Below are 144,179 nucleotides of genomic sequence, written 5' to 3' on the forward strand. Positions count from 1 at the left end.
TGAGATATCTATAAAGGGAGTAGAGATCAAATTAATGGTTCGATTCCGATAATTTATATAAATTGTCAAAAATTAGATCACATAAAATTTAGAAACTACAAGGATTGAATCATTGATGTGATATCTATATATAGATGTTTCAAACTCTCAATTCACATAAATTTAAAAAGGAACTGAATTATTGGTTCAATCCATTTAATATTCCAAACTGTATGATCGTTATTATACAAATTGTGAAAATTAAAGAGACTGAATGAATAATATAGCCCCTTTATTACTTTTTTTCCACCTTTTATACATAAAAAATAAAATACTTTTTTTTAAATAATTTGTTTTTATATTTCTTAAAAAATAATCTTTGAAAATATTAATTAGTACTTCCGACATTATTACTCGGAAATTGTGATGCAGCGATGTGTGTGCACGCGCGCACCTAATATTGTCTCTAAGCAATTCATGTTATGCTCTTTAGATACTTATTATTTCATTTAATACGGTCATATCTACTTAAGAAAGAAGAAAGAAATATACGATGAATCGAATATACGCATTGTATATTTGTATATACACAAGGTGGTCTTAGAGAATAATATCTGTTGTTATTTAAACTCTCTCTGTATAATTTTAACCAAACGAATCGGATTCTATCACCTTTGATCTTGGATTAGAGAGAGATTTTAATACAATGTGGTTACAAAATTCTGGTTCAGATATGAATCGATTTGATTCAAAAAAACAAGAACTTGTACATCACAAGTTCAAAATGCAGATGAAAGATTTATTATGTATATTAAAATAATTGAGTGATTTGACTTCAATTTTATTTTTTATAAAATAAAGAATTAGCACCAGTATTTCAGATTTTCAATGCCAACAAGGCTAATTAATGAATTTAAAGGCCTGATTCCATCTGCTTAATTCAAATCAACAGAAGGGAAAGACTAAAATCAAATTTAGCGTACATTCAATGTTCCCATGATACATCAATTTGATATCTTGAATAAATATTTTTTAAATGAAAAAAAAAATGTAAAATCACATATGTTCTTCCAATTATTTCAATATATTGTGTATTAAATTTGAGTCAATTTAAAACTAACTGACACCCATCTGGAAGTCTCTGAAACTCTATCTATAAAACTAATAATAAACTGTGTTTTAAAAACTAGACAATTTTTAAATCAGTTACAGTTGATACATGCACATGCACTGTTTAAAAAATAAATAATACATCTATAATTTTAACCTTCCAATTTAAATAATATTTCTTAAGATATTAAATAAATGTACAATTACATATAAAATTTGAACGTACACCACAACTATTCTTAGAACAAATAAAATAAACCACGATGTACTTCCATCTATTTAGATAGACTATGCATTAAATTTGACTAAATTTAAAATTTAATTAGCCACTCATTTTAAAGCTTTCGAAACTCTAAAATTTAAAAAGCTAAATGATTTGATTAAAGACCATACAACTTTTAAATCGATCTAGATTTTTTTTTTTTTTTTGTTGATAAAAGTGGTATAGACCACAGATTTCATTAAGAAACGAAACATACAAAGTTTATCAAACGTGGTACCAAACCGCTGGTACCTGTTTACACACATCCTATAAATGATACATCAAAGAAAATCACATAGCATACTACAAATTGAAACTATAGAAATAGTTGGCAACACAAAGCCATCAAAAACAGCAACATATACGAAATAACATGCATATCATCTAGCTAAATGTCAGAAACGACCGAATGAACTACCAGTAAGGTATCATCATCAGTCTGATGCTCTAACCCATTTATTCCAGCTACCCTCTCCTCCTGCAATAGAAAATTATCTAGAGTTGATACACTCACTATTTATTTTTATTTTTTTAAATTAAACCTACACTGCTACAACCAGTGTTGTAAATAACGATATGCAGTCGTCGGACGGACATAGTACCGTTAAATAATTAATTAAAAAAAATATAACGATATCATTAAGACTAATAGATCAATTAATTGGTCTAAAGAGACGTTTTTTACAATACTGACTACAACTGTTCTTGAAATTAAAAAAATAAAATAAACAGTTCAAATATGGGTCTAAAATTAGATACATAGAATCTGAGAGGAACCAATAGAACATCATTTGTCTCTCTCTCTCTCTCTCTACCTGATGAGTAGGAAGCAGAGGAGACAAACTGTGCAAATTTTGGACTTTGATTACAGAGCCCACTTGCTTCTGTCGCGCTCTTTTTTTTCTCTTATAGCTTTGATTGTATGACAAGCTTCTGCAACTTTGAATTTGCATGCTGCATCAATTCAATTATCTATACTGGCATGGTTCAATGGGGCTCATGCTCTCTCTCTTAGCCCGTGCACCCGTGCCACTTGACTTGGAGTTGAAGTATTACTATTACCTTTTCTGCGCAGCATGTTTCATTTATTTATTTGCTAGTGGACCAGATCATGCATAAAGAGCTTATATAGAGCTTATATATACAATTATACATAGAAGTGTGTGGTGAAGCTGTGAATGAAATATATAAATAGAAGTGTATTGAAGAAAATTAGTTATATCGTTGTCGGTCACATCACGTCACGTGATTTGTATTGGTCATGTGACATATAACTCGCATGTCACATGACGTGTCTTTTCTCGATTAAAAATGATATACGTCATACAAAGTGATATGATCTCGTCACGTCACGTGATCAATTTTTCCAGCATAACTCAAACCATTAAATTAAAACCAATCCACTTTATGAAGAATGTATCTACATATGAAATTTTTAAATTTTATAATTAATTTGGCTGATTTTGCAATGTAATTGCTACTTCTATAAATAATTACTGAGAATAGAAGAATTGTATTGCACTTATTTCTATATCATGCCACAAGTTTTATGATACATCTATTTGGTATCTTAAAAATATTGCTTAAATAAATTTTTTTTTGTAGATGTGTAACATCATGAAGATATAATGTGTATTAAATTAAATTAATTTGAATTTTAACTGATCTGTCTTCAAAAGTGACTAAAACTCAAAAGATTAAAATATTTGAATTGAAGCTTAATAATTTCGAAATTGGTTCAAAATCAATGCACAACCCATTTATAAATGATTAACATATATATATATTTGTATTTTTTATTATTAATTTACAGCATACTTCTAGTGATATCAATTGAAAGTATCATCAAAGTTAGACATTAAGTTAATATTATCCTAAATAACAAACATGAAGGGTATATATACAGAAAAACCACTAAAACAATACCAGAATATATATTCAACGGTTTCAAAATGTCTATTTGAATCAACGACAAAATTTTTTTTTTTTCATGTATTTTTAAACTCGTGCTGAATTGTATTTGAAATAAACCTCTACACTGCTATCTTGTTATGATGAACATTTTATCTAAAGCATATGATTGACAACCTTTTTTGGTTCATGATTAGTAACAAAAGAACCCACGGAGAAAATGACATAATTATGCACCATAACCCTAGTTTGTAATTTCCACTAGTTAGTTAATTTGCCTGATCGTTACAATTAATTATAGTTTGCATCCCAAGTGACTGATTCTGCAATGATCATTAGAAGAAGCCATGACTAATTAATTTCTTCCAGATTTTAGGGAACCGAATTTCCTGCCAACACAATCCATCCATCCGTTCATATTTTAGACGGACATGATTCAAAAAATTATTTTGTCTTCTTAAAACTCAAATACTCTCTCTACTTCAATTCCGGTCATCCAAATCATGAATGGATAGATGGATAGATTGTATTGGCAGAAATTTCCTGCCCTTCTATCGGCAGGAGATTCGGTTTTAAATTTTAGACCTCAATATAATTATCGAGAGAACAAGCTTGGTTGACATTACATGTGGTTTTCAACTTGCCTCTTCTTAGTTTTACTTTTATTTTATTATTATTAAAGATTTCAATATACTTAAATATTTTTTAGATGTTATTTATAAAAATTAAACGTAAGTTTCTCAAGTAAAACGAAAGCACGTGTCACTGCACTAAGCTCGTAATTCATAGCTCTTCTTAGTTAGTACAAAATTCATTAGATGAACCTGACTAATTATTGTCTATTTATTTTAAAGGGTGAGGCCATGGTACTCTACAATGCGCAAATCAGTTTGTGCTACAAATTCATATTTTTTTTTTCATTTTTAAAATTTAAACAATCAATTTGAATTGCTCAATATGATTTTTATATGAAATGTACATACAAACCAAATTACACATTGTTTTTAAATTTTCTTAACTATTTTTTTTTAAGATAGATAAAAAATCACTACTTTAAAAAAAAAAAATCTAAATTGGATAATTTCAACCAGTCAAAAAAATAGTTAGAAAACATAAAATTTGATCTTTAAATATATTTTTCATATAAAGATCAAATTAAATGATTCACATCGACTGTTCCGATTTTTTTAAAAATACCCAAAAAAAATTATTTTATTAAAAATAACAATGTTTTGAGTGAAATTTTAAAAATAGCCAGGCCGCAGATTTTTTCTGCGCTTCGGAATTTTTATTCTGGGCCGCGGAAAAAATTTGTGCCCCGAATTTTTTTTTTTTTTTTTAGAATTTTTTATTCTGAGCGCAGATATTTTCTGTGGCCCGGATTTTTTTTTTTTTTTAGAGTTTGGAGAAAGAAAATATCCATGGTTTGATTTTTTTTAATAAACTCATTTTTTAATAATATATGTGTATATATATATAATATAATATATGTATATGTATATGTATATGTATATGTATATGTATATATAATATATGTATAACTCATTTTTTTATAATATATGTATAATATATTTATATGTATATATATGTATATGTATAGATATGTATATGTATATAATATTTATGTACATCTGTATACATAAATATTATATACATATATTATAAAAAAATGAGTTATACATATATTATATACACATATATATATTATACATATATTATAAAAAAATGAGTTATACATATATTATATACACATACACATACACATACATATACATATACATATACATATACATATACATATACATATACATATACATATACATATACATATACATATACATATACATATACATATACATATACATATACATATACATATACATATACATATACATATACATATACATATACATATACATATACATATACATATACATATACATATACATATACATATACATATACATATACATATACATATACATAGACATATACATAGACATATACATAGACAGATACATGTACAGATACATGTACAGATACACATACACATACACACACACAAACACACACACAAACACACACACACACACACACACACACACACACACACACACACACACACACACACACACACACACACACACACACACACACACACACACACACACACACACACACACACACACACACACACACACACACACACACACACACACACACACACACACACACACACACACACACACACACACACACACACACACACACACACACACACACACACACACACACACACACACACACACACACATACACACACACACACACACACACACACATACACATACACATACACACACATACACATACACATACACATACACATACACATACACATACACATACACATACACATACACATACACATACACATACACATACACATACACATACACATACATATACATATACATATACATATACATATACATATACATATACATATACATATACATATACATATATTATACATATACATATACATATACATATACATATATTATACATATATTATATTATATTATATATACATACACATATATTATTAAAAAAATGAGTTTATAAAAAAAAAATATACATATACGTATACATATACATATACATATACATAAACATAAATATTATATACATATACATATACATAAATATTACATATATATGTATATTTATATATACATATACATATATTATAAAAAAATGAGTTATACATATATTATATATACATGTACATATACATATACATACACATATATTATTAAAAAAATGAGTTTATAAAAAAAATCAAACCATGGATATTTTTTTTCTCCTAACTCTAAAAAAAAAAAAAAAAAAATCTGGGTCGCATAAAAAATCTGCGCTCGGAATAAAAAATTCAAAAAAAAAAAAAATTCGAGGCACAAATTTTTTCCGCTGCCCGGAATACAAATTTCGGAGTGCAGAAAAAATCAGCGGCCTGAATATTTTTAAAATTTCACTCAAAATCTAGTTATTTTTAATAAAATAAATTTTTTTTTTGGATATTTAAAAAAAAATCGGTCGACTGTTTGAACTTTAAAAACAAAGCTCTAGTATAACTTTAAATCATACAAATATACAATACAGTTCTAGTCTAATCGACATTTAAACTATCATATTTGAAGGAATAGGTCAGGTTTGGTTCATTCTTTTTGAAATTTTAATCGGACATATCAATGTTTGATCTAATGGTTAAAAACAATACTCTCTGTGTAAGGAGTCTGTTCAAAGTACAATAGATAATCCTTGTGAATATGAATGACTGATTTGATATCCAGCTTCTCAAAAAGGAAGAAACTAGCAGAAGCTACGATCTTTTCTAATTATAATTTTAATATATTATTGTTTTTATAATAATTTCTGACTTCGCCTTTGCCTGTTGATTGCTGAATGAGCTCAATTGACTCGGTACAAAATTTTTAGGAGAAATTTGAAAAAAAAAAATTCAAATTTCTTATCTCTCTGAAACTTATAATAGCGTATTTACCTTTCAAAATTAAAAAAAAAACAAACTAACCAAATTTATATGCATTTTCTATTAAAATTCATTTTAAATTTACAAAGTATCCATTTTACCATTTGTTAAAAAATAAAAATAGATAGTTTGTATAAAAAAATGTCCAATCTTCTAATTGATCAGTTTACGAAGACATATGATTCATTTCACTACACATTTAGGCACATGTTTGTGTGTATTACAAGTAAAAAAAAATGAATTATTTATCTTCACAAACGGTCAATTAAAAAACTGAGTTTTAATAAAGTGTACTTTATAAAGAGTGAAATGAGTACTTTATAAATTTAAAATGAGTTTCAATAAAAGACACTAAATTAGATAAATTTGTGGGTTTTGAAAATCTAGAAGAGTAAATACAATATTATGAATTTTAGAGGAGAAAATACGTTATTTATTTATTTTTGCAAACGAAAAAAAATACGTTATATTTGAAGTTCTTAAAAGTATACATGAAATTCTTTCAATTTGTTATATCTCAAGAAAGCGACTTAGCGGCGAGCTTTTTTGTTTTATTTAGTAGTAATAATTTGACCGAAGGGAAACATGAAAGGTCGATTAAAATGTTTAACATTGTTCAGTGATTAGTTAATATGCTATCGTGAGAAAGAAGCATGAGATTTGAAGCAAACACAGTGCAACTAAATTTGTCCGATTTGGAATATCACTGTCACTCTCACTTTAATCGACACCTTGTTTATTTGGCATTATATTGACATCAGTGACCCGCCATGTCTCATAGACTCGTACCAAGCACAAGGTCCGGTAACACTCCTCTCCAGTTCAGTTGAAACGGAGCACTCCGTTTCCCTGTCAATATCAATTTGTTGGTTTTGTTTTCCTTTGCAATTTCATCTAGTGCAAAATCATTTTGTTATAGTTTTATGGTTACCTGGTTATTTCACATCATCTATATTCAACATGCCAGCATTGCATGCACTGTATGAAGCTAAAACTGAGTTGTTAATATCTTTAACCCTCTATTTCGCTTGGACAGAAACCGGGCAAGAAGTTTGGATTTGTGTGTGGTTAAATTTTCTCCAATTCCTATGAGAAAAACGGAGAAGCAATACAGAATCTGACTGGTAAAGTACAGTGGTTGGTTCTAGTTGGTCTTGGCAGCATGTAGTTACTGGGCTAGAAGGGATGAAACCCTAATATGAAGTTGGTACCAATTGGTACTTGGTACTATTATTTTAACGTGTAGTTGTTCGATTTATATACCTTATAATAATCTAGGCAATGTAGACATGGGTTTAGTGGGCCTTGGTCAGGCTAATAGTTAAAAATCTATCCAGTAAGCCTGTCTCGGCACTGGTAGAAAATGACATGAAATCCGGTACTGTGTTGGATCTGAATTCGCTTATGCAACACTCTTAACCAAACCAATACAAAACTTAATCTGAACGCAGCTAATGATAAAAGGTTGGGCCCCTCAATAGGAGGGCAGGCAGGATATGAGAGGCATTGTATATTCGTACCGATTTACACAAAATGTTACTATCGATTGCTTTATTTACGTAGGATATGAGAGTACTAGAAGAGTAGATGTGTGAGAGACCTCTCAAGGAGATTTGGCAAATGCTTTAAGCAGGAAGTGGAAGGAGAAAAGGAAATGATTAGAAAGCAAAAGAAAAATGGCAAGTTTCGAAGAGCAGCAAAGTTAGGAAAAGAGGCAAAGAGTCTGAGAGAAAGAGACTAACTAACAACATCTTTCACGTTTCAATGAAAACAAGTTCTTCTTAGGTTGCATGGTCAAGAGTCAGTACAAGAGCACTTCTGAGTGCCCTTCTTTTTTTTTTTTTTTTACTTTTCTAGGAGCATTAGGGATTAAAAAATTATCAGCCATATTAAATATATATTTTATCTAAGTCACCATATTCAACAAGTTACTTGACATGTTTTGTTCTTGTCCACTCATTGCTCTGATTTTTTTATATCATAACAAAGAAGACCCCCAATCAAAACAGCCTTTTGGGGTCCATAATTGTTTGCTTCTCTCTAGGGTTTGCCATTTCAAATTAATGAATTATTCCTTCCAAGCATATTAGCTATGCCAAAAATAGGAAATGTACAGAGAATATAGAACAAGAAAGAAGCCAATTCTAATATTTTTTTTTTCCTTTTTTTTTTTTTTGCTTAAAAATGATAAAAGAATGTGATACAGTTCTTTTATCTATTTAATAGATTGATAAACTTGCCCAAAAAGAAAAGAAAAGAAAAGAGGAATGTACAATGGCTTCACCTTCCTTTACTGGTAGGCGAACACATATTTAAGTTAACGAGTGGTTAAATGGTCACCACCTGTTAATTGAAAAGGGTTTTGGATGTTTCAAGGTTGTCGATCGGCACTGACTTGGCGGCATCTAGGTGGTTCAACCGGCACGTGCCGAGCAGGACCTCTGGGAGCTCTTCTTGTGTATTACCCTGCAATTATTTGTACAATTAGTAAAGGTTTTACCAATTTCTAATTTTGATCGCATTTTTTTCTTCCAAAATGCCCCTACCTGAACTAAGAATGCCATTTCAATAACAAGGTTGTTCAAATAGCCAAGCACAAGACTAACCACACCTCTGGCCACAGTTGAGGAACCGACATCGACACCAAGCTGGATATTCGTATCAAAACAATAGTGTTATATAACTTTATTATACAATAAAACGTTGAAAATTTTGAACTGGTAATAACCTCCAAGTAGTTTGATCCACGAAAATAATTTATTTCGAGTGCCTGACCAACCAAACAAGCCTTTTTGCCAACACTCTGCTTCACTATCCATGAACCCTACAAAAGCAACACAACATTTGCTTATTCACCCTTGCAAGTAATATTATATCTAAGATACACAATTAATGCAGAGCATTATATCAACCAATCATTGGTAGGCTGGTAGCTAATGCTGATGGGCCGAAATCTTGAAACAGGTAGTGCATGAAAAGAAAAGAAAAGGCCAAAAATGCAGTGATACCTACCTTAGAGATATAAGGGATGAGTTTGAACCGTGAATTTCTGAAGGCATCATCACCTTGGACGAATCTTTCTAAAAGTGGGACCTTCTCCAATGGAGTTGTCATCATGTAGTACAATGCAAGGCTGTATGTTGTTGCACCTGGCACCTATTATTAAAAAAGAAAAGTTCTTTTCTATTAGTATCATTAGCTATTTACATGCACAAAGCTGGAGAGGGTTAAACTAAAAATCACCTGTATATTTACAATAAAGAAAAACTCGCTGCCACCTTGCGCTGCATGTTTCTGCACATTATAAATTATAAACAAATTATCAGCACAATAAATAAGGTATTTCTCACTGTCATCAGCAAGTAATCAATTTTTTTTTGTTGTTGTTGAATAAATACATGAACAATGCCACCAGGACGGCCGGCTAAATCATCTTCCCGCTTGTCAGACTTGATCCAGTCGGCCCCGACCATTTGCATCAATGTATTATTTGCTTTGATCTGTCAAAGCATAGCAGATATGACTACAATTATCACGAAAGAGTAATCATCCGAAATAGAATGATTAGATTTTCATTTAATTACCTTTTGACTGTCATGTAAATAAGATTCGCCACGGATTAAAAAAGTTGGTGCTTCAGCCATGGCCCAGCTAGACAGAGCGGTACAAGTTGCGTCTTTTGGTAAGGTAGCACCGTAGAAACAATGCGACATATCATCTGGCCCTGTTCCTTGCAAATCCATGTAGCCCTTCTTTTGAACTATATGTAGGTAAAAACAGACAAATTTAAAAATTAAATAGTTAAACTTCGCCTTTATTGAATATAGATAGGAAATTAATTCTAGAGGGTTCAAATGACTCCATTTTTTGTGCCTCCATTATGCCTCCACTTATTAATTTTCTAATAACAAAAATGTAAACTTAAATGTTAAAATAAAACCATTAAATGTGATCTATATCATTTTCTTTACACACACATAAAAAATTATCATTTTTCGATTTTGTTTTTACATGAATCAATAAGTTAAAAAATCAACATCCAGAAAATATCCACATCAATGTCTTCTTCTAAGCTCTTGATAACAATCAAAACAAAGTTAATGTTATAATTTTTTACATGTGCATAGAGAAAATGATATAAATCATATCTAAAGGTTTATTTTTACATTTAAGTTGTAATTTTTAAGTTATTAAAGTTTGAAAAATGGAGACATTTGAACCCCTCCTCTTCAAAGATAGTTTATAAAGCTAAATTACACACCTGTAAGATCATGGAGCCGTTTTACAAGACCAGCAGCAGTAGATAACTTTGCGGGACGTTCCTGCATATTTTAAGAATGCGGAGTGTTAACACTTAACACTGAAACTGATTTACCAAAAATTTATGGAATACATGGACAAAACCTTGTGACAGGTGTTAACTTTGCAGGATGTTTCCGCCAGTACTGCAGTTTGCACCTATTGTACTTTTCTAACACCAAATTTCATTGGTACAGTGTGCCGTGTGGTACAGCCACTTTGACAGTTTTCTATGCTCCAGCGATAAAATAATTGGAGTGAGGATATGGTATCAATATCTTCATTTTCAAAGTTCAAATAGCCGATTAACATGATTTTCATATGAAAATATACTTGCAGACTAAATTTTAGAAATTTTAGAATTTTTATATTATTTTTTTTAGATAGGAAGAATATCATTACTTTGGAAGGGCCTAGAATTTAGATCAAGTGATTCTCTACCTATCTTTTAAAATAGTAAAAAAAAAATGTAAAAAATTAAAATTTTATCTGCAAGTAAATTTTCATATGGAGATAATGTTGAACGGTTCATGTCGACTGTTTGGACTTTAAAAACATGATCCATAGTACGGACTAATTCGTGCAATGCATAGTACCATAGCTTACTCAAATAATTGAATTCTTATGTAGTCGCAATTTATAAATTCAAAAGCAAAGAAAAGAAACACAAATCAATGTAATAAGAAAAACCATGAAGCATACAATTAGAAAGCTATATGAAATTGGTAAAATACAACTCCCGTATAGCCATCCTAGGTCCATACCAGCACTGGTGTAAACCTTATCTGTATGAAAGGCAAAAAAAAAAAAAAAGTGATAAAAAGAGAGATGAAAAGAAACACTGACCGAAGATGCGACACTGTCCGCAGACGACCAGGGGGCATCGTCTAGTTCGTATTCAGCTTCGTCAGGTACGTCGAAGAATTCATCGACCGCGTCGTTGAGTTGTAAGATGGACCCGGTGCTTGAGTGCTTGTTTAGCATGTGCTCGTCAGTTGCTGACGTGGAATTATCAGTTCCGGTATTTACGGAGAGTGATTGGGGGTCCACTTCAAGTTTTATCTGACTCTGTGTCAGCCTGATATCCCTCTCCTTCATCAGCTCCCCTGATGAGAACTCAGTCTCAGTATATCCTCCCAGTTTTGCTCTGAAGAACTCACGCAAGGCTGTGCTTTCACATGAAATTAAGTATAAGAAATAGAAATGATTGTTTCCCAAACTGCCCCTGCATTCTTTAGTGAGAATATGTTTTTGCTTTGGTATGAAACGGAAGGATGGGAAAATGTCACCTTACCTGACAGGGGTTCTCATTTTCTAGGGGGCTTCCTATACCAGGGATTGTGTGAAAATTTCATTAACTAAAAGATTGAAGAAAATAATATGTACCGGCAACTCGCCCGAGCATGCGAATGGTAATATACTTAGCCGAAGAGGTAAGGAGGTAAGATTTCCAAAATTTCCAATCTATTGCTAACATGTGCTTCACAACTGACTCTTTCCCTTGGTTCACTGGAGATATGACGTAGCCGCCACCTAAAACAAAGTTTCATTTGGAAATTATTCCATAGAAATAAATGCACAATTTCCCTTTGATTTTTAACTATATCCACAGCTCAATCAATGTTCAATTTGAAAGCATACATTACTTTTAAGGCAGGCGCGGGTATAGCCCTTTTCTTGTTCGCATTCCTGATGGAAGACAGAATGGTAAAGAATCACTGTTCAACAAAGTAACAAAAGAAAATAAAAAAACTAATATCACCACATTATTTTTTAATTAAAATTAAAAGAGTGAGGCTTATGATACTATGCATAGCGCATAATAATCCGTACTACAGATCAATATCTCCATTTTAAAAGCCAAAGAATCAATCTAAACCGTTCAACATGATCTCCATATAAAAATGTACTTTTAGATCAAATTTTACATTTTTTACATTTTTTTTTAGATATTTAGAAAATCACTTGATCTAAAAATTCGAGACCATTCAAAAGTAGTGATTTTCTACCAATCTATAAAAAATAGTCAAACAAATCTAAAATATGTAAAATTTAGTGTGAAAGTACATTATCATATAGAGATCATGCTGAAAGATTCAAATCAACTATTTAGACTTTGAACACAAAATAGTGATTCGTCAATCTGTGTTGTGCACAATACCATAGCCTCACACAAATAAAATACTCATTGTTCTTCTTCTTATAAAATGATGATACCGTAGGTTCCATCATCTTCTCTTCTCCAGTAACGTCGCAACAATAGATCTCTTCTCTTCATTCCCCTAAACATTAAAAATTACACTCTTAGTAAACTTATAACAACAAAGGATTTGAGACTTTTTGAAGGCAATCTGACCATGGTAACCAATCGTTTCTGAGTTTCTTGTGAATAATGTCGGTATGACCATCTAAGTGCTCCACAACCTTTCCTTCTTGCAAGCAAAAATCCCACCTACAAATAACAAGAGAAAAGAGTGAATTACATGGTATTTGTTTAGTTTGTCTAGTTCAGAAGCAATATAGAGTAGGGTTCAAATGCTTCATGTCTTTCATGTCTTAATGGTGCCTCACATTCTTATCTCCATTTTCGAAGTCCAAACAGTCGATCCGTACCGCTCAACATGATCTTTGTATTAAAATGTGTGCTTGGAGACCAAATTTTGTATTTTTCGGAAATTATTTACTATTTTTTAGATAGGAACAAGATCACTGTTTTTGAATGGTCCCGAATCTTCTGAAAAACAGTGATGTTGTACCTATATAATAAATAGTAAAAAAAAAATCAAAAAATATAAAATTTGATCTTCAAGCATATTTTAATATGGAGATCATATTGAGCAATTCTGATTGACTGTTTGGACTTTTGAAAATGGAGATAAGGATATGAGGCACGATTGAGACATGAAAGACACGAGGCATTTGAGCCCAACTCAGCAATATATAACCAAAATATATTCAGAGAAGAACACAGATGAATTACTCGGATCGGGATTTGCCAAGAGACATGAGGGCTTGAAAAACTGCCTCAGAATTTGCGTCTACCACTCCCACAGCCATTATGGCTGGATGGTCATCCCAATACTAACAAAAAAATTACATAATTACGATTATTTATTGATTACCATAAAAAAATGCACAGAGTATTAACTAAAAGGATGATCATGAAGTTTGTCACGATTATGAAGAAGCAAGTGTTACCTTTTCATGAAAATCACCATCTTTTGCCTCTTTAAATAGCCGTAGGCCTGCACACAAGAAGCGAACATACAGAATCAGATAGAAGCTTCAAAAAGCAACCTTATTTTATCTAAAAAAAGTGGCAAAAAGTTACCATTTTTACAACCAAAGATTGTCCAAGGAGAAGGAGCAATGACGTCAGAATGCATGGGATCAGCATGGACCGCAGAAAACATGGTCCAATCTAGAATCAAATGTTTTAATTAGCTTATGAACCAAGTTCCATACAAAAAATTGAAAAATAATCGAAACTTCATAATCCGATGTAAGAAAAAATACCAATAGAGTGCATGCGGCTCCGACCACGACTCAACCTGTTAAGGAAACATAAGATTCAATCATTTGTATCTAGAAGACAGAAATTTGTTACACACACACACACACATCACACACATATATTGATCAAATTAGGGATTAGAGAGAAATTTAGAGACCTAAAAGATTGCCATCTTCTCCTAGGACATGGTATCGCCTTTTCATCCTTGGCAGGGCATGTCTGCAATAAATGGACTTCGAATTAAATAACAAGTACGTATTTACTGATGCCAGACTACCTATTCAGTACACTACAACAAGTGAGTTGTACCAGTAAGTAAGAATTACAAAAGTACTCTCCTATAAAACTTTTCTGGCATTTTTTTTTTTTTCATTTTTGGGTTTAGTCATGTCATGCCTGGGCATAAAGGGGATTTATATTCAATATTGAGCATGCTTTGGTTATAAATATTTCTGATTTATTTCGGTTCATTGAGAGAGACAATCAATAAAAGAATCATACCTTTGAGGCTGAATCCATTAGGGTTCGAATCCACCTTGCCGCCTCTTCTGAGCTTCTAGCTCCCAACTGTAAAACGATAAATGCTTTATATATTTGTGTATTGATTATTTTAATTTCAGATTCCTTTATGACTTGCTATTATTAAAAGATGAAAACTGGTGTACCTTTAATTGATCATTGTGGTTAGAAGCATTATACAGTGTAAAAATGTAAAATACCTGAAAATTTTACAAGAAAAATAGCCAGGTGTTAAAATAAAACAAATTGTATGCCTATTACATAATTTGTCAATAATTAACTGAGAGAGGGAAGGTTGTTTTACACTTCTATGCACACTCTCTCTGCCGTTATCAGTGACACGTATGCACGAATCTAAGAGCGCACTTCTTACTGGATCCTGACAAAAATGAAAAAGATGCAAAATTAAGTAGTCGGGTTAGGTACTGGTACGTGCAATATATGATGCTGCAGTATTCATAAGATGCTGGTAACCTAATGCATGATCTATAACCAATGGCCCAAGTCTTGGGAAGACTTATTATAGATAAAGGAAGCTTAATTTATCTAGAAACTTTTGATAAAATATTCAGTAGTATTGGCTATACAATTGTGCGGTTTCTGGAAATTTTAAATGCCGGGTGTTAACACTTCGTATCTTACATATCCATATCTTTGGTATAAAACGCTCAACTCATATAAATCGAGGGCAACAGAAACAGTTTTAGTAAGTGTCACCACACAGCAAATGAAAAAGAAAAAACTAGAAAGAGAGAGAGAGATGAATTAGAGAAATTCCCTGGGATTTAAAGAAATGTTTTAATGCTAAAAAAAAAATCTCATAGGAATGACCTTGTCAACATAACAAAAAGAAATATCTTTGCCTTTTATGTAACACATGGACACGATTACATTGCAAAAATAATTGACTACCATAAACACTAAAACTAGGATACAACAAATACAAATAAAAAAACATTGAGCATGGGGTACCACAAACATTCAGCACAAGTCAAACTAAAATCATAGATTACAGTTGGCTCTTTTTAAGAATAGAATAAAATATTCCAAGGATGGCCAATTCAACCTCAAAATATTACAGAGATCCATACACACAACAAAACAGCAGTGAAAAGTTCCTATCTTCCTTTCATTAAAGGTCATAAATATATAAGAAAAGAAACAAAATTAGAAAATACATTTTTCCAAGATATTCATAACATACCCAAACTGTCGACACATTATCCTTTCTCTGTAGATAACTGAGACATAAAGGACCCACAATTTCAGTATCCTTTGAACAAAATCAAAATACAAGGGATAGAAAAGATATAAATATTTTGTGGTATTGACTTTCATCATTTTTCTTTGGTGTATAAATTAAATCTTGGAGGATGTGAAATCAACTACAAGGTTCTCTTTGCAAGAAGAATTTATGTCAGATAAGGAAAATAGATCAGGGGCCATGACTTTCTAAAGGTTATGATAAATATAGTATAAAATGTGGAAAAATGGATGTTACTTCCCCAGTTAAAATTTTGGAAAAAAAAGGGTACAGGTATTTCCTTGGAAGCTTAAAAAAATAGCCAATGACCTGTTTATTTCCGTCGACTACCAATAATTACAAATAAGAAGATAAAATGATGCATTGTTGCAACTAACATAATTCACCAACAACTAAAACTATCTTTCAAATTCATGCTTGAGAATTGCACAAAATTATGTGAAAAAATAAGAAAGATACTCCAGCATCATCGGTTTATGTTATAATAAAGATATATTTTACCCACTTTCCCAATAGAAACTGCAAAATTCTTAAACATATCATGCAGAACCAGGTGAAGAAATATGTCTTTGCAAGAATTCCAAGCTTTAATTATAATAATTTATGGCGATCGACAGATAGTAACACAGATAAAATAATTAATCAATATTTGTTTCCTTTCCTTTGTAATTCAACTATAAAATCCGTAAATTTAAACTCTTGCATTCAAATTAGTAGCTAGCATCTCAATAAAAGTACTCTTTAACAAAACTAATTACCAACTTCCAGCTTAAAAGTGAATAAAAAGTTCACTTCTAAATTAAAAGCAAAAACGACACATTGGATTTCCAAAATTAAGAAAAAACAACTACCTCCTTTTTGGAACTAGGTACAGCTTTAAAGCAATGGAGGCAATTCTCTTCAAGCACGAAGTATCTCTTTCTAGAATATTGCAAGCCGAAGCGATTTGATCTAATGAGGTACAGCCACCCCTCCATCCTCCGTCCCTCATTCGCCACCACTTCCGCCGCAGCTCCAGCCATCCCTCCCTCTCCTCTCTCTCTCTCTCTCTCTTGCTAGATCCTCTCCAACTACGCCAGCTCGAGTTTTGCACAAGACAACCAATGGACCTTCAAAAAGGCCTCGGCTTTTTCTGTGTAAACCTTTCCTCTGAGCGGGGGAATGGACCCCCTGCCCGGAGGAAGAAGAGAAGAGACAGAGAGATAGAGAAGAATAAAACTTGAGAAACGCGGAGAGAAAGAGAGACGGTTGGTTGGTTTTGCGATTTTATTTAGCTTTTGTTTAAAGAGAAAGGTTGATATGATGCAATCAGCTCGATTCTCTCTCATCTACAATTAGGAATTCGAATCCCCTAAAGTAACTTAAATTTTGTGTTTGAATCCTGACCGTTTGATCAGAACCCCGACCAATCCGGTCCGACGTGGAATGTACCGGGCCCATTAATGTTCGTGCCAGAGCAGATCGTACGATCCGGATCCAATCACAACATTTGAGTTACTGTTGGAATCCGAATTCCTCCAATTAGGAGGGGGAAGACGGTCAGCGCGTCAGGTCATCATTGCTCGAGTTTCCTCTCTAACCTTTGCTGCTCGCCAAATGCACATATGTATCTCTCTATTTATATGAACTGTATATATCCATTAGTTTGTCACAATCTAGCAGCTTAGATCGAACGGTCAAATTCGAATATACTTTAATAGGATGCGTCCCAGATTGCGTCAATTTGACCTTCCTGTTTGAATCTACGGTTAGGAAGGACTGGTTCGTGAAGTTTAAATAAACTGGAGAGGAAATGGAGAGCAAACATAAAATTTAAGTTTCGAAACGGACACCCACTACTTTCTCAGACAGGTGACTGGAATTTAGGAATCATGTCTAATTTTTCTGCGGTGCTCAGCTGTGCACTATTGTGTGTGCGCACAGCATTTGAGTTTTGCAATTTTGCCTGTTGTATTTACATCGTGCGTTTAACTTTTAGTTTAATAATCTTTTTACTTTAATAAGAAAATAAATTGTCTCGCTTTTATGTCAAGTTTCTAATTTTAGTTACAATTATTTTACAAAATTATCTGGAGTTCTATAAATATGATGTTACAGGTAAAGAACACAACCAACTCCACCACAACTCTCTGTTATGTTACTTGGAGTCGAGTACAAGAAAGATCCACAGAAAACCCATGCATGTCTGTCCAAGAAATGTCAACAGAAAACCCATACATGTTTGTACTACAAGGAAGTCGAGTGCGTATCCTCTGATATATCTCAACTTTTGCGTGACCCACGTGTCCGGTGTCTATTCGGGGTGATGTAGGGGGTCAGTATTATGTGTGCTTTGAGATTCGTGCATATCGTATTTAAACGATTAGGATTTTCCATAAAGTCACGCAAAATATGAGATATCTCAGAGGATGCGAATTCAAGGAAGTCCAGATGTATTGTTGGCTTAGATGACATTTTCTATTGGCCTCAAGTTAAGGTTGCAGCTACCAGTTTTATTTTACCAAATTAAACTATTTGAAAGAGCTTTTCGCCGTCTGCATCCTCACAAAAAAACAAAATTCAAAAATATATTTAAAGAAGGATTGGCCTCAACCTTACTAGTCACTTTAGAATTCAAAATAAATTGGTAATGGAGAAAGATTTGCCCAGGAGCAAATCTACAGTCAAGTCAGGGTGCTTGATCACACTTATAATTTTTATATTTTTAATTATATATATTGAAATATGGTTGATTTTTTTTTTAAAAAAATTTATATAGTTCAGTCCTCTTATTAAGATCAATGTATGAATGTAGTTTTGTGGTTAAAATTTCCCGAAATTTTTAAATATACCATTATACAAAAAAAAAATAAACCAAACCACCACTTTCTCTCAAAATTTCGAATTTTAACATGGCCGCATTCCCAAAATGCGGCCACTTTTCTTCGGGCCGCATCTAGGGGATGCGGCCACCTTTTTTTTTTTTTTTTTGCTTTTTTCTCTTCTTCGTGCAGTTCAATTTGAACGGAAAAAAAAGGGATGGCCGCACCTAGGGGATGCGGCCATGTCAAAAATCAAAATTTTTAGAAGTTGTGGTTGTTTGGTTTTTTTTTTTTTTGAAAGTATGGTATATTTAAAAATTTCGGTAAAATTTCATTATGTGATATGTGTCATGTGCGTGCTTATAGTTTGGTGATTAAAATTTTACTACGTGATTGCGGAGCCTTAGATTCATATCCCAGTAATCACACATGCATTATGTATTTTACGTTTCAGCATCCCCAATATACATTTTCTAATTCTACCCCTGAATGCAGAATCATAACTAAAAGTTTGGTCCTTCATAAAATTGAAATTACTTTACAGTTGAAATGTTTATAAAAGTATATCGGATTCTAGCATAAAATATGAATTCCACTTCTGGAAAAATTTCAAGCACAAATTGAACGGATAATAATTTATCAATTTTATGTCTAATTAAAATACAAAATAACCTTAGATGAAGAGCCTTTGACAGATAACATTATATTATATACCTTGAGATAAGCATGAATGATATGAAATCTTAATTATTTTAGATGATATGATTCCTATGCACTTGTAATGCACAATCTTATCAGATTTACACTTTAGATTATAGCAAGTTTCAACTGCAGTCAACATCTAGATTTGATTTGAAGTATTGTAACAGAAGCAATTAATTCTATTACTTGTAACAATTGATGCCACATTAATTTACAAAGCTAGGAAAAGGAGAGCACAACTACAGCAGTACCAAGTACGCCTTAATGAAAGTGTTATAGCGTGTCAAAGTGTTAAAATCAACACAATACTTGCTACAGTACTGGTACTGGTACATACATGCAATTATTGCTATTATTTTTGTAACCTTGGTACAGTGTCACAGTGACAGGCATAAATCCTCCTCTACTGTAGAAATTAAATGTTACTTTTAAGTTTTACGAGCACAGAAGAAGAGAGCTCACCTAGATTTTTTTTCCCTTTTTCGAAATAAAAATAAAAGTAAAAATCAAAATTTGGAAAAGAAATTATTGTGTTTTTTCTCTATGAAATTAGATGGAACCGCACCATTAGTATAGTCCCAACATTTTGAGCAAATTTGTGATTAAGATGGAGTTTAATGTCTGACAAACACTGAGACCACACCAACGTGATACACTCAAACCACATCACTAGTGTGATCTCATAAACCTACACCTAGTGGAACTGCACCATTCGCTCACCTACATTTTCACGGTGTAGTCTCAAAAAACCTGTATAGAGTGAAACCGCACTATTAGTACAGTTTCGTAAAAAAAAAAGATAATCATTCTTTTTTCCGAAAAAATGAAAAAAAAAATTCTGAAAAAGTTGCTCACCTACAATTTAATGAAAATGCTTACGCATATCTACACAATATTTGTAACAGTAGCATTGGTACAAACATCCTAATTATTACTGTTTCCATCATTTTTGCAACCGCTTTTTGTTTGTTCCCTATGGCTTTTTGTAAATAATTGCAAAGTAAAGATAAAGTAAATTTTTTAATTTTTCTGAAGAAATAATTATTACTAGTTTGACTGAACGAGTGTTATTATTGGCTGTGTTAATTAATTTAATTTATATATATATAACTAGAACTAGAACCTTACCTACACTTTTGTGCATTTAATCTCAAAATATGGGGAGCACATGCAAAGCTTAGATTAGCCCATGCTCTCTATTAAAAGATCATTAATGGCAAATTGAACTGCTGTTTAATTAATAATTCATATGCTTCTATTTGACTCAAAAGCACCATGCAATCATTGATGCAACTTTAACTGAATATTTTGCTGAGTTCAGTCTTGCTCCTTACTAATTCGTTGGGATTAATGAATGTGCTTGAATTGTTTAATCTCTCTCCTCTCTCTCTCTCTCTCTCTCTCTCTATTGTTTTTTGCTAAATGGTCCAAATATTTTGTTAATGAATTGAATGATTAATAAAGATATCATTTTGTTCCTTGAGATTTATCGAATTTATGAATAATTTTGAGTTCATGACTTGAAATTGTAAAACTTTATAATTTAGATAATAAATACTCTTAATAGTCTCTAACCGTGGTAATTAGCATGAACACTAATTTACCGTTAAAATGTTAGTATGTGAATTAAATGATGTTTAAGTTTTACAGACCATAGACAAATAAATTGTCATTTTAATCACATAGATACATGTTAAAGAATATGGTATTTGACAGACCCTAAAATGAAACGTTAAATGGATTGTGTTCGTGTCATTAACGTTTCATTCAGTGTTAAGTTCTAAAGTATGAAGTGTTCGTCTTTCCTACATGAGAAATGTGTATTCGTGAGTGTTGTCTAACGCTATCTGTAAAAAGTAGCTATAACAGTGACATTTCAGTATACATGACTTGTGCGGAGGGGAGATGTTCATCGAGACTACTATTGTCCCTCGTATTACTATACGAGTGATAGTATCACTAGGCCTCTTGATAAAGTAAGGTTATCAGCGCGCGGTATGATTACAGAGTTAATCCTATTTGATAATTTGCTTAAGATCGAGAAAAGATTAAGTTTGCAAGGATGACACACACTTACCTTGAAACTGATCTGATACTATGAGACAAAAAAATTAACAGGAGTAAATTGTTTATTGGATCGTGATATTATACTGTACAAGATCATCTGTGTAAATTGGATGATTATAATGCATTTTGCCAGATGTCGCTTATGATTTGAAGAAGTTAAAAAGGTTTTAATTATATTTACCAACATAATACAGATTCTATCGGATCACACCAATAGGAAGTTAATCAAAGAAGTTTCTGATTAATTATAAATGTCATAAAGATGACAAGTTTAAACAGATTATACTTATAAGCGTGTATGACATGTTGTATAAATATATCACAACAACATATGCAAGAAATATAATTGTTCAGAACAATTATATAGATATCAAATGGATTACAAATATTAATTATGAATTAATATTTTGGGTCTGAAGCCCGTTTCAATTTGGACCTAAATTAGATTTAGAATTTAATTCAAAAGTCCAAAAGCTCGAATCAGAAGCTCAAAATTAACCAATTGAATTATGGGCTTATGACTCGAGGGTCATTTTGGTAATTTCACTAAAGTCAATCTTATCCAATGGCATTTTAGTAATTTCCAAAAAGAGATCAGGGGCATTTTGGTAAAACCAATTACTTACAATGGCAATTTTGTAATTTCCAAAAGTTCAAGGGCATTTTGGTAATTTGCCAAACTGGCCTATAGGGGCATTTTGGTCATTTTGAAACCGACCTATATGCCTATAAATAGGCATGTAGGGTGAAAGAGAAAATATGCCAATTCAGATAGTCCGAGTCCGAATCAATTCGAACATCTTCTTCTCTTTCTCGTATTTTATCCTTTCAAATAGTGATTTGAGTAGAAAAGAAAAGTATACGTAATCCACGTATATTCTTGCGAGTTGTGAAAAGTGGTTTTTATCGCTGGTACAATATTTATGGCAAAAAAAATACCAGCTCTTTGGTTATTTCCTGGTTGATACTGATAGAGACATCAGACGTCTAGTGTTCTAAGCAAGTCAGACTTCAATTCTAAATTCGAATTTGGAATAAGGTACAGTTGTTGTATTAATTTATTTAAATGTTAAATAAATTTAGTTTTAGAAATCAATCAGAGGAACAGATTTTCAGCTTTTGGTAGAAGTAAAATTTTTGTTTTACGTTCTTTCTGCACCTTAAGCCTAAATCAAATTCTGCGGTAAATTTCCAAGCGGGATTTGACGCGGGATTCTCCAACACCCTCGTCTCTCTCAAGTTGTGCAAATCTTAGCTTTCTCTGTCTCTGACCTGGGCAATTAAATAGTTGAAATACTAATGTGTGTCAAATAGTCACTTTTTATTCCCGCGAAAAGTATAAAAAGTTGAATAATGTGTGTAGGGTTAAATAGTTGAAAATGACAATATTAATACTTGTAGAAAAATGTTCCAGTGCTGAAATTTTGCGGTCTCTATGGTGTAAAAATTTTAAAGTGTGCAAATACTGTTATCACCTCCAAAAAAAAAAATATGAACCAAATTTATTGATTTAAAAGAATGATCATAATTTGATGAGAAAATTTACTGATAAAGAAATTATTGTTATTATATATCTATCATGGGCGAATCAGGCATAGCTAAACATGAAATATTTTCGCTTTTCATTTTTATTGAAATGTTAAAACAAAGATTTCACTAATTTTTAAATTATCACTATTCAATTTACAAGATTTGATATATGAATACATGTTTTGAATCCTAAGTTTTCGTGATTAATTTCAAAAGGCAAATGACAATATTTTCCATTTTTTTTAATAAAGCCATAAAGCTGTCAAGGCATCCGATTCAGTGAAAATGAAACAACAACCTACAAAGTAGCTAAAAAAATGAAAAAAAAAAATTTCCTTAATAGCTACACTTAAGCAATCAACCTGCAGCGAATTTAAGGGTGAAAACGAAGCGGATACAGAGCGGATAGTGGTAAAATCATATTCATATATATTTTTTATTTTTTAAATATAGATGCGGATCATATATTAGTTATAAATAAATACAAATATAGATACGAATCGGATCCGATATTTATTAAAATAATATTTAAAATACTAAAATTCATAATATTTATCTAATTATAATAGTGAATAACAATATTTTTTTCATAATACATTATATATCTACTATTCGAATACTGATAATTGAAACGTAAAATTATATCAGTATTCATATCCACAGGTATATTCAGATATCAGATATCCAAATCTATTTTTTCGAATACAAATAAGATATTATCCATACCGTTTTAACCACTAACCAGCTTCCTTGGTGAATGTTGAGCCCCTTTTTTAACTTAGCAAAAAATGAGCTCAAACGCAGACCTCTACTTGTTTTTTTTTCTTTTTTTCTTTTTGTCAGTTTCTTTAAATAAAGTTTGGTTAAACCCACCGTTTCATAAAAACCATAATCGAGTCAACTGAGGGTAATACCAAACAGCTGGTATTAGTTCAGTATTACAAAAATATCTAAAATCTAAGAAGGAAGAACAGATGTACTACAGCAAAATAGTAGTCATCAACAGCTGCCCTATATATTGAATCAAAATAGAACACAACTAAGAAAGACTCATTAATACAGTTCATCAACAAGACTGTTACAAGTTCTGATTTGCTTCATTATATGACGAGAAAGATGCAATTGAATATTTCTACAAAAGCGCAACGATGTGTTGGAACGGAAGCATGGTGTGTCTGATGGACATCAAACTCAAATCAACTCGATGTTTACTTAGAACCGTCTGATTTGTTTTATCGTACAAGTTTGATCTGGACGAATATAAAAGCGGCACGCATTAGACTGATTTGAGCGAGCATCAGACTGATTTGAGTCTGATGCTCATCGGATTTATCCCGCTTCCAGATTCGAACTCACATATAAATCATTAAAGAGAAGGAATTGTGTTCTCCAACTTGATGCTAGTGTAATTAAACAAAACAGTGTATTGTGTGACTTTAATTTATTTATTTTTGTATTCTATCATTTTCTTTCCCTTTTTTTTTTTTGTAATTTTACACCACGGTGGTAAATTCATAAAATTCAGGGGCTAATCCCCTGTCTTTTACTTAAAAAGAAAAAGAGGGGGAAAAAAAAAAGCAAGCGCATACCTCTGCTGACTGCTGGTACGCTTAAATCATTGTCTAGCTACTAAAACATTCCATGCTATCTTAATTTGTGACCTCTGCTTTGTACGCTTAACATCATAGTATGAAAAATATTTATCTACATGAGATTTGACTGATAATAATATAAAATTTAAGACACGGCCGAAAGCAAATAGTATAGATCTTGAATTGACTTTGTTTGATTCGAATACAATTAAAGCAGCAAGAACAGATGAAGCATTTAAGAGATTTCTGTAGAATGTCTGGCAAACTGTCTTTTTCCTTGGGTTTGTTTTGAGTTGAATTCATATAGTCTATAGTAACTCAAATTTTGAATTTATGCAGAACAAATTTGGACCGTCCAATTTGTATTGATACGAATATTAAAGAAATCTGTGTATTACATGTATGGGTTGGATTGATCCGTATTATGTTCGGATGGTTGTGATTCCAAACCCAAAATCTGAGGTAATGCAGAGGTGTTTTGACGAGGATCAGATGTCAATAATCATTATGGGAACAATATTAATTATTTTAGTTGTGTTTAAATTATTAAATTTAAATTAGTAATGAGTTTTATATTATTTCAACTACATATATATAAAAAATTATTAAATTTTGACTTCTCTTGCAATTCATCAAGAAAGAAATAAATTGACATAATTTAATTCATTGATTTTATTAGATTTTTGTTTATACCGGTTACCAAACAAAGTAAAAATGATACATTTTTACATATGCACATAGTGCGTGTAAAATGTTTTTGTTAGATTTTTTGCTGCTACTTTGGTATCAAAATTCTGACATTAGACCGATCATGGATTTTGATGATAAAGAATCACCACACCAGGTGCACAACATGTTCGCATCTAGTCATCTAGATGACACGTGAATTATCTATAATGACGCAATTTTGTCACGAGTTCAGAATGGATTTTGTCACGAGTACAGAATGGATAACTACCATGCACACGTACTGGCGCATATATGTATCTATAGAGGCACCGTTTTCAAAATAAATAGCTCCAATTGCATCCATTTTTATACAGTACATTCTACAATTGTTGTCGAAAATAGTAAAAAATATCAAAATTTAAATATTAATTGAATGTACATTCTACATAGGGGAATAGAATCAGCTGAAATTCTCTATGATTGAACAGTATTCCTGATTTTTTTTTTTTAATCTAGCTGTCTAACTTTTTTCATGCACAAATCTCAAAAGAGTTGAACGGTTGAATTTAAAAAAAAAACAGATATTTCAAAGTTACTTTATTGAGAATTTCAATATATTTGTATTCTATTAGAGGAAGTAACTTTGACAATTTGCGTGCCGTGACATTTGTTTAGTTACGTTTTTGTGTCGCATATTATACCAAATATCAATTACTATTTGTATCGCATATTACATTTTTCTAAGTGACATTTTTGTCTCATATCAAAAAAATACCAATTACTATTTATTCTCACTAGATTGATTAAATATAACTCACACGTAACTCATTAATTAACAACACATATTCTAAACAGATCAGTTCTCTTCGTATGCATGTTTGACCATGGTGCTTCATGTTTCTTGAACAACTTAAAAATATAAAAGTTGTAGCATGCCTTTTAAGTTTTCCACATAATTTGAAATCACTTAATTGGATCTCGTATGAAGAAATTATGACCAAATTACTGATAAGTGTCTATTTATCCATAAAACAGTCTAAAGAGTTAAGTCCATTGTCGATCCGAATTGGATTAATACTGACTCAGACCATGGTAATATAGATCTAAAATGACTTGACATTCTCCGAATGGTGCAATCAAGTTCAACTGGACATGATGACTTGACTTATGTTACTGACGTGACCTGTGGTGTGGTCCGGACGATGTCGATCCAACTCAGGTTATAATTTATGTGGCCTTTTTAATATTCACCCAAATTCTAATCAGACAATCCGGATCCAAACTCAGAGTTTGAATTATCTTATCTAGATCAAGTGGAAAAAATGGCACGATAGAGTTGGCTCAGTCACGAAACGGCACAATTACGGTATGGAATGCGCGCGTGTTGGTTACGTGCGCGCGTTGTCCCATGCTATGACTATTCACGTGTCGTGATTATCTTTAAAAAATTTGACACGGCACGTCACACGGAAGATCTAGTTACAACACGTGATCTTGATTAAATGGTAATCTTGAATAAACTAACGTAAATTATAATTAAATGGTCACGCGAGTCACGACACGTTTGTGCATGACGTGACTCACATGGCGTGATCATTTACGTGCCGTGATTACCCCTTAATATTTTGATCACGGTACGGCATGGTACATGAAAAATTTACTTAGTTACAACACAACACAGTACAGCACGAGATCAAAGTCACGACACGTTTTTCCGCTCTAACCTTATCGGATCCGAATTCTCCGTGCTGTGTGACTTAAGTTTCGTCATTCACGGACAGCTGTACACCCGCTAGTCTTGAACGAGGTGTTTTTCACCTGTGCTGTTGTGCTGTCTCTGTTGCTTAAAACAAATTGCATGAATGCATGGTGACATGGATAACACATGTAAATACCCCTGAAATAGCATGCGGGCCCAATGTTCTTTCTACGCGGGAATTGAACTTTGAACCCTTTAAGAAGATTTAATCAAATCCAAGGATTCAAGTTTTCAACGGCTCCTTTCGTCATGATTAATTGCCGATGTAGTAATTGTGCACCTGTCACGCCGAGAAAAGAGGATGGCTATTATTGACCATACGGCTATGTATAAAAAGTCAAAAAATTATCCTAGCTGCTCAGGGTTAGTGGTTTGCTACTCGGGTAGGGCCGGGCGGACCGGGCACAGGCAAGTCTCGGGCACGGGTATCTCGGGTAGACGGGTACCACGGACTGGGCATCCTCGGGTTTTTTTTTTCTCCAAAAACCGTGCCCTGCCCGTCCTATACCCTTGCCCGCAGTACCCGCGGGGGGCAGGGCGGTCCAGGTAGGGGGGGCCGGACGGTCTGGGTAGGGGCCGGTCCGGTCCGGTTTTTTTTTCTGGTTTTTTTTTCATGTTTTTTTCTGTTTTTTTTACAATGTTGTACGAATATTATTACGTGTTTATAATTTGACTTTTAAAATCTGAATAGACATAATAGTTCAATATCAAATAGTGTAAATATATATACATAAAATTATCAGCTCACATCTTTATAATTTCTAAATTAATAAAATTTGTAACTTATATATAAAAATTATTCGTGCGGAAATTTGTATATTTATTCGGCCAAGTACAAATGTATTTATTTATTTCTTTATACGAGTCATTTTATTTTATTTTCAAATTCTCATTCTAATTATATTTTATTTGTAAATTTTAGTTTTATTATTCATTTCTTTGTCGCATATCATTATGTTAAACTGTATATTTGAATGTTGGAATTTTCATGTTTCACTATATAAAAAAATATTACTATACAATTGAAAAATCTATCATAATAGTAATAACGGACATGATATTAACAACACAATATCATTATTACTACAATAATTAAAAATAATTTGTGACGCATATAAATAAGAAATATAATGTTGTGGTTTCAGTAAAAAAAAAAAAACATTATGTTGTGCTTTTTTATATTGTTTTTAGAATGAGTCTATGGTACTATGCATATCACGGGTTGTTACCGTGCTACGGCTCTATATTCGAGTTTTCAAATCCTAATGGTCGATCCGAACCGTTCATCTTGTTCTCCATATTAATAGGCGTTTAGAAACCAAATTTTACATTTTTTGAAATTTTTATAGATATTTAGAAAATCACTTGATCTGAAAATTCTGGACCATCCAAAAACAGTGATTTTCAATAAATCTAAAAAAATAGTAAAAAAATTTCAAAAAATGTAAGGTCTCCAAACACATATTAATATGGAGAACAAGATTAACGGTTCGGATCGACCGTTAGGATTTGAAAACTCGAATATAGAGCCATAGCACGGTAACAAATCGTAATATGCATAGTACCATAGACTCACTCTTGTTTTTATTTGTGCAAAAAATGAATTCAAGAACTAAATTGATCATTTGATTTATAACATGAAGAAAGAAATGATATAAGATCAGAGGCGGAGGGAGTAAGAGTCGTCAATTGACTCCCATATTTTTTTTCAAAATTTTTGTATTTATAGATAATTTTCTATATTATATAGAGTTAGTGCAGTAGCATGTGGTCTCTCCATAGAGAGATCATATGTTCAATTTTTAAAAATAACATCTAAAAGATGCTTGAGTATGCTGAAGCCCTTTAATAAAACAAAATTATCAAATAAATAGATATTAGATAACATATATATTTGAAGTATCTATTTAAGAAAAGAAAATTCAAAACTAAATATATTATTTTAGACAAATTATGTACATAATATAGGGGTGAAAACGAAGAGGATATGAAGCGGATAGTGGTAAAACCATATCCATATTTCTTTTCAATTTTTCGGATATGAATACGGATATGGATCGGATCGGATATCTATTAAAATAATATAAAAATATTAAAAAAAATACTAAAGTTCATAATATTTACCTATTATAATTATAATGGTGAATAACAATATTTTTTTATAATATATATTAAAATATATGACATATCGGATATAGATAATTGAAACGTAAAACCATATCGGTATCCATATCTACACGGATATTCGAATATCCACATCTAATTTTTCGAATACGGGTCGAATACAGATCCAATATTATTCATACCGTTTTCACCCCTAACATAATATAATAAAAATGTAAACATTATAATTATTGGTTTCATTGTTTTTTAAAATAAATGAATTACTTACTACATAAAACTATATAAAATTTCTTATATATCATTCTTATCATAAATACAACTATATAAAAATATCCTTTTAAACACATTATTTTCATTGTTTGTACATAGTTTATAGAATATCGTATAGTCAATGCACCATATAGTACGCATGATACATTATTGTATAGTTTAAACACATTATATTTCTTAAAAAATGTCAAATCCGGTGGGAATTTGAATTTCAAAATTCAAACGGGTCGGGTATAAAGGTAGGGTAGAACGGGTAGGGTACACGGGTATACGGGCACGGACACGGGTACGGGTAAACCGGGTTCCCGGTCTGGTCCGGGCGGGCACGGGTTCAAGGCGGTCCGGGTATACTCGGGTTTTTGCCCCAAAATCGGCATCCGGCCTGTTTTATACCCGTACCCGCCATACCCGTTTACCCGTCTATACCCGGGCACGGGTACGAGTACCTCGGGCAACGGGCACGGGCGGGCAGGGTAAGGGCTGCCCGGGTCGGGTAAAATTAAACCTCTACTCAGGGTTTATTCCAATGAATATTAGTCTTTCGCTAGCATGGGTGATAAATTCGTTTTAGTTTTTAACCAAATTGTGGGGTGAATTTAGGCCCTGTTCGGTGCGCTACTGTGCGCGTGGGAAAAAAAAAATTCACTCAGACTGAATTTTTTTTTTTTTCCACAAGCACAGTAAAAATCAGTTCAAAACCCATACCCATTCCTCACCCCATTAGAACGCCGAACAGGTCCTTAGTGTATTTAATTGGTCTGAGTTTCAGTTATACTACTGTTATATACAAGTAGCAAGGTTTAATTTTCTCTCAAGAAAGTAGCAAGGTTTAATTGTGGAGACCGATTCTGAACGAGAATTAACAAACCTCTAGTTAATTTAAAAAATTTGGATGAATATAAATCTAATTAAAAAAAAAAAACTAAAATACGGTTAAGAATAAAATTTGCAAAATCATATATATCTAAGTGAGAACCGAGAGTTAATTTTTCCTTTCAGAAATAAGTATGTAAATTTGTAATTTTTAAGGGATGCATATGTTATAGAAACCACAAAATGACGATTTTTTTAAATAACATCAAATTTAAATATTTTAACAAAATAAGTATATTGGATTTGATTTTTATGGAAAACAATTCCATCGATCTCCAGAATCGGTGAAAATAATTTCCTGTGCAAATAGAGTAAAAGCCAAATCTAACATGACCAGTGAAGCTGTTTTCATGAAAATCAAATCTAACATGTTTGTTTTCGTTAAAATATCTAAATTTATTCTATTTAATAAATAAAATTCAAAATGGGTATCTGTCTGTCATCCATCAATAGTTTTCGCCTACTCTTATTAAAGTCCGTATATCAGTTCATAATTTACTTACCTGTGCCAACTTTTTCTGACACGTAGTTTAACCTTTAAGAAATTATTATTGCTATCCTTTTGACCTACTGGCACTAGTTTGCACCGATTGGAAATGGCCTTTATCTATTTACATGTCTTCAAAAGTTTCTGACATGCTCAATTCAAAAGCAGACGGATCTACAGTAACAAATATTATTCACCTCTAAAATTTTAATTTTTTTAAATTTTTTATATAATTCAGTTTCTCATAAATATTAAATGCATGCTTGTACTATAGCATAGTTATTAAAATATCATTTTATAGTTGTAAAGACTTGATTTGAATTTCAGTTGTCCTATACATCCAAATTTTTTATAATCAGGACTCGTTTAACAAAAAATTATCCTTTTTTGTTCATAATTTTCAAATATTACGGCAAAAAAAAAAAAAAAACTTCTTTAGTTGAAAGTATTTCTCAAGAAAGCGTTGGATTTTTTACCACGTGTGACAACGATTGATGTATGATCTCGTATCATTTCCAACAGTTCAACTTGTTATCATAGACGGAAAACACTAAAATTTGATTTTGAATTCAATTTTCTTCAGCATTGAAAAGTAAACAGTAATAGTAAATTAAATCAGATGGATTATATTGTACTAGGGTTATAATTGGTGCTGCGCGGGATTTTTTTTTTAATTATTGTAATTTACCTACAAAAAAAAAATCATTGTATTTTTCCTTTATAGATCTAGGATTTGCCATTGGCAACAAACACATTTTCTTGGGATAATCATATTTTCGAAGAAAAAAAATGTAAGTCACTAAAAATTATTTTTTAACTTTATGTTAAAAATCAGGAATTAATAAACAATCAATGCAATGAAAACAAAAATAATGCGAGCATCTATTCCTTTTAGCAGCGAATGACATACATTAAACAAACGGTATCAACTTTTATCGGTATTCCGACACAGAATCAAAGGGAAAACAATAATAGGTTAGGTTTTATTTTTCAACGCATTAGATCTGTCAATTAGTTGCTAAAAATCCTTTAAGAAGTTTTTTTTGCAAAACAAGGATCTATCGGTCCATGTCACAAAAAATGCTTTTGATTTTAGCACAAATCAAACGGTTATTATATCTTGAGGAGGGTTCCAATGCCTCATCTTTTTCATACATTTTTGTTTTCAAAGTCTAAATTGTCGGTCCGAATCGTTCAACATAATATTTATACTAAAATATGCATGGAGATGAAATTTTATATTTTTAAAAAATTTTTTACTATTTTTTAAGATAGGTACAAAATCACTGTTTTTGAACCGTTAAAAAAACAGTGATTTTCTATTCATCTTAAAAAATAGTAAATTTTTTCCAAAAATTATAAAATTTAATCCCTAACCATATTTTAATATATATATATATAGAGTTAGGCTGGGGTGCTATGGATAGCATAGTGGCCTCTATGCTACGGCTCAATATTCGAGTTTTCAAAATCCAAACGGTCGATCCGAACCGTTCATCTTATTCTCCATATTAATATTTGCTTTGAGACCAAATTTTATATTTTTCTGAATTTTTTTACTATTTATTAAGTATTTTACAAAATTGTTGATCCAACGGTGGCTGCACAAAACAGTAAAACCGTTGGATTAGCGATTTTCAAAGTGGCTTAATAAATAGTAAAAAAATTCAGAAAATTATAAAATTTGGTCTCCAAGCAGATATTAATATGGAGAATAAGATGAACGGTTCGGATCGACCGTTTGGATTTTGAAAACTCGAATATTGAGCCGTAGCATAGAGGCCACTATGCTATCCATAGCACCCCAGCCTAACTCTATATATATATATATATATATATATATATATATATATCATGTTGAATGGTTCGGATCGACAATTTGAACTATAGCGGCGCTATTTGAGCATAGCGCTGTTTTTTTAACCAGTTCACTATGACGCGATAAACGTTATTTAAACCTTTGTTACAAACAAATAGTTTGAAGATTTTATAGAAAAAAGTGGACATATACAGTTTAGAAATAAGGGAAACAAAATCATACTTTGGTTCAAAGTAAAAATCTACTGATCATTTAAGCGGAGACATTGTCTGGAACTTATTCTGTTTGTTTCGAATTAGCACAAATAATAAAGAGACTTCATAAATTTTTAAATTGGGCCGGATTTCAAACTCAACTTTTTACGTTACTGTAGAAGATACCTACTTCTGTCTTTTTTTTTTTTTTTTTTTTTTTTTATTCATTGGTTTTCTTTTCAAATTCTTGTGAGATCTGATTTGATTTGTGATATCCTATGTTGCATGGATACGGGTACGGGTATCGTGTCGGACACGACACGGGTACGGCAATTTTCAAAAATCAAGGATACGACACGCCTATTATATGTATATATATATTTATTATTTTAATTATATTATTAATTCTTTTTATATAAATTACATATTAAAATATAGCTTAGTGTACATAAATATAATATATATTGCAACATAACACAAACACAAAGTGGCATAGTGGTAATGTGCTGTTGATATGGGGTGATAGGTCCTGGGTTCGAGTCCCCTCAGCCACAAAATTAATTTGGTTTTGCGCGGTTCATGGTGGACCATGCGCTGTGAGTGTTGTATGTGCGGTTCACCGTGAACCAAGCGTATCGCATACGTGTCCATTCGTGTCAGAGGCGTATCCCAACGAGTCAACCCGTATCGGAGACCGTATCAAGATGGTTGGGACGCGCCAGCTCACCTGACACGCCAGCTGGCGTGTCTGATACGTATCGTGCCCGTATCGGAGGCGTGTCGGTGTCGGATACGTGTCGGACACGGATACGATGGGTTTCCAGGAGTGTTAGGGTAACATAGGTGATATCTAATATGAGCTGCTCAGATTGTATGTATGATAATATGTTTATAACTTGAGGGATCGGATGACACCGTCTATTTTCAAAGTCCAAACAGTCGATTCAAACCGTTCAACTTGATGGATATGTTAAAATGTGCTTGCAAATCAAATTTTACATTTTTCTTAATTTTTTTTGGGTTTATTCAGATGGGTACAAAAATTCAACGGTCCGAATATAGCGATTTTGTTAAATACTTAATAAATAGTAAACAAATTCAAAAAAATGTAAAATTTGATTTGCAAGTAGATTTTAATATATTCATCATATTGAATGGTTTGGATCGACTATTTGGACTTTGAAACTTCGAAAATGGACATTGTCATCCGATGTCACCAAAAAACGGTGTCATCCGATCCCTCCTCTTATAACTTAATGGACTCGACAATTTTGATATTTCGTCGTGGGGACGTATACAAAATTCGAACTACGACATGTGTGCGTCTATATGATCTTATTTATTTATTATGGCAAATTCTTTTTGGGAGTTAAAATTTGATGTACTCAATATTTTTGTATGTATACATTAATATTATTCTAAATTTATCACAAGATTAATATAATATTAATTATTAAATATTTTTTATGAATAATCATTGGTTATTTTTGTGTTTTTTAAGAATAATTATGTGTTGTGTGTATACAAGATATATTTAAAAAAAATATCAGTTTCCAATTAGCAAATCATGTGACGCTCAAGCGTACATCAAATTGTTTGCCAACTGTGTAAGTTGTCCATACAAAAATTAATATTTTAGACGTGTCGTCCATTATTTACATGCACTATATATTAAGTTTGATCAAGATAGACATAATAAAATATAATGTGTTTTTACAATTAGAACACGTAATTCAGAATCTGTAAATCCAAAATAAAATAATAAAGGAATTTAAATCTTACAGTTCTGAATTGAAGATATCTTTAGGCGAAAGCGTTAGTACTGATCTTCAATGAAACATTTTTGGAATGACATCCATTCAAATAGAGAAGAGGCATTTTTATATTATCTGAGGCAACCTTTGGGATCAGTACATTTATTAATAGTAATCCGAATTTGTCCATCAAAAATTCAGATGCATTTTCGTTAAATTTTTTAAATAAAATTGGTGCACAGTAATAATATAGGTCACGTAATAAAATAAAACTAACACATTAAACTAAAAGGTTAAATCCTTCAACTATTTTAAAATTGATAATTAAATTATATTTTCATAAGCCAAAGTTTGATGAATGCTATAACGATTAAAAAATAGGAGCCTGATAATTGTACCTCAAACAAAATCTCCGAATGAGTCCCCCAAGTAATTAATGTCTAACTTCCTTTTTCAGCGCTCATATTCAAGCATTTAAAACTCTGTTTATAACCATTTACAATGTTACTCGCAAGCTTTTAAAACTCTACATACAAGCATTTAAATTCTAAATCTGAATAATTTTTAACTCCCAACTACTTTTGTCTTCAAGCCAAAAAAGGAAAGATTCATTTCACCCACTCTTATTTATGTTTCTCTGATTATTCTCATCAATTTTCTCGACGATCTGTGATGAATTTTGTAAATCTAAAAATACGTACATTTTATACTCAATTTTTTCTTTCAAATAAGATCCATGAAAAAATATTTTTAAGTTATTTTTAAGTCGTCATTTTTTTTAAGTTTAAGTTAAGCCTCTGAACACTTTCAATTCTCAATCATTTAAACCTATAATTTCTACCTTTTAATCTACTACGTTGAAACATTTAAACCTCAAATATAAGTTTTTTTTTTTACAGCTGACAATATAATTTTTTTTATATTGTTTATAGTTGACACTTTTGAGATTTTTTTTTTATTGTTTACAGCTGACACTTTTGACTACGACGACTTTGTAGAAGGTTGGTACGCCTCTTGGAATGCAGCTTCTGAACCATTTAAACCTCTGATGTCCACCATTTAAACTACTATGTTCAAGCATTTAAAACTCAAATCAAAGTTATTATTTTTTTTAAACATATAAATCTCACATATAAAATACAACACTACATACAAATCTCATATAAGCATACAATTCCAAATATCAAATAATACACTACATATAAATCTCACATATGAAATAAAACACTCCGTATAAATCAAAGTTATTATCTTTTTTAAACATATAAATCTCAAAGAAACATACAATTCCACTACATTATTGAAATAAAACACTATACTGAAACAAAACTAAGTTTTATTCATCCTCATGCCTTAAATATATTATCTAAATATATGTGCTAGAAGTATAGTCAGATGAAGTTTGTAAAGTTGACTTATGCAAACATCACGGTCCATGCTATCACAAAATCGAACAACCTTTCTGCCATCTGCACCAAAAAAAAGAAGAAAAAAAAGGAAAAAAGTAATTAGAGGTCTGAAAGTAGTTGATGAGTAAAAAACTATAACAACAACTCCGAATAATTTGTTACCAAATGCAACAATAAACTATGTAAACATAAGGTATAAAGGGTGTATTTTTTATATCCTTAGGTCAGCACATTGAATTGTAAAAGATCAAACACACTTAATCTAATTAAAACAAGCTCTTGAACAGACCAATTGCACAAACTTATGTCAGTTAGAGTGGTACTTGAATTAAACCTTAGACCTCTCCACTTTGAAAATTTTGCACATTAGACCTTTAAAGTTGCAACTATTATTTTTATCTAGGATAAACTCAATTCAAGTGTTATCTAAATTAAGTAGAAAGAGCAACTACATGGTGCATTATTTTGTCTCAAGAGGTCTTATAAAAGCCTCAAAGTTGAAGGATTCATCAATCATCACACATAAGTGGATAGATAGAGGCCCATAGCAAAATTTCTTCATAAAATTAAAATGAACTAGAGCTCAAAATTAGCAAAAAAAAAAACAGTATCTAAAGCAAGTAAACAAAAATTAAAATGAAATAATTTGACCTTGTGTAGAAACCAGAGCACGGTCTCCTTTGTGCTCCAGACATATAACATACTGACAAGTCATATAACATTGTTTGGTAGATGCGTTTGACGCCTATTTTGAAGCATTCAGAGCTCTGTTTGCAACCATTTAAAATACAAATATGAAGCATTTCAACAATACAAAATTATATCTAAACAAATATATCAAACAAACTTCAGCAAGTCAACACAAACATCCACTGTTTTTAATTAACATATCACATTCACACATACAAACTTCAAGATAAAATAACACTTCATATCTCCAGAATAAAGCGAATAATCCTCATGTATCAAGCATTTAAACCTAACAACCAAGTAATGAACATGCAATATATTTACAGTGAGATGTAACATTTAAACCTCAATGATCAAGGTAATCCTGGAAGTAAAAGCATCATCATCAATAGAAAGCTCAAATGGAAAATTCAACCTCTATAATGAGTACTTTATAAATTTAAAATTGAGTTTTAATAGAAATGTCAATAAGACCACTCTTCAGCTTGCAATTCAAAGAAATTGATTTACAAATAAAATCTATGAGGTACCACTCTTCAGCTTGCAATTCAAAGAAATTAATTCACAGATACCAAATAATTCTGAGATTAATTTGAGTACCTTATTTGGGGAATGGGATTCTTCTTCTACCACCAGCAAACTCTCTCTCGCCTCCTCCATTAAGCTCAGTTGACCAGTTCCTGGACCTTGAGGCAATAGATGAGAAACATAGCAGTTCTTGCTGGTTGATGCCGCTGATGTCTCCCCAAGATTCTCAATTTTAAGTTCAGTTACCCTTTTACAAGTAAGAAAATACAAAAAGATGAGAAACATCACCCATGGTTATGTATTTTAGTAAATACTCCCACCAAGTGCTGATACATTTGGAATAACATGCTAACTATAGAGTATAATAATGAAACAAAAAATTTCTCTGACCTTGTGATTAGATCTGACAACTCTGCAAGTGACCTCTTCCTTCAATTACATGGTTTTTTTAAGACTTATAGATGAGAAATATGCTAATTTATGCTAAGTTGCTGCTGTCTTGTAAGTATGAATTGTTTCTCATAAACTACATAAGACATGTATGATTGCTTCTCATTCTCCCACAGATAGGGCTCGTACCTGTTTCACATAGAAAATAGTTACGCATATAGCATTGAAAACATTCAAATTTTCTTTCTTAATTTTTTTGCAGCTTAGCCAATGAAACGTATGTCGAGCAGAATTTGTAACAACCCTTTTTCTGAAACGGTAGATTTGCTTGGGTTTCTGAGAAACCATTGAATTAGGATACTAAAAACCACTGAATTCTGGAGTATGATTTATAATTGTTACATATCTATTACAACACTAAAAACCACTGCTTCCCATACTTTAAGACCGGCACAATAGCACATACAGTCAAACTACTACTAATTAAAGTTGAATTGATCCAGTTTAAAATCAATATTCACAATTTTTTTTGCACAAATCAAGTGCCTTTAAAGGCTGGCCAAAACGAACGTACCTCTAATCAGTGCATTCCATGTTATTTAGTTCCTCTCAGGCATTACATCAAAGTATCAAACAGCCTATGATAAGACTCCAAACTGTTGCATCTAGCATAGCCATGAATCATCACAGCCTATGCATACAAGTCTTCAACAGGCATTTCATTGAACACCTTCCTTGTATTATTCAACATCCCACATCTTGCATAGGCATCAACAAGTGAACTTGAGATTACCAAATTGATCCAAGAAAATTAATCAATTTAGATCAATTCAGCACATGAAAACCTCAGCTCCTATTGCATTACAAAGCATTTCACAAATAAGAAACAGATAACAAGTTGTTACCCGAATTTGCTCCATATGGTATTGACGAGAGTTGATCAGCTCTTCACCTCCGACACTCGATCAGATCCAACTTTTCCTCCTTGTTAGTTTTATTCGAAGAAAGAGAATGACGTGTCGCATCAGGTGAACCGCTGGATCGGAGAACTAGCCGCGAGTTTGTCGCGCGAGAGGGAGAAGCATTTGAGTTCAATTAATAAGTGGTCCTTGAGAGGTATACAAGCATCTATGAGCCACAGATCTTCTATGGTATCACAATTAAACGTGAAGTCATTATGGTTAGCAATCCATGACTATATAATGGATATATAAGGACAAGATGTAAAACTGTCTCAGGTTACAAAAGATGCAAGTGCAACTGACATCACCAGTTCAACCCCTCTTGCTTAAATTAACTTTGGCAAGTACTTTGTGTTTTCTAATTAATTAAAAACAAATATTTTGATTTTAAAAGGTATTTTAGAGGCCCGAATTCGGACTATATTGTCAGAGATAAGATAACAGATGATTGAACATAAAAGTTGATGGACCTAAATTCCCTCCTTTTATCAAAACTATATTCATATCTGAAATAGTATGAAACCAATATGTACTTAGGCTTTCTTTTTTGGAACAATTTACCTAATCAAATTAAAATTAGCAGTCAACAAAGATTTTTTTTTTATCTCAATAAAAAATAAATATTTTTTTTTTTAGGTCATGCCAAGCAGTAAGATGGCCAGTATGATTGAGTGAGATAAAAAAAAAATGTCCCTAAAGCTTTAGGATAATTGCAGATCTAACTACAACGTGTAAAGCACAATACCATCTTTACAACGCAGGCCCATATATACTATTTTCATTCTTTCAAAGGCCCATCGAGTCATATATATACATGGATTTTAAACATTAGTTGTTTATAAATTATAAAGAATGTGGCATCTGACAATATATTTAGAATCCAAATTTTATACTTTAGAATATTTTTACTATTTGTTAGATGGATAGAAAATCACTATTTTTGAATGGTTGAGAATCTTTAGATTAAGTGATTTTTTTACCTAACTAAAAAGCAGTAAATAAATTCTAAAAAAAATATAAAATTTAACAACGAAGTATATTTTCATATGAAAATCATATTATTTGAATTTTAAAAATATAAATATAAATTCATAGCACTTACCGATATGCGCTATACATATCATGGCCTCACTCGTTTATAAATTAGACATATACAGAGCTTAACAATGCGGATCCAAGAAATTTCACATTGGTGCTAACATTTCCTATCATGCAACTTATTTAACAAGTTCACAAAAGAAATAGGAGAAAAAGTACATTCGTGGATTTGTTGCTTAAAAATAATAAATCCTAGAAGTTGGGTGGTAATTTTTTGTTCAAAAATATGCTTCAAGTCACTAGCCAATTATATTTACCAACCTTGTTATGAAATATATCTCTGTCAACAAGCACATGCATGAAACAACTTTGACATAAAACTATATCTCAACCAAAAAATAAAGTTACAAGAAAGCCACTTCAAAATAGGAGCAAAAAAAGGATAATGTTAATACCAATTACACCATTACTAATCTAAACAGTGTTCCCTTCCTTAAATTGGGATTCAGCTTTGTTGAGCTAAGCTAGCAAAGGGAAAGATGGCATAGTAATCATAAATAAAAAAATAAAAAACTTGGCCATAAATTATAAAAGGAAGAAATTAAAACCCCCAATTTGTGGTTTTGTACCATCTCCTCAATCTAATTAATAGCATTTCATGACTAGAAAACATTTTTAGCATTTTTCGACAAGTTTGTGTCTTCCAGTAGGTTGCCATTTTCTTCATCAAGCCCTAACAGTTTTGAGCTGAGCAGTGGGGCCCCCTCCTTGTCAGTTGTCTACAAACATAAATATAAAAAAAAAGTTGCTGGTAAATTGGATAATAAACAAGCAATAGTGCTCAACATGGCACCCTGTAAAGTACCATATCCCAAATTTTGCTATTGAGAAAGAACAATTTAAACTATTTGTTAATATACACCTCAATTGTTTAATTAAAATGTAATTTTGGATCAAACCTGATGCACATTACGTGTATTTTGGGTTGTTTGGACTTTATAAAGAAGATTTAGGTTAAGGAACACAAAACAAGTTATTCAGGTCAGTCTTACTTTTACCAACTCCGCCAAAGAAATCCCATAAAAAATTCTGAGTTCTCTTTAATTATTTTTGGCCACAAAATGGTCAGATTGGTTAACAAGATCAATTATTTCATAAAAAAAAAAAAAAATTCAATTTTGGATTTTTACATATTCCTGTGTTTGATGGACAATTCTTGGGTAAGTAAGGCAACTTTACTGGTATCAAAAGGTGTCATCTGGATTTGACTCAAAGTTTAATACCTTGGGTCTGTAAAACATATACTTGAAGACTAACACATGGTCTAGATATAATCCTATTTTATGGGAAGATGTATTTTGAAGTATGATTTGTGTTTTCAGAGGTCTGATTTTATTAATATAATAGGGGTTTCAGTTTGGAATTAGCACCAGGAAAGAAGAGTTAATAATTTTCTTGCTTTTACTGACAGAGATGAATGGTTTTATTTTTGAGTGAGACTATGGTAATAAGCATATTACGCATCGACTCGTGCTATGGATCCATAACTCTATTTTCAAAGTTAAAACAGCTGATCCGAATCATTAAACATTTCTCCATACGAAAATGTACCTAAAGACCAAAATTTTTATTTTCTAAAACCTTTTTACTATTTTTTAAATAGGTAGAAAATCACTACTTTCAGATGGTCCAGAATTTTTAGATCAAGTGATTTTCTACCTATCTAAAAAAATAATAAAATGTTCTAGTATGTTTAACGGTTCGAATTGGTTGTTTGAATATTAATTGAAGAAAGTAACTTCTACCAACATTGTCAAAAAAAAGAATATTAATTGGAGAGTAACAGAAAACAATAGCTTACTATGACTTAAAACCTCAAGCCCTCCTGCCCGATGCTCAAGTATCAGGGTAAAATCTTATTTAAAATTTAAAATATTGTAGGGCTTTCCTTTTAGTGTTGTAAGATTGTATTAAACTTAAATTATGTACCATGTTAATTCATTACTAACCAATTTCTCAAAGAACTTCCATACCTGGCTAATAGGGAGGGAGTCGTCGTTACTGTTGATGCTATCTTTCGACTCCAATTTCTTGTTGCGGCTCTCTTGTACTGAGAAGTACGAGTAGAGCCCCATTCCAAATATGGCAATGAGGATGCCGAGGATGTTGCGTACTGTGAAAGGCTCCATCAGTACCACGTACCCAAATGACAGTATCAGGCATGTCTTCAGGTGTCCCAAGACCTGGTACGTTACCGGGGATGTTGTACCGATCACCAAGAAAGTGCTGAAGTTAACCGAGACGGCAATCAGGCATGATAGGGTGATGAATATCTGCATTAAATAAAGATTTTCTTATTATTTTTGTTTGTTGGTAGGGTGGTACACTGGTACTGGTTACAAGTGATGAATACCTGGAATTTACCAAGTGATTTTTTTTTTTCACTTTGCTTTAGTAATCTGTGAACTACCAATTTAAAATTTCCCCATGAGTGAGGCTATGGTACTATGCACAGCGCGCATTGGTCCGTACTATGGATACAATATCTCCATTTTCAAAGTCCATATAGTCAATCTGAACTATTCAACATGATTTCCATACTTCAAAGTACTTCAAGATCAAATTTTACATTTTTTAGAATTTTTTTTAACTATTTTTTTTCGATAGGTAGAAAAATCACTTGGTCTAAAAATTCTAGACCATTCAACAGTAGTGATTTGCTACCTATCTTAAGTATATTTTCATATGGAGATGTGTTGAATGGTTCAAATTGACTATTTGGACTTTGAAAGCGAAGATATTGATCTATAGTATGCACCAATCCGCCCAAAAATTTTCTTATTATTTTTGTTTGTTGGTAAGGTTGTACACTGGTACTGGTTGCATATAATGAAATTACAGCTGTACAAGCTGATCAACTCATGTGACTGGTATGGATATAACAGTGAAAAATATTGAAGCTACAAACTGATCACGGTACCGGATTTTGGGATGGAGTACACTGAGTGGTGAAGTCTGGTATTGAGTTAGTCACAGAAAACAGGGAGAGTTACGAAATTAAAAATTGCAAAAAAGGTACCAAAACTTGGACGGTGTAGTTGAAAGCAAAAACACTACGGCGTGTAAGCATCTTGTCCACAAAAGGCCCACTGATGAACAGTATGGCTGCCTGGTACGGTGATGACTGGTACAAGAGCTGAGTCGAGGAGACCTTCAGCCTCTTTTGTATTGTGTTTGTTAGCTATGTTTCAAATTAAGGCCAGCAATAATTAAGTATTGACCGCTACAAAAATGGTACAAATTTGCATTGGCGGAACTAGACAATCTAGATGGAGAGGCTGAAATGTAAAATACATAATATGTGAAAATATATAATGTGTAGTCATTGGGATTTGAACCCAAGTCTCCATAACTACTAAATGGAATCCTAACTGTTGGGCTACAAGGACACATTTAACATTTCATGAAGGGGACTGAACTATATAAAAACTTTTATGAAAGATAAAAATTCAATTAAATTTCAATATGCATGATTAATTTTTTTGAAATTATGGGGATAAGTACCCCCTGCAAATTTCCAACCAAAAAGTATACAACAGTTAAAAGAAGAAGGAAATAAAGGATACAATTTGGCTGATACAAGTGGTGATAAGGGCCAAAGCAGCTATAACCGAGCCGAGAAAATTGAGCTGGAGATCAGTGACAGATGCAATGCCGACTCCAAGCAACAGTACCATAAGAGACATCTTAACACTCTGGCTGTAAATTATTCAAAAATTATTCAAAATTATTCAGAAATTCTGCTGTTAGATTTTTCAAGTAAATTACTTGCTAATTAGGAAGTTTGAGTTAAAATTCTCATGACCTGAATCTTTTGTTAAGGAAGATTGTTTCCAGCAAAACAGTGAATGGTATAATGGCCAGCTTTGTCATCTACAAAAGCACATAAAAATTTAATTTTCGTTTTTTTCATGAGTAAAAGAAATATAAATGAATGCAGTATAAAGAATGCCGCTTTTACAAAATGCACCAAATATTATACCATAACTGCAATGGAACACCCAAGGTACCTCATATGCATCTAAAAAGTGACGGAAATACCCTGCTCATTTTATCTAACTCCATCAAACTTGGGAATCTACACTAGAATTCACTAAGCTTGATTTAGTTTATATGATCTTAGAGGCAAAAAGACAGGCATTTTAAGGCAACAAGTAATTTTTTTTTTTGAAATTCTATTGAACTTTTATGTAACATTCCAGCGAATTGATCAACTTGATAGATGCATTTCCAATTGTGCAAAATCTTGGGTTAGTTATTGAAAATTAGTTGGTCCTGTAACAAAACTCTTAATACTATATTATCACTAACAATAATGAATAAATTACCTGATAGAAGCCGACAGAGTTGAAACCGAGACAGAGATTTAGGAGGCCGATACATGTGCCGTTTAGAAGCCCAAAAAGGATATTTGTTTGTGCATCAATCTGCTTTGGTTCAAAAAATCGCAGCCGCTGCGCCACATGTAGTGTGAGAAAGGTGACAAGTAGATGCCAGCTTGTCAGTGTTGTGGCTGTACATGTCACAATATTTTAGAAGTTACTTTCATGATATTTTCTTTCATATGGTTATCTTCAGTTATTACATGAATTTAAGAATAAGGTGGATTTAACAAAATCTTTTCATTTTGCTTTAGTAAATCTGCGGACCACCAATTTAAAAGAGTACGGCAATGATACTGTGCATGGTGGTCCGTACTATGAATTAATATCTCTATTTTTAAGTTCCAAATAGTCGATCCGAACCGTTCAACATGATACACATCTGAAAATATAGTTGTAGATGAAATTTTATAGTTTTTAGAATATGTTTACTATTTTTTCAGAAAGATAGAAAATCACTTGATCTAAATTCTAGACCATTCAAAAGTAGTGATATTCTACCTATCTAAAAAAATAGTAAAAGTATTCTAAAATTTGTAACATTTAGTCTGTATTTACATTTTCATATGGAGATCATGCTTAATGGTTTGACTTTTTGGTCTTCAAAATTGGCCATAGTACAAACCAATATGTGCTATGCATAGTACCATAGCCTCACTCAACCAGAAAAATTGAAATCTTAGGCGCCATATGGATTTCTGCTTACCAGTAACTTTTCAATAAGTTTCAAGATCCCCCAAATCTTTGTTACGATGAAAAAAATTATCAAACCCCAAATTCAAACCATTTTCAAAAGAAAAGGAAAGACAAAAATAAGGTCGAAGAAAAGGAATCATGTCACCAACCAAAAAGGAAGCCGAGGGAGCTGATGAGGTACTTGTTGCATATAACAATTGCCACTGATGATGTAACAGAGAGAGCAAGTGACCCGATAACACCAATCTGCGACCCGTCTGACAACATCTTCTCCACCTCGCTAGATTTGCTCTCCCTGTGCTTACCTGGTATAAATCTTTTGATTAGAGACATGGTATCATGTTAATGCAATAACCTCTGTTTCTCTCTTGTATGGTTGGAATGAATGATAGGTTTCACCTCAAAATACCAGTTTGATGTAGTCGTGGAGTTATCATGTGTGCCATGAATTACTAGACATGCCTTGATTTGTTTCTAAGTTATATGATCTAAATCAATGCTTAGTTTGACTTTAGTTTTAAATATACCAGCCTTGGAGATTGTGTGATTCCTGATGGCTTATTATATGATAATATTAAAATGAGATGCGTTGAAAGCTGCATAGTTTATAATCCTGATATGTATTATAATTATGTGATTTAAAAGGATATCTTAATAAAATAAAATAATGGTTTCATAATATTTATTTTAGTCTATATCTTCTGTGGCAATGGAATATGCTGTTGTTATTGTTGTATGTTTGTCAAGATATAAATAGAGCATCTCGTATAGAATGATTAAACAAAGAGTATATAAAACTGAAAAATACATATATTAAAAAAAAAACAGCCTTTATATATAAAGAAAAAATAATTTTACTGAAAAGATGAAACAATTATAATATATAAGCAGTTTGTCAGTAGCCTGTTGCATCCCAAAAAAATATGCCAAAGTATGAAAAATCCATGTGATATTGCAAAAATAATTATGATAGTTGACCATGTAAGATTTATCTTTTTTTTTTTAAGAGTAATGGGCACATGGTAACTGGGTGGAAGCTGTAAATCTAGTTAATTTTGTAAAACAAAAAATGAGGATTAAAAAAAATTAACTGCCTAAAGTAACGTGATCTTCACATGATCATTTTAGATTTAATCACATATTATTGTTAATTAAGATGCTTCTCCTTGTGTTGCAAGAATCAAACCTAGTACCTTGACTATAGCTTACGTTACTACTAATTCAAGATTAGTATGTTCTGAAAATATCTTTAAACTACATGCCATGAGCTTTTACAGATTCAACAAAGAAGCTAGCACCCCATAAATATCTTTCTTTAGAAAAAAAAAAATATCAGAGGTGGTTGGCAGTGTAATGAAAAGGAGGTCCCCATAAAATTTTGTAATTTAGTTCATTGAATTATATATATATATTTTTTAAGGTTGGTCGCGAATAGCCAGCCGACATTGTATTAGATGAAAAAATATTTACAGTGAATTTTATAATTTTTATATGCACTAATATTTTTATTGTTTTATAAAATAAAATTGCATTACAGTTAATTTTCCAGCCTCCTCAAAATAAGTACAAAATGCGTAAATTGATCAAGTGAATCATTGGAAATTCTGTGTTAACCTTTTCTTTTAGCTGTACAGTGGGTAATTGAATAAATTAATTACATAAATAAGACGGTGAGTATAATTATGAACATATAGAAATGAGTCAATGACTGTATATGAAACGAACAACATTGCCAAAATTTAGGCTAAAATATAATATTATAATTGCAACTTAAACAACGGTACAATATGCAATTAATGTCGGCGTCCAGGTCCAACCTTGTGAGAATATGTAAAACCAAAAAAAAAAAACGAGAAAAAGTTGAATTGAATATAAAAAATAAAATGTTGAATTAGCTGGACGCAAATCCCAATATTACACAGCTAAACTTATTTCAATTCTTCTATGGTCGTAACCATTGTAACTATTCATGTAGTAACATATAAATACTACGTACATGCATGGTTGCAAAAGGACTATAGATTTTGTTAGAAAACTTCATAGACACATCGTTTTAGGGCTGGCAAAAAAAATTCGAGATTCCTGATTTGATTCGGGTTTGATTCGGGTTTGATTCGAGTTTAATTCGATTCGAAATGGGTTCAAATTGAAACGAATCAAACCAGGTTCGGTTCGGAATTAATTCAAACCAAACTCAAACCTAGCCTGGTTCGATCGAAATAGGTTCGTGATTTTTTTGTGGTTCGAATCTCATAAAATCACCGGCCATCCATTTACCTGATGAAATTAAAATCCAAGATAGAGAGTCATAATTTAACTTAGCCGACAATCCCTCGCTCTCAAATCTCAATAACCTAGTTTTCTCTCCACCTCTCCCTAACTCACTCTCCCTCTAGCTCTAAAATCTAGCCGACGCTCTCGGCGACTGGCTGTCTCTCCGGCTGTCACTCCTCTCTCCGGCCTAGATGACTGTTTCTCCTCTCTCTTTGGTCGTCTCTCATAGTTCATACCAGGAAACCCGTCTCTGATGTATTTTTTTATGAATAATTTTTCAACTTAAAAACACTTATTTCATAGTTCATACCGATAAAAGGAAGCCATGTGAATTTTGTTCCGCGAGAAAAAATTAATGTATAAACTACCGGTATAACTAGGGCTGCTAAAAAATAATTTAGTTCGTGATTCGATTCGAGTTCGATTCGAAAAATGTGTAGTTCGCAATTAATTTGATTCGAAATGGGTTCGGTTCGAAACGAATCAAACCAGGTTCGGTTCGAAATTAATTCAAACCAAACTCAAACCTAAGGTAAGTTCGGTTTGGTTCGGTTTGGTTTGTTGCCACCCCTACATCGTTTCTTATAAAATGTATCAATATTTCCTGATATTCACTATTATAATTACGCAACACAAACGACTACACAGGAGATTGACTTGATAAATCAGAGATACAGAGATTTTGTCGTTTAGCATTAATTGTTAACGCTAAAACAAACACAAATTAAGACGAAGTCAATGAGAAATAGTGGTAATAAACACCTCGAGAAAGAACTTTGAGATTTTTTTACATGAAACATGAAGAAATTTAATTTCTAATGAAGAGGAATTGCTTCTCGCTTTTCAATGCTACAACCAGATCGATTCCACAAGTCAAGAAACGCAATAAATGGATCCCTTGTGATTAATTCATTACAATAAAACATCTTTTTAATATTACGAGTACAAAGCAAAGAATACCATATGGGTTGAGTAGAGGTTATTTTATATATGTATTTATTTGAAAATTAGTCTTATCTATATCACACTCTTATTTCACTAAACATAACCCTTGCACATATCCTACTATTTTCTATTAAAATTAATAAATATCTAGCAAAAAGAAATAAACGAATAAATGTGATAATTTAAGCATATGATGTACATAAAATTATAAAATATAAAACAAAATTTAGACTCATCGGTCCATTATTTTTAAGAGAATATATATATATATATATATATATATATATATAGGCTGTGGCTAAATTGCTGCTGGCAGCAGTTCTGCCCAGGTGCTGCCGGGGCTATTTTTAACCGTGTGATGTCCAAACAATAAATCCAAACCGTTAGATGTTTAATCTATATTATAATCTACTTGGAGACCAAATTTTACATTTTTTGGAATTTTTTTACTATTTATTAAGCTGGTTTGAAAACCGCTGATTTCAATAATATATATATATATATATATATATATAGAGTTAGGCTGGGGTGCTATGGATAGCATAGTGGCCTCTATGCTACGGCTCAATATTTGAGTTTTCAAAATCCAAACGGTCGATCCGAACCGTTCATCTTATTCTCCATATTAATATCTGCTTGGAGACCAAATTTTACATTTTTCTGAATTTTTTTACTATTTATTAAGTATTTTACAAAATTGTTGATCCAACGGTGGCTGCACAAAACAGTAAAACCGTTGGATTAGCGATTTTCAAAGTGGCTTAATAAATAGTAAAAAAATTCAGAAAATTATAAAATTTGGTCTCCAAGCAGATATTAATATGGAGAATAAGATGAACGGTTCAGATCGACCGTTTGGATTTTGAAAACTCGAATATTGAGCCGTAGCATAGAGGCCACTATGCTATCCATAGCACCCCAGCCTAACTCATATATATATATATATATATATATATATATATATATATGAGATAGACTACGGTGAGTTGCGAAGTAAAACGCGTTTCTACTTCACGCCGTATTTTTATTTTGAAAGCCCAAACGACCGATCCGAACCGTTAGATGTTTAATCCATATTGAAATGTGCTTGGAGACCAAATTTTACATTTTTTGGAATTTTTTTACTATTTATTAAGCATTTTTGAAAACTGCTGTTTTGCTGTAAACAGTAAAATTTTGTGAACCCTCAGATCAGCGGCATTCAAAATTGCTTAATAAATAGTAAAAAAATTCCAAAAAATGTAAAATTTGGTCTCCAAGCACATTTCAATATGGAGAACAAGATGAACGGTTCGGATCTACGTTTTGAACTTTAAAATCACAAAATATGAGCGTGAAGTAAAATAGTCGCTTTACTTCGCAACTCACCGTAGCCCAGCTCTATATATATATATATATATATATATATATCTAATTATATAAGATTATATGAAATAATCAATCTCATGGTAAATTATTAATTAAATGAAACTATATAATATACTATATATAAATCAATATCGTCATAATAATATATATAATTAAATGTACTACTGCGAGTTATATATATCACTTCTATTTATCAATTACCCCATAAGGTAATGGATATGTAATAACTCTTTAACTATACTTTTATTTCATTGACAGCCCTGGTCCAAATTCCCAAATATTTTGTATTTTGATAGTATACAATATATGTTTTGAAATTTGCTAACATATAAAAACCATTACATTTTTAGTATATGTAAAACATACAAAATCTCTCTTATTATTAAAAATTATTAAAAAAATATTGTTTGGTGTTGTATCACTGTTGATCAGTAATTTTTTCTTCAAATATTTTTATCCTAACAAGTTGTGAGCACGGATGCAATCATGCAAACTCCTTACGGTAATTCATTCTCTAAAGAAAGCCTGATAAAGACTACACACTAACAATAGTTGCCAGAAAACGGCATGACAACCACTAGAGCAATATACAATGGGAAGGCTTAATTGGTTATAGAAGCCATAACTAAAAATCGTTGTCAAGGAAAGCATAAAATAATATATCTTCATGTAAACGTAATTGTATGCAGCTGTTAAGCACATCTAATATATATCCCAAGAAAAATATTTCCTGTTATTTTTTATTAGAACAAATTTGCCTGGAAAAACCTTGCAATTAAATATATATAATTAAGTAGCTTTCCGTTGCCTCCCTGTGTACCATTTTATCCGGTCCAAAATTTAATCAATAATAAATGTCCTGCCAATAAATATAAGAGATTTAAATGTCGTACGAACATTCCAAAATAATACTAATAATATTATCATCGACATTAATTATCATCATCATTAATTGTTGCCAAATATAATTAAGCTCTTCATTTCTAAACGGTATAAAAATAGACATTTGATATTTAAAATTTGTTGATCACTACAAAAATAGACCAACAAATTATTTGGCGCACAATTAAATAGTACACATCCATAATATGGCACGGGCACTTGCCATTTTTGGTTCCCAAAATATAAAATTATATCTAATAACACTATATATTCTCGTGAAGTTTTATATCCCACGCTAAATTGTTGGGTTTGTCCCACTGTATATACGAACAAGAAATGGATTGTTCCGTTTCACCAGCAATCTAGTAAAAAGAGAAATCCTCTAATGAGATGTATATGTGTCGATGCTCTAGAACCAACCTCTCCAAGTGCACTAATTAAAAACAGCCACGTCAGCTTCTAAAACAGTAGCTCGTAAAAAGTAAGTCGACTTGAACCTTTTCGTATAATCAGAGGTACAGTTCGAAACACAACAAATCAAATGAAAGAGAGAGACGAAAATGATCCCAAATTCGATAATAATCCCACATACGAAAATGACGAAGGAAGGATGAACCACGAGTCCACGAGCGGGTAATATTAGAAAGAGAATTAATTATTTCCAATTCTAGATAGAACCAAACTAAGAAAGAGAGAGATATGAGGAAGATAATGCATTACATTAATTTACACCAAATCAAATGAAACGAGAATAGCTAAGGAGAAATTATCAGTAGAAATTTCCATGCTACTAGGTTCATCTATCTATCTATCTATTTAGGATCAAGCTTTTGAAATTACATAAAAAATAAGAATTAAAAAGTCAAAAGGGGAAATTTAGAGCGAACCTTTTAATTATCTGATAAACCTCTTCTTCTCTGTACGAGCTGAATTACAATCAATCCTCCGCTTGATTCCCGAAATTTGATCTTAAATAAGAGAAAGAAAGAGAGGGATGGATGGATGGAGAGAGATCACAGAAGCCAGAATGTAACGAACTGGTATAGAGAGAGAGGGGAGGAGGGTTTTATCGACTCTTCTTGTTCTGGTCAAATATGTACGGATCTTTCTACGGACCAGTAGGTCTTTAAAACCTAACACAACTTCTATGATTAAAATTGTGTAGCGAGTTATTTCTCCAAGGGATTGTAGCGGATCAAATGAACTGGGACCCACTTCACAAAAACTCGTTGTACGAGAAACTTAACCATGTTGTTCTCATGAAGAGTTTTATCAGTGGATATTTCAAGCTATTAACGGGGTAAAGTTTTTACAAGAGCAGTTTTGTCTTCATGCAGAGCAGGGACTGTATTATTAAAACAGCGTTGCATTATATCATTTCTGCTCTTCATGAAGCTAAAAGTACTTTGTTAAAATCTTCACCCCTACCAACGGCTCTTAGCCTCTTACGTCCGTGTTAGTTGAGAATTGGGATATATTTTGATCGCATTATTCGTTGTTGGTCTAAACAGAACAAATAACAGGATCGTTTATTGGTCTAATCAGATTTTTTTCATGATAAATCTGAACTATTGGAAACTTGATGATTTCAAATTCGATTTGAAGGTATTAATGAAGACACTAATGACGACAGTCTATTCTTAACTGATAGTAAGATCCGTTACTGAAAAATCCGATTTGATCGCTTTATCAAAATATATTTAATTCAAATGAGACTTATTTAGCTGTTAATGTAAATGTGAATCAATTATTTTGAATAGCATCTAACGGCACAAAAATACAAAATTGTATATATAACAATACCTGGTCCATATTTCTTGTCTTTATGTTTTTATTGTAAAATGTTTATGATATTTTTTTATTATTAAAGCATCTTCATTCTACTTACAAATAAAATAAAAATGCTGATATAACATTTACTATTTCAATTGCAGATATAAAACACTTATTAATTTAGCAAGATTGCTAAATTAGCAGATATAAGCTCTTATAATTATTTTTATAAGTAGAATGAGCATCTTCATTCGTGCAATTGTAAAATATTTTTTAGTTTGATTGCTAATTTAGAAAATTATTTTTTTGCCACGTTAGTAAAATTGATACTGAAAGGTTGAAAATATACTGAAATTAATGTGAAGAAAATTACTAAATTATTGATTGACAAATAAACTTGATTTTTTGTAATTGTGGGATTGGAGATGCTCTTATATATAGCCGTTGATTTTTCCTCTTTGAAATATGAAAGATGGTTTATAAGTTAATTTATTGTTTTCATAAATCTAGTATATTGAATGACTGTTTCCCTTAAACCTTTTGAGAAAAGACGAATGAAATTAAGATATAATATATACCTAATCATGCGGTAAATGTATATGTGATCTCTTAGTCACGTATATAACTTGAAATGTCATATAATTACTTGTGTCGGTTATGTAACATGTGTTATTCGTATGATGTGTCGTTTTTCGTTCGAAAAAAATACATTGTGTCACTTACAGGTCATGTCACATCACGTCATCACACGAAATATTTTTTTGATCACGGACATAACGTAAGATAATCAAATCACTTAATCACGACACAACACGTCACATTACGTTATGATGCGTTTTTTTTTTTCACTGCTTCGAATGGAAGGAATTGGATGTCACACGATGACAGTCTCATCGTTGGATATTTTTGTTCTTTAAACTTAATCAAATTAATTGTCTCTAAAAAAAAAATCTAACGAGAAATTGTGAGGAATATAAAAAGGTGGAGCTTAGCCAGGCCGTTGCCAACTACCTTTTCTGATTAAATTTTCCTTATGGATCATAATTTACAATGAATTGGTCGTCATTAGAAAGTTCAGTTTCATGGATTATGATTGGTAAGTATGACTCAAGCTCATGGACGATCATGTGTGATTCAGGAGTCTGACTCTAGATTTAGAACTAAAGTTAACAATTTTTAGTTCTAGATAAAAATTAGAGTAAATTTCGCTGTAGGTCACTAAACTTTGTTATTTGTTACGAATTGGTCACTCAAGTTTGATTGTCCTTTTTGAGTCACTCAACTTTGTTATTTGTCTCAATCAAGTCCCTCTATTTTTTTTCATCCAAAATTTTAACGGAATATGCTAATTCCGTTAGTATTTTGGATGGAATATGCTAATTCTGTTAATATTTTGGAGGGAATGAGTATATTCCGTTAATTTTTTGGACGGAATAGGAATATTCCGTTAAATTTGGAAAAATATAGAGGGACTTGATTGGGACAAATAACAAAGTTTAGTGACTAATTCGTGACAAATAACAAAGTTTAGTGACCTCCAGCGAAATTTACCCTAAAAATTAGTATTTGATTTGATGGTTGAGGACAACATCTTTTTGAAAGATCGTGAGTTTAAAATTTGCATGAAAAACTATTTATGAATATTGAAATTTGAAAAATTAGACCTCCTCTATCTTTCTCTCAGAAAACAATTGGAAATCTATTTTTTTTTTCATCTATTAATGTCATCACACATCTGTTAAGCTTGAGCTCTCTAGCTGTTGAAATTTCTCACTAGATTATTATAGGTCAATTTGAGACCTAATTCTTATTACATAAAAAAATTGGATTCCACCTTATCATGACTACTCAAATCAATTGCATTATTTTTTTTGGGGGGGGTCGGGGTTGGTTTGGGGTCTCTTTTAAAGTTCACAACAAACGGCTGTTGAACTGTGTGGAACAAAAAAAAATTAATTGAAGATAATTTTATGTGATACGGTGAGCATTCCATTATATATAAATGGTGTTGTGATATGCTTAAACGGGCACCAGCAATAGCAAAAATCATTCTTTTTGTTCGTTTGAAACAAAAACAAAACTAGATGCAAATCTGTAAGACGTTTATTAAATGGATCTTAATTTGTTTTGGTCAAAAATATATCAGTTCGAATTATAATACACAATCTGTAATTTTTTAATATCACTGGCCCCATTAAAAATGTTTTTTTTTCTTTTTGTTGTAAATATCAAAATGATTTTCGGTGATTAGTATGTGCTAATTTTGTGCACAATAGGCAGCTACAGTACAATTTAAATTTAATACTATACATATGTTATTGCTATGAAAGGAAGAATTGTTTGGTGACATCATGAGGTTTTAGTTTGAAATTTTCGAGTATAAATTTTTTCTGAGAACCAATATTTGATTTTGTGGCAAAGACAATGTCATTTGTGGACTCCAGTATCGTAATAGGGAATCTTTTAGAATTAGTGGGTTTGGATTGTTCTTTTTAACTAGACACGAATCTCAAAGTCCAATAATACTGCTCCTACTGATTTTAAAAAAAATTAATGATTTCAAAATAATACTGCTCCTACGCTAGCTCGAATCTCAAAGCAGCTATGATTTAATCTCAAACCGTAAAGTGAGAGGAATCTTGTATGGTACCTGAGAGGATACTTTTTCCTTTATATAGGAGATTGCAGGTTTGAAACTCGTTTCCTGTAAGAACAATTCTTTGTAGATATAAAAAAGTTAGGTGACTTGACTTTTTAACCTTAATTTGCTAAAAAAAATGTATAAATTTTTTCTAACGTAAATGTGTACTTGATGTTTTTTTTTATATATCTGATAGTGACTATCAGTGTAAAATTACAACTTCTAATATCAGCATCTACTGCCTATAAGAACAGCTGTGACAACATGAAAATAAAAAAAACAACTAACAGCTATAATAATCAACATAATTTTTTCCATAGCTTGGCTTCTTTAAAGGAGTGATGAGCTATCCAACAGGGGCTTGTTTCAATTCCATAAAATATCTTCCTATTCCTGCTTCGTCAAAGGAACCAACATACAGCAAAGAACAAAATTCCCCATTGTCCTTTTGTAAATCTCCTTTGGCATGCCCTTATTGAGTTATGAATCACAGCTTGAACCGTGTCTCCAGTGGATACTATATTGAAACCTATTACTATACTCAATATCATCCATACTTGTCTTGCGTGATTGCATTGAAAGAATAAATGCAAAGCTGTTTCAAAGGGGCATTGTTGACAAGCCTCACATTGTGTATCACATTGCAAACCTCTACGTATCATTACGTCATGAGTTAATAGCCAGCCATGCAATAACATGTACACAAAAACTCTGACAGTAGGCGGGATTTTATGTTTCCAAATGAAACCAAATTCCCACTTCAAATTACCAGTAGATACTACCATTTTATAATATGAATTGGCAGTGTATTCCTTATCCACTGTCCATAACCATTGAATTCGGTCTTGGGTTTGACCCGATACCAGTATACCCGGTAACAGTTGGGTCTGACAGATTCCAGTGGAGATTGCATTTTGAAGGGAGATCCTTCTAGTCGCATTGTCAGGTGTGGATTGTGAAGCCCTTATTGGGAAAGTCCACGAATCAAACCAATATGATACCAGCGTACCATTGGCTATAATCCATCTAACCGACATGTCAAACAGAGGCCTAATTTTATGTAAATTTGACCAGAAAAAAGAACATTGTTTTCGCCATACAAGGTGTAAATGCCCGTCAGATGCCAAATTGTATAACTGGCGAGTTGTTGCTGCCTATAGACATTCAGTTACCCTATATACCTTCCACCACCACCTTAGAAGTAGAGCCTTATTTCTAATAATCAAATTGGCAGCTCCTAACCCGCCTAATTCTTTTAGAAGGCAGGCCATATCCCAATTAATCAATGGTATCCCTCTTCTATTATCTGTTTCCCCCCACAAAAAATCCCGGCGTATCTTGTCAATCCTTTTAATCACCCAAATTGGCAAAAGAAAAGAAGACATAAAATAAATCGGGATTGAACTCAAGACTGAATTCATCAATTGTAATATACCACCTCTTGAAATGAGCCGACCCTTCCAGCCAGCTAACTTAGATTCTCTTTTTTCAATCAAGGGTAGAAATAATTCTTTCTGTGGTCTTTTCAAGGTCAATGGGAGTCCCAAATACATTATGGGGAAGTCGGATATAGAGCAACCGAGAACTGCAATAATTACTTGAAGATGAACATTTGCTATGTTAATCGGTATCCAAGTGCTCTTATCATAATTGATAGCAAGCCCTGAAACTGCAGTGAATAGCCGAAATAGAATTTTGAGAGTGATAATAGTACTAGGCTCCGCATTGGTGAATAATTACTGATTTTTTCAATTTTCTTGATAAGCTGCTATCTAGTGTTTCATTCAGAGTATCTACCATTCGGCTTAGGACATCCACTACTATGTTGAATAACATTGGGGATAGCGGATCCCCTTGTCTCAAACCCTTCTTATGAAAGAAGAAATCAGATTGATCTCCATTCATGATGATTCTTGATGATGCCGTATTTAGCAAAACCTCTATCCATCTTATCCATCTTGTCGGGAAACCTCGTGCAGCCATTACCCGCTTGAGGTAATCCCAATTCACTGAATCAAACGCTTTGGCGAAGTCTATCTTGATGAAGCATGCCGATCTTCCACTGTTAGAGATGTGATGTAAAATCTCTCTCATGGAATTGAAATTCTCTGTGATTTGTCGACCATGAACAAAGGCAGTTTGATTTGAGGAAATGAGGTTTGGAAGAAATTCCCTCAATCTGTTAGCTAGCAACTTAGAGATCAATTTTGGAACCGCATTCATGACAATAATAGGCCTATAATCGCCAATTTGAGTCGTATTTTCCTTCTTTGCAATCATAATTATGTTTGCTTGATTAATAGGAGAAAGATCGAGTTCATGTGTATAAAAACCTTGAATCATACTACATACCTCATCCCTTACTGTATTCCAATGGATTTGTAGGAATTCGTTTGGGATTCCGTCAGGACCCGAAGATTTGTTTTTGGCTAGCTGTAATGACACTAAAGTCATTAACCTTAAAAAAAAAGGCGTCATTGAAAGTATCCAATGACACACAACTACTTTTTTTACCACTTGAGTTGTTAAATATTTTTAGTTTTATGGAATCTGGATCAATACGAAGTAGACTACTAATTAGAAGCATAGTGACAAATGAATTATTCGGGTTCGGTTCGGCGAGGTCAAAAATTCATCATTCGAGAATAATTCAGGTATAATTTGAGAATGATTCGAAATTATCCGGATCAGAAATCTCAGTTATGCAAGAGAATAAAAAAAACAAAAAAAAATTTGTTCTGGGAAAAATTCGGGAAATTCAGAAAAAAATCGTAAAATTCGCGAATTATTCGGGTTTAATTCGGTCAAAGTTAGGTCAATCGAATAATTCAGCGTTCGGTTCGGCATCACCCAAAAAAAGAATTATTCGAATATAATTTGGATATAATTTGCGAATCTTATGACTATGATTAGAAGTGCTGCGTGTATTAATTTCAGATTTGTACTTGTGGATGTTTTATTGTTCCATTGTGGAATCTAGCAAGGTATATGAAATTCGAGAAAAATAAAACAAGTCAAACATTTAGAATAATTATATTGATCCCCTCACCCCTGTCCCCCCCATTTGATCCCGCACTCTCTCTCTCTCCAAATTAACTCCCTTAACTGCATTTTATCCCCGCATTAATTTCTCTAAGAATTTCTATTTATCCCCGCATTAATTACTGTCCTTTAATAACAATCCCCGCATTAATTAACAATCCCCACATTAATTATACTGTCCTCTAATAACAATCCTCGCATTAATTATACTGTCCTTTAATAACAATTCCCGCTAATAAATATTTATCTGTTTATTGATGTCCAAGAAAATATTTATCATTGTTCTGACAAGTATTTATCCTTATGTCTGAGAAGTATTATCATTGTTCCTGACATGATAATACTTTGATTTGATTAAACATTACTTATTGACAAGTTCAAGAACAAAGTTCAAGAAAGTATTTATCATTGTTCTGACAAGTATTTACGATTATATATGAGAAGTATTTATCATTGTCACAGATGTTTTACTGTAAGTTGTAATTATGTCTGAGAAGTATTTATGCATGTAACATAAAGTATTTATCCATCTAACATAAAGTATTTATCATTATGTCTGAGAAGTATTTATCATTGATATTTTACTGAAAGTTGTAATTATGTCTGATAATTATTTATCCATGTAACATATAGTATTTATCAATGTATCATAAAATATTTATACTTATGTCTGAGAAGTATTTATCATTGATATTGTACTGAAAGTTGCAATTATATCTGATAAGTTTTTATCCATGTAACATAAAGTATTTATCAAAGTATCATAAAGTATTTATCCTTATGTCTGAGAAGTATTTATCATTGGGTGAGGGGATAGTTTATTTAATGGTCCCCAGTTATGCGGGGACAATCCAAAAAAAAGAGGAAAATTTGTGCGGGGATAAATGGCAAGTATTTATGAGGGGATTGTTTATTTAATGGTCCCCAGTTGTGCGGGGATGATTAAAAAAAAAAAAAATTTTGTGCGGGGACAACTAATGGATTGATTTATTATTTCCTAAATAGAGATCATTGCATAGGGATTAATACTTTGCAAATTCAAGATAAATACTTTGATGCTTTAAGTTAAATATTAACAGTTTCTGCGGAGTATTAATGACTGAGCGGTCCCCCCCATGACTTTTTTGGTAGTTTGTGCGGGATTTTTTGCGGGATTGAGGCTGCGGGGATTGTTATCAGGATCCAAACATTTAATATAAGTTTGAATCCCTGCATTTGTAGGGGTGAAAATGGAGCGGATAGTGGTAAATCTATATTTATATATATATATATATATATATATATATATATATATTTTAATTTTTTGAATACAAATACGGATTATATATTAACTGGATACGAATACGGATATGGATTGGATATCTATTAAAATAATATAAAATATATTAAAAAAATACTAAAATTCATAATATTTATTTAATTATAATGGTGAATAACAATATTTTTATATAATATATCTTAAAATATATGATATATATCTATTATAGGAATACAAAATCATATCAATATCAATATCAATATCTACATGAATATTCGGATATCGGATATCCAAATATAATTTTTCGAAATCGGATTTAATACGGATCGAATATTATCCATACCGTTTTCACCTCTATACAACATTTGGCAAATTACTTGAAGTTAAAATGAGTAGATACTAAATTACTTGGAAATAATAATGTTGATAGTGTAGTAAATAGATAAGATAATATTTTTTTCTATGAAAGATAAATAATATTGAATATAAAAGCTAAATAGGAAGGGTAAAATGCATCAAGAGTTAGATTTAATTTTATGAGTGAGTCTATGGTACTATGCATATCACGGATTGTTACCGTGCTACAGCTCTATATTTGAGTTTTCAAATCCAAACGGTCGATCCGAACCGTTCATCTTGTTCTCCATATTAATATGTGTTTGGAGACCAAATTTTACATTTTTTGAAATTGTTTACTATTTTTTTAGATATTTAGAAAATCACTTGATCTAAAAATTCTGGACCATCCAAAAACAGTGATTTTCAATAAATCTAAAAAAATAGTAAAAAAATTTCAAAAAATGTAAAATTAGGTCTCCAAACACATATTAATATGGAGAACAAGATGAACGGTTCGGATCGACCATTAGAATTTGAAAACTCAAATATAGAGCCGTAGCACGGTAACAACCCGTGATATGCATAGTACCATAGACTCACTCTTATTTTATTTATACTTTGAAGTGTCTTAAAGTTCTTAAATAACTTTTGAAGCACTTGTCAAATACACACTAACATAAACTTGTTCTTAACATGATGTGCTTATTTGCATCCATCATAGTATATGTGGAGAATTTTTTATTAATAGAAATTATAATTAAATAATATAGAGAAACATTTTTTTTAATATGAGTTGGGGATTAAACCATCTAACATTGTAACACATTTAAAACCCCCCGTTTTTTTTACAAAAACTTGTTCTTAACACATTTTTTTTTTTACCAAAGACATGTTCTTATAATATAGGGAAACATAAAAAGTGTTTGAGATTTTCGATGGTATAGATAGATTCTAGAAAAATAAATTAGGCTTCAAACATTGGATTTTCCGGCTCGAAAACATTGGATTTTTCCAACCACTCTTTAAGAGAAAATAGAAACAATCTGGAATAAAAAAAAAAATCGGTTTCAAAGTTCGAAATCATTTTTTTTTTTCAGATTTTATCTATGCCATAAAAAATCCCATGACTCTTTTAGTTTTCCTATGTTACTTAATTAAAAAAAAAAAACCGTAATATCTGACAGTTCGTATCATTATTTTGGAGATATGATCTTCTTATTTTTCTTTTTATCAAAAAATGTTGCTTGCACATGGTGCATGTACGGCCTATCCAATTATGGAGCTTACAATACTAATTTTTTTTGCTGCCAAAACAGGTCTATATGAGTGGGTTTGGATTGTAAAATAAATAAATAGAGTTGGCACTGTTCTTTTTTTTTTAATAATTTTTTAATATTCTTGTTATTATAACAAAGTATTTCTCCTATTCAGATTTCGAATTCATGATTTTCATATAGAAATCATATGTCTTTGTCATTAAACTGAAGTCTAAGTCTTAAGTTAACATTGTTTTTAAGTTAATGATTATTTTTTTCATTAATTGTACTTTATAAAAGAATCTTAAACTACCCCCTGCCACTAGAAATGTTTGAAACAATTAATCCACCTATAACAAGTATTTCATAAGTAGATTCAGTAGAGGAGGATTCAATATATACTAGCATTTTTAGTGTCCTTAGGGATCACAAATTTTGTTTCATTAATAACTTAAGAACTTAAATTTTAAAAATGAACCGTTAGTTTTATTCTACTTCTAAATTAATGTCTTGATGACAAAAATCAGAAACTTATGAGTTCATTTTGTACAAGATGAAGCAGCAAAAAATAAAATAAAATAAAATATAAGTAAGTACTTAGTTTATTTGGGCCGTTATATTTTTACCCATTGATCTTGTATCAAACAAAGACAAAACTTTCTGATTTTGACATGAGGTATTTTATTAGAAATAATGAAATATATAAAACAAGATCAATGTTTTGAATTTGTCGTTTCAATTTGAATTATATATTATATATAAATAAAAGAGTTGTTGCCGTAGTGAGCACCAAAAATATTGATATTGAATTCCTCTATTAATATTAAGCATATCCTAAGTATAAAAATATTCAAGGTAATTAAAAGATATATTTATATATTTGAGCAAGAGCTGTTGGCATCTCCCAACTTAGTTTTTCTAGTAATTTAATATTAGTCTCCATTATATAATTACTAGCATTGTACTCGTGCGTTGCAACGGAAACATATCATTTCATTATAAAATATTATAAAATGAAGGAGATCAAGCGTTTCATTATTTCATTATTTGCGTGACCTTTTTGAAAATCAACCGTTCAAATACGTGCTGCACAAATCTCAAAGCAATAATAATACTGATACGATACGGATACGGCAATTTTCAAAAATGAAGGATGCGATACGGCTATTAATATATATATATATAGAGAGAGAGAGAGAGAGAGAGAGAGAGAGAGTTAGGCTGGGGTGCTATGGATAGCATAGTGGCCTCTATGCTACGGCTCAATATTTGAGTTTTCAAAATCCAAACGGTCGATCTGAACCGTTCATCTTATTCTCCATATTAATATCTGTTTGGAGACCAAATTTTATAATTTTCTGAATTTTTTTACTATTTATTAAGCCACTTTGAAAATCGCTAATCCAACGGTTTTACTGTTTTGTGCAGCCACCGTTGGATCAACAATTTTGTAAAATACTTAATAAATAGTAAAAAAATTCAGAAAAATGTAAAATTTGGTCTCCAAGCAGATATTAATATGGAGAATAAGATGAACGGTTCGGATCGACCGTTTGGATTTTGAAAACTCGAATATTGAGCCGTAGCATAGAGGCCACTATGCTATCCATAGCACCCCAGCCTAACTCTATATATATATATATATATATATATATATATATATATATATAATTTTATATATGATATTTATATAATTATAATTTAAATCAAATTTGTAGAGAAAAATAGTTAAATACTATATTTATCTACAAGATAACACATGTGAACTCTAGTGTCCTTTAGCAGAAAAAAAGGTGCGCGGTGCACAGGCTCGATCCGCAGGCGCCGTGCGTGGTTCAGAAGCGCGGTCCACGGGTGCGGCGCGTGGTCTACGGGCGCTGGGATCATATGCGGCGCGACCAGTGCATGCTTAAGTGTTGAAGCGCATAATTTGGAAAATTCATCTATGTGCGATATGAAAATTCAACGGCTGAGCATCCTTCCGAAAAAAAATAATAAATCAGGACCCTTGCAGGATCTAGACATTAAGTTCCGAGAGATAATACGAGACATGTCACTATGACTCGGAAGTAAAAATATTAATATAATATAAAATATAATAGTATATATACTATAAAAATGTCGACGAATGCAATTAATGATGTGATTGTTGAACTTACATTTGAAAATGCCTTCTCAATAAAAAATAAACACAAATCCCTAGGTGTAATTAATTAGTTTGAAACGTTCAATGTCAGTGGTTAAATAATAAAATAAACAACATCAACTTAATTGTATATTCACACAATTTGTTGCCATACAGAATTTTACCTTCCGCATGTTATATGATTCGCTAAATTATTCTAATAGTATACCCTGGTATTCACAGAAAATATTCTTATTTTCTAATTAATTAATTAATTTTCCTAGTTACAACACAAACATACCTCACTATGTATATGTAACATATTTGGAGGGCCTATTATTTTTATCTGTAGCATTTAATTATTTTTTGAAAAAAAGTAGCATCGTTCTCGAAAAATCTTGATACATAGCAAGAATGTTGTGGTTTACAGATTCCGAGCAACTTTTTTTTTCTTTGTTGCGCAGAAAACATCCAATTTGTTTTTTTGCACGAAATCTACTGTTCATAGTGTCAAGGTTTTTTTTTTTAAACGTAAACTGTCTAATTCAATAGGTAGACAATTTAAAAAAAAAAAAAATCAGAAATAATTGTTTTTAGATTCAACATTTTGTTTTAAATTGGAAGTGAAATAATTTCTCAAAATATTATTTGAATATAATTATTTTCAAATGAAAATGCTATTTAACAAGCAGCAATATATAATTGTCATTGACATCAACAATTTTTGGTACAATAGCCTCAAAATTACAGGTAAATGTATGTAATAATGTAAACAGTAAAATGGAATTACCCAATGACGGTTATAAGAAGATGGCAAATTACCTTCTATGAATTTAATTTGTTTTCACTATATCATAAGTCTTCTTCTATTTTCTAGTACAGAATGAGGTTTAAATTTCTCAAATCATGCCTTTGGCATTTGTTAAAAGTTACAAAGATTCAGCTTGTGACTTTCTAAATAGAAGTACATTAATTATTTCTTGTAGATGTAGATCTCACATCTCGAGGCAATTATTCAAAGGGAGAATTTAAGGTTTGATTCCTAAACTTTCTTAAAAAAATTAAATTGATCTTAAACTTTATCAAAAAATATGCACCAAATAACTTCTCAAACTTTAAAAAAGAAGTTAAGTTAGTGTCGAAGCTCTAAAAAGATGACAAAATCGACCCTAAACTTCTATACGGGCCAAATTAGATCCTGAAGTTCCAAAAAAATAAATAAATAGGAGGATTAATTTGATTAATTTGAGAGTAGTTGAAGGATCAATTTAGTTTTTATTTTTATTTTTATATATATAGTTGGAAAGACTTATTTGATGCAACTGAAGCCCAGGAACCAACTTGATTTTTCGGAAAAAAAAAACTAATTACTTACTGTAAACGAAACTTAGAGATAAATTTGATTTTCAAAAGTGTGGGAGGTCGAGGATCGAAATTCGGATAAAAGAATCTCTTGTAGATATTAAATAGTTGGATGATTTGATTTCTTATCTTTACTAAAAGAAAATTTGATTTTCAAAAGAAAGTTAAAGATTTTAAAATCATGAGATCATTAATCAGAGACGAAGATGGGTCTGAATTTAATCAGTTAATGTACATTAATAAAAATTCGGTTTGTATTATAGATAGATATTAAGGGTCTGCTTTGAGATTCGTACCAAAATTTAATAATAGTCCTGATTTTCTAATTGCACCTCAGTTAACCTTAAATATACGGATTCGACAAAGATGAAATAACGGTTAAAATATATATATATATATATTGTGCGCTTAATAAAAGCAAGCCCTGAAAATAGCAACATTCTTCCTAAAACCAAGTATAATGATGACAGTCTGAGATATTAAATGGGCTAAATAAAAAGCTTATGGGCTATTCGGCTCATGAGGTGGGCCGGGGGCCTACTGTGGACCAAATTAGATCTAATGAGTCTGGTCCCGGTCCAAAAATCCTGCGTTTTCCGTTGCACGAACCTGACTTTCAATGATTTTTGTACGCATGGCTTTTGATTTTTGAATAGGCTGAGTCAAACATGTTCCGCAAGTCTCCAAAGTCCAAACCAATCGTACACATGCCTAGCCAACTGAGATTATTTTATTTATAGAAAATATTATCAAGTAATAGAGAAAAAGAAAGAGTACTTTAAAAGTTTTATACATAGAAGAATCATAAATTTTTCACCGATCTAAAAGGTACTCTTTAATCGCCTTGGAATTTTGAATCCTATGTGACCATCATGTGAACAAAAATAAAGTTTGAAGCCGAAAAAAAAGTTGCTACAGAGAATTCAAAATAACTAGAAAAAAAAAATTTGCTTCGGCAAAAGAATTTTTTTTTCCAAAAAATTCCACCGATTATTCAATACATCGAAAAACCAAAGTACTATTTCTCTATTAATTATTAATATTTTTTATAAATAAAATATTCTCTAGCCAACTCCTCAGTAGTGTTTTGCTATACCCGAAACGGGTTAAACCCGTTTTACCCGGCCCGTACCCGTTACCCGTTTGACCCGTACCCGTTGCCCGGGTCAAACGGGTAGACAGGTACGGGTAATATACGGGCCGGACAAGGCATTTGAAAAAAAAACTCGTTGTACCCGTACCCGTTTACCCGCCTACCCGTACCCGTTACTCGTACCCGTTACCCGTACCCGACCCGTTACAAAATTTGAATTTCAAATTTTTTTTGGCGGCCTCCTTTTAAAATTCAAATCCAGTGCAATTCTAATCTGCTACAATCCTAAGGGATTGTAGGGTCCCTCCAATTTCAAATCCAACCTTTTATTTAAATCTGCTACAATCCTAAGTAAATCTGGGCCGTTCGTTTCTATTAAACAGAAAAAAAAAAAAAAATCCGCCCGGACCGGACCCGTACCCGTCAACCCGCAACGAGTACGGGTAATAAACGGACCGGATAGAGATTTTGGAAAAATTACCCGTCTACCCGTCACGGGTTTTACCCATACCCCGGCCTACCCCTTTACCCGTCCTACCCGTTACCCCTAACGGGTTACCCGGAACGGGTCACGGGTAACCCGTTAGCAAACCACTACTCCTCAGTGCATAAATATTGGGGAACTCGAAATTTGGAGCGGAAGGGCAGAGTCGTTAAATCCAGACTAGCTTATTCAACTAAGTTTGTACGAATTTAAAAACAATTAAACTTCATATATTTTAAATAAGAGGGTTCAAATGCCTTTATTTTTTGTGCCTTTATTATGCCTCCATTTTCAAAATATTAATAACTCAAAATTTAAATTATAAACTTCAAAATAAAACCGTTAGATGTGATCTATGCTATTTTATCAATGTGCTCAAAAAAATTATCACATTTTGGTTTTTTTTTTTTTATGTGAATCAATTAGTTGAAAAATCAGCGTTTAGAAATTATTCACATTAGTACGTTTTACTAGCTCTTGATGAGAATCAAAACAAAGTTGAAATGTCATAATTTTTTACAAGTGCATAGATAAAATAATGTAGATTATATCCAACGGTTTTATTTTGACTCTTAAGTTTTAAATTTTGAGTTATCAAATTTTTTAAAATAGAGGCATGATGGAGGCATTTGAACCCTCATCTTTAAATAAATAGGTATAAAAAAAACTTTCAAATTTTTTTTATTTACCACCCTAATAAATTAAAATTAATTGATTACCACCCGTTTATTCGGATTTCAAATTCTACCACAAACACATACTCAGTATGCGCACAGATCCAAACAGGAACACATATTGGGTACACGAACAGATTCGGCGCGTGTACTTAGTAAGCGAACCGATCCGTTCGCATACTCAGTGCACCGATCGATTTGTGTACTGAGTATGCGTTCCGACTCCCAGGCCGTTGAAATCCTGCGCACCGATTTTTTTACTCAAAAAATTCACTCCACATCCGTCCCAGCGGCCCTACGCGCACTGATTTTTAATTAAAATTTGTTATTTAATTGTTTTATTAAGTAGTTAATTGGGTATATGTTACCAAATTAAACCAGAATTGTAGAATTGTATTAAATAGTTAGGCGTGTCCAAAAATAGTAGTATATGTTCAACATTATTGTATTTGCACTAAAATTGAGTAGATTTTTTTTTTGTAGAATTGTATTTAGACCAAAATTGAGTAAAAATGTATTTTTTCGAATTATCGTAGATTGTACGATTTTTATCGATTTGTCCAAAAATGGTGATATGTTATCGAATTACCCTATGTACATGTTTTTGTACTGTTTGAAATTATCGATAGAGTGAAAAAATTGACAAAATTTATGTTAGTATGGCATCAACCAACGGTAGCAATGAAAACCATCGTACGCAAGATGACTTACAGTTGGATTATTCACTTGCCCGTACCATATTTCCTCACATGACGAAAGAGAATACTAGTCCTCTTTACTGGTATAAATTCGAGGAGTACAAGATCATGAATGCATATGTAAGTTTACGTTTTGAGAAATGCAAATAATTTTCATTTTCATTTAAATAAAATATGTAAGTTATATGTTTGTTTGTTCTAAAATTTAATGCAGACTCATTCCATGACGACGACGCGGAACAACTAGATGAGTATCCTCTACGACCAGTAATATAAGCCGGCGTTAAAGAGACTGGGTCTGTGGCATGTCTCACAGCTGACCCCCATTATCGCAGATGTCGCTCTTCTATCTGCGTTGGTCGAGAGGTGGCGGTAGGAGACACACACATTCCATCTGCCTGTTGGGTTCCCAGATTTGTCCTTTTTATTGCCTCCAACAAATGGACAATCAGCCCGTAAGACCCCTCCCAACCATAGTAACAAATGAATTATTCGGGTTCGGTTCGGCGAGGTCAAAAATTCGTGATTCGGGTATAATTCGGGTATAATTCGGGAATGATTCGGGATCGTACATTGAATCCGAACCAGAGATCTTGATTTATAAGAATTGCAAAAAAAAAAAAAAAACAAATTACGGTACATAAAGTAGTTGCCACATGAAATCTAAAGTGAGTATAAGTACTTAGCCACGTGGTGGGATCCACATGTCTTTCAAATTTCAAAAAATCTGCCTCAAATGATCCACGTGGTGCCTCAGCCTCATCTCAAAACTCAACAGCACGGATTACAGAGCAACAAATTTTTGAATAAAACGCGAATAATTCGTAAAAAACGTTTTATTCGCGTTTTGTTCGCGAATAAATCGGTAAAAGTTCGGTCAACTGTTTTATTCGCGAATCGATTCGGTAATATCTAAAAAACGTTTTATTCGCGTTTTATTCGCGAATAAAACGCGAACCTTGTTACTATGCTCCCAACTACCAAACGCTCGGGCAATCGCTAACTCTACCATGCCATAATTTGTTGTACTTTGGGACGGTGCCCTCGTACCTTTCAACAACCAAGTCAGCAATTGTCTGGATACTAATATCAACATTTTTTTTCCAATGACAATTTTATGCAGTTGATGACCATAGTGAACGTCAACTGCGCATGATCTAACCTGGATGCCGATGCGTGGCATGTGTGCTTAGCCAAAGCATTACCGAAGCCTGTAGCCCTCCCAACCAACCCCCCATTTGCACATGTCGCTAATACACTTGTACCTCATCCTGGTGGTATCAATGTGTGTCTGTTTTATCTCGATATTTTTTAAAATATGCCAGTGGTGAATTGTTTCTTTCATTTTATCTTTGTTGTCATATGTCATCTCCTAAGACAATTCATGTATTTCTCCAAGCTAATTTACAAAAGAAACAACAAAAATTAAACAACATCAATTTAATAACAACAATTCAATAATGAAATTAAAATTAAATATAAATTAACAACAATTCAATAATGAAATTAAAATTAAATATAAATTAACAAACATACCTCAGTGCTCGAACGGGTGTCTTTCCCCATGACCCGATATAGGCCACTTCCGGCTACCAAGTACAGGACGACCAGTATCCTCATCACTGTTATCTGATACCCCACCATCCTCACTAACATCCCAATTAGCCTCTGCCTCCCTTTCTTCAGGATCCTCGTCCGTCTTGTCAGCATAATAAAGTTGTTCCGGGGTTTCAGATCGGTCCCTTTCAGATTGGGCTTGGCTAGAGGATGAGAATGGAATAGGGGATCGACCCCTACTAGGACCCGCTACAGATGGGGCTCGACTAGGACCCGTTACAGAATGCTCGAGGCCCCAACCCTGAGTCAACTGCAACAATGGTCTGGTGTTATGTCTGGAGTTATGTCTAGGGCTTTGTCTGGGGTTGGCTACCACATATAACTCTAGGAACTTGAAATGAGTGGTCATATTCATTGTCATTTGGACATATAACCCCCAACTGGTATCGTCTTGTACCGGAAGCTATTGGAACCAGGTTTGGTTGCCTTGTTCAATATTGATCTTTGCGGTAATTACTAGTTCATAATTATGGTGGTCAATACCGAGTTGCTAGTACACTTCCCTATTTATACCTCTAAAATCCAAACTTGAGCCGATATTAAATATTTTCTGAGGTTGGGTACTGTAATAAGCGCCATTTGGTCCTTGTAATACTTCACCACCAAAATAACAAGTAATTCCAATCATAGTTGGTTAAAATAAGGAACAAGTCTACTAATTAAAAAATTTACACTAAATTAAAAATACTGCAAAAAATAAATTTTTTGAAAATAAAGGGATGAAATTGTAAAAACGTTCACTTCTGTGGTTCTACCTTGCTGAATGAATGAATGAAGAGCAGATTTGGGCAGATATAGCACTACGCAATCTGTGCGGATACCCAGTACGTGCACTGATTGGTTCGCGTATCCAGTATGCGTATCGATCGGTCCGCGTACCCAGTATGCTTTCCTGTTTGGATCCGTACGCATACTGGGTATGCGTTCATAGTGAAATTATAAATCCGAATAAACGGGTGGTAATTAATTAATTTTGATTTATTGGAGTGGTAAATAAAAAAAATTCGGAAAAAACTTCTGACTTAGCCAAAAAGTATTCTATTCCTTGCAGTACAATCACATGCCCACTCGAGTCAAAGCTAGACATTATGATTTATGTGTGGATGGATGCACTAGCCTCATAACTACAGTGGAAAAATCATGCTGTCTCTTGCTGTGAGCCTGTGACTAATACGTGACTCTGATCTGTTATGACCAAAATATTAAGAGGTAGAATCCCAGACAGTAATAAGTAGTGAAGAGTCTTTAATTGGTCCTTTGCTAGTGGGATTTGAAGATTAAGAAACTTCAGAAATCTTAACTGCCAGGAGCTTCCGTAAATTCTAACGGTTTTTATGTGGCAGAAGATCATACCGCATGCGTTACCGCATGCCGCATGAGCCTATATACTCAGTCGAATTTTCAGCTTTTTCTCTCTTTAACGCATACCGTATGGATCCATACCACATAGAGATGCTGCCAGCATTAGATTGTGTTGTTTTTGCTCAATTTTGTTCTATCCCTGAATAGGGTGTGAAATTATATAAAAAAATGTTATGTTTTGACTTACACGTGATTCTGTACCAATCTGGTATAGGATCCGTATTAGAACTGGGAGGGTCACATGAACAATTTTTCCTCTTTTTTTTCATATTGTTTTCTTATTTGTTGTTTAGTTTTTTATTTTACATATTGACAATTTGCGCTGCTGTTGTCAAGGAGATACTGCCGATTTTTTTTTTCTAAATACCCTTAAAAAATAGTAAATATACCCTCGGTTTTCAATTATTTTAAAAAAATGATCTATCCACCCCACAGAGGAGCGGCCTGAACCAAACCCAGCCACCTCTCTATGGAATGGTCTGCTGCCTGAACCAAAGCCCCCCTCAGTGGAGGGGTCAACTATTAGTTTGCTCATTACTTACATCTTAGAAAGCAATGAGAACTACATAAAAATTTCTGCACAAAAAAGCCTGTTAAAGAAAGCTCGTTTAAAAAAAAAGTATTGACATTAACAAATCAGCTCCCTTATTTTTTAATTTTCACTAAAAGGTGGGCAAACATATGTACCTGTCCTACCCATGGATTTACCTCAAAAAAAAAAAGTAAAGAAAATCAAAACAAAAAAACAAGCTTTTGTAATTTCAACTAGGAGCTTGGTTATTCTTTTTGTAAATTTCTTCCAGGCACTCCTTTGCTCTATGAACTTTCGACTGTAGGTAGAAGCTCCCATTCTTTGCATTTCTCTCAAACAAGTTATCATACCTCTGTAATAATAATTACATAACTTTGGTAAGAAACATATTATCCCACAGTGCATTTTATTTGGAAAATTCTGCTTCTGAAGTAGTAATCAGTCCAGAGCTCTGTGTGACAGTTGGGATATTTTTGTCGAGCATTATTTGGGTTACATAGTGACATTACCGCTTGGCATTTTGGTACTTTTGTCGTGCATTTTTAGGGTAAAACAGAGACATTACCCCCAGTGGCAACTGACTACCTTTAGAGTTTGAAAAAAAAATAGAGCCCATGTATTATCCGGCTTTTGCTTACCCTGAAGAAATATCTGCCTCCACTGGTTTTCTTTTTTTCTGACTTATGTGAGGCGGGAGGCGTAACCTTAATTTTTTTGGAAGAAGGGGGCGTTCGATAGGAATCAGACCAAATATGCCCGGTCATAACCGTCTAATCCACTTCAAGATTTGTGCAGACCACTAAATGATTCGTGCTTATCAAGTAGGCACGAATCTAACGGCTCCAAACATGCATCGGACCAAATTTGGTCCGATGCCTATTGAATGCCCTCCAGGTCCAATTTTTTTGCCTAACCCTGGCCAAATTACTCAGCCCACCCCCAATTACCACTGGGCATTTGACACTGAAAATGTACGTCTGGTTCCATGTTTCATCTTTTGCATTCCTGTTTACTTTTGTGTTGGCATATCTGATTAAAAACTACCACTTCTATTATTATTTGCTAAGACACTGTTTGAAACCTGTAAGATCTCTTCCCAAGAAGTTTGTTCAGAGACGCCCAAAATCTGTCGGGCTTCTTGCTCGGTCATGGCTTTGCTACCTCTTCTTATATTGTTTATCGTCTCATGAGCAACACCCGTCTTATTAGCATCTAAAAAATAAAAAAATAATAATAGAGTGATTTAGTAATCTCTGAAATTTTACTTTATATGAAACATAATACTGAGGAACTCTTGAACATGCAACTAAATCAAAGTAGGATTTATTTTATGTTCCAAATAACAAACAACTTAAACAACTTTACATTGTCCGTGGAAAGATTTATTTGGTCAAATGTTGGTTATTTTTGCCCTTATAAAGTGCCTTTCAATATAACATAACTATAACAAAAAACCAATATAATTTACATGTTCTGTCTCATATTTCTACAAATTGATCTTTTTAAATTACATTGTTAAGCTGATATGAAAATTATGCAGTTCACTTTTAGTAATCCGAAATTTAATAGAGGATACGAACACGAATATGCAAAATTAGCAAACTAGGAAATTCACATCTACTGAATTAAAACCAGCCAGTGACCAAATTAGCACTCTCTGAATGCATATCGTGCCAAATTGAGAATCTGCCCCTGGTTTGCACTTATTGGAGTGAACCTAGGCTCGCATAAAACAGATGCGAGATTGCTCCAGCAAAATGTCTGGGCCCTCCATCTTTGTCCCATTTCGGTGTTTTGCTTCATTTAATGTGCTAAGATGGCGACATACGATGGTGACATACATTACTCACAGTAGACAACCTCATGCATCTAGCCTAATTCACTGCCACACGTCCAATTAAGAAAGAAAAAGAATAATACATTTTTGAGTCATGTCTCTCATTCATGGAAGCTTTGTTTTTACAAAGTCCAAATAGTCAATCCGAACCAGTCAATATGATCTCCATATGAAATTGTACTTGAATGCTAAATTTTATATTCTTTAGAATCTTTTTACTATATTTTAGATAGTTAGAAAATCACTTGATCTTACGATTCTGGTCCATGCAAGTACTGATATTCTACCTATCTAAAAAAAATAGTAATAAAATTCTAAAATGTAAAATTGGGCCTCCACGTACATTTTCATATGAATATCATGTTGAATGGTTCAAAGATATGAATCCATGGATCCATAGTATGGAGCGACGAGCTCTATGCATAGTTCCGTAGCCTCACTCTGATACAGTACATAATATTGATAAACCATATCGATAAAATGAATAACAAAGTAGGGAACTTGGTTTGTGACCAATAAATGCAAACAGGGACGCACATGTGCAAGAAGGGGTCAGGTTTGGAAACTTTCTAATATGCTAATTTTGCAAATTTGTGTTCCTGTGCTCTTAACTTCTAAATTTCAGATTTATGAAAAAAAATGCGAAACATATGCCCCTTAAAAACTTTAGCTTATCCTGATCTCTTAGTTTTGGTTCTTTGATTACAAATGACCGATAAAATGTCATGTCCTCTACTGAAAAAAGAAAATAGGGGTTGTGAGAAAATAGTACTTACTGTCAAGGGCCTTGCGATATGCCCGAAGAACAGCTCTTCCCAAAATTCCAGAGCCAATAACAATCAAATTTGCAATAATTTTAGCTGCCTACATAAAAACAAAATTATATGAAATCCATAATGGAATTCATCAACTCGGGAGACATTGATAATAAAAAATAGATATCATTTTAATTTTCAGCATACAATTTGATGTATGAAAAATGAAAAAGAAGAAATAAAAAATTAACAAAGCCTTATCCAACTCCTTAGTTTATATGCACTATTTCACAAATTTAACAATGATTTCTTAAATAGAACCTCAAATCCAAATCAGCAGAAGACAATAAATAAAACAACCCCAATTGTTCCATCCAGTCTCATACAAACCAGAAGCATATGGTGGTATCAAATTTTATAAAATATAACCTTATTTGATAAATACACAATAGAACCTCGGTAATGGGGCAATAAATAAAAAAAATAAAAAAAACTATGCCATATTATCAGGTAATTCGAAAAACTACTATCAATTTACTCCGGATAGCCAGATTAATAAGAAGTAAACGAGGAATCAAGAACTAATCAAACGAACTCGCAAATAAAAAAAGTTAATCAATTAAATGAAATTGGGAAGAGAACTAACCATTTTTCTTTCCGCTAGCCCAGCGATCGGATTAAAGAGCTTCTGATTAACATAAAAGAAAAAGAATAGCGCTTTTTTTCTCGAGTGTTTTTGTTCGCCACGGTTAATAATTTTTCTAGACAGAGAAGAAGAATCCAGAAGAAACGGTACGATAATTAAAAAGAAACCGATATAAAACAGTTGGGCCAATTCAGTTGAAGAGGAAAGACCGGTCGGCCCAATTTCTCAAACGGGATTTCTCCGGGATATTGATACAATTCAGTTGGGCCTAATAATTAATAATTCAAATTCACTACCTAATCGGATCTAGAATATGATTGGTTTTCTTGTTTGTTAGACTCCAATTTAACCAGGTTCTTGCTAAATTGGTTAATATTATGCACTTATTTTCTATTGGAGGATGTGGGTAGTCTAATTAATTTTTATTTTAAGTAAATTATATTTGGTCCTTGATTAATTGAACTATAGTCTTATGATGGGCTATAATAAACAAAAAGGAAACAAATGCAGTTGGTGGGTTGATAGTGAATTGTAGATCCGAAGATGTGATTTACCCTTCTCAGCAAGTAATTTATGCAGTTTATCATTCATCAATGTATGATTGAGGTATAAAAAGGGAAAAACAACAATTCTGACTTCTCTGGTATTTTCGGACTCTACTTCCAAGTCTTATCTATTTATTTAAAAATATCCTTGGTTACTATAATCGCAAGATCTTAGTTATAATTAATTAAATGTTAATTAAAATTTACTAATTATTAAATGAACTAATGAGATCAGTAATACAACAACTTTAGATTTATAACTTCATAATTATAAAGAATAAGAAAATTGGGCTATTAACATAAAATAGTTATATATTTATTAGTAATTCATATATGTCAACCAATCATATAGTTATATGTTACTCAAAAAGTCATATTTCTGACATAAACTTTTTTTTGTTACTGACACATTTAATAGGTAAGAAATTGTCTTTTCATTATATTAATTGTCTTTTTTTTGAAAATTTTCGAAGAGACTGTAAAATCGTGAGAAAAATCGAACTCTTGTCCTTTAGATAACTAATATTTTTAAGACTTTTTTCTGGTCAATTATGTTACCTCCGCTTTCAACATTATATTAATTATCGAGAAACAAAACAAACCAAATGTATTGAGTAGGTCTGTACACCAAAATAGTCACTTATTCAATTATAATTTTTTTGGAAATTTTGAACATTGCATGATTGACAATATACACAGAATTAATAATTAGTTATTTGTTCTTAATATTTAGCTAAATATTATTAACATTGAATTAGCTACCTACTATGTAAAAATAATCATGTCTCAGAAGCACAATTTAAATCCATTGATTTTTTTTTTTTTTGCAAGATTTCATCTATATTAGCCTTTCTATTATGTTATGCATGTTCATTAGCCGATTCAAATAATAACACAAATATAAAAGTACAAATTTAACAAATAACTAACTATAGAAGTTACTTTCAATTTAACAAAAAGCAGATTCAAATAATAACACAAATATTACAAACAAGTCTCTGAATCTCAATAGTTTCTATCAACTAATACCAGTGTCGCAAGATTAATAAAACCTCAAGCAATTTTAAAACATGCCAATGACACAAATGGGCCAGTACCAGATGGTGTCAGTGTCAATAATACTCTATCAATAAAGTTAAAAAAACTATAAACTTAGAAACATGTAATAATGTAAAAATAAAGCATTAAAAGGCGAAAATCTGAAAGAGACTTTTTGCAAAAATAAATAAATAAATTATCAATAAAATATGAAATAAACTTAACAAAATCAAGTTAATATATATATATATATATATATATAAGAGGAGGGATCAAGTTACAACAAGCATTTTCTACATTTTGAAAGTCCAAATTGTCGATCCAAACCGTTAGATGTGATATCTACAATAAAATGTGCTTGAAGACCAAATTTTATATTTTTTGAAATTTTTTTACTATTTATTAAGATGGGTACAAAAATTAGTCAAATTTATATCATTGAATTTTGTACCCATCTTAATAAATAGTAAAAAAATTCCAAAAAATGTAAAATTTGGTCTCCAAGCACATTTTATTGTAGAGATCACATCTAACGGTTGGATCGACGATTTGGACTTTCAAAATGTAGAAAATACTTGTTGTAACTCAAAAAATGTTGTAACTTGATCCCTCCTCTATATATAATTACTGGTTCAGAACATAAGAGACTAATGACACTATTATCGAATGGAAAACACCCACAAGTGTTCAATCAACATCAAAACTATTCTCTAAACATTCCTTCTTTGTCCAATTACTACAATTATACGGTTGTCGGGTAATGATACAACTCTGAAACGCTTATTCAATATGTTTATGAACTAAAACAGCTCTTCAAATTTGATGCAAATTGGCCAAATAGTTAAAATCAGTTTCCTCCAATATTTTATTTTATTTAATAAATTAGTTTATCTAAATGAAAATAATCTTAACTTTATAACTTTTATTTTTGTGTGTGCACTTCATTACTAATATATTATGGAGATATAGTTAATGACTTTATATTAGACATAAAAAAAATACAAATTCGATTCGTAGTGTACATAAAAAAAATTGCTATAAATTTGGTTAGAGAAACGCTTCAGGCACACAATTAAAACTCAACACTCTCTATATATGATGAAAGATTTTTAGAGTTGTAGCAAGTACTGGTGGGATGTTAAAAAAAAATGCCTGAATTTTGGTCCATGGAAATTCGAACCAATTATCTAATTATCAAGGTGAGATGATACTTTTTGCTACATAAAAAGAAATGAATTTCTTTCTTTTTTCCATTCAAAGTTCACAAAGAACTCATGTAGCCTTGGTACTTTTGGCATGCATCTTCACAGAAAAATAACATATCACAACAGATCCATTTCATAACTAGGACCCAAGTAAGAACTCTATAGAGAGACCTAGAACTTGATAGATATACTAATTAATAAAATTACGTACAGGAAACTAAATTCGTTCGACAAGCTAGTATATGATAATATATAGTGCTAGAAGTTTATTTTTCTTCAATGCCATATTTTCACTAAGTTTGGTGAATTTATTTATTTTATTATTTTTAATTCCAATAACCAATTTTTGTGGGTTTTGAAATTGAGAATTAGATAAAATAAAACCACTATTCATAGAGATTGATAATTTAATTTTCTCTAATATCTTATTTTCAAATGCTCAATCTTTTTGTGATCTTTTTTTTTTTGTTTGAAATATGAGTTAGGAGTCAAAACATCCAACACATTTAAAACCCCTGCGTATCTTCTCACTTTGTGAGTTTCGAACTCATGATCTTCATCTTCCATATAGGAACCATATGCATTTACCACTAAAACAAAACCCGATTCTTTTTTTTGTGAACTTAATATTGTCGAATGTGGCAAGGAATGATTTGGTACAGAAGTACAATCAATTGGTACCATAAAAAAAAAAAAAAAAACTAAGTGGTCGTTTTTCTCAAATGTCGCAATGTATGTTCCAATCATCCAAAAAAAAAAGTGAAAAAAAGTTTTTATTTTTTTAAATGTATTTTGCTTCAATTTGCGCCAATGAGTCTGGCCCGTATACTCGTTCAAGTATATGATAACAGAAATTTACCTAATAGAAATGTAAAATTAAACCTGTTTGATTTGGTTATTCATCATATCTGTCGTTTGTTTCGAGGATTTAATATAGGCTGAAAAAAATATTATTGCTTGTATATTATAATTTGGGTTGCCATTATACCCTGTATATGATTAACAAAAATCTTTATCCTTAAGGTTGAAGTATCATTTACAGTAATTATTCATTTACAAGGAATTTACAGTTGCTTTGCGAGTAGATGAAGTATAAAGAGAAAGATAATTAAGCCATATTAATAGTAACCCCATAATCAAATAACATTTAAACATAAATATTAATTTTAAGAATTTAAAGTTTTAAAGTAATAAAAAAAAACAGCAAGATCAACAAAATTTCTATAATAAATACAAACATGTATTCTCTTTTAAATAAGAATAGACATCATGAAAAAATATGAGTCTTTCGATTTTAATAAATAAAAAATCAGATAAATGAAGTTGTTGATTATAAGATATATGTGAAAACATTTATAATTTAAATAATTGATCTAATGTCCATCAAGCTCACTTCGGTTTTGGAGAGCGAAAATAAAGAACTTACAAGACATGAGGTATGGGTAAAGATTTTAACAGAGCAGTTTTAACTTCATGCAGCGTACGGACTATAGAATCAAAAAGAAAAATGTATATGGTTCGAGTGCTGCATGGAGACTAAACTGCTCTGTTAAAATCTTTACCCATGCCATTAGGTATGGCAAATAAACATTTCGTGTAATTTATCTTCCTCTTTATTCTTTATCAGATTCTAAATTTGTATTGGGCCAGGGGAGGTCTTATTAAGTTCACCTGATTTCGGCCCATTAGTCTAGGCCCATATAATAGAAATGATCGCTGCTGTCAGAAACAAAATAATAGCTATCATCATCATCACTTTAAAGAAGGATAATAATTAAACGAAGAAGAATGGAAAAAGAAATAATTTATACATGTACAAAAATTTATGGAGCTCAGAATGTTTGTGTGTGTATGTAATATATATTTGAGATAATTCAAGTGACAGTGCTCTGAGATCTCTGATATTAGCTCGCAATTCCAGTTTGATGCCTGATACAGCAAAATTTAGATTTCATTTCCCATGTGATCAATCTGGTAAAGGCAAAGCTAATATTGTAGAAATACCTTATCTTATGATACATCGCACTACTGATTACTGAAGCTATCTGATTTTAACCTAAAAAGGCTCTTAAATTTTACAACATACCATAAGCATGACATATAAGATATAACTAACCACAATTATAAATAAAATTCAAATACAAAAGTAGTTAGATAACTATAGTAATTGAAGGAAACTGGAGTTATACAAACTTTGTAGGTACTAAAGTGAAAAATTTACAAAACAGAGAATAAATCGCCCTTGAGACAGCTTTTCCACTACCATGCTCTAATTAAGATACATTTGACATTTTTTTTTTCATGTTGAAATTAATTAAGCTACTGACTACAATATCCCTTAAAAAGGTGCTTCTGAACTAGGAGGAATATTAATTTATCAATAGTTTCTCAAATTTGAATTTTAAAAGCTCCTCCTTGGCCGATCCACATCCCAGTTTAGCTTTGATGCAACTCTGTCATGATATGGCATGTACTCCTACAAGAAAAATTAATTAAAGAAAGGTTAGAAGATGTGAAAAATCAATAAATATCAAGTAAATGATTTTATTGAATTTAAATGGATACCTCCAGTTTCTCCATTAGCTCCGTTGCAGTTGGTGCCAGAACAAGGATATGACGAGCGCTAGTGTTGATAAAACCTTCTTCTACGGCTTTGTCAATGAATGTCAATAATGAGTTGTAATAGCCATCTACATTTAGCAATCCAACCTATGTATTTTTCATAAATAAGTTAGACAAAACAATTAAATAATAGTATTGATCCATCAGGCAAATGCTGTTTTGGCAAACAATTCAGTTCATTCAATTGCCTTGCTATTAAAGGTGGTTTGATTTTGGGTCGAGACCAGTACCGTACCGTACTGTTCAGTGGCAATACCAGAAACAAAACACAAGGTTATATATGGAAGTACCGGTTTGTTGTGGATGCCGAGTTGAGCCCAAGTAATTACTTCAAGCAATTCCTCCAGAGTTCCATACCCTCCTACATGAAACAAATAGTTACAAACTTAATCAAATAATTTCATGAAATTTATGATTATATGATATTTTGATGGTTTCTGGGGAATAATGAAATTTACCCAAAAAGGAAATTTTGCACTAACCTGGTAAGGCAATAAAAGCATCAGACTGCCTAGCCATCTCAGCTTTCCTTTGGTGCATATCTGCAACTGGCATCACCTCTCCTACAGTGACTCCACTTATCTGTAAATGAAATAAAATATAAATATCTGATGACCAAACAATTAAAGTCAAAATATGTACCACCTTTTGAAACCGAAAAGCATGAACAAGATAACTTTGGTGCGCCAATAATCTACATTTATGAGTCACAAAGGAGTTCATCTATTGGACTACAAAAGATAAATTGCCACTTGACAACTTAAACTAACATTTGGTGGGGCATGCTTATTCATGATCTGATATTGTCTAGTAAATATATATTGCACATACAGCACAAAGTGCACTCATTCATATATAGTCAATGAAACAAACATGTCAACAACCACATTTACAAAAGAGCAACATCTTTTGTAGGATATACATTTCTCTTTTGTGTCCTACTTTATTTATATGTCATCATTACAACCACAACTTTTAGAATATATATATATTGAGAGCTGGTTCGGCTTCATGCAGCGCATCAGTATTGTACTTTTTCATTTTGTGTCTATTTGCTGTGCACTACATGAATCCAAAATTGATCTGTGAATACCTTTACAATAATTTTTATGTCTTTTATTAGGACCATTTTCAGTTGTGCACATAAATTATTAAGTCCAACGTACATTGTTTAATTTCTTTAACATTTTTCTTAATTAGTTTTATAATCACAAAATCTCTGTTGTAACTTTGTTAAATTAAATACAGTCATTATACAGACATGCATGTACATACCTCTCTGTGCATGAGTGTCTTGGGAATAACACTGCATATAAACAGAAAACAACAAAACAATTAAATAGTATGCACATCATGACAATTTTTTTTTTTTTTGGGATTCATATTTATTTTTAAACTACGATTATATTTTAATGAAAAGTTTGTACATACCCAGTGACATGTCTGCCTCCATCATAGACAGCTTGAGAGACTAGACCCATTAATCCTATGCTTCCCCCTCCATACACCAAATCAATATTCCTTGAAACCTTTCACAAACGACAAAGAAAAAAGCAAGAAATTAATTTCTAGTTGCAAACAAAGTGGCAAACACCATCTTTCTGCTTGTATATTTTTGGAAACCTTAAAGCAGGTAAAAGTTAGTTCACTGTATGGACATTATAAAGAAAAAACAGTGATATTTGAAAATTCTAGAAAAATAATAAAACGTTTTCAAGAAATATAAAATTTTGTCTCCAAGTATATTTTAATACGGAGCAATACGGAGATCATGTTAATCGGCTCGGTTTAACTGTTTGAACTTTTAAAATGATGATATAAATTAACCAGAAGTAAAGCAACCTCTTATATAAAGAGCTAATGTAAACAGATTTCTCTTTTGTGTAGAAGCAAATTTAGTAGACCAGTCACTGTCACCAATAGAATTTAATTAGCTAAATCATGTATATAATAGGTTTCTAGTTATAAATTACATGTTCTATCTATCAAGAAAACCTTATGAAACCTTGTGAATATTTGAGAGGAATTAAATGAATAAAAAAAAATTGTGCATTGTATGAATCTGTACCAACTCATTGCCAAGTTCAATAGCAGCATCTTGATAACTCTTCTTTCTTCCAGGGCTACTACCACAGAACACACAAATCCTCTTGAACCTAGACTCTATCATCTCTCTCTCTTTCTGATCTCTGTGTGTGTGTCGAATTTTAGAAGAGACAAGCACCCACACTTAAATAATTGAAGAGCGAAAGAACCCCACTTCACTTCTAAAGGAGCCTCTTGACAAATGTTGAGTGCTCCACAGATGTCCCTTTTTATAAGGCCTCCGAGCCGACTGGTTGCACGTGTGTAGTGTGCGACAGAGAGAGAGATAGAGGAGTTTCCTATCTTATCTACCCCATTGCAAATTGAATAGCATGTTTAAATATTATAGGAGTATATTTTTGGCTCCAAAAATGTTGCTAGTTAAAATGCCATCAATGTAGTACATTTTTTATAAGAACAGTTCGTCTTTATTTTTATACCCTTTCATTATATTTTTACTTATAATTTTATAAAGTTTATAACAAAAAAAATATTCGGTAATATATATATATATTTTTCTGTAAGTACATGAAGAATAACAAGTATTTCAACTTTGTTTTGTTTGAAATTGAGCACTTGAAAAGTTAATTACATCTTCGAATTATTATATCAGTAAATTTTTTTTTTCCGAACTCTTAATACTAATCTAAACAAAGATATATTCTGCAAAATAAAATAAAAAAACAACCGCATAGACTATATATATGGTCTTTTACTATGTTTATAGAAAAAATGATATAAAATATATTTAATGATTTTAGTTATTAGTTTGATGTGAGATATTTAGTTATTAAAATTTTAAATGAATGCATAATTTAGATGTTAATAGTGAAAATATAAGAAATCCTTATATTTTATATATATATAATATATCTTTTATGTAGCATAAATTATACTTAAATATTTAGTATTTAATTTAAAATGATTGTATGTTGTCAATAATACCAGTTCATCATTTGAAGAGAGATGTACAAGAGTTTTGACACCTCTCACCTCTAGCGGTTGAGGTGTTTATGCAGTTGGAATATATCGCGATGTGACTTAAATCATGTATTGTGCGGTGCCATGATCAAATTAGATTTTTGCGTGTCGAAATAGTTGGAGAAATAGTTGTGGCATATTAGTGACACTGTAACCACACTTGATTGGTTGCGTTTGGTCATATTTAATTTTTTTTTTAATAATTTAAGTTAGTTTATTCATAGTTCATCATTTCATCAAAATCTAACAGTTCTTCTCACATATAACTTGTGTGGCCATATGAAATGCCATGATGTATTGATGTCAATTTACTGAAAAATAGTTACTGATCACAACAGTACGCCAACAGTACGTGACCAATATGCATTTTGTACCGTGCCGTAACAAATTCGGTCCCAACGTGACCTTTTCTATTATGGTCCTAGATGAAAGCACACAAAATAAAAAAAAAAAACATTATAACCATTTTCATCGATCGGACAAAACACACAAACACATGGAGCAAGAGAGACACAGGGGGGTAGAAATCGTGTGGGGGACCACAGGCATTGTGCTTGAAGAAACAATGAAAGGATCTCTGTTTTCTTCCAAGCAATTAAAGTTCTTATCTCAACATGGGTGTGAAAGTCAATTACCAACAATTTTTTATATATATCAGTGTTTATCCTCTGACTTCATAATATACTAATTTTCATTGTCGTTTCTACAATTATGTTTCTCGACCAGGTTTGTTTGCTTGTAGCAGAGAAATACTGATTTAATTTTCGCATATGTTACCTCAATTAAGTTCCTCGAATATTCTTTTTTATATCTCTTAGATGTTATACTCTCCACTAGGGTGGCAATGAGCTGGCTCGGTCTGAGTTAGGTCCTACCTCAGTTTGTTAATTCAGGACCGAACTACAGCCGAGTAAATTTGACTTAGGACATATGAGCTAAAACCTCAGCTTGAAATCGTGACAAGTCAGTCCGAATTAGTCCGTGAGCTAATGAGCTGACTCGTTGAGTTTGACTAGATCTTGTTTTGAGAAGAAAATAAATTCAACAAACTTTTTAGATCGATCTGAATTGAGCTGAACTGAACTGAACTAGATAATATGAAATGCACACAAATTCATGCAAATTCATAAATTGATGTCTAGTCGAGCTAGCTTGCGAGCTGGCAAGCAAGTTAGGCCCCAACTTGAACTCATTAATTATGGACCAAGTTAGTGGCGAGCTAGCTCGTTAACAGCTCGGTTCAGGAATGAGCGAGCTGTTAGCGAACGAGTCAGATACGAGTCACGATCGAGCTACGAGTTCTTTTTGCCACCCTCCACTACTCTATTATTCTTAAAGAAGAAAATTCTAAAAATAATTTGATCATTTAATCAGTTACGACAATATTTTATATTTAGCCATGCTTAGTTCTCACTGAATATCGTAATAGATGTATAATATTTCCTAATTATTTTATTTAATTTTTTTAATTTGTGCCTAATTAATGTTTGTGAAGTGGTGATCATCGAAAAACAAACAAATCAAATTGATTAAAATACAAGAATAAAATTATTAATGACATAGAAGGCACCAAAGATTTGAAATTTTCACAAGGATTGTAATATTAAATTATGAATGATTAAACGCAGTACTAGAAGGCACCAATGATTTGAATTTGTCACATGAATTTGTGTTACCTAAAGTCTCGTCATCCTCCATTAAATCTAATCCGGATTAAGATTTTTACAGAGCAATTTTATCTTCAACATCACATGAACTATAAAATCAAAATAACACTGCATGAAGCCAAAACTACTCTGTTAAAATCTTTACCATCCAATCCCAATTTTTATTGAAGATAAATGTGCCCTTTCTTTGTCCCAAGTACTGATTTCTGTTGGTCAATCCTCACACTTTAGAATCAAAATATATTAATACAATGATAGATCAAAATTTGCAGATTAAGTAGTACTTTTACTCATTCTAGATGCAAAAGCCCCATAAAAAGCTCTCTGCTTATGCCAAAAAATAAAATTTTGTCTATATCATCTGACTAGGAGCATAACATGATAACAATGGATATTAAATTAACAAAGCACTCTTATCAAAGTTTGTGCTAATAATGAAAACATAGACAGAAGCAAATATTTTGCCTCTTGTCAGTCAAGCAAACATAAATAAGAGTTAACAGGCGACATAGAGGAATGCCCAATGATCAAGGAGCACTTAAGTACATCTATTATATAAAAAAAGGGAAAACAAATGAAGAAAGAAAGAGCAAAAAACATTTGCCGATTAATCAATTCTATATACCTCATCATATCTATGCCTCCTCTTTGTCCAAATAAAAGGGGACAGCTCTATTTTAATTCCCAGTCTCTCTCCCTTTTCTTCTATCAGCCCTTGCACCGCCTGGATATTTTTCAGGTGAGCAACCATACAATTTATTTGTAAATCATTGAACTCTGAGATATTGTTCTTCCTTTGAAAATGGTTAATTTTGACAATTTAATTAATAATATTTTTTAGTTAATTTGAATAAAAGTGAAAATAAAAAAATTATATATATATATATATATATATATATTTTGGACATGTAGGTAGTCTAACAATTAAATTTCATATAATTTCAGCATTATTTCATGACATGTCAAGAATTGTTAAATTCAAACTGTTAAAAACTCAAGTCACTTCATAAAAGGTAAAATGTACATCATAATCATATTTTTTTTTAGACATGATCATATGTGCACCCCGTAAATCATGTCTACTATGCATTGCATTTCAAATTTAAATTTTATTATTAAAATTATAAAATTGATCTAACTAGTTTGAACTTTGAACATAGTTCACAGTCTTGACATATGTCCTCCTTTAAACCATGACGTGTCAATGACCAAATTTTTGTCCTTCAAAACTTCAACATACCACCTTAATATTTTGAGAATTTGCTCAATTCCTTGTTGTGAGAGGAGCTCCTGGTTCCATACAATCATCATGTTGTTTTCGGTTTGTGTAGTGAATACATATACTATATATAATTATATATATTGAATACTATATAGGCTGTGGCTAATTTGCTGCCGGCAGCATTTCTGTCGGCGGTGCTGCCACTGTTTTTTCTATTTTTTTATGTTCAAACGACAAATCTAAACCGTTAGATGTTTAATTTATATTATAATCTACTTGGAGACCAAATTTTACATTTTTTGGAATTTTTTTACTATTTATTAAGCTGGTTTGAAAACCGCTGATTTCAATGCTGCATAAATTTACTGAAATTAGCGGTTTTCAAACTAGCTTAATAAATAGTAAAAAAATTTCAAAAAATGTAAAATTTGGTCTCCAAGTAGATTATAATATAGATTAAACATCTAACAGTTTAGATTTGTCATTTGAACATTAAAAAAATAAAAAAACAGTGGCAGCACCTCCGGCTAAAATGTTGCTGGCAGCAAATTAGCCGGACCCATACTATATATATATATATATATAGAGTAATGCTACGCTACTTCGCGAATTAATAGTGTTGTTTTAATTCGCGCTCATATCTCTAGTTTTGAAGGCCAAATAGCCGATCCAAACTGTTAGATGTTTAATCTATATTAAAATGTGCTTCGAGACCAAATTTTACATTTTTTGGAATTTTTTTACTATTTATTAAGATGGTTTGAAAATTATTGTTTTTATTAAAATTCTGCACCATTAAAAAACAGCGATTTTCAAACCATCTTAATAAATAGTAAAAAAATTTCAAAAAATGTAAAATTTGGTCTCCAAGCACATTTTAATATAGATTAAACATCTAACGGTTTGGATCGGCTATTTGGACTTCGAAACTAGAGATATGAGCGCGAATTAAAACAACCTGTTTAATTCGCGAAGTAGCGTAGCCTTACTCATATATATGTGTGTGTATATATATATATATATAGAGATGGGCTATGGTGCATTGCAATGCATAGGCCATGGTGTGCATTGGACCATAAATTACCGATTCAAAGTTCAAATGACCGATCCAAACCGTTCATCTTGTTCTCCATATTAATATGTGCTTGGAGACCAAATTTTACATTTTTTGGAATTTTTTTACTATTTATTAAGCCACTTTGAAAATCGCTGATCCAACGGTGACTGTTTGGAACAGTAAAATCAGAAGCCACCGTTGGATCAGCGATTTTCAAAGTGGCTTAATAAATAGTAAAAAAATTTCAAAAAATGTAAAATTTGATCTCCAAGCACATATTAATATGGAGAACAAGATGAACGGTTGGAATCGGTCATTTGGACTTTGAATCGGTGATTTATGGTCCAATGCACACCATGGCCTATGCATTGCAATGCACCATAGCCCATCTCTCTCTCTTATATATATATATATATATATGGTTTGGTTTACCTAGGAATTGATGCTAGCTTAGTCAGCAGACCAAGCATGCAATACACCATCCACGCCATTCTTCCACTACTCTAGTGCTATTATTCATCCATTCCCCTTCCCAACAAACCTTGCCATTTCTAAAGTTTTTAACATTTCTAGCTAGGCACACATTTCCTCATCAAAAAGTTGGTTTTGTTCAGAAACCCACAAAAAAAAACCTAATTTTGCATCAATACAACTATCAGTCTTTTGTTCAGAGCTCTAGAAAAATAAATTAAGCTAACCTACTTTGTGAAGAACTTGCATGAAACCAATATGTTAGAGCATTTGCAAAAAAGAACCTCTACGTTGAAAATTGAATCAGTAGAAGACCTGATTTTTTTATTTAGGTCTATTGAAGAAACTTTATCAAGAAATTACAAAATCTAATATATTTAGTATGATTTGCAGAAGAACCGCTGGATTGTTAGAGAAATATATACGAACTCTTTAGAAACTAATATGAAGATATGTAATTGCCACTTCTTCTTTTTTTCCAGTAGAAATGATGCATCAATTTTTTTTCCCAAGTATTGTATTAGATCATTTTTAATGGTTATTTATATTATTTTGTTAACTTTGATCATTTAAAACCAATGCATAGTTTTTTTTTTCTGTGGTATCAGTGAGTTAATTAATTAATGGTGCTAAAAAACTAAGGAACAGTACTTTTTTTTTTTAGTTTTTCAACAGTATGGAGTCCTTTCAAAAATCAATATATATATAATAGCACAATTTATCTACCATTTATGAATACTATGTGAGTTTTCTCTTGTATATACCTCTTTCTATAATTTAAAAATAAAACCTTTATTATTATAATATAAGATCCTGATAATTATCTCTGCACCTCTATCCTCTCATTTATTTCTGCACTTAACTTACATAATTGCTTTGGAAACCACAAAATCACCAGCACTAATTTTATACCTATAAGGTGAATAATTTTTATATAAATAATTGTCTCTCCAACAAAATCTCAAACTACATGGGGGGGGGGGGGGGGGGGGGGGGGGGGGGGGTTCATACACGTTTTTAGATGTGAGTTTTTTTTTTTTCCTTCATTCAATCTCATCCACATTTCTGACGATCCATGAGGAATTTTGCGAATCTAAAATCACGAACGTCTTCTATGCAATTTTTTTTTTCAAATGAGATCCATGATGATATACTTTCGAGCTCGTTGTCACACAAATATTTATACCTCGTTGTGCATGCAAGTATTTATATCTATGCTTGCAAGTACTTTTTACATATGACACTGGTTGGCATCTAAAATTATTAATATCAAGTATTACAAGTATTTATACTTATGCACTGTAGTATTTTATGTCTATGTGGTCAACTATTTTAGTTAGAAAAATGTTAATGCATGGACGATTGGGAAAGGTTCCCACTACTTCATTTGATGAAGGTTGACGCGGGGACCATTGAGGGCTGAAAAAATGGTGGTCATATCAAGTTACGCATGCAAGTATTAATATATTATTTTGGAAGTATTAATTTCTTATATTTTAGTATTTATACTTATAAAAGTTAACGTAGGACAAATGTGACAACTGAAAAAGGAGAACTATATAATTAGTGGGGATCATAGTACAATTTTTTTTTTAATAGAGGTGCGGGGATAAATGAGGGGATAGAGGTGTGGAGTTGATTATATTTATTCTATAATATAAGATCAACACAAAATTGAGGTCTACTAGACAACTAGACAAATTTAAAGGATACACATTAAACATTTACAAATTAATATTTTTGTAGGGTTCAAATGAAAAACACTAGGATTATTAATGAAAACTCAAGATTTCTTTTTAAGGATAACCTGAATATTTGTGTGGGGACCACTTCGATCAATTAACAAAAATTTAAGGAGTTCAATCAGGTAGTTGCTTGATAAATTATTGTTGGTTTGAGTAAAAAGTGTTTTGAGATCCGCGATCCGTTGCTTTTTGGAAAAAATTTGGTGTAATTGTACTATATCATGCTTGTATTGAGTCTATTGACCTAGTCTATGACTACGGTCTCCTTGTCTTTTGAACGGTACGCAATGGTACCGTTTTCTTGGAAGAATAACACATAAAATTATGTATCTCAACTCCCCATATAAGTGCTGTCTTGTATTTGTTATTTTATGATAGTATATGGATTAGAACTTAGGTATGAATAAAGTTTAAAATTGGCCATATTCTCATTGAACAATTTTGCGTCCCAAGAAAATGGTAAACGAAACAAATTATTCTGTTTTGACTAAAAGGGATATAAACATATGGCCACAGATGGCTAGGGGTGTCAATGAGTATGATACGGGTAGAGTGGAAGCATTTTCATACCTATATTCACTAAGAATGATCTTATCTATATCCTATCCTTATCCATTAAAATTTGACCTTATCTTACCTTATATTTATCCGTTAAAATCATCGGGTAACGAAACGGTAGTAGGTGAATAACGAATAATACAACTCTAATAATTAATTTTATTATATTTTATAAATAGAACATCAAAACTCATTTATTTCGCACATATACAATAATATTAGTAATAGAAAATGAAAATAAAAATAATTGTGCAATCAATTTCAACTAAATTATATTTTTTATAAAACAAGAAAATTAAAAAACAAAAATATATATTTCAAATTTTTTAATTATTTAATTAAAGAACAAAATATACAAATAAAAATAATATATTTAATATTTTTCTTACAACAAAAATAATACACAAAATAATAAAAGTACTAACTAATTATTGCTCAAATATTATCATATTATCATATTTTATATAATTACCCTATAGGATAACGGGTATAAAATAGTCTTTACCCGTACCTTTACCTATTTAGCTAACGAAAAAAGAATCCTTACACATACATATCCTATAAACTAACGGAAAAAAAACTTACCCATATTTGCCTTATCTAATACGGTACGAGTCAGGTAAACGGCTAAAAAGATTTCATTGACACCCCTACAGATGGCCATTATAGCTGATAAATCTGTGAATCATAGGGGTTTGTTTGGCTGCATTTTTTTAAAGTAGTTTTGCATGCTATATTTACTAATTTTTTTTTGTTAAATCAAGTTAAAAAGAGTATATAAAAAAAATAAAGAAGAATGAAAAACCAACAAAAGAAAGATAACGGTTACTTTGTTCTTTTCCACTCAAAGCTGCTGCCCCAAATTCGTTTGGCCAATCGGATTTCGTGGTTTGGGTTTGGTCAAAGTTAATTGTAACAAAAACAATATTGGAGTAGAACTAGGGTGCTCTTAAGCTCACCAAAGTTTTGGTGAGCTTAACTCTAAAACTCATAAAATCAATTTCAAATGACGAATCCGAACCGTTAAAATCCGCCTACCATACGTGTGATGCATCTACATATGAAATTTTTAAACATTCGAATTAATTTAGTATAAAGTCAAGCGGTCAAAATTAGAAGGTTAATAAATTAATTTTAGTGCATTCAATTTTGAATATTTTTTGACCGCTTGACTTTATATTAAATTAATTCGAATGTTTAAAAATTTCACATGTAGATGCATCACACGTAAGCTAGGCAGGTTTCAACGGTTCAGATTGGTCATTTGAAATCGATTTAATAAGTTTTAGAGTTAAGCTCACCAAAACTTTGGTGAGCTTAAGAGCACCCTAGTTCTACTCACAAATTGTCCGCAATGTTAAGTTGCAGCCATCAAATTTCTGTCTGTAATTTTATGTTGTGGCCATATAAAAAAAAAATTCATGATTTTTTAGTTTATTTTTTTCAGTAAAAAAATAAAAATTTCGGGCTAATCAACAACAAATTGGAATTAAATTTTTTTTGTAGCTGTCATATTTTTTATCTCTCGTCTCCGAGATGTATAATAAAGAGAGAGAGAGAGAGAGAGTTATGCTATTTTTTTTAAACACGAGTTTTCATGTGAAATTTCGCATCTATCTATTTTTAGATGTCTTTTATAAAAATTGAATATGTACCTCTTTGTAAAGAGACAAGACTCATTATTATATTTATATATGTTAAATCCATGATTCGTAAAAAAGATAAAAAGTTATATAATGAAATGGAGAAAATTATTCGGTGGAAGAAGATAATGGTGCGATGATCTTTTTAGTTTTTGTAAGGTCGGATAATGGCAAATGTTTACTTTTTAAATTTACTATGGCAAATATTTTTTTATGATTAATTTGAAGTTTACGATTTAAATCTAAATTTTAAAATTTGTAAATAGGTAAAAAAATAAGTCTTTAAAAGGATAATTAAATTTAGGATATTATAAAGCAATGATAGTAGCAATAAAGATAGTGCCAATTTTTTTTCTTATAAGAAATAATCTTTATAATCGATCTTCATATTTCTACTTTGGATTCCTCGTCCCTATGTGATATTAGAATATGTATGGCATTTTTACGGATTACCTAATTATTATTTTTTTAGAAAAAAATATGGGTCTTTGCTCGTATTTAGTTGATAATTATAATTGCGGTTACAAAGTTTATATTCACTGCTTAAAAGATATAATCTGCTCAAAACAGTTGATCCTTGACAAAAGAAAAAAAAGGAAAGAAGAAATACTACATAAAACTAAATCAAATTAGAAATGAAAATGTAAAACAGCAAAGTAATAAAAATGAAAGTTATATGATTTGAGGAAAATTACGGATTACCCAATCTTGCTAGGAGATTGTTAGCTCGAAATATGCTAGATAATTATTGGATTAATTCAAATGGATGATGTACATTTCCATCATATTTTTTTAGATATTAAGAAACTAATTAATCTTTTTATTTTAATTTATGCCCAAAAAGAGTTATTCAACCAATTTTGGTGTAAATGGGTATTATCATCAAAATTGATAAATTTTGTGGACATATTAAATTTTATCTCCTTTAAACTTAATAACATATTTATTTGTCTCGGTCTAAATCCAGATATTAATTTCGGTTTGAAACATGCTGGGTAAAATTGTCATCAATCTCAGTCATCTGTTTCCACTGTACGATCTATTCTGGGGCATCGCAGGCCGTTGATTTTTGCTCCGTGCATGATGAGGATAAATATTATTAGAGCACCCTCGGTGACGGTCATTAATTTTAGGACAGTGATAACAATCCCCGCATTTATCCCCGCAGATACTGCCAAAAAAAACATGGGTGAACCGCTCAATCATTAATGAGCGTTTAAAAAACTACGGGTATTTAACTTGAAACATTAAAGTATTTATTCTCGATTTTCAAAGTATTAATCCCTATGCAATGATCTCTATTTATGAAAGAATAAATCAATCCATTAATTGTTCCCGCACAAAATTTCCTCTTTTTTGAATCATCCCCGCACAACTGGGGACCATTAAACATGGGGGGACCGCTCAATCATTAATGAGCGTTTAAAAAACTGTTAGTATTTAACTTGAAGCATCGAAGTATTTAACTTGAATTTATCAGGTATTAAACCCTATGCAATGATCTCTATTTATGAAAGAATAAATCAATCCATTAATTGTTCCCGCACAAAATTTCCTTTTTTTTTGAATCGTCCCCGCACAACTGGAAACCATTAAATAAACAATCTCCTCATCCCATGATAAATACTCTGAGACATAATGATAAATATTTTATGTTACATGGGTAAATACTTTACATTATATGGATAAATAATTTATGTTACATGGATAAATATTTCTCATGCATACTTGCAACTTTCAGTAAAACATCAATGATAAATACTCTCATGCATAATGATAAATACTTTATGTTACATAGATAAATACTTTGTATTGCATAGATGAATACTTCTCAGACATAATTGCAACTTACAGTAAAATATCAATGATAAATACTCTCAGACATAATGATAAATACTCTATGTTACAAGGATAAATACTTCTAAGAAATAATGATAAATATTTTTTTGAACATCAATTAACAGATAAGCATTTATTAACAGTGATTGTTATTAGATAACAATATAATTAATGCGCAGATTGTTTTTAAAGCAATAATTAACGCGGGAATTGTTATTAGAGGAATGCATAATTAATGCGGGGATGGGAGTGGGGGGTTTCTTATAATTAGTGGGGGGGATAAAAGGAAACTTTTAGGAAAATTAGTGGGGGGATATATGGCAGTTAAGGAAGAGAGAGAGTGCGGGGAAAATGGGGGGGGGGGGGGGGTGAGAGTGGGGGATTTGTTATAATTATTCTTAATTTTATATCTATAGCCTCTCGTATAGAAGATTAATTTAATCAATTACGCTTGATATAATTTTCTCTATTCTATTTGTGATAGTTTATATATAGTAAAAGATATAAAGGGATGGATTATGCTGCTTTATAAAGCATAGATCCTCTTGTGTTTTATGTTTCTATGTTTATTTTCAAATTTTAAATAGTCTATTCGAACCGCTCAACATAATTCACATTTTTCAAATGTGCTTGGAGACCAAACTTTATATTTTTTAGAATTTTTTTAACTATTTATTTTGAATTTTTTAAGTTACTGTTTTTTTAGAAAATTTTGGATCATAAAAAATAATAATTTTCAAAAAAAAAAAAAAAAGTAGTAAAAAAGTTAAAACAAAATGCAAAATTTGATCTCCAAGCACATTTAAAAAATACATATTATGTTGAACAGTTCAGATCAACAACTTAAACTTTATAATGACATAGAAGGACGCAAAACATCAAATAATCTATACTTTATAAAACACCTTAGCCTGTTTCAAAGAAAAAAAATATATATCATAACTGCAGGAACATTTAAATGAACAAAATAAAGCCCAAAAAATAGCATTCCATGTGTAAACTAAATTGACAAATTGGATCTAGTGCGCATTCATCTATGTATAAAAATTATTAAAGTTAGATTTGCAATCCAAAATATTATATATAAATTTGGAGATCCCTTTCAGATGTAGTTAAAAAAACAAGCAATCTATGACTCAACCACAGAGTAACACAACCCACTGATCAGCACATAAATTAATTTCTACATGAGTACCTGGTAAATAAATGCTTCCCAAATAAACATGGGCTTCTACACGAGTACCTGGTAAATAAATGCTTCCCAAATAAACATGGGCAAATGTACAACCAATCATAGAAATGTTTAACCACCACTATAATTTTAAAATTTTAATTTTTAATCTTTTACAAAGTTTAGCTTCTCCTCATCAAATATTTAATGTGTACTTGTAATTTAGTAGTTAGAATTTTATTTTGTAATCATAGTGATTTGAGTTCAAATTTTGTCTACCACATATTATGTATTTTACATTTTAGTATCTTTAATCTAAATTTCCTAATTATGTCCCTGCAAATATAACTTAGATTTAACAACCATGATTGCTGGTCCTTGTATCTTGGGAACTACTATCAACAAAATAAGATGTTATTAGTTTCTTTTCTTGGATTTAATTGATAAATTGCTACCTGGTGGTGGGGGGAGGTTGAGATGAAGATTGTTATGTCAATTCTGTTAAAGCTAAAAATGCATTAATTTGTAAAAATCAGAACATCTAAATATCTAATCCTATCGCTTTGTGTTGGGTCTATCTTGTTTTATACTTTAATTCCATCTGAATTGAACCGGTGTCATTGGGATCAAAATCATCAAATCCTGACCACATTAAATGCGCAGGAGATTCATTAACTAATCCAAACTTCTGATTAGTTTTGAAGTAGGAGATAAATATCATAAACACTATAGTTCTATTCAGAAGGGAAATTTCAACCATGGCATCAAGTGTGTTGAGGTACATACAGTAAAAGTGTCAAGGGAGCAAAGAGGAAATCACGATAGGGTTTACTGCGCACTACTTAGTGTTTTATTTAATTTATGATTGATGATGTAACTTTAGTAGATTCAGACTTTCTGACTTGTAAATAATTTTTTTATTAATACAAATTGTTGGCGGGATCTCAGGCTCCAACCTTCCAAAAAGAAGAAGTGAAATTTCATGTCAAAATCTGTTCCTTTGAAAAGACCATAATGTTCTTGGATTTATTCCTCGTGCGCAGAAGCGGAGGAAAAGGGTAATTAAACAGTCCCTGCTTGACTTCACACAGTACGAACAATAGAGTTAAAATAAATAAAAAATATATAAAAGCGCTGCATAAAGCCAAATTAACGATGTTAATATCGTTTCCGAGAAAAATGAGATAAAGGGAGCCAGCCCCTATGAATTGTAAATTGTGTTTATTTTTTCCCTAGATCTTTTATTTTTTTTTAAGATTGAGACCATGGAAATATGCATATTACAAATCAGTTCATGCTATGGATTTATATTTTATATTTTTAAAGTTAAATCAATTGATCTTAATCGTTAAACATATTCTTCATATAAAAAGGTACTTGGGAACTGAATTTTACATTTTCTAAAAAAAATTTACTATTTTTTTAGATAGGTAAAGTATCAGTTGATTTAAAATTCTAAATCATTCAAAAGTAGTGATTTTCTACTTATTTAAAAAACCTCTTAAAATGTTCTAAAAAAGGTATAAAATTCAGTCTCCAAGAGTCCAAGTACATTTTAATAAAAAGGTCATGTTTAACAGTTCAGATAGACGGTTATAAATTTAAAAATAGAGATATGAATTCATAGCACGGACCGATCCGTAATATACAAATTATAATAGATTCTTCTTTAAATATAAATACACTTTTATATTCTTCATGAGATTATATATGGGTAAGGCTAAGGTGCTATGGGTTGCATAGAGATCTACGGTGCTACGGCTCAATATTCGAGTTTTCAAAATCTAAACGGTCAATTCGAACCATTCATCTTGTTCTTCATATTAATATGTGTTTGGAGACCAAATTTTACATTTTTTGAAAAAATTTTACTATTTTTTTAGATAGGTAAAAAATCAAATATCTAAATGGTGCAGAATTTTTTAGATCAAATGATTTTCTACCTATCTAAAAAATAGTAAAAAATTTATAAAAAATGTAAAATTTAGTCTCCAAACACATATTAATATGAAGAACAAGATGAACGGTTCAAATCGATCATTTGAATTTTGAAAACTCGAATATTAAACTGTAGCACCGTAAGTCTCTATACAACCCATAGCACCTTAGCCTTACCCTATAAATATAATCATACTATATATCTGTTATTCAATCTTTCAATTTCAATTTTCCGACTGTCCTGTTCTCACAATGGCGAACAAAAGAGAAAGCAGGGAAGCAAAAATCTTTGTAAAGCTTTTCAGGGTGGCTAATAAATCACTTGGTTGATTTTTATCTCCGATTCAATTCTCAAATCTACTCATACCTCTCTAGCAACTAGGTTATGAAAATATTACTGTGGCAAGGATTACAAGGTGAAAAAAAGGAGCACTATCTGATTTATCCTTTTGGATGATGGTCAATTTTGATTTAGTAGTTCATGAACTAAGAAAATATTTGATCTATTCATTTGAGTTTGGCTACTGTGATATCCGTGGTATTTCAACCTAAATATTACCAACTTCCTAATCTATCAAATCAGCTTCAAACGATTTATCCAAATCGTTCAAAGCGTTCTACTTTATGGGTGGTGCGTTTACATGCAAAATTTATAATTTTCCAAATTTATTTAGTATCAACTATCAAGTCAAATAGTCAAATGTGGAAGTTTTTAAGTTAATTTTAATGCATTAATTTTTTATCATTTTTTACCGCTTTATTTGGTACTAAAATAATTCAAAAAAAATATAAATTTTATATGTAAACACATCATAAAGTAGTTCAATTTGAACGATTTAAATTCATTACTTGAAACATATTTAATAAGTTTTAAAGTTGATAACAAATGTCACTGATATCATAGTAGCTGAACTCCTATTCAAAGTTAATTGATGTACTTTTGAAAGCTAACCATATATTTTCATCAATCAACAATTTCGTTCATTAAAACGTACATCTCTGTTATTTTCTTTAAAAATCCATCATCATTCATCAACAAATAAATGGCAATATATGGTTTCCAAAAGTAGAATAGAATTACAAACAATGACACACAATTTAAGCTTCATTTACGCATTAAGGTCATATTTGATTGTGAAATAAACATCTTACTTCATATTTAAGCTATCAAACGAGAAATAAATAAGAGTAAGATAGAGTAAATTTTGAATTAATTAGAATTAATTTATTCCATCCTTTCGAGCAAATTAACTCACTCCATACTTGCCTCATCTATAGGACCCATTGTTATATGCAGAGATTCATTTCTCAACATTGTACTCCTCTATGCGGATAAATTTAAGGCATGAATTAAAGTGCCAAACAAGATGTAAAATAAGAGAACTTAATCCTTCTTAAATTTAAGTAACAACAAACATCAATTAAGTTCTCATAATCAAATTAACCATCCCGGATCATCTCAGAAATTAAATGATCTAAAGACTTTAGACCAGTATAGTATGCGGAACAGAAATGATATGATGTAGAAAAGTATATAGTGGGATGGAATCATGGAAAGGAGACATGATGAGAAATGCAAGTGCAGCACAGAAATAAATGGGACAAGGGATGTGAAAGGAGAAGATGCAGAGAGACAGAGAAGAGATCAGCCAATTATGAACAAGAGTGTGTTTTCAAGCTGTATGGCTGAGATGAGAAAACAGAGAATGGCACAACCAATGAGGGTTGTTTCCCCTGACCCAGGTGTCCTTTAAAGAAGGAACTGTTTCTGATCCATGTACCCCCCAACCCCCCCCCCCCCCCCCCCCCCCCCCCTCTCTCTAATTCCTTCCTTATTCTGGACTCCTTTGCCATCTTTCCTTTCAGACTCCACTTTCACCACCATGTCATGATCATGTGCCCATTCTCATTCAGACATGAAAATTGATAGTAGACAAGTTATATGTTTGTTACTTTAGGTTAGTTGTGCATTTGTCTCTCTTTTGTTTCTTGTTTATTTGACTACAAGTTGGATAACATAGGTATCAGAAATGCAATCCATTGCTGACATGTGCAATAAGAACCGGAATGGAGTCCATCTGTAGCAACTAGCAAGGGATTTAATCTCAAAATAATTCCAGGAGCAGTTCCAAACAAAAACTTCATTTTTTTTTTTTTTTTTTTCTGTTCAACAATTTGAGCATTTTTTTTATTTAGTTTGCAATGAAAGCGTAGGTAAAGAACAGAATACTAAAACCTCATGTACATATTACTGAACTGGTACAGATAATGAATTAAAATTAGAATCAGAAAACAGTATTTTACAGAAACCAAAATAAAATCATATCCACACGTACTCGTGTAGATACAGATATTAGAAGCCTAGTCTGATAAAGAACTGGCAATAATTCAGAGTGTACTGGCCGATTCACAAACGTCGAAAATAGTAACAAATAAAAAAGTAAAATTAACAAGCATTTTTCATATACTGGCATGTAACCTTTGAATTAAGCAGGCTTAATCTACCTAGTTCAAAAAAAAAAATTAAGTTCAAAATTGATGATAAACTTGCGTAATATAAAATAACTGTGAAAATAAGAGTAACAAAAAAAAAAGTATAACAGTATTAGTTAGTTCAAGTGGTATATTAGTTCTTTTAAGGGACTTCAATTTATCCATATTTTATTTTGATTTTTTATGGATATACAATAGTAACACATATCAATGTCCATTCAGGAAAAAAAATATATATGAACAATCATGATAATAAGAACATTGATTTGGATGGATATTATGTAATGCGTTTTCAATTCAATCTTATCTTCTTCTGATGTATGCCAGTAACATGTGCACTTGTGCAGTGTTGGCTCTAATGTTATAAAAGGAACTCTAAATTGTACTGAGGTCAAGCTTTGCCAAGTAACAGAGAAAGGGAATAATTGAAGGGAAGATTCTTTGTTCTTATATGGCAGAATTCATTCGTCTTAACATTTAACAGAAGATATTACTTTTGTACCATTCTCACTATTTATTTTATGTTTGTTCTTCTGATCGACTGCTTGCTCACACATTTTCTGTATTCACAAAATTTATCCAAAAAATTTCAACAAGACATGCAGTGTTAGATATTTTAATCCTGATGTGATGGCACTAATTAATACTTGGTGCCGGCACTGGCGGCTTTCGGTACAAAGAGTAAGTTTATAGATGATGAGAGGGAAAAAGTGTACATGATATAGTGCAGTTGCAGGGGACCAAGAAGAGAGTATTGAGACATTCCACCTATATTTGGTTCCTTAAAGTGAAGTTATACATATGTACATTGGAAAAGTTTGTAACTAGCTATTATAACCTAGAAAAAAGAATTTGAAAAAGGAATTACAACTTTTATATTCCATGCAACTACATATTAAACGGAGGCGGATCTACATGGAATGGAATGAATGGAGTCAATTGATCTCCATTCATTTTCAATTTTTTTTGCTTATATACGGTAGTTTAGAGTAAAATGTTATAGGGAGCATCTAGCTATCCCCCGTAACAATCTCCCATTTCATCCCCCAGTCATTAACTACTTCAATAACTACTAACTACCTAGGGGGACCACTTACTATTTGGGGACCACATAATATTTGAAAGATTTTACAACTGGCGCGCGCAAGTATTCATCTATAATGCATCAAGTATTCATCTATAACACATCAAGTATTCATACTTAATATATCAAGTATTTAAAAAAAAAAATTGGACACGTTTTTAGATGTGGGATTTTTTTTTCTTCGTTCAATCTAATCAATATTTCTGATGATCGGTGAGAAATTTTGCAAATCTAAAACCACGAATGTTTTTGACATAATTTTATATTTAAAATGAGATCCATGATGATATACTTTCGAGTTGTCCGTTGTACAAGTATCCATCCTTATCGAGAAAGTATTCATCCTCGTCGTGCAAGTGCAAATATAGAAACTGGACACATCACTCATCCATCTTTTACACGTTTTTAGAGGTGGTTTTTTTTCTCCGTTCAATATAACCAATATTTCTGATGATCTATGAGGAATTTTGCAAATCTAAAACCACGAACGTTTTCTACACAATTTTATCTTTCAAATGAGATCCATGATGACATACTTTCGAGTTGTCCGTTGCACAAGTATTCATCTCTTATCGAGAAAGTATTAATCCTCATCGTGTAAGTGTAAATATAAAAACTGGACACATCACTCATCCATTTTTTACTTGTTTTTAGAGGTGGATTTTTTTTTCTCCGTTCAATCTAACCAATATTTCTGACGATCTGGGAAGAATTTTGCAAATCTAAAAGCACGAACGTTTTCTACACAATTTTATCTTTCAAATGAGATCCATGATGACATACTTTCGAGTTGTCTGTTGCACAAATATTAATATCTTGTCACGCAAGTATTCATCCATAAGATATTAAGTATTCATTTATACACATTGAAGTATTCATATCTAAGACATCAAGTATTCATTAATATATCTCTATTTTTTTTCAAAATTTGTTTTTATGTCATTTATTTAATACGCAGTGGCCTAATTCACCATTAATAAAGTTTTGTTCTTTGCAAAACTCACTACTTCATGAGGAAGGGGAACATAAACATGAAAAAGATTAATTGCATATACATATACAAAATTATTTTGATACGATCGACAGTGACGGATCTGACCCGGTAGAGACGTGCTCTAGTATTCATTCAAACACATTGAAGTATTCATTCATACACGTTGAAGTATTCATTCCTGGCAGAGGCGTGCTTGATTGGGATGGAGTGACGGATGATCTCCGGCAGAACGTTCGCTAGAGCAGGAGCAGCAAGCATAGAGGGAAAAAACCGAGGTGAAAGTGTAAGAGGGAAGGAGCTTATTGTATTTATCATTTCGAGGTGGGAGAGGGGGAGGAGCTTATCAATGGAAAAACGGAGGTGGAGGAGGAGGTGGGATGCAGAGGTGGGAGAGGGAGGTAGAGGCGGAGGTGAGGTGAGGTGAAGGTGAGAGAGGGAGGCGGAGGCGGCGGTGGGAGAAGAAGATGGAGGTGAAAGAGAAAAATAGAGGTGGAAGAGAAAGGGAGAAAGAGGAAAGAAATAAAGATTGTTAGAAATAGTAGTTATAGTTAAAATAGAAAGTTAGTTGGGGGATGAAATGGGGGATGGATAGGTGGGGGATATTATAATTACCCAATGTTATATGCACTGTTAAAATTGATCTCATACCCAGCTATGATTGATCTCTAATATTCTAATATGTGTTTGATTCGTCATAGTTTGAAAGTATGATTTTGACCCTTATATTAAATGTACATTTCCGGAAATCTCCCTACAGAATATTAACTTAGATATTTACTTGAAAAGAAACACTTGACACGAGTTTAATGAAATGAAAATTCCATGGGGGCATGCAAGGGGCCAAGAAAATAGGATTATAAATTGTGTGATAGAATTAGATCTTTCCTTTGTTCATATCCTGCCAAGTACTAAACAAATTTTCTCAATATTTGTTTGAGAGATCTTGCACAGGAAAAGGCCAGATATGGGTTTCATGGAAAAGTGACTACAATTAAGATTGCACCAACCTCTCCACCAACCTCTTATTCTCTCGCTCTCTCTCTCTCTTTTTGAAAACTTGGTAGTAGCTACCGCTCTCGCTCTCTCTCTCTCTCTCTCTCATCCACCGAATGAAGGTAAATGGGAGACAAAAACAAAGGCTGGGGGTATGAAGCTAGGGATCTAAAGGGTTTGGTTTTTAGCGCGAGCACCTCATGGGCATTTATATTTTCAGGAGATACAAATGAAGAAAGTGTTTTTGACCAATATCAAAATCTAGATAGAGGTGTATAGGAACTGACATCTTGTTTTGTTTCAAGAGACCAAAACGTGGATTCCATGCCAAGGAAAAAAGAATCTTGGATCTACATAATACAAATCCATAATGGATAACATTGTTTATAGTCAATCCATTTCACTTTTTCACCAACTTACTGTGTTGGCCCATGGGCCTTTCTCGCTCTCTTTTATAGTACAAGAATCGCAACAATAATAAATTCAAAAATCGAATTATCCATTTAGTTCCATCCATACCATACACAGTTTTAAATTATGTACCATACCAGCCAGTTCAATCAAAGCCAATTTTTTCGGTCTAATAAATATATATTATGTACAATTTTAAATTTTAGTTCACACTTAATTTCGTATAAGATTTGCAAGATTTTCCCACTAATGTTGGTACAAAATGAAGGATAAAATTGTATATGTCAAAAAAAAAAAAAAATTTCCCGACAGCTAAATAATATACCTTGGTTAAAAGAGCATATTAAAGAGTTTCTGTTTGCATTCAACATCAAATCCATTATAATAGATTGGTGAGGTAGACCATCCAAGAAAACTAGAGCTGTTTTTCTTTCATCTTTCTTTTTTTTTTACCAAAAAGGAACAAAACATTTTACTTTCCTGGTACTCTGATTTCTAACGAGGAGAAACTAAAACAGAAGCCAGCCTAACAATGTTTAATATCTACAAAACTCATCTACTGTTCTTTTCTATTTGATACTTAATTGAGCATTCAATGATGTAGTTATTTAACTTTCTACAAGATTATTAGGGAAGAAAATTAAAATTTAAACAAAAAAGGTTATGTTCAAAGTTTCTTTCAAATGCCTGAAACAATCTGTATAAGCAGGCAAGGAGAAAGCAAAAATATTGTCCAACTTGTTTCGACTCTTTGCAATTCCAGTCCCTGCTCAGAAATGCAAGAAAAAGACTAAGCAATACCCAACAGAATTTCAAAAGGAGGGTTCAAATGCCTCCATTTTCTAAAAATTAATAACTTGAAATTTTAAAACTCGAATGTCAAAATAAAACAATTAGATTTGATCTATACCATTTTCTCTGTGCACCTATAAAATATTACGACATTTCGACTTTGTTTTGATCAATATCAAGAGCTTGCAAAAATACATTGGTATGGATAAATTTTGGACATTGACTTCTCAACTTGTTGATTCATATAAAACTATACCAAAAGGTGATAATTTTTTTATGTGAATATAGATCACATCTTTAAGAATTTTGTTATTAGAAATGTTAAAAGTGGAGGCACGATGGAGGCATTTGAAACCTCCTCTTTGAAAAGATATGCTTAAACAGAATTAGAAAACAATATATGTTATTATCCTTATAGTTATATCTACTAGTGGAAGAAATACCTTATACAAAGGAAATGATGGTCAATCCACAAGTATTTAATCTACCATACTAGATCTCATCAGACCTCATAGCTTCAAAATTATATGAGTCATGGGAGCCTGGATTGATAATGTAAATAAAGAAGTTCAGAAATAATACACAAATTAAACAAACAAATAAAATAGTGAATTTGTCTTCCAAACTAGCAGGCACTACATGAGTCAGTACCAGATTTGACTGGTATTGACGTAAATTTGTTAAATTAGTTTTGGTTCAAAGTCAAAATCAAAGCCACATTTAAACCACTACACTCATAACAAGGCAAATAAAAATATAGCATGTTATATCTACAATCAGAATTGTACAAAGAGGCTTACCATTGTGCCGACGCCAGCTCAGCGCTTTTCATTTTTTCCGTAATCCATTCATGCACGAGGCCTGAACTCTTCATAATCACCATCAGTTAACTTGACCCACTTTTTAAAATCAAAGGTTGCAACATAATCAAAGACACCCAATCTCGTTCCCTCCTGAGTGCATCACACAAAACAGCAAACAACTCCTCATCGGGAGAGATCCCGACACCTAACATAGTTTTGAATAATGTTAAAGCCTCATTCACAAAGCCCCTTTTACACATTCGATTAATTCCCGAACAGAAGTCACTAATTGAGCACTTGTATCCACAACCCAGCATTTTCTCGAACAAAATTAGGGATTTAATTGGCTTTTCATTTGCACAAAAAGCTCTAATTATGGTCATATATGCAAATTTTCTCAATTTGACCCCTCTTTCCACTAAGAAATTCAAAAGCATCTCAGCATGACAAACCTCACCACACAAACAAAGTGCGTTAATTAATAAGTTATATGTGACAGGTGTTGGTCTAATGCGGACGCTGAGCATCAACTTATACACCTTAAACGCCTCTTCCCAATGACGCTTTTTGCAAAAGCCATGTATGAGGATATTATAGGTCATATCATCAAAAATCATGCCTTCGCTTTGCCTTTTAAAAAGCATACCAAGTGCCTCTTCAAACCTACCTTCTTTGCATAAACCCTTACAGAGAACACTAATTATTATTTTATTCGGTCGAATCGAATTTGTGAGCATCTCATTATATAAACTCAACATTTTATTCACATCACAGTTACAAAATGCATCCAATAATATAGTATATGTTACTATTGTGGGTCTCAACCAGCTCAGATTTAAAATCTTCTCTGCAAGACCTAAGTTGCCGACTTTGCAAAAGCCATAAATGAGAGAATTGATTGTGACAATCGTCGGTTTTAAACCTGAATTAACCGCTTGGTTATACAAACAAACTGCACTATCTACATCCCCAATCTTTGCATAACCATCAATAACAATATTATACAAAATTATATCTCTAACCTCCAACTTGGTTGCCAAGTCTAGGCACCACCTCGCCTCGATCATCATGTGGTTTTTAGTCAAACCCCTAATAATCGAACAATGTGTGAATGAATTGGGCATACAATTTTTCATGGACATATCTTTACACACTTCGAGTGCCTTTTCAATTTCTCCTTGTTCACAATATCCCTTCACAAGAATGGAATATGCTACCACATCCAATTTTAACCCGATTGATTCCATTTCCCTAAGCAAAATATCTACTTCTTGAAAGTATCCTCTTTTACTCAAAGCGTTCAACAGTACACTATAAGTTACCACATTCAACTGGAGCCCTCTATAAAGGATTTCTTGCTTCAGCCGCAACCCCTCTTTCAATTTGCCCTTTTCACACTCACTTAACATTAATATAGTATAGGTCACTATATCAGGTTGTACACCTTGTGATTCCATCATTTGTACCACTTTTTGAGCTTCACTTGATATGCCAATTAAACAAAATCCGTGAATGAGAGCATTGTAGGTTACAATATCAAGCTCTACACCTTCTCTTTTCATAGTCTCTGACAAATCCATGGCCTCCATCATCAAACCGGTTTTGCACAAACCATGGATTAATGTGGAATAACTATATCTGTTAGGTGTTAAACCATATTTGAAAATCAAACTCCACAAGGACTTAGCAGTTGTGACGAATCTGGCATTGCAGAGAACAGAAGTAAGTGCATTAAATGTGATAATGCAAGGGTTAAATTTATCTCTGTCTCTTGCCTCATGCAACAGGGACATGGCATCTAAGGGTTTGTTTTGCTTACAAAGGGATTGAATTAAAATCTCATATGAGTGCCCACTTGGGGAAATGCCCCGGGATTTCATATCCTGGAAAAGGTATAATGCCAAATCAGTTTGCTTTACAGCATAAAGCAAAGAGTCGTAGGTTGAAATTGAGATTGGCACATTTAGGCTGTCCATTTTGCTCAATATATAGAGAGAATCATGAACGAGTTTTGATTTTGCATAACTGTGTGCAAGTGCATCCCATACTATAGCATTAGAGTTCCATTCTGCAAAATTGTGCGATAGTATATCGCACAGAACTTGTGCTGAATCTGATCCTGAAGAAATAAAGAAATTAAAACAATTGAAATTTGGCATTTGTCATATCAGTCAAATGAAAAGATGGTGAAAGAAAGATACACAAACAGGGTAATTTAATAAGAAATTATAGATTCATCAACAACAATGTTTTGTTATTCCGGTGTTGACTAAAAAAACCTACAAATTTTAAAGCTTGCACTATTGTCTCAGAGAATGCCAAATGCCCGTCAATGTTCAACAAAAAAGAGAGAGAATCAATCCGACAGTTCATACTTCTAAACATTACCTTCCTCTTCAACCATTTCTTTTAAAACAAGTCGCATCTCATCAAACCTCCGCTCCAGCGCCAACCGATGGGACGCCTCCAGTCGCAAAACCAAATCCGACGCCTTCCCCTCACGCCCACCATCACTGCGGTTCAAACCCCCCACACCAACCTTTTCTCGCCTCCAGTTTCGGAAAGGCTCTTCTTTCTCACACTCTCCAAACCGATTTTGCGCGGAGCAAGGGTCCTCGACAGCGGCGGCCGAAATGGAAGAGAGCGGCGATGCCAAAGCGCAGCGAGCAAGGTAACAGATATGAGAAGCGGCTAACCGTCGGAAACTCGGTCGGAGGAGCATCTAGGGTTTAAAGTTTAAACTCTCATGGCAGAGAGCAAGACAAAAGGGGGAAGTAATCCTTTTCCCGCCGCCGCAACGGATCTGTCTGTGGCTCTGTGCTATAGCAGCTATACCAGTAGGGAAATAAATCTGCTGCGATGCTTTGGAATCGCAGGGATCCTGCTGTTTCAAATCAACCCATCCATTTTTTAGAATACACGGACCTCAAAAACAGTTTGATTTTAAGCACGCCAAAACAAATAAATGGTTTGATTTGGAAAAACAGGTCCCGCGATTCCAAAAAATCGCGGCAGATTTATTTCCTAACAGTAGTCAGTAGAGCTTTTAATTTGGAAAGAGAAAGTTGGAGGCAGTCGATGGGCATGAATTCGCATTCTCTGAGATATCTTATATTTTGTGCGATTTTCTGGAAGATCTTAACCGTTCAAATTACGTTCTACACGAATCTCAAAGGTTAAATAATACTGGCCTCTGCGCCATTCCCGAATAGGTATCGGACACGTCGGTCAGGCAAAATATGAGATATCTCAGAGGACACGCACTCGGATGGATCAAATTCGATAGGACTCTTCGTCATAGCAGTCAGATACGCATCAAGATTCGTACATACTAAACTTTAATATTATGAGTGCTAATCATGATAGAGATCGGACGTCTGTAACTTGGCATCGGTCCGAATTTGATCGTTGCCCTTTACCGCCCCGATTCCGGGAAAGAGACGGAAGGAACCTCAGCAAGGGAAATAGATTACAAATGGGCCGACATTTGAGCCTCTTTATAGTCGTGATGATTATGTCCGAACGGTCCAGATCCGATTTCAAACTTTTGAGTTACCTTGGGGAATAAAATTCCTCGAGTCTTCTGGAATTCTGCTCTTTACTTAACCACTCCTCCATTCCAATATTCCATGCCTCGTATATAATGCCACGTATCACCTTTCTCTTTTTCACCCTTTTTAATGGGGTATTCACTATACTTATGTAATAGAAACTTCTTGCTCAAGGAAAGTGACAGAGGAAGGATCAGGCATAGAGAGAGGAGAAAAGGAAATTCGAAATACCGATTGCTGTTTTTCAGAGTAAGTATATACGATCTGTAGGTTTCAGATGTCAGTTCTTATCATAGCTTTACCAGTCTTTCGAAATTTCAAATTTCATGCAATTTTACTGATCTTCGAGTTAATTTGTCTTAAATATTTATAAGAACACAAAGTTCATAAGAACTACCAATCGAAAAATACTTTGGGGGTTGTATCTTGCGGATGGAACAATTTTTCTATTGTATTGGGGATGATTGGGATCAGGAACAGATCTAATTGGACCTGTTTGGATCAGATCAAAGCACACCTTTTGTGTTGTGAGATTCTAATCCAAGCCGTCCAATTTGATTTGATGACTACTATTAGATAGGAAAATCCCCGTTGATGATTACTATAAGCAAAATCATTTGTTCTGATATTTTTGCCAGAATTAGAAAGGTTTTTATAACACTGAGATATTAATGCAGGAAGTAATTGAACTAGAAAATGGAACTTGTGCTGGTCATATCACTGCCATTGCTTATTTTAGTTCTGGTTATTGCCCTCTTATGCTTTCTTTGTCGTTGAAGCGGTTGATGATGTAAATATTATGGAATTGTGGGGGCTACAATGTAAAAGAAACATTAATCTGCATTAGGGGGTGTCAATGATATCCGGTGTCAGTGATATCCTTTTAACCGTTTACCCTACCCGTTATCGTATTATGGGTAAATTTTTTTTGTTCCGTTAGCTTATCGAGTATGGTATTGCTAATGATTTTTTTTTCGTTAGCTTACCCACTAAATGGGTAAGCGTACGGGTAAAGGCTATTTTGTACCCGTTACTCTATAAGTTATGTAAAATAAATTTATATGATAATGTTTGTGCAATAGTTAGTGATGGTGGAATTTATTTGTGTGATGTGTCATATGATAATGTTTAAGTAATAATTAGTGATGTATTCTTGTTATTTAGTGCTTGTTTTTTATTATAAGAAATGTTAAACATATTACTCTTATGTGCATGTTTTGTTATTTATTTAAATAATTAAATTTGTTTCAAGAGATATTTGTGTTTTTGAATTCTCTTGCTTTATAAAAAAATAATTTAGTTAGAATTGATTCTCCATTCATTTATTTTTTATTATTAGTAGTGTGATGATATATGTGTGAAATGAATAAATTTTGATATTCTATTTGTAAAATATTATAAAATTAATAATATTTGTATTATTTATTATTCATCCACTACTGTTTTGTTATATGATAATTTTAATAAATAAAAATAGAATAAAATTAATTTTTAATTTTTAATGGATATGGTTATAAAAATATTTTCATATTGTATCCATTGTTTTATTCTGCACCGTGTCTCTTTTTTTTTCTCTCTCTTTTTGTCTTTGACAATTTCCAATACACTGGTTTTTTTGTTTAGTTTAGTGAAGTTTGAAATCTTAATTCGGACACATCTTTCCTTAAAAAAATGGCAATTTGAAGCGGCTGACAATTGAGGCTTGCTATCCATTGCCTTTGAAGATACTGTACAAAGAAAAAAGAAAAAGAAATAACACGAGCTTCTTTTTGTTGTTTTTTTTTCCTTTCTCTATTGTAAATTTTATTTATGATACAACCTTTTGATTCCGTCAGTATTACATGACTTTTTAAAATTTGTAGATTATTTTCTGTCATTTAGATGTCAACAATTATTTAATCATCTATAAAAAACTTACAAAATTCCAAAATCGTGTTGTAGATCCTTTGTAGCTATTTTAAATTAGGAGGCTTGACCGTTGACTCCATCTTTATCTCAAAAAAAAAAAAAAAAAAAGTAGAAGAAAACAACTGAAAAATTGCTGACTATAGAATTACCGTAACAGGAACTATTATGAAGTAATGATCCCTTCATCGTGAATATATCTTCTTTTGTATGTAATAAAATGTAAATTGCTCATTATATCTTATTTGTTTTGGCAGCAAATGACCAAAAACTAAAACTTGAATTTTTTTTTTAACTTTTATATAGTGTTATTGTTGTTAAATATTTATATAGATCCTTAATTATTTTCAGATAATTTTATGTATAAAAAAATTATATTCTTATTTTCCGTTGAAAGTCAATTAAAAAAACTCCATATTAAATTTTCGCATTAAGACTCAATCTGTACTTAATAATATTGACCACAAATCGACAAAATTACGTCTAATTCGGGAAAAATAAATAATAATGCATACTAACTCGCAATTTACGTGCCATCATATTAAAGCTTACAGGGATGCAACTACGTATCATGGAGGTATTATTGTTGCTTACATTAATTAGAATATTATTGATCTCATGCTATTATTTGATTTATTTCCGAGGTTAATAAAAATATAATATTTCAACAGAAGCATGCCGTTTTTATATTAATTTATTTCCTAAGTTGTTTGCCCTTAAAAATACAAAACCCCCATAATTTCCCATAAATCTCTCTAATTGTTTGCATATTTTGATTTACTTCTAATCTTATGAGAGGAGTTCAGATCGTCTGAAGTAATTTAAATTTTAGAGTTCAAATCTTAGACCGTCCAATTAGAATCCGGACCAATTTAGCTCGAAGTTGAATGCATGTGGCCTCTTTAATATTCGCGTTAAAGTAAATCAAATGGTTCAAATCTAAACTCAAAATTTGAGTAATTTAGTTGATAAAAGGGAAAAGAGTTCAACAGAAACTTACATATTCGTGAGAATTTCAGAAACTGAACCATTGACATGGTTTCTAATGGTTTTAAATGTTTCTTTAAAAACCAGACCACTACATTTTTTCAAAAAAATCTAACAAGATAATTTAGAGAAAGTTTGTTTTATATTTTCGGCCACTTAGAGAAAAACTATTTATGACAATCATTTAACGGGTGGTCTTATTTTTTAAGAGGATTGCTGATTATGGTTCTCAAAATAATTTCTACCTCTCATCTAATATATAATTTTCTTTTATTTTATAATTCATACAAATATAAAATATTACATATTTAAAAAAAAAAATTGATAAAATCATGTACTAAACGAAAATCTTGATAATTAATGGAAAATAATTAACTTATTCTTAATTTATCGAAATGACATATTTTGTTGTTGATGGGACTTGCCTTATTTATTTATTTTTAGAAAATTTCTAACGGAGGATATAAATATACTACGAAAACAATCACATTGTTGGAATAGTATCTTGGGTATCTCATTTTAATATGGAATTTATCGAGTGATTCATTGATAAATATGTTCCTAACAAATGCATTTGATGTTAAAAAGGTTAAGTGAATTTTTTACTGACTTTTTTTCTTCTATAGAAATAGGTTCAAGTAAAATATGCATGATATCATCATGCCAAATTCTTCTTAATATTTCACTTTTTCGACATGCAGAACTTATTTAAATAAATATTTGAAAATATATCTTGACATTAGAATCCAAGGACACATGCATGTACTTGAACAAGTACATAATAATCTTTATTGGAATCATAAAGTAGTTGGAAAAAGTTTCTTACAACGATAATATAAAATTTTGAAATAATAATTTTCGTGAATTTAACATGTGCGCGGAAGTTACCTTCCGTCTTCGACCATATGTGAAAATATAAACACAAATTAGCATAAAAGAGGTTAAGATTTGAGGAAATATTACATTTTTCTAATATCTATCATCGTAATGTAGAAGCAAAATTAATTTTTTATTGCCCTCAACCATATATAAAGCTTTCAGCTGGTTACACTTGGATGAAAATTCAGTCAATTTTGCCCAAATTTCAATTTTGTACAGATATATACTGCTTAGATTATTTTAGATTGTGACATTTAACTAGATGTATTTTGTATTATTGTTTCAAAAATTTGAGTGTAGCTGCACAGATGCTGCTTGGACCATTTACTGAAAGACTTGTAAATCTCTATAGTGCATGTTTGATAATGAAGCTTAGAGTGTTGCAGCTTAAGAATTTAATATGTATTAAGGATGAGTTGTTCCGCTGAAAAAGGATAGAGCAATGAAACTTAAATTGAATAAAATATATATTATTACATGAGTTATGTTAAGGAGCAGTTCTGAGGAGGTACTGTGCTATAGAAAAAGATTTTTATTAGCTTAAATTTTTATTTTAAGAAAATTTTAAAAAAGTGCTCTAAGTCTGTCTAAAGCAATGTTGTTCGGCTAATTTAAGCGGTTAAGGAGTTCTAAAGAAACTAAAGTCTTTCAGTCAAACACAAGTCTACAATTTTTCTGCTCGAACAACTATGGATTACTCTGGTTATATATGATAGTTGAATTGTGCACTTTTAATAACTAGATTCTTATGTATTATTGATTTAAAATCATGCGTGTAGTGGCACATATGCTGCTTGGATCATTTAGTGAAAAAACCCATAAATCTCTATGATTTTTTTGTCCAAGCTAACTACGGTATAACCCTGGTTATAAGCCGCAAGTTACTTCATTTGTTGTTGGACATAGTGTCTACTCCTGATTCGAATTAGTTTAATTTTTGAATTGATTTCTTTTGAGTTTTGATTAATTCTGCTTTTCTTTTTTTTTCGGATCTGTGATACTTTATTTTGTAAATAGAACAAAAGTGAACAAGAGAACAAAAAATGTCTGATAGTGGGACATATTATTACAATTCTAAGGAGATGGGCAGGCATAATTTGTTGTGCCTTTTATTATTCATTACTTATATTTTGGTTAAATTTTTTATTTAAGTTTTGACTTTGATTTGCTAATTGGCCAAGAACAGTTCTACTTTGAATTGTGCCAAACGGATTTTTAATTAACTTTGGGAAAATATTTTAATTATGTATCAATCGATTTTATGATTATGACATATTTTATAATAAACATAGTTATAGGGATTAAGTTGCAATTATGTATCTAACATGTTAATGAATTTGAACTCAATTGATGATCTACTTTGACAGAAATTATGAATCTGTCACTGTTGCCAACGTACGCTTTTTTTCATCTAATGATAAATTGTTCTTTATACATTAATTTTGTCGGAAATCAACATTACTATACGGAGTTGGCTACGATGCTACGCGTAGTATTGAGAGCCTTCGTGCAGAGTTTTCAGAATCCTAATGGTTGATTCGAACCATTCAATATTATCTCCATATGAATATGTACTTGCAAACCAAATTTTACATTTTTTAGAATCTTTTTACTATTTTTTTAGATAGGTAGAAAATCACTTGATTTGAATGGTAAAAATCTAAAAAATATAAAATTTGGTTTGCAAGTACATATTTATATGAAGATTATGTTGAACGATTCGGATCTACCATTAGAATTATGAAAACTCAAATATTGAGCCGTTGCACGGAGGCTCTCTATGCTACGCGTAGCATATTAGTATTTTCCTTACTATATCTCATGTGCAAAAATGTTCTAAATTATTTAAAAAAATAATATGGGGGTAAAAAGGAAAGAACAGAAGTTGAGGATTAATTTTTTAGTATTTAGAAAAATTTAATGTTCATAAACAATAAAGTGAACATTTGATTTGAAAATATAGACTATGAAAGAACTCCAGAAACGGTGCCTGCTTGTTAAATATCAAATGATATCGCTCTCGTTTTGGGGTCCGGATTATCTAAAGTAACTCAATATATGAGTTTGGATCCCACCGTCCGATCAAATCCAATCCAAGGAAGAACTCACAGAGAATCTTTAATACTCGCGCAGATTTTGTTCGAACGATCTAGATCCGAACTCAAACTTTGAGTTATTTTTGTTGGAAACAGAATTCCTCGTTTTGCTTTCACAATTAAACTTGACTTGAGAGTTCAATAGTCTTCTGGAATTATTCTCTTTACTTAAAAAATCACTCCATTCCTTGCCTCATATAAAATGCGAATTCGTATCCTCTCAGGTATTGCAGAGGATCACCCTCACTTTACGGTTTGAGGATTACCAGTTTGGGATTGGCTGTCACAGGGGCAGTATTATTGGGCTTTGAGATTCGTTCCAAGTTAAAAAGAACGGTCCAGATCTAATAATTGTAAAATATTCCCTTATCAGCTATTGGAGAGGATGTGAATTCATAAAATGCCACGTATCACCTTTCTCCTTTTCACCTTTTTAATGGGTATTCAGTATACCTCAGTACCGCGTAGGCGCGTACCTTTACTCATGTAATAGAAACTTCTTGTTCAAGGAAAGTGACCGAGAAAGGATCAGGCAGAGAAAGAAGAGAAAAGGAAATTCGAAATACCGATTGCTGTTCTTCAGAGGTAAATTTCTGATGTCAGTTCTTACCGCAGCTTTACCAGTCTTTCGGAATTTCAATTTTCATGTTATTTTACCGAGATTCGAGTTAATTTGCCTTAAATACTTATTAGAGAGGTACTCTTTCAAAAAGTTTATAAGAACTACCAATCGAAAAACTTTGGGGGTTGTATCTTTTGGATGGCAGAATCTTGCTATTGTATTGGGGATGATTCGGATCAGGATCCGATCTAATTGGACCCGTTTGGATCAGATCAAAGCATGTAAAGGCATCCAATTAGATTTGATGAATTATTTTATATAGGAAAAACTCTGTTAATCCCCTACGATTACATCCGGTTAAGTTACTATAAGCAAAATCATTTTTCCTGATATAATTTCCAGAATTAGAAAGGTTTTTTTATAACACTGAGATATTAATGCAGGAAGTAATTGAACTATAAAATGGAGTTTGTGTTGGTCATATCACTGCCATTACTTATTTTAATTCTGGTTGTGGCCCTCTGTTGCTTTCTTTGCGGTAGAAGCAGTTGATCATGTAAACATTATGAATTGTTGGTGCTACAATGTAAAAAAAGAAAAAAATATTGATCTGTATTGTGTATCTATTTGTTACAGAGCTTTTGCAATAATATTTTTAACACTTGAGGTCAGTTCATTATTATTAACAAACACCTTGTTTACTGATGCACTGAACTGGTAATGATGCATTTTTTATTTTTTATTTAAAAAAAAAAAGTTACCCCAAGATGGGGTACGGATTTTCATTTCTTTGTGAAAAAAATATAACTGAAAGTTTCGAATCATGCATGATAGAGCATGATAGAAAAAAGAACAGAAAACAGGTATGAAAGATAGTGCAAAGGAAAAGAAGACAAAAAACTATACCAAAGTTAGAGCAAAGGAGAGATCAGTTGTAATAGCTGACAATGCACTAACCAAAGGTAGTTAAAAGGTGGTGCCAGACAACTTGGGTACCACTTTGCTTCAACACTGTCCTCTGAGATGATCCCAAACTATCTTTCCTTGCTCACTGTTCTAACAGAATAACAGATGTGCTTTTTCATTGAGATAATGATACCATAACTTTGTAGAGTACGTGTAGCACAAATTATGGTTTTTCTTTTTAATTAAGATAGTAAACCCACTTCTCAAAATCATCACTTCATCATAGTCAAGAGACGAAACTAGAAAATTTAAATTGAGAGGCTGAAACATAAAATGCTTAGTATGTAGTAGGTGAAATTTGAACTCAAGTTTTTGCAATTACAAGCACACATTTATTATATTAAGAGGGAGGCTGAATTATAAGATTTAAAAAAAATATAGAATCAATTAAATTTCAATATACATGGTAAAATATTTAAATCTGAGGGCGGCTAAGCATCTCTATAATTGCCTCTAAATTCGCCTCCGACTTGTGAAAAATTATTGCATATCAAATTATGTTTGGCCACAGATGATCGAAATTGTAGTAGATACACATCTGAATAACATGTTCCCGTTATTCTAAAGGAATAACAATAGAAATCAACCGTTCAAAATCACTAGTGGTTTGCTAACGGGTTACCCGTGACCCGTTCCGGGTAACCCGTTAGGGGTAACGGGTAGGGCGGGTAGACGGGTAGGACGGGTACGGGTACAACCCGCAACGGGTAGACGGGTAGTTTTCCCAAAACCACTACCCTACCCGTTTATTACCCGTACCCGTTGCGGGTTGACGGGTACGGGTATCCCGGGTACGGGCGGGTTTTTTTTTTTTTTTTTTTTCCTTTCTGTTTTTTTCTGAATTTTTATGCTTTGAGATTCGTGCCAAGTTAAAGGACATCCCGGATGGAGTTTAGATATAGGAGTCCGTTTTGAGATTCATGCCAAATTAAAATTGATGACTCAGATCTCATTCTACAAAGTCAGGTATTGCACTGGATCTGAATTCTATATGGTGCCGCCAAAAAAATTTTGAAATTCAAATTTTGTAACGGGTCAGGTACGGGTACGGGTAGATGGGTACGGGTAGGCGGGTACGGGTTGGCGGGTAGACGGGTACGGGTTGGCGGGTAGACGGGTACGGGTACAACGGGTTTTTTTCAAAATTATGTTGTCCGGTCCGTTTATTACCCGTACCCGTCTACCCGTTTGTACCCGGGCAACGGGTACGGGTACCACGGGTAACAGGTACGGGCCGGGCAAAACGGGTTCAACCCCTAACGGGTTTAGCAAACCACTAAAAATCACAAGGGGTCTTTAAAATCATGTTTCTCCATCCGTAGGCTTTTCTCCAACCCTGTTACTCTCTACTTGAAAGAAAATTCCTTTAATTAAATCCTTTAATTTTGCTGAATTTGAATAGTAATATGTAGAAAAATTTGAAGAAAGAAACTAACCTATGATCGTATCCCACGAAAATATCAGCATTAGGTATAATTGAGAGCATTCTCGAAATCTTTATGCATGGTACATCTTCCCTTGCTTTCTTGTTGAATGTGATTTCATTGAAGACAACTATAAATAAGTGATACTTGTAACGAACTTAAAAATGAAACATTTGCATGAAAAGAACTATACAAGTAGTCACCCAGGAAGGAATAAAACAACCTGTGTTCCATTGTAATAGAAACGCTACTAAAAGTTGGTATACAAATACGTACCATCAATATTTGTGGGGTGGATGCATTAATTTCTACAATTATGGGATTTGAATTCTCTTCGATGTTTCAAGTTTCGTCGTACTTTCTTTTAACAATCAAAATCATTAATTTTCAATACAACGATTTTACGTCATTAAACCTTACAAATAAGATGAGTTCACGCTTGGTATAATTTACTTGTCAAGTTTGCACATTTTCCCCAATATATTTTATAAGAGGGTTCAAATGCCTCTATTTTTTGTGCCTCCATCATGTCTCCATTTTTAAAAGCCTTAATAACTCAAAATTTAAATCTTAAAATTCAAAATTAAACCGTTGTATATAAACTACATCATTTTATCTATGTATGTGTAAAAAATTATTGCATTTTAACTTTGCTTCCGATTTTTTTATTTATATAAAAAAATATAATTTTGAAAACCTCTTGTTAAGATTTGAAAACTACCCAAACCGGAAATTTGAAAACTATATCATTTTATCTACGTCATTAAACCAAACCTCTTGTTAAATTTGAAAACTACCCACACTGGAATTTTTTTTTTCCGGTAAATGGATATTAAAATCAGAATAATTTTTTCTGGTTTTAGGATTTTTTTTTAGGAAAAAATTTTTTTAGGAAATTTTTTTTTCATTTTTTATAATTTATTTATTTATTGTATTGAAGTATTACAAATATTTAATATATTTTTTTTAAAATATATGGAATACTATATAATTTGATTTATTCGAAAAACTACTACAAAAAATCCGGATCAACCTTTTTCATACCGGATTTGAAAATAATTTGAAAATACCGATCGTTAAATGCCTACCGTTGAACGAAAACTTAAACTGAATTTTTGAGGCACTAAACGACATTTTTTTGAAATTCCGATGCCTCATTTTTTTTCATACCTCATCATACCTCATATTTTATATTTTCGTTTTCAAAGTCCAAATTGTCGATCCGAACCGTTCAACAAAATATTTATACTAAAATATGCATGGAGATGAAATTTTATATTTTTTGGGATTTTTTTGCTATTTTTTAAGATAGGTACAAAATCACTGTTTTTGAACCGTTCAAAAAACAGTGATTTTCTACCCATCTTAAAAAATAGTAAAAAATTTCATCCCTAACCATATTTTAGTATGGATATCATGTTGAACTATGGGTTGCATAGAGGGCTGCGGTGCTACGGCTCAATATTTGAGTTTTCAAAATTCAACGGTTGATCCGAACCGTTCATCTTGTTTTCCATATTAATATGTGTTTGGAGACAAAATTTTATATTTTTTGGAAATTTTTTACTATTTTTTAGATATGTAGAAAATCAGTTTATCTAAAAAATTCTGCACCATTCAGATATTTGATTTTCTACCTATCTACAAAAAATAGTAAAAAATTTTCAAAAATTATAAAATTTGGTCTTCAAACACATATTAATATGGAGAACAAAATTAACGGTTCGGATCGACCGTTTGAATTTTAAAAACTCAAATATTGAGCCGTAGCACCATAGCCCTCTATGCAACCCATAGCACCTTAGCCTTACCCTCTTTTAAAAAACAATTCACTTGATATCAAGTGTGGCAATAACCCGTGGATGCAAGGTGTTTGAAGTGTGGACTGAATAGAAACGTCTCTTACTTTTAACAAATTGTTAAGATAATTTGATTACATATAAAAACATGAATTTTACAAATTTGAATACACAGTTCCGACTATTGAGAGTGTAAAAAATAATGTGAGCAAAAAAATAAAGAATTTTATACTGTTTTGAGCACACACTAGTGTTTCTAGTGTTTCTGGCCTCCTTAAACGCTGGATATATGTTTTAGAAAGTTTGTGCTATAAGTTTATTTCATTTTTTGTTTTGTTTTGAATATTTAGATCTATACATTACATTTGATTATTTTAACAAAAAAAGCTCCGGTACTTGTAAAAGTACAGAAAAATGGGGGAAATCTGAATATATAGCACGAAGAATTTTAATTTTTATAAATACAAAAGTTAATTAGCAAAGAACTAATGGAATATTTTTTTTCTGTTTTCTGATGTTTTAAATTTTGTTTCTAAAAAATAATTTTTTTTAGTAATACCATGGTCATTTCACACATCCTATGTTACCTGATACTCCTAGGAAACATACCCGTGTCTGACACGTATCCGACACACCAGCTGGCGTATCCTTAACTGCATGATACGGTCTCCAGACTACCACTACAACAATTCGTTGTTGTTGTTTAAATGTGGTAACTATTATACTTAACTTAATGTTGCATTATTGTATCCTGTCCATTATTTTTTTATATTTAATTTATATAATACAATTAAGAATAAAATTAATATAATAAAAAATAGTATATATAATAGGCGTATTGTATTCTTAATTTTTGAGAATTGTCATATCGTCGTACCCGTATCCATGCAACATAGCACACATCTTTTGATTAATGATGTCAGCGTCAACAGGGGGCCGGAATTAGAAAAATAAGATAAGAGTTGCTAGATAAATAAATATTTTGTAATTTCATTTTATGAAAGGCTAATACTATAAATTTTTGTAAATTTTTTTTTTCTAAGGATAAAATTAACTAACAAATTCTAATTAATAGGGGGTGTTTAGCACCCTTTTGACTCCACTCTTCCACCCCTAATTGTGTCAAAAAAGTTCATAGGTATATTATGACTTAATTTGTGACAAATTTCTGAACACGGTTACTTAATTCCATTTTTAGTTTAGAATATACATCCTGCTGTAGTATATATAGTACTGTAAAATTGAAGTTGACTTCTTGGATGTAAATTCTTTCCCTCTTTTTGTTTGTTTGTTTTGTTCTTGTAATCTTGTCTTTAAATAGATTCGAATTCAGTTGGCTATTATAAATTGAAGACCATTATGATGAGTTTGTGACTAGTCTGTGCGCATAATTTATTTATTGTGATTTGTTAACATGTAACGAGTCCTAATTAATTAGAGAAACGATGGAGTCCGTAACTCATCATGTCAAATTCCAAGTCATGCTTATAAAATATTTACTAGTAATTGTGCCTGTACATAGTAACGGGAGCAAATTATGTAGTAGAAAACATTAAGTTCCTTATAAGGAGGAGAGATAATTTAAATCAAATTTGTAAAGAAAAATAGTTAAATACTATATTTATCTACAAGATAACATATGTGAACTCTAGTGTAGTGGTAAGAATTTTGGCACCAACAGAACCCAACTGGGTTCGAATCCCGCCTTCAGCAGAAAAAAAGAAAAAGGGTGTGCGGTGCACAGGCTCGGTCCGCAGGTGCCGTGCGTGGTTCAGAGGTGCGGTCCACGGGTGCGGTGCGCGGTCTACGGACACTGGGATCATATGCGGCGCGACCAATGCATACTTAAGTGTTGAAGCTCATAATTTGGAAAATTCATTTATGTTAATTAATATTTGTCGACAAAAGCTTGTTTTATCACATAAGCTTCATGCTTGTTTTAATTCTTATAGGTGCAAAACTAGAAACATATGCCACATGCATATAATATCCGATCTGTATTGGATTTATATTCAAAAACTTAGATGCAGATATCCGATATCTGAATATCCGTATAGATAAGAATACTGATATAGTTTTACGTTTTAATTATTCATATCCAAATAGTAGATATATATCAAATATTTTAATATATATTATGAAGAATTTATGTTATTCACCATTATAATTAGATAAATATTACGAATTTTAATATTTTTTAATATTATTTTAATAAATATCCGATCTGATCTGTATCCAAGCTAGCTGGTCATCTATTTTTTTAATGCTAATATTCAAACTTTTTAATTATTAACACTTGTGTTTCTTTATTTAAAGTTTATAGTAGATATATATCAAATATTTTAATATATATTATGAAGAATTTATGTTATTCACCATTATAATTAGATAAATATTATGAACTTTAATATTTTTTAATATTATTTTAATAAATATCTGATCTGATTCGTATCCAAGCTAGTTGGTCATTTTTTTTAATGCTAATATTCAAACTTTTTAATTATTAACACTCGTGTTTCTTTATTAACCATTTAAAGTTTATACGTGTGAATGATTAGAGTGGAAAAAACGTGATGTGTCGTGATCAATGATGCGTCCAAAGGGTATGGTGCAAAGTTTCAGTACAATGATGTACTTTTTAAACCTTTAACACACGTTTAAGTTAAATTGCAAGTGCACAATTCTATCAAAGTAGTATTTGAAGTGTCGAACCGCAGGGAGTACGATAAAAACTTAGTTTAAACTTTAGTAATAAATTTCAGAAAATAAAATAAAGTGCAATAAAAGTAAATTGGGGGGGTTTTGTTCTAACAATTCCTAAGGTTGGGTTCAATACCCAAAAGAAAGGAGTTTGAAACAATAATTGTAAATAAAAGTAAAAGAAAGGAATTGATTTGCTTTCAAGATTTAGAGATCTAGGGGTCTTTGGTCTACAATCCCTTGCTAACTCTATTTATTCGGTATTTATTTGAATTCATGTATGATTTGATAAGGTTTCTAACCTAAAGTGTTAAAAAGGGTCACGGTCGTGAATTAATAACATGCCTAGATAATTTCGGACTTCACGGTCGTTCTTCACCCTAATTATCTAGACCCATTAAGCTCTTGTTAGCCTATATTGACTAATTACTTAATCAATATAGGTGTCCTAAGTAGGGGTTTGACTTCACGGTCGTTCTTCACCAAACCCTAACCCTTAATTTCTATAGTTCCGGTTATAGGTATCAAAGTACGGTCGCTTCTAACCTAAAACCTAAGATATTTGTGTTCATAATTTGGTACTCTCCTCTCATCCTAACTTCTTTGGATCTTTTGCTTAACAAATCGATTCCAAAGCGGGACTACAACGATTTCAAGTACTAAACTATGTAATCAACACAAATGATAAATCACAGAAATTAACAATCAAATCCCATAAAACAATCATAATAGAAACAAATAACCGAATAAAATAGAATCAAACAAGTTCATGCATTGACCTAAACCCCTAGAGAGAGAACTACTCCCTCATGTAGAGATCCATTACAAAAATTGGCAAAGTAAGAAGAAATGAAATAAAGGAAGTAATTACACCCTTTGACAAATTAAAAACCTCTATCTTGCCGACTTCTTGCTCAGGAAACCCTTCTTCTCCTTGCTTGAAAGCTTTCCTTTTCTCCAGAATTTATCACTAAGTATTGTGTATAGAGAGAAAACGAAAGAGGAAGAGATGATGTGTGAGATGGGAAGAGATGCCTTGAATGGAGAATAAACCCCCTCTTTTATAGCCAATGATCATGCTCCAATTAAGAAGCTAGGAAGTGGAGTTAGTGGGTGTTATATTTGGATTGTTTTTCAGGATTGTATTGTCCACATTTGGCTGTAAAAACGTGTCCTTGGTGCGCCAAAAATAGAAACCGTGTTGAAAACGTGCAATTTTGGCTGTCTGCGAGTTTTGTACGTCCAACTGACTCCAAATTTCCTTTTTTAGTTTCTCATGTTGTAGATATTCTTCCTAGCTTTCCAAAAAGTGGTCGCAAACCTAAATCGGAGTTACGAGTCAAAAGTTATGGCTATTTTAAGATCAGGCTCCAGTTATGCGTTCTGCTACAGTGCGGACCAGGCCACCCGCACTGCTACAGTACCATCCGCACTAGGATCCGCACTGCGTCTTCACCATCTGCTACAGTGCGTCCGCACTCCGGTTGCATCGAGATCCGCACTAGGCTCGGACTTTTCCTGTGCGACCAGAGTGCGGCTGCATCGCGATCCGTGCGTCCGCATCGATATCCGTGCATCCGCACGGATTTTGATGTATAGCTTATTATATCTTTTTAAAATTGGCGCGCGTCCAGAAATCCATCTAAGTACTTATTTTGGCCATATCACAAACCGTGTGTCCGCAATGAGCAGTTTGCTTCGGTTTTCTTCATTTTTCTTCATTTCCTACAAATTAAAACCAAACAAACGCAGTAACTTGATCCAAGGTGTATTATATTCACTTTATATTCAAAATACAAGATATTTGGTGTTATTTCGTAATAAAAATCAGATCGAATATGTATATAATTTAGGCCTATCAATCAAGTGAACAGTGACTCGTGTCGTGACCAAAATATCAAGGGGTGGTCAAGGCACTCGTGTGCCGTGACTATTCACGTGCCGTGTCCAAACATGACTGGTCACGTTTAACTATTTTTTTCATAATTTAAGTTAGTTTCTTCAAAATTCACTATTTGATTAAGACCTGACGGTCCTAATTACACGTGACTCACATGATTACGTGCCGTGACCAAAATGTCAAGGGGTGATCACAGCACGAAACAGTAACACCACCCATACTATGACAGAACCGGCTCCGCCGTGCCATTTTTCCCACACTATGAACGATCGATCAGAATTAGCTAATATGGTGTGCAAAATGGACTCACTTATATTATATATATATACCAGCATGCATGCACAAGTATATATTATATTACTAGTAATCGTGCCCGTGCATAGCAACAGGAACAAATTATGTAGTAGAAAACATTAAGCTCCTTAATAAGGAGGAGAAATAATTTAAATCAAATTCGTAGAGAAAAATAGTTAAATACTATATTTTATCTACAAGATAACACATGTGAACTCTAGTGTAGTGGTAAGAATTTTGGCGTGCATAGGCTCGGTCCGTAGGTGCCGTGCGTGGTTCAGAGGCGCGGTCTACGGGCACTGGGATCATATGCGGCGCGACCAATGCATACTTAAGTGTTGAAGCTTATAATTTGAAAAATTCATCTATGTGCGATCTGAAAATTCAACGGAATCAGAACCCTTGCAGAATCTAGACATTAAGCTCATTAAAGAGGAGAGATATATATATACCAGCATGCATGCACCCATGAGGCGCTAAAAGAAATGCATTTTTGTCGCGGTCCACAGCGTTAGGCGCTGGTTCATGCCCAGTCTACAGGTATCCATACAAGTATCAAGACGTATCCAAAAATGAAAGCACAAGTATCCAGACGTATGACGTATCCATCTATTGTTGTATATTGTTGTACTTGTACCCACCCTAGACAAAGTCTAACTACAATCATACTCATATCTACTTTATTAAATAAAATTAGAGTGAGTCTATGGTACTATGCATATTACGATTTGGCTTGTAATACGGTTTAATATTTGACTTTTCAAAATTATAACGGTGGATCGGAACCGTTTATCTTGTTCTCCATATTAATGTGTTTGGAGACCAAATTTTACATTTTTTGAAATTTTTTTACTATTTTTTAGATTTATTGAAAATCACTGTTTTTGGATGGTCCAGAATTTTCAGATCAAGTGATTTTCTAAATATCTAAAAAAATAGTAAAAAAAATTTAAAAAAATGTAAAATTTGGTCTCCAAACACATATTAATATGAAGAATGCACGGTTCGGATCGACCGTTAGGATTTTGAAAAGTCAAATATTAAGCCGTATTACGGACCAATCCGTAATATGCATAGTACCATAGACTCACTCATAAAATTATGTAAACGCACAAATTTACTTTCGGAACCAAGTATATATAATTAGATCCTTTGTGGCACATCTGCTTTGTCCTTTCTATAGCCGTTTTGATGATATCATATTTTTCAATTTAAAACCGACAATTTTGTTTTTTGTTGAAATGTTGCAATGATACAATTTGTAGAGCGAATTTTTGGTACTATGTATTTTACCAATCAGTAAGATTATGATTTTAAATGTCTTTTTGTTCGTTTTGATATCTCCAGCAATGTACACAATTTCAACTGAAAGATTGTTTTTTCAGACCAATCATAAATATATGGGAGTTTCATACCAAGTTATTTATGATTCCTACAAGGTAAAATAGATACTAGATTTGAATCCACTAAAGGTAAAAACAGTGTAGATAATATTCGATTCGTATTAAAAAAAATAGAAATGAATATTTTATATTCGGATATAAATTCGTGTAGAAATAAATATATATATATGATTTTACATTTTAATTGTTTCAATCCGAATAGTAAATATATACTATATATTTTAATTTATATTATGAATAAATTATGTTATTCATCGTTATAATTAGATAAATATTATAAAATTTAAAATATTTTAATAATAATATATATTTTTTTAAAGTTTGACTTCGGTGAGCCATGGCTCACCAAGCATTTGTACTTCACGTCGTATTTTCATTTTGAAAGTCCAAACGACCGATCCGAACCGTTAGATGTGATCTCCATATTGAAATGTGCTTAAAGACCAAATTTTACTCTTTTTGGAATTTTTTTACTATTTATTAAGCATTTTTGAAAATTATTGTTTTACAGTGAACAGTAAAAAAATAGTAAATTTTTCTGGACCATCGGATCAGCAATTTTCAAAAATGCTTAATAAATAGTAAAACAATTCCAAAAAATGTAAACTTTGCTCTCCAAGCACATTTCAATACGGAGAACAAGATGAACGGTTCGGATCAGTTGTTTGAATTTTCAAAATGACTAAAATGAGCCATGGCTCACCAACACGCTATGAGCCATGGCTCATTTTAGCCCAATTCATTTTTTTAATAATATTTGAACTTTTCTATATTCGTATCTATATTGATCTAATATCTATCTAATATCTGATACGTATTTAAAAATTAAAAATAATATAAATATGATTTTACCGCTATCCGCTCTAGGGCTGCCAAAAAGGCTAGTTGTCCGTTATTCGACGGTGCTCGGAGAACTCTAGGAGAATTTCTAGATAACAAGTTAATAGGGTATTTGCAACCCTAATACAACACTCCAATTGATGGAGTTTGGAGAACTCTAATAGTGTAGGGTATTTACAACCCTAATACAACACTCCAATTGAAGGTGTTGGGAGAACTCTAATAGTGTCTCCAGTTCACAAGATAATAGGAAATTTACAACCCTGATACAACACTCCAATTGAAGATGTTTGGAGAACTCTAATAGTGTCTCTATATGGCAACATAATAGAGCATTTACTACCCTTAAACAACAGTGCAATTGAAGGTGTTTGGAGCACTATAATAGTGTCTCTATGTGGCACGATAATAGGGCATTTGCAACCCTTTTACAACTCTCCAATTGAAGGTGTTTGGAGAACTCTAGTAATGTCTACAGATGGGAATATAATCGGGAATTTACATCCCTAATACAACACTCCAATGGAAGGTGTTTGGAGAACTCTAATAGTGTCTCCAGTTGACAAGATAGTAGGGCATTTACAACCCTGATACAACACTCCAATTGAAGATGTGTGGAGAACTCTAATAGTGTCTCTATATGGCAAGATAATGGAGCATTTACTGCCCTTAAACAACACTCCAATTGAAGGTGTTTGGAGCACTCTAATAGTGTACCTCTGTGGCTCGATAATAGGGCATTTACAATCCTTTTACAACTCTCCAATTAAAGGTGTTTGGAGCACTCTAATAGTGTCTCTATGTGGCGCGATAATAGGGCACTTATAACCCCAATACAACACTCGAATTGAAGGTGCTCGGAGAACCCTAGGAGTGTTTCTAGATTGCAAGTTAATAGGGTATTTGCAACCCTAATACAACACTCCAATAGATGGAGTTTGGGGAACTCTAATAGTCTCTGTATGGCAAGATAATAGGGTATTTCCAACCCTAATACAACACTCCAATTGAAGGTGTTGGGAGAACTCTAATAGTGTCTCCAGTTGACAAGATAATAGGAAATTTACAACCCTGATACAACACTCCAATTGAAGATGTTTGGAGAACTCTAATAGTGTCCCTATATGGCAACATAATAGAGCATTTACTGCCCTTAACCAACACTCCAATGGAAGGTGTTTGGAGAACTCTAATAGTTTCTCCAATTGACAAGATAATAGGGCATTTACAACCCCGATACAACACTCCAATAGAAGATGTGTGCAGAACTCTAATAGTGTCTCTATATGGCAACATAATGGAGCATTTACTGCCCTTAAACAACACTCCAATTGAAGGTATTTGGAGCACTCTAATAGTGTCGCTATGTGGCTCGATAATAGGGCATTTACAACCCTTTTACAACTCTCCAATTAAAGGTGTTTGAAGCACTCTAATAGTGTCTCTATGTGGCGCGATAATAGAGCACTTACAACCCCAATACAACACTTCAATTGAAGGTGCTCAAAGAACTCTAGGAGTGTTTCTAGATTGCAAGTTAATAGGGTATTTGCAACCCTAATACAACACTCCAATTGATGGAGTTTGGAGAACTCTAATAGTGTAGGGTATTTACAACCCTAATACAACACTCCAATTGAAGGTGTTGGGAGAACTCTAATAGTGTCTCCAGTTGACAAGATAATAGGAAATTTACAACCCTCATAGAACACTCCAATTGAAGATGTTTGGAGAACTCTAATAGTGTCACTATATGGCAACATAATAGAGCATTTACTGCCCTAAACCAACACTCCAATGGAACGTGTTTGGAGAACTCTAATAGTTTCTCCAATTGACAAGATAATAGGGCATTTACAACCCTGATACAACACTCCAATTGAAGATGTGTGGAGAACTCTAGTGTCTCTATATGGCAACATAATGGAGCATTTACTGCCTTAAACAACACTCCAATTGAAGGTGTTTGGAGCACTCTAATAGTGTCCCTCTGTGGCTCGATAATAGGGCATTTACAACCCTTTTACAACTCTCCAATTAAAGGTGTTTGGAGCACTCTAATAGTGTCTCTATGTGGCGCGATAATAGGGCACTTATAACCCCAATACAACACTCCAATTGAAGGTGCTCGGAGAACTCTAGTAGTGTTTCTAGATTGCAAGTTAATAGGGTATTTGCAACCCTAATACAACACTCCAATAGATGGAGTTTGGGGAACTCTAATAGTCTCTGTATGGCAAGATAATAGGGTATTTACAACCCTAATACAACACTCCAATTGAAGGTGTTGGGAGAACTCTAATAGTGTCTCCAATTGACAAGATAATAGGGCATTTACAACCCTGATACAACACTCCAATTGAAGATGTGTGGAGAACTCTAGTAGTGTCTCTATATGGCAACATAATGGAGCATTTACTGCCCTTAAACAACACTCCAATTGAAGGTGTTTGGAGCAATCTAATAGTGTCGCTATGTGGCTCGATAATAGGGCATTTACAACCCTTTTACAACTCTCCAATTAAAGGTGTTTCAAGCACTCTAATAGTGTCTCTATGTGGCGCGATAATAGGGCACTTACAACCCCAATACAACACTCCAATTGAAGGTGCTCGGAGAACTCTAGGAGTGTTTCTAGATTGCAAGTTAATAGGGTATTTGCAACCCTAATACAACACTCCAATTGATAGAGTGTTGTAGTGGATGGTATTTACAACCCTAATACAACACTCCAATTGAAGGTGTTGGGAGAACTCTAATAGTGTCTCCAGTTGCCTAGATAATAGAAAATTTACAACCCTCATACAACACTCCAATTGAAGATGTTTGGAGAACTCTAATAGTGTCTCCAAGTGGCGCGGTAAAGGGGCATGCACAACCCTATTACAATACTACTACCGAAAGTTCTCGGAGAACTCTAGGAGGATTTCTGGATAGCAAGTTAATATGGTATTTGCAACCCTAATACAACACTCCAATTGATGGAGTTTTGAGAACTCTAATAGTGTCTATGTATGGCAAGATAATAGGGCATTTACAACCCTAATACAACACTCCAATGGAAGGTGTTTGGAGAACTCTAATAGTGTCTCCAGTTGACAAGATAATAGGGCATTTACAACCCTGATACAACACTCCAATTGAAGAAGTTTAGAGAACTCTAATAGTGTCTCCATGTGGCGCGATAATAGGGCACGTACAACCCCAATACAATATATAAATTGAAGGTGCTCGGAGAACTCTAGGAGGATTTCTAGATAACAAGTCAATAGGGTATTTGCAACCCTAATACAACACTCGAATTAATGGAGTTTTGAGAACTCTAATAGTGTAGGGTATTTACAACCCTGATACAACACTTCAATTGAAGATGTGTGGAGAACTCTAATAGTGTATCTATATGGCAACATAATGGAGCATTTACTGCCCTTAAACAACACTCCAATTGAAGGTGTTTGGAGAACTCTAATAGTTTCTCCAATTGACAAGATAATAGGGCATTTACAACCCTGATACAACACTCCAATTGAAGTTGTGTGGAGAACTCTAGTGTCTCTATATGGCAACATAATGGAGCATTTACTGCCTTAAACAACACTCCAATTGAAGGTGTTTGGAGCACTCTAATAGTGTCGCTATGTGGCTCGATAATAGGGCATTTACAACCCCTTTTCCACTCTCCAATTAAAGGCGTTTGTTGCACTCTAATAGTGTCTCTATTTGGCGCGATAATAGGGCACTTACAACCCCAATACAACACTCCAATTGAAGGTGCTCGGAGAACTCTAGGAGTGTTTCTAGATTGCAAGTTAATAGGGTATTTGCAACCCTAATACAACTCTCCAATAGATGGAGTTTCGAGAAATCTAATAGTGTCTCTGTATGGCAAGATAATAGGGCATGTACAACCCTAATACAATAATCCAATTGAAGGTCTTTAAAGAACTCTAATAGTGTCTCCAGTTGACAAGATAATTGGGCATTTACAACCCTGATACAACACTCCAATTGAAGATGTTTGGAGAAATCTAATAGTGTCTCCATGTGGCGCGGTAAAGGGGCACGTACAACCCCATTATAATACTACTACCGAAAGTGCTCGGAGAACTCTAGGAGGATTTCTGGATAGCAAATTAATAGTGTATTTGCAACCCTAATACAACACTCCAATTGATAGAGTGTGGAGAACTCTAATAGTGTAGGGTATTTACAACCCCAATACAATACTACAATCGAAGGTTCTCGGAGAACTCTAGGAGGATTTCTAGATAGCAAGTTAATAGGGTATTTGCAACCCTAATACAACACTCCAATTGATGGAATTTGGAGAACTCTAATAGTGTAGGGTATTTACAACCCTAATACAACACTCCAATTAAAGGTGTTGGGAGAACTCTAATAGTGTCTCCAGTTGACAAGATAATAGGAAATTTACAACCCTGATACAACACTCCAATTGAAGATGTTTGGAGAACTCTAATAGTGTCTCTATGTGGCACAATAATAGGGCATTTGCAACTCATTTACAACTCTCCAATTGAAGGTGTTTGGAGCACTCTAATAGTGTCTACAGATGGGAAGATAATAGAGCATTTACTACCTTTAAACAACACTCCAATTGAAGGTGTGTGGAGCACTCTAATAGTGTCTCTATGTGGCACAATAATAGGGCATTTGCAACTCATTTACAACTCTCCAATTGAAGGTGTTTGGAGCACTCTAGTAATGTCTACAGATGGGAAGATAACCGGGAATTTACAACCCTAACACAACACCCCAATGGAAGGTGTTTGGAGAACTCTAATAGTGTCTCCAATTCACAAGATAATAGGGCATTTACAACCCTGATACAACACTCCAATTGAAGATGTTTGGAGAACTCTAATAGTGTCTCTATATGGCAACATAATGGAGCATTGACTGCCCTTAACCAACACTCCAATTGAAGGTATTTGGAGCACTCTAATCGTGTCTCTATGTGGCACGATAATAGGGCAGTTACAACCCTTTTACAACTCTCCAATTAAAGGTGTTTGGAGCACTCTAATAGTGTCTCTATGTGGCGCGATAATAGGGCACTTACAACCCCAATACAACACTCCAATTGAAGGTTCTCGGAGAACTCTAGGAGTGTTTCTAGATTGCAAGTTAATAGGGTATTTGCAACCATAATACAACACTCCTATAGATGGAGTTTGGAGAACTCCAATAGTGTCTCTCTATGGCAAGATAATAGGGCTTTACAATCCTAATACAACACTCCAATGGAAGGTGTTTGGAGGTGTTTGGAGAACTCAAATAGTGTCTCCAGTTGACAAGATAATATGGCATTTACAACCCTGATACAACACTCCAATTGAATAAGTTTAGAGAACTCTAATAGTGTCTCCATGTGGCGCGATAATAGGGCACGTACAACCCCAATACAATACTACAATTGAAGGTGCTCGGAGAACTCTAGGAGGATTTCTAGATAACAAGTTAATAGGGTATTTGCAACCCTGGTACAACACTCCAATTGATGGTTTTTTGAGAACTCTAATAGTGTAGGGTATTTACAACCCTAATACAACACTCCAATTGAAGGTGTTGGGAGAACTCTAATAGTGTCTCCAGTTGACAAGATAATAGGAAATTTACAATCCTGATACAACACTCCAATTGAAGATGTTTGGAGAACTCTAATAGTGTCTCTATATGGCAACATAATAGTGCATTTACTACCCTTAAACAACACTCCAATTGAAGGTGTTTGGAGCACTCTAGTAATGTCTACAGATGGGAAGATAATCAGGTATTTAAAACCCTAATACAATACTCCAATTGATGGTGTTTGGAGAACTCTAATAGTGTCTCCAGTTGACAAGATAATAGGGCATTTACAACCCTGATACAACACTCCAATTGAAGATGTGTGGAGAACTCTAATAGTGTATCTATATGGCAACATAATGGAGAATTTACTGCCCTTAAACAACACTCCAATTGAAGGTGTTTGGAGCACTCTAATAGTGTCCATATGTGGCCCAATAATAGGGCATTTACAACCCTTTTACAACTCTCCAATTAAAGGTGTATGGAGCACTCTAATAGTGTCTCTATGTTGCGCGATAATTCGGCACTTACAACCCCAATACAACACTCCAATTGAAGGTCCTCGGAGAACTCTAGGAGTGTTTCTAGATTGCAAGTAAATAGGGTATTTGCAACCCTAATAGAACACTCCAATAGATGGAGTTTGGAGAACTATAATAGTGTCTCTGTATGGCAAGATAATAGGGTATTTACAACCCTAATACAACACTTCAATGGAAGGTGTTTGGAGGTGTTTGGAGAACTCTAATAGTGTCTCCAGTTGACAAGATAATAAGGCATTTACAACCCTGATACAACACTCCAATTGAAGATGTTTGGAGAACTCTAATAGTGTCTCTATATGGCAACAAAATAGAGCATTTACTACCCTTACACAACACTCCAATTGAAGGTCTTTGGAGCACTCTAATGGTGTCTCTATGTGGCATGATAATAGGGCATTTACAACCCTTTCACAACTCTCTAATTAAAGGTGTTTGGAGCACTCTAATAGTGTCTCTATGTAGCGCGATAATATGGGACTTACAACCCCAATACAACACTCCAATTGAAGGTGCTCGGAGAACTCTAGGAGGATTTCTAGATAACAAGTTAATAGGGTATTTGCAACCCTAATACAGCAGTCCAATTAATGGAGTTTTGAGAACTCTAATAGTGTAGGGTATTTACAACCCTGATACAACACTCCAATTGAAGATGTTTGGAGAACTCTAATAGTGTCTCTATATGGCAAGATAATGGAGCATTTACTGCCCTTAAACAACACTCCAATGGAAGGTGTTTGGAGAACTCTAACAGTTTCTCCAATTGACAAGATAATAGGGCATTTACAACCCTGATACAACAGTCCAATTGAAGATGTGTGGAGAACTCTAATAGTGTATCTATATGGCAACATAATGGAGCATTTACTGCCCTTAAACAACACTCCAATTGAAGGTGTTTGGAGCACTCTAATAGTGTCGCTATGTGGCTCGATAATAGGGCATTTACAACCCTTTTTCAACTCTCCAATTAAAGGCGTTTGGAGCACTGCAATTGATGGAGTTTGGAGAACTCTAATAGTGTCTCTATATGGCAAGATAATAGTGTATTCACAACCCTAATACAATACTCCAATTGAAGGTATTTGGAGAGCTCTAATAGTGTCTCCAGTTGACAAGATAATAGGGCATTTACAACCCTGATACAACACTCCAAATAAAGATGTTTGGAGAATTCTAATAGTGCTTCTATATGGCATTGTAATAGAGCATTTACTACCCTTAAACAACACTCCAATTAAAGGTGTTTGGGGCACTATAATAGTGTCTCTATGTGGCACGATAATAGGGCACTTACAACTCTAAATACAACACTCCAATTGAAAGTGCTTATTGAACTCTAGGAGTATCTCTAGAATGCAAGTTAATAGTGTATTTGCAACCCTAATACAACAATCCGATTGAAGGAGTTTTCATAACTCTGATAGTGTCTCTATATAGCAATATAATAGGGCATTTACAACCCTTATACAACACTTCAATCGAAGGGGTTTGGAGAACTCTAATAGCATCTCTATAAGAAAAGATAACAGAGCATTTATAATCCGTTTAGAACACTCCAATTGAAGGTGTTTGGAGCACTCTAATAGTGTCTCTATGTGGCGCGATAATAGGGCACTTACAACCCCAATACAACACTCCAATTGAAGGTTCTCGGAGAACTCTAGGAGTGTTTCTAGATTGCAAGTTAATAGGGTATTTGCAACCCTAATACAACACTCCAAATGGAGTTTAGAGAACTCTAATAGTGTCTTTATATGGCAAGATAATAGGGTATTTACATCCCTAATACAACACTTCAATTGATTGTGTTTGGAGGTGATTGTAGAACTCAAATAGTGTCTCCAGTTGACAAGATAATAGGGCATTTACAACCCTGATACAACACTCCGATTGAATATGTTTGGAGAACTCTAAGAGGGTCTCTATATGGCAACATAATAGAGCATTTACTATCGTTAAACATCACTCCAATTGATGGTGTTTGGAACACTCTAATAGTGTCTCTAATTGTGGCAAGATAATAGGGCATTTACTTTTACAACTCTCTAATTAAACGTGTTTGGAGTACTCTAATAGTGTCTCTATGTGGCGCGATAATAGCGCACTTACAACCCCAATGAACACTCCAATTGAAGGTGCACGCAGAACTCTAGAAGTGTTTCTAGATTGCAAGTTAATATGGTATTTGCAAACCTAATACAACACTCCACTGGATGGAGTTTGGAGAACTCTAATAGTGTCTCTATATGGCAAGATAACAAGGCATTTACAACACTAATAGAACACTCCAATTGAAGGTGTTTGAAGAACTCTACTAGTGTCTCCAGTTGACAAGTTAATAGGGCATTTACAACCCTGATACAACACTCCAATTGAAGATGTTTGAAGAACTCTAATAGTGTCTCCGTGTGGCACAATAATAGGGCACTTACAACCCCAATACAAAACTCCAATTGATGGTGCTCGGAGAACTCTATGAGGATTTCTAGATTGCAAGTTATTAGGGTATTTCCAACCCTATTAGAGTTTAGGGTTCAGGGTTCCGGGTTGAGGATTGAGGATTTTAGGGTTTAGGGTTTAGGAACTCTAAACCCTAAACACTAAACCTAAACCATAGACCCTAAACCCTAATTCCTAAACACTAAACGCTGAACCCTCAACCCTAATCCACAAAAACCCTAAACACCAATCCATAAATCATAAACCCTAAACCCTAAACCCTAATCCCTAATCTATAAACCCTAAAACCTAATCCATAATCCCTAAACCCCAAGCCTTAAACCATAAACCCTAAACCGTAAAGCATAAAGCATAAACCCTAATCCCTAAACCCTATACCCTAATCCATAAATCATAAACCCTAAACCATAAACCCGAAATCCTAATGCATAAATCCTAAACCCTAAACCTTAAACCATAAACCCTAAACCCTACACCCTAAATCCTAATCCCAAAATCCTCTAAACCCTAAACCCTAATCCCTAATCCCTAAACCCTGAATCCCAAACCCTAATCCCTAAACCCTAAACCCTAACTTTAAAAGCAAAATAAATTCACAAGATAAGAAAAAATAAATAAATGGTGTGTGCAATATAAATGCACAACTAACAACACTCTTATAGATGGTTTGTGCAAGATATGTGAAATTGACAAGGCAGAGGAGGTGTTGCACATCATGATTTTCAAAAGGTACCGAGCCAAATGTCGTGTCTTACAACACTCTTATAGATGGTTTGTGCAAGATAGGTGAATTGAGAAGTTAGAGGAGGTTCTGCACAACCTGATTTCCAAAGGAATCGTGCCTAATGTCGTGGCTTGCAACACTCTTATAGATGGTATGTGCAAGATTGGTAAAATTGAGAAGGCAGAGGAGGTTCATGATTGCCAAAGAGATCGAACCTAATTTGCTGACTTACAACACCCTTATAGATGGGTTGCACGAGAAAGGTGAAATTGAGAAGGCAGGAGATGCTGCACAACAAGATTTCCAAAGGGATCAAGCGTAGTGTTGTGACTTACAACACTCTTATAGATGGGATGTGCTATGTTCGTGTGAAAGCGCAACGCAAGTTTCGGTACGCTTGGGAGCGTACCTTTTAAAACCGCGGTTACACCTTCCGATTAGGGTTGCAAGTGCACAACCCTATCGAGGAGTATAGTCGGGTGTCAATCCACAGGGACGGTTTCTTTATCTAGAATCTACTTATCTCGACTAAAGACTAGAAGTGAGAAAGAGGGAGTTTTGGTACTTAATCTTCCTAAAGAATCAACTCAAGCAATCAAACAATGCAATAGAATAGTAACTGTGCAAGGAAAGGTATAAACTGTGTTTTGATTTAGGATAAAAGATGTTTCAAGGGTTTCAGACTTCATCTCTGATTTGCCTCTAGTGGTACGGGTCTTACCAAGTTGGTACGGCTAGGCCGCACCAACCTGGTCCGACCAAGCCGAGTGGGGCTTGGTACGGGTAGGCCGCACCACTCTTGTAAGACCCGTACTGATTTACCAGAACAGAGCTTACAAGTTCGAGTTGATGCATTTCTTGCTGGTACCTTGTATTAAACTCTTGAGAAAGGTTCAATTGACCATACCTAAGGTTCCTAAACCTCAACTCTCGTTTGTTGGTTCAAGATCTAGGTTTTAGAGTCAATTCTTCACCTTCTAGGGTTTCTAAACCTCAACTCTCGTGTTTTGGTCCAGATCCTCTAATTGATTGATTGGAGATCTAAGGTATCCTCTAATCTGTCAATTAGGGGAGAATTCAACCTTTCGGCTTCAATTCGAACAAGTCTACCTAAAGGGATTGGTTTGGTTGAGAGAAGGCAATGGTCACATGACCTTGTTAGGGTTGATCTACCACTATAGGCACACCACATGCAATCACAGCAAGACAAAGCAATCAAGACAAGCAAATACACAATCAATACAATCAAAAGAGTTCATACAAGATCCAAATCAAGAAAAGCAACACAAATCAAGAAAATCCATCTACAAACCCTAGAAACAATGATCAACTACTCACAAGTCATAGATCTGTCCAGAAATACAAGTAAAGAGATAAAGAGAGGCATGATAGAACTAGATCGAAGATCGGGAGTGGAGAAGGGGTTGATCCGTCGATTTTCGCCTCTTCCTCTTCCTTCTTCTTCTCTCCTTGCTCCTTTGCTCTCTTTCTCTCTTTCTCTGAGCTCTCAATTTGAAATGAAAATGTGGATCCCCGAAAATGGAGAGATCCCCCGCTTTAAATAGCCTCTGCCAAGATTTGAATTCTGTCAGGCGGCATCTATGTACGGCCCGTACCAAGGTGGTACGGCCAGGCCGTACAAGATGGGAAAGAGCTGGATCGGCTAAGTCTGGTAAGGGCCGTACCAAGGTGTCCAAAAATGCCGTTTCTTCGTGTATTTTGCTCCAATCCTGCAGAAAACAAATAAACTCTCAGCAGTACCAAATTCTAAGGATATATCAATGAAATGCACATGATTTTGACAATTTAGAACATGAATTTGGTACGAAATCAAGTCAAATATAGGCTAAATATGCGAGGTATCATGCTAGAAAGGTGAAATTGAGAAGACAGACGAGGTTTGATAAGCATCAATTATATACACATTCGATCTATATTTTGGCAAATTCTAACACCAAATATCTTGTATTTTAAATAAGAATTGATTAAAATATACCTAGAATCAAGTTACTGCGGTTGTTTGACTATTAAATGCAGGAAAAGGTGAAAAACTGAAGAAAATGACATCCAGTGCGGACCCACTCAGCACTTAGCCGCATTTCCAAGATCACAACAAACCCAGGAATTTTTCCCGAGCGTAATGCGTCCGCACTCAGAAGTAAGTGCGGGTCAACCACCCGCACTCAATACTTAGCCGATTTTCTTGAGCTTCAGAACAACACAGTGATTTCACCAGTGTGGGTCAGACATCCGCACTGAAGCCAGTGCGGACGCACTGAGGAGATCTCGCAGGAATTTTTCCAAGTTAAATAAGGAAACTCAAAATCCAGTGCGGGTCAGCCATCCGCACTGAACCCACTGCAGACGCACTGGATCCGCAGAAAGCCAAATTTACACAGTTTTAACACGGTTTCTATTTTTGGCACTTCATGGACGCGTTTTACAGCTAAATATGGACAAGGCAACCTGGGAAATGATCCGAATATAGCACCCACTCACCCCCACTTCCTAGCCTCTTAATTGGGCATAGCCCTTGGCTATAAAAAGAGGAGGTTCATTCCCATTCAGGAGATCAATCCATCATCTCATTCTCTCTCTCTACACACACAATATTTAGCGATAAATTCTGAAGGAAAGCTTTCAAGCAAAGAGAAGAAGGGTTTCCTGAGCAAGAGTTCGGCAAGATAGAGGTTCTTGATTCAATAAAGGGTGTAATCATTTCTTTATTTCATTTCTTCTTACTTTGCCAACTTTTTGTAATGGATCTCTCCATGAGGGAGTAGTTCTCTCTCTAGGGGTTTAGGTCAATGCATGAACTTGTTTAATTGTATCTTATTCGGTTATTTGTTTTTGTTATGATTGTTTTATGGGATTTGATGTTAATTTCTGTGATTTATCATTTGTGTTAATTACATAGTTAGTACTTAAAATCGTAGTAGTCCTGTGTTGGATTCGAAAGAACCAATATTGCTAGGATGAGAGGAGAGTACCAAATTATGAATGCAAATACCCTAGGTTTGGATTAGGATCTAACCAATTTGTAATCTAAGCCGGAACTACAGAAATTAAGGTTAGGAATTTGGTGAAGGACATCTCAAATCGAATCGGGTATTGGTATGAAGGACTTAATCGTGAAATATTAATATTTGAGGAGAGGAGAGACTAACAAGAGCATATGGTCTAGGTAGCTAGGATGAATGACTTAATCGTGAAGTTCGAATTACTTAGACACGTTATTAATTCACGAAAGTGACCCTTAATAACATATTAGGTTAGAAACCTCATCAAATCATACATGACCTTAAACAAATACCGAATAGATAGAGTTAGCAAGGGATTGTAGACCGAATGCCCCTAGATCTTCTCAAACTAGAAAGCAAACCAATCTTTATTTCTTTTATTTACAATTATTGTTTCAAACTCATTTCTTTTGGGTATTGAACCCAACCTTAGGAATTGTTAGAACAAACCCCCATTTACTTTTATTGCACTTTACTTTATTTTATTTTCTGAAATTTATTACTAAAGTTTAAGCATAGTAATTAAACACACTCCCTGTGGATCGATACCCGATAATATATTACACGATAGGATTGTATACTTGCAATCTGAACCGAAAGTGTATTTAGGGTTAAAAGGTACATCTTATTGTACTGAAATTTTGTGCATACGCTTTTGCGCGCATCAAGGTTTTGCATAGCATGATTTCTCAAGGAATCGAGCCTAATTTCGTGACTTACAGCACTATTATAGATGGGCTGCGCAAGAAAGGTGAAATTGAGAAAGCATATGTGCTTTATATCTTGTTTTTCAAAGGGCTCAAGCACTGGACCACTGGTAGATGGGCTATGTATGAAAGGTGAAGTTACATAGGCAAAGGAGTTGCTTCGCTTAACTTTTAATTAATTATTGTATAAAATGTGTTCAAATTTTAACTTCTATTATTGTCTTTCATGTGGTGCTATTGTGTCATATTGGATGTTAGTTTAGTTGATCAGATTTGTGGTTTGCTTTGATAATTTTTAAAATGGGTGATATATTTAGTACATTTATGATATAATGGTATTTTTTAGTTGTTTTGGTATCGTTTTGATGTGTTGATACCTTCTATCTCTTTTGTTGTCTAACATATTTATTTGTACCTGATCTACTTTAATCTGGCACATGTTTTGATGCAAAATTATATCTATAATGAATACTAAATTAAGTATCAATTACAGTAAGTGGATTATTTTGAGCTCTACATTGAAATTTGAAATCTTAATTGAGCGTAAGTATTGATACTGATAATTGAAGGAAAATATATTAGTCATTGCATTATTAGTTGCATTGTTTTTTCCAAAGCTCTCTCTCTAAATTTTTTTTAAATTTAGGACATCAATTTCTTTCTTTTCATTTTTATTGCAAACAGTATAGCGTATGGTCAACTTGGATATTACATATGCCTATTATTCTCTTTTTTGTGAAACCTTGGTAGCGGCTGCCAAGTATAATTTTTCATTAAATAAAAGTAAAATTACATCCACCACCGCAACATCACAACATCGCAACATCATCACAATATCATCCAAACAATGCAACAAATATAATACACACAACAACATCTAAAAAACACAACACAACACAACCACTAACAACATAACAATAACATCTAACGAATCGACTTCAAGCGATCGTCAATCTCCTCTCTCACCTTCTTGCTCTCCACTGCACCAGCCGGCTAATAACACCAAGGTAGAGGAATCTAGAATTTTTTTTTTAATAAAGAAAAAGGAAAAGGGGGTGGTGGCAGGTGGGGGAGGCCGGCACTGGCTACGACCTCCCCCACCTCTAACTAGGATTCTGTTGTAGAGGTTTTAGAGATCAAGAACAAGGTTAGAGTGATGGTTAGAAAAAGTGGTGGTTGGAGGAAGCAGAGGGGTTACGCCTCCTCTCCCTCGCTTTCTCTTTGAGATCTAGACTTTAGTGGTGGAAAAGAAGGAAGGAAGACTGGTAGTGGTCGGAGAAGACACTAACAGAACAGGTAGATCAGAATCGACACTAAAGAGAAAGAAGAGAAAAATGGCAGCCAACGGAGTCCACACAGATTGAGAAATGGTGATGGAGGGTGGAGGGAAGGGGGCGCGGTGGGGGGAAGGAGGGGTGGAGCGGGCAGCGGCTTCTAGGTTTTTAATTTCAAAATCCAATGAGAGATTAGGGAGACTCGACTTGGTCGGTCCGATTAATAAATGTTGTGATAATTATCATTTCTCTTTTGGCAGAGAAGGGTAATATATGCCTATTATTCTCATGCTGCGTATTCATGATAAATTACAAACCCAGCTGCCAAAACTTTCTTTATTAATTCAGACGTGTTTTACTCGGGAACTTTACATCAACTAATTAAGATTTTTTTTTTGTACTTTTGAACTTTTGCTTTATATAAAGAACCAAAATGAACTTTTGATGTTGGAATTCAGTCTTAAAAACAGAGAGTTAAATGAACAAATCAAGACCTCATAATTTCACTTGTTATTATCAAATTAGCAAGACAAGAATCAGATTGCTTCTCTCGGTAAAAGAAATCTATTTATACTACTACAGGGAAAACAAAAGTTCCCTCATTTTTCTAATCAACATAAGTTTTGATATAAACCTAATTCTTTCTTAATTTCTTAATTTCTAATCAGCAAGAATATTATCTGATGGTTGGTATCTCGCAAACTTATCTACATTCTGACCCATATTTTGTACCAAAACCTGTGTTTAGAACCATTAAATCAGTCATATTTCATTGAAAATCTATAGAATATGGTACTGCTGCAAATTTGTTCTTATTTTGCAGGAATTGGGTGAAATCGAGGAGAAATCTGGATTTGAGCAGTTCTGACACGAGCCGTACAGCATCTTGTCCAGGCTGTATCAGCCTTGACCCGACCAGAACAATGCTGAAATTTCAGCATCCGAACTTAAAACAGTCATAGATTTTGACTCGTAGCTCTGTTTTGAATGTATGACCACTTTTTGAAAAGCTTGCGAGAAGATCTACAATTTGAGTCAGAGACACAGGCACACAGTCCGTGTCAACTTTGACACGGGCCGTGTCAACTTTGACACGGGCCGTGTCAAGCATTTCTGGAAACAGATCCAGAATCTGAAAACAAGGCCTATTGAAGGAAGGTCGACAATCACTCCATATAAGCTAGATTTCTTGCACCAGAGAGGGCATTCAGACTATTCGGGAGCAAACCTAGGGTTTGGGGAGCGACAGCTCGGGTTGGAGACGAAGTAAAGAGGAGGAAAACGCGAGTTTTGCGATGAGTCTTCTTCTTTCTTCGAGTTTTGCCATGAACTCCATTATCTTTATCTCTTTTATTTGCCTTTTTTGATTATTTTAGATAAGGCTTTTTAGTTTCTAGGGTTAAGATGTAATCGAATGTTTTGTTTGCATGTCAGTTGTTGGATTTTTGTGTTGAAATTTGTGTTTGCTTGATTGTGTAGTATTTTAATTGCTTAATGGAAGTTGTTTGATTTTTATTGGTTTGCCACTAGATGAATGATCACATCTAAAACGCATTTCAACCCTTACTATCTCTCAACCAAACTAAGTACATGAGGTAGGATTAGTGATCCGAAAGGTGAAACCAAGTAGTAGCCGAAAGGTGAACATTTTCTCTTATCGACGGATAAGAGGTTACCTTTAGTATACCAAACAAGTAACTAGGAAACGAAACTAATATACGAAAGTTAAGGTTTATAATTCTAAGAGGGTAGATATTGCAACTCCATACCAAGTTAATAAACCAAAATATGACAGTTGCGGTTTAGAAACATTAGGTCTGGTCAGTAGAACCCTACACAGAGGAACAACACAAAGAAACAGTATCTGGTGCATTAACTCGGAGTCAACACGGACCGAACATGAAGCTGTACGGCCCGTGTAACTTGACACAACCCGTGTAGGAAGCTACATGGCCCGTATTAGGGACTGAGAGGCAGAACTAAGATGAGTTTGAAACCCTAGAAACCCTTTTTTTATTCTTTCTGATGTTGCCATATTCAATCTATTGTTCTGACCAATTTGAATACCAAAACATGCATTCTAAACCATCAAGTAGTGTCTATTACATTGAATATATATAGAAAGTGGTACTGCTGCGTTTCATTCTTATTTTGCAGAGAAATTGGCGAAATCAGGGAAGTTTCTGACATTATGAGATCTTGATGCGACTAGCATCATGGCCAATGCGAGTCGCATCACACCCTGACGCTACCACAAGACGCGAGGCGCATCAAGTCATTCAGGTCGCACTATCAACCAAGGCGAGGTGCATCAGACAACACCTGACGCATGTCGCATCACTGTTGATGCGACTCGCATCGAAGTTTTCCAGAGCGTGAAGCGGAGGCCCAATGACAGCCCAGTAAAGGCCCAAGTTTGAAGGATCGTTTGGGGAAAGCTATAAATAGACCACCCTCTGCCACTAGAGAGGGAGTTCAGAAAATTTAAGAATTCAAACCTCAAGGCTTTTGAAGTGTCGCTCAAGCAAGAGGAGCTGAGGAGGGAAGATTGGAAGATTCTTGCTAGATCCATTTCTTCATTCGGTTTTATCATGATTTCTTCTCTTATCTCTTTCTTTATGATGCTTGAGTAGATCTTTCTTGTTTCTAGGGTTGATGTAATGTAAAATTATGTTTGTAATGCATTGAACTTGAATTTGAGTTTTTCTTGTGTTTGTTTGCCTGAGTATTACTCTGTAGGGTTTTGTGGAACGGTTCAAACCCATTAGTTTAGCTTAACAGCGGAAGTGTGTAAAACAAAAATTTTACGGATAAGTTAAGCTAAAAATTAAACGAGGTATGTCAGGAAACCTTCCAAGGCGGTCCACCTTCAGTATTCCTTCGGCATCAAAACCTCATTTAATTCATTTACAGATCTACTCCATAATTGATTTTCTAAAGCATTAAATCTATTTACAAATTAAATAGATTAATATAACAATTTATACCTTGATTCCAAATCTCAGTTGGAATGTAGACCGAGCGAGTAGAGCCTCACCAGGGATGGAATCGACTCACAGTATCACACGTGTGATACCTCTATTGGTTATCCACCAGGACTAACCGGAGAGCGATTTATTTCTTCTGCCAGAAATACCGTAAACCGCGGAATTCTGTAGAAACACTATTCACCAAGAAAATGATGAAATAAATATATTTGTGTCCCGAAGTAACTCGGTTTTGCTTAAAAGCTAAACCGCAGGATTACACAAAATATATTATTTCCTAATCTCGAAATAACCGAAATCAAGGAAGAGAGAAAAATCGATTAACGAAGTAATCAGATTAACACGTTAATTAGTGAGTCTTTCTCTCTACCCCTACCCCTCTATTTATAGAGTTTTGAGGAGGTTCGCAAAAGATCGAAATACCCCTCAAAACAAATCTATTTACCAAAAGCCCTTGACACCTCATCCTTTTATCATGTGAAATGACCAAAATACCCTTGCCACCTCACATGACACATGTCAACACATGGGAAGTCGGCACCAAGGTAAAAAGACCATTTTACCCTTGGTCCATTAAGGCATGAATAGTGTTGGGCTTTGACTTTTGGGCTTTTAATTTTAATTAAGGCTTTGATTATTTTGGGCTTTTAAATCCATAATTCAAACCCATAATTAACAAATTAAAATCCAAATCAAATATATATAATTGTCATATACAATTATATTTCTTTTCGGTTGTTGTTCGGTAACTTTTATACAACGTAACGTGTACGTTTATAAATTAACCGTTATTTCTGCTTGTCATTCTAAATGACATTTATAATTTAATTATATCATGTATAATTAATTATAACCATCTTAATATTAATTATAATTAATTTATAATTAATCAGTAAGATTCTCCGAGTAGCTCCTATATGGTGTGACCCAATAGGATCTGTGTTATGTTGATAAACAGAGTTAAAACTGTTTTAACTTCTATAATCATGGGTGGCGTCTGGCAACACATCATGACCATCCAATTACACAGATGATGCTGTACTGTACAATATCACGATCCAGTAAACAATTTACTTGTGTCAGTTCTTCTGTCTCATAGCTATCAGATCAGTTTCAAGGTAGATGTGTGTCATCCTTGGTAACTGTATCTTTTCTTGATCTTGAGTAGATTATCAAATATAATTACTCTTGTAATTATACCGCATGCAGATAATCTAACTCTATCAAGGGGCCCAGTGATGCTATAGCTCGTATAGAGATACAAGGGACAAATAGTATTCTTGGCAGACTATCACTTCCTCAGCTAAGTTATACATATGGAAATGCTACCGTTATGGCTGCTTTTTACGGACAGCGTTAGATAACACTTACTCATATATATTTCTTAGTGGTTACGATAAATACCTCATACTGTAGAACTTTGACACTGAATGAAAACATTAATGACACGAACACAATTCTATTTAATGTTTCATTCGGGGTCTGTCAAATACCATGTTCCTAGAACATGTATCTATGTGATTAAAATGACATCTCGTGTCAAGTGGTTTGTAAAACTTAATCATCTTTTAATCCACATACTAACCTTATAGCGGTAATTAGTGTCCCTGCTAATTACCTTGGTCAGTGACCTTTTAAGAGTATATATATCATCTATATTATGGAGTTTCACAATTTCAGTCATGAACTCGAAATGATCCATAAATGCAATAATACTCACGGCAACAAAATGATATAAATAAACATTTAATTCATGAACAAAGCTTTATGATTAATTTATCATATTATTGACTTCTAGATTATTACAAACTAACAATCTCCCACTTAAGCTAGGAGCCAATCATTGTAGGCTCTACTTACACAAATCTCTAGTATTCCAAAATCTCGTAGATCTAAAGAAAAAACTCATAGCCAGTCTCCTTTGTGTCTCAGACCCATAGAGGCAATATGCATCTGGTGCTTGGCTTGAGGAAGAGGTTTCGTGAGTAGATCAGCTGTGTTGCTGACTGTGTCAACTCTACATATCTTTAC

At 32.8% G+C, this 144,179-nt stretch overlaps 5 protein-coding genes and 2 long non-coding RNA genes across 9 annotated transcripts; 2 read left to right on the forward strand and 5 right to left on the reverse strand.

The window, feature by feature from the left end:
• Window positions 1-8,856: 8,856 nt before the first annotated feature.
• Window positions 8,857-17,694, reverse strand: LOC144556488 (Pleckstrin homology (PH) and lipid-binding START domains-containing protein). The gene is made up of 22 exons (XM_078304848.1): window positions 17,263-17,694; window positions 15,452-15,526; window positions 15,294-15,347; window positions 15,130-15,195; window positions 14,786-14,847; window positions 14,631-14,665; window positions 14,446-14,535; window positions 14,313-14,359; window positions 14,095-14,195; window positions 13,471-13,566; window positions 13,332-13,396; window positions 12,761-12,832; window positions 12,501-12,647; window positions 11,961-12,280; window positions 11,077-11,137; window positions 10,400-10,575; window positions 10,214-10,315; window positions 10,059-10,109; window positions 9,828-9,971; window positions 9,544-9,639; window positions 9,362-9,463; window positions 8,857-9,281 (listed from the first exon to the last, which is right to left on the reverse strand). Exons 1-22 carry the CDS (start codon window positions 17,431-17,433, stop codon window positions 9,162-9,164), a joined length of 2,253 nt encoding a protein of 750 aa, XP_078160974.1. The 5' UTR covers window positions 17,434-17,694; the 3' UTR covers window positions 8,857-9,161.
• A 22,665-nt stretch (window positions 17,695-40,359) lies between these two features.
• On the reverse strand, window positions 40,360-51,747 carry LOC144557348 (UDP-xylose transporter 1-like). Of its 2 annotated transcripts, none has more exons than XM_078305918.1 (8): window positions 51,564-51,747; window positions 45,357-45,512; window positions 44,458-44,642; window positions 43,935-44,002; window positions 43,696-43,828; window positions 43,149-43,310; window positions 42,103-42,402; window positions 40,360-40,848 (listed from the first exon to the last, which is right to left on the reverse strand). In XM_078305918.1, the coding sequence occupies exons 2-8, from the start codon at window positions 45,472-45,474 to the stop codon at window positions 40,732-40,734; spliced, it is 1,083 nt and encodes a 360-aa protein (XP_078162044.1). In that variant the 5' UTR covers window positions 45,475-45,512; window positions 51,564-51,747; the 3' UTR covers window positions 40,360-40,731. The 2 variants fall into 2 exon arrangements, with proteins under 2 accessions (XP_078162044.1, XP_078162043.1); XM_078305917.1 differs by lacking the exon at window positions 51,564-51,747 and adding an exon at window positions 45,617-45,753.
• A 19,241-nt stretch (window positions 51,748-70,988) lies between these two features.
• Window positions 70,989-74,371, reverse strand: LOC144557423 (mitochondrial import inner membrane translocase subunit PAM16 like 2-like). The gene is made up of 4 exons (XM_078305991.1): window positions 74,171-74,371; window positions 73,546-73,633; window positions 72,014-72,144; window positions 70,989-71,284 (listed from the first exon to the last, which is right to left on the reverse strand). The coding sequence occupies exons 1-4, from the start codon at window positions 74,171-74,173 to the stop codon at window positions 71,162-71,164; spliced, it is 345 nt and encodes a 114-aa protein (XP_078162117.1). The 5' UTR covers window positions 74,174-74,371; the 3' UTR covers window positions 70,989-71,161.
• Window positions 74,372-79,095: 4,724 nt separating this feature from the next.
• Window positions 79,096-81,869, reverse strand: LOC144557421 (putative cytokinin riboside 5'-monophosphate phosphoribohydrolase LOGL10). Its single transcript, XM_078305989.1, has 7 exons — window positions 81,649-81,869; window positions 81,012-81,109; window positions 80,856-80,886; window positions 80,063-80,162; window positions 79,871-79,941; window positions 79,524-79,667; window positions 79,096-79,434 (listed from the first exon to the last, which is right to left on the reverse strand). Exons 1-7 carry the CDS (start codon window positions 81,748-81,750, stop codon window positions 79,360-79,362), a joined length of 621 nt encoding a protein of 206 aa, XP_078162115.1. The 5' UTR covers window positions 81,751-81,869; the 3' UTR covers window positions 79,096-79,359.
• A 20,500-nt stretch (window positions 81,870-102,369) lies between these two features.
• LOC144557343 (uncharacterized) lies at window positions 102,370-106,383 on the reverse strand. Of its 2 annotated transcripts, none has more exons than XM_078305911.1 (4): window positions 105,916-106,383; window positions 103,525-105,646; window positions 103,168-103,266; window positions 102,370-102,698 (listed from the first exon to the last, which is right to left on the reverse strand). In XM_078305911.1, exons 1-2 carry the CDS (start codon window positions 106,247-106,249, stop codon window positions 103,611-103,613), a joined length of 2,370 nt encoding a protein of 789 aa, XP_078162037.1. In that variant the 5' UTR covers window positions 106,250-106,383; the 3' UTR covers window positions 102,370-102,698; window positions 103,168-103,266; window positions 103,525-103,610. The 2 variants fall into 2 exon arrangements, with proteins under 2 accessions (XP_078162037.1, XP_078162038.1); XM_078305912.1 differs by having other exon boundaries at window positions 102,495-102,698; window positions 105,903-106,335.
• Window positions 106,384-107,187: 804 nt separating this feature from the next.
• On the forward strand, window positions 107,188-107,909 carry LOC144557543 (uncharacterized). The gene is made up of 2 exons (XR_013512697.1): window positions 107,188-107,327; window positions 107,756-107,909. It is a non-coding gene; the product is annotated as an uncharacterized LOC144557543 (long non-coding RNA).
• A 5,450-nt stretch (window positions 107,910-113,359) lies between these two features.
• On the forward strand, window positions 113,360-114,186 carry LOC144557544 (uncharacterized). The gene is made up of 2 exons (XR_013512698.1): window positions 113,360-113,530; window positions 113,951-114,186. It is a non-coding gene; the product is annotated as an uncharacterized LOC144557544 (long non-coding RNA).
• The last annotated feature ends 29,993 nt before the right edge of the window (window positions 114,187-144,179 follow it).

This window comes from Carex rostrata, chromosome 7 (assembly GCF_964058835.1).
Source record: "Carex rostrata chromosome 7, lpCarRost1.2, whole genome shotgun sequence".
In the NCBI taxonomy this organism is placed as follows: domain Eukaryota; kingdom Viridiplantae; phylum Streptophyta; class Magnoliopsida; order Poales; family Cyperaceae; genus Carex; species Carex rostrata.

What these genes read in the sequence shown, in the direction of transcription:
- LOC144557423 (XM_078305991.1), bottom strand. An exon ending in ATATCGCAAGGCCCTTGACA is followed by an intron (nt 72,145 to 73,545) that starts GTAAGTACTATT and finishes TTTATTTTTTAG; the next exon opens with ATGCTAATAAGACGGGTGTT. An exon ending in CTTGGGAAGAGATCTTACAG is followed by an intron (nt 71,285 to 72,013) that starts GTTTCAAACAGT and finishes TTATTATTACAG; the next exon opens with AGGTATGATAACTTGTTTGA.
- LOC144557343 (XM_078305911.1), bottom strand. Translation starts at nt 106,249, where the DNA reads ATGCTCCTCCGACCGAGTTTCCGACGGTTAGCCGCTTCTCATATCTGT. An exon ending in AGAAATGGTTGAAGAGGAAG is followed by an intron (nt 105,647 to 105,915) that starts GTAATGTTTAGA and finishes TTATTTCTTCAG; the next exon opens with GATCAGATTCAGCACAAGTT.
- LOC144557421 (XM_078305989.1), bottom strand. Translation starts at nt 81,750, where the DNA reads ATGATAGAGTCTAGGTTCAAGAGGATTTGTGTGTTCTGTGGTAGTAGC. An exon ending in AGACACTCATGCACAGAGAG is followed by an intron (nt 80,163 to 80,855) that starts GTATGTACATGC and finishes TTTCATTTACAG; the next exon opens with ATAAGTGGAGTCACTGTAGG. An exon ending in TCGGCATCCACAACAAACCG is followed by an intron (nt 79,668 to 79,870) that starts GTACTTCCATAT and finishes AAAAATACATAG; the next exon opens with GTTGGATTGCTAAATGTAGA.
- LOC144557348 (XM_078305917.1), bottom strand. Translation starts at nt 45,653, where the DNA reads ATGGCACACATGATAACTCCACGACTACATCAAACTG. An exon ending in TTCCTTAACAAAAGATTCAG is followed by an intron (nt 43,829 to 43,934) that starts GTCATGAGAATT and finishes AATAATTTACAG; the next exon opens with CCAGAGTGTTAAGATGTCTC. An exon ending in CCACTTGTATCAGCCAAATT is followed by an intron (nt 43,311 to 43,695) that starts GTATCCTTTATT and finishes TTTGAAACATAG; the next exon opens with CTAACAAACACAATACAAAA.
- LOC144556488 (XM_078304848.1), bottom strand. Translation starts at nt 17,433, where the DNA reads ATGGCTGGAGCTGCGGCGGAAGTGGTGGCGAATGAGGGACGGAGGATG. An exon ending in GAGAGAGTGTGCATAGAAGT is followed by an intron (nt 15,348 to 15,451) that starts GTAAAACAACCT and finishes TAAAATTTTCAG; the next exon opens with GTATTTTACATTTTTACACT. An exon ending in AATCTTTGGTTGTAAAAATG is followed by an intron (nt 14,360 to 14,445) that starts GTAACTTTTTGC and finishes TCTTGTGTGCAG; the next exon opens with GCCTACGGCTATTTAAAGAG.